Source organism: Anas acuta, chromosome 2 (assembly GCF_963932015.1).
Source record: "Anas acuta chromosome 2, bAnaAcu1.1, whole genome shotgun sequence".
Taxonomy (NCBI): Eukaryota; Metazoa; Chordata; class Aves; order Anseriformes; family Anatidae; genus Anas; species Anas acuta.
Genome location: NC_088980.1, coordinates 153,376,561 through 153,520,739, shown reverse-complemented (window position 1 = coordinate 153,520,739; position 144,179 = coordinate 153,376,561). Strand labels below are relative to the sequence as shown.

General features: G+C 44.0%; 1 protein-coding gene across 1 annotated transcript; it reads left to right on the top strand.

Annotated features, from left to right (window-relative positions):
- Positions 1 to 48,489: 48,489 nt before the first annotated feature.
- KCNK9 (potassium two pore domain channel subfamily K member 9) lies at positions 48,490 to 143,701 on the top strand. Its single transcript, XM_068672713.1, has 2 exons — positions 48,490 to 52,680; positions 131,223 to 143,701. Exons 1-2 carry the CDS (start codon positions 52,104 to 52,106, stop codon positions 132,062 to 132,064), a joined length of 1,419 nt encoding a protein of 472 aa, XP_068528814.1. The 5' UTR covers positions 48,490 to 52,103; the 3' UTR covers positions 132,065 to 143,701.
- Positions 143,702 to 144,179: the final 478 nt, after the last annotated feature.

Below are 144,179 nucleotides of genomic sequence, written 5' to 3'. Positions count from 1 at the left end.
AAATTTCAGAGAGAAATGGAAGAGGGCTTCAGCCAGACACCTCCACGAGGTGCCCGAAGTTAGCCGAGATGAATCAAGGCCAAATGGATTATGTAACTGCCACAACATTAAAAATAGGTTACGCTGTATATTAAGATTTCATTTATAAATTGTTTATAAAGTGTTCATAAATGTTAGATGTGGTAAGCACGTTATGCACACAAATACTTCATGTTCCAACATTATCGATGGCTGTACATACGGCAGCAGCAGGTGTTATAGATGGTTAAGTCACTGCTCTAGAGACCAACGGTTCAATAGCAATATACAATAAATGATTCATCAATCACTTAAACATGTATTAAGCATTTATGTGTTCTTTATAAATGGAGTCTTAATACGAAGTGTGACCTTACAAAGTTTAGTACAGGGAACTTTACCTTTTTCCTTTTTTTTTTTTTTTTTTATTTTTCCTCCTTAAAAATTTTGAAATCTCTCAAATCACTCTTTTAATAATGATTATGTTTTCCTCCACCTCTGCCTTGAATCAGGTTATTGCCTCCTGAATATTAGAAATGGTTCAGGGGAATGAGTGCAGCATTTGGATGTGCTCCCCTCTGCCATGAAATATGTCTTCTGTAGGCTGGGGGTTTGGGCTCCAGGGATGCAGAGGGATGTCACCTGGGAAGGATGTCACCTTGCCAGCCTTTGGCCTTGCTCAGTTGCATGTCTGCAGATCCCTGGGGGAAGCACAGTGCAAAAGTAATGTGAGTGTAAAATAAGTAAAGAGCAGAGCAGGAGAGACATGAAATGAGACTTGGACAGGATAATTTAATTCATGACAATAAACCTGCAGCCAGCTCTGTGGGCATTTACTGGCCCATAGATGGAAGATGCCAATACCACAGACCGGGGACAAGGCAGATTCAGCAAGAGGTTTCCTTCCCTACCGTGGTGTCTGCTATGTAGAAACCTGGAGGAAATGGTAAGGGTGTAAAGCCTTCCTGCCCCATCCCAGCTCTTGTTCACTTTGGCTGCTGAGTCCCACAGGCCTCCTCATATTAATGGAGGAGAAAAAAGCTGCTCCTGCCTTTCTACACCTGGCTGAAGCCCTTTACAAGTCTCTTCAGGAGGGCATTGTGGGAATCTGGCCCAGGGCTGCAGCATGAAAAATATGAAAAAATACAACCAAATGCTTTGGGATATTTTTGTGTATAAATACTGAGTAGATCGACCAGATTTTCCCTTTTGTATATCTCTCCAAACATTCCTGCTGTTAGTTTCAGTATAAAATCATCTCCTCTAGAGCTTGTGGTCCATCCATAGTGGGGGCTTGGGGGTCACACGAGCTCATTTGGAAGAAAGAGCAGAAGGGATCGATGATGTTATCAACACAACCCTCTTTATTTAAAACCACTGGATAGGAACAAGAGCCACGTGATGGCCTGTTGTGATTTACAGAGCATTCATCCTCTGAGAGGACGGGACTCTACAAGGAAGAAATCCAGCCATCCTTACACAAACACCTACCCTTCATTGAACAAGTCATGTTCGCACCCCAAAGGGCCAATTCTTTGGCAGTGGCTATAAAGAGAGGTCAAGATGAGAAGCTGGGATGGGATGGAGCTTACCAGAGTGCTGCATTGAGGTGCGATAGATGCCCCTGCCCTCCAGCACTGCTGTGCTATGAATAACAGGACAGCGGCTCGTGCCCAGTACTTTTCCTTCTCGCTATGTGCACCATCGGCCAGGTGCTCAGTGACCTTCCAGGCATCACGCGGCATGTCAGCAAGGAGCCACATGACGGGGAAATACAGCTCCCCTGGGGCCCATCGGTGTGAAATGTCCAGGGGAAGGGGGAAACCTGCTGCAGCTTTACATTGGCTTTGTGCAAATCTGCTCCAACGAGCCCCTTGGCTGGGAGGAGCCGGGCTGTGACCGAATGACCACAGTCATATTTTTCCCTCTCCCTTTTCCCCACGCCTCTTGCTGTGCCGTAGATAAGGCGGCAGTGTTTTGGCAGCTGGGAGGCAACGTGCTATCTGTTTGCACATATAGGATGCTAATGGAAATGTGCCACCCACCACCGTCGCTGGGGTTTAACTCGTGCTGGTGACATCAGCTGGGTCTGCTGGTGGCAACACGGAGAGCAGCTGCTTGCAGTGACACCGGTACAGAGCCTTTAGGGATTTTTTATTTATTTTTTCCCTGATGTCGGGTCTATTTGTGTTGTAATCCTTCATGCTTCTTTGTGCGGCTTTTCTGCAGCTGGACCACATCATTTTGCCCATTTGACCTAACCCTTGGTTCTGGGCTTGGAGCAGTCAGAGAGAGTCCCAGAGTCCATGAAGTCCTCTTCTTCTTCATGATGAAGAGTGCAGGAAGTCCTCTTCATCTTCAAGTGCATCTTTCACCTGCTCAAGGCTTGTCCACCCGTGTCCTGCATGCTGCCTGCTATATTTCAAGGTGCAGGCATGGAGAGGACAACACGAGCCCTGCCTGGCTGGCCTCCCCCTTCAGACCTGACACATCTGGTCTGAATTCGCCCATGATATGGTTGTCCTTTCCTTCCTGACTTATGGGTGCTCCCAGTCCACACTGTGGTTTCTAAATCCCCTTTCTTCCTCCCTTCCCAAGGTTTGTGCACTCCAAGGTGCATTGGGGAGGAAAGGAGGAAGAAAGGATGTTTGGTATCACCTTACCATCTCCTACAAAACCCTCGTTTTGTTGCTTAGTGACAACATCTCGGTAAGCCATCCCAGTGCTGTGTGTGAAACACCAAATGTGAAGCACAAATATGGCAAAAGTTGAGTGCCCCTCCATGCCCCGTCTCCCTGCTCCTCGTCCAAGCATGGCAGGCCCTGCACCACGGGGGACATGGGCCTGCCCACAGCTCCATGACATTTTGCCGAACCAGTGGAGGTGGGCTTAGGGCCTCTGCTGTGTTTGAGACATCCCAAGTGCCCCCATATTGCTGGTGTAAAGTGGGTGAGGCCTTGGGGCAGGCTCAGACAGTGTGGGAGGACAACGTCCCACATGTGGCCTGCAGAGCCTGGCCCAGGTGGGCACAATGGCCTCCAGTGGCTCAATCTATAGTTACAAACCACAGTTTTTTTCCGAGGAAAACTCTTCAGCAGCTGTAACTCTCTTTTCCACCTGAAGATATATAGCTGACTCCTACCTGTTTTCAAGCCTCTGCCTTGGTGACACAATAACAGCAAGAAAGAAGGCCCTGGGACTACAGATGTCCCAATCCTATGGCACCAAGTGCAGCCTGCACCAACCCCAACCAGCCAGGCACCCACCCCTGGCTTTGTCCACCTCCTCCTTCTTCTCTGCAGTGAATCCAACAAAAACAAATGCCCCCCCTCACCCCAAAACCATGCAATGCGAATCGTCAGCCACTGATGAATAGAGATCAGGCTGATGCTCTGCTGCGGATGGTGGCAGTGAGAAAGCAAGAGGGTTTTCCTTGCTTCCCTAGTATCTCATCTCTGGTAGGAGCAATTAGTGGCTTCTTGTTTGCCAGTACAACAAAGCAAAGCTGGGAGACATGGATCTGGCCTCTGCCTTGTGACCCACCTTGATGCCAGGAACTGGATGTGTGAGATAAATACACCAAAACAGCAGCAAACCCCCTTGCTGTATCAGGGAGAAGTGTTCAAGAATGAATGCGTGATTCAATCAAAATGCAGTGGCTGCTGTATGAAAATGCGCATTTCATGGATTACTGACAATGCACCAAATACATTTTGGACAGTCTGCTTTGGTAGTAGACTCTGTCTAATTGACTTTGGAGATGAAGGTGGCTGCAGCAGCCTTGGCTACACCAACACACACTATTCCATTTTTGTTGTGTTTGATAGAGTTCTGTACAAGGCAGCACACTCTCAACTGAAAGCTGCATTGCTATTCTTGTAACAAAAGAATAGCTCCTCTTGTTTTAGGTGAAGCCTCCATTTGCATTAAGAATGCCCACGGGACATGGAGGCATGACCATGCTTTATCCGAGGGAAGCGTTGAGCAGGGTTCCTTGTAAGCCTCAGCTCATCTGTCTTGGAAAAAAAAAAAAAAAGGAAAAAAAAAAAAAAACAAGTCAGGGCTGTCGCAACACAGTCGGCTTTATTTTTTATTTTATTTTTTTTTCTGCCACACTGGGCAGCAAACCCACACCTGCAATGGTGCACAGGAGGGCTGTAACAGTGAGAACATGCCTTTGGAATGGATTTAGAGATAATAAGAAATCATCTTAATGCGACTGTTGAATGTACAAGGGATCCGGTAATAGTTATCACAGGTATACTTTCATTAACTCCCTTTAATTTAAAAGCTCAGTGTTTGCAGCAATCTTTTATAGGGAGGAAGAAGTCAAATCAAATAATAAAAAAATAAACCTTGCTGAAGTGCAGTGCTGCTGCCTCCCCCCGAGCCTGTAAGCCTGCTGTGAGCATCCCTCCAGCCAGACCCAGTGGGGAAGGGGCCTGGGGATGAGGACTGGGCTCAGACCTGGGAGGAACAGGGATGGATTAGACAGGCAGAGCCTGGGTAGCCCATTAGATGAGCCACCAGCTGTCACTTTGGCCATCAGTGCCTAATTCTGGTACCTCCTGCTGTGCAAAATGGATGTTGAACAGCCCTTTCTGCACTCAAAATGGCCCAGCTTGGTTAATGGTTGAGGGGTGCTAGAATACCCTGCATCATCCTTTGCCCCCATACCTCTTTCCAGCTTGCTGACTCCAAATGGGGCTTGGATGTGATCTTCCCAGCAGTGAAGTACAAGTGACAGCACCTACCATGTCACCGGGGCTGCATTTTTGTCCTGTGCTCCTGGTGAGATGGCAGGCACAGCCCAGGCTGGCAGTAATAGTGTTCTTCCACACAGGAATACCCCATGTTCCTACCTATTGAGAGAGAAAGAAAGAGAAAGAGAGAGATAGAGAAAAAAGAAAGAAAGAAAGAAAGAAAGAAAGAAAGAAAGAAAGAAAGAAAGAAAGAAAGAAAGAAAGAAAGAAAGAAAGAAAGAAAGAAAGAAAGAAAGAAAGAAAGAAAGAAAGAAAGAAAGAAAGAAAGAAAGAAAAAGCAAGCTTAATACCCAGCCCTAATATAATTCTGTGACAAAAATAAATAAATAAATAAATAAATAAATAAATAAATAAATAAATAAATAAATAAATAAATAAATAAATTCCATTATCAGGATGCAATGTAAATCTCCTGAAAATTAATAAACTGGTAGTTGACCTATCCAGCACATTCGCTGCACAAATCAATAAGCATATAAGAGAAAGCAGGGTTTTTACACAAGATTCAATAACTGATGAGACTTGTGATTGCTGAGAAGTGGGAGACAGACCCCTCATTTAAAATGACCATGCTCCCCTTCCCCCCTATCCCCCCCAGGCTGTGCTGTGCCGAGGTTACACCACGTGTAACTAGTGAATGAGGAGAGAAGCCGGCCCAGCTACGCGCTGGTTGACTTTACAACAGCTTGCTGAGGTCTGCTCCTAGTTTTTCTGTGAGTGATTCAGCTTTATGAAAGCATTCATACGCGTGCAGGCAGTTTCGGAGGACACACGCCAGGAAGGCTGTAGGAAATTTCGGTGTGGTGCTGGAGTGTTCCCGGGGCTGCAGTAGGAAACGCCTGTGTTTGCAGAAGCAGGATGAGGGGTGGGGACACAGAAAGGAAAAATAGTTCAGTTCAGGAAAGGTTTATTAAAGGAAAATAACCAAACTGTTAGATGTTATTGGGGTTGTGAATCATGTGCATTTCCAGCTCAGCTTCAATGGAGGACCCATAGTGCTGGTCTCTGTTGCACTCTGCTCTGTAGGGAGTATCACGTAATGGCACGGTGACCTCTGGGGACAACTGGGGGGTTTTAGGGCTAAATGTACCATAGATGCATTGCTTAATGTGTCCCCTCACCTTGTGGCTGAGGCTTCTTGTGCCCTTCGTGGCCTTAGCATGGGTGAGCATCAGATGGCAAGCCCTGCGGCACTGCTGACAGGAGGGGGATGAATGGGTGAAATATATTAACATACTTTGAAATAAGGAGCCAGAAAGAGTGGTGGGGAAGGAGGTTCTAATAAAACATCATCTGCATGGGATGTGGAGAGATGTGGGCCTTAGTGGGATGTGGTGAGCTTGCCTTAAGCGTCTCACAAGAGAGCTAAGGCATAGCAGGTAGCCCAGGCCCAAAGCTCCAGGTGCTTCCACCAGGGTTTAGATGCTGGGTTAGAAGCAGCCCCAGAGTTGCAGGACAGAAGTCCCAGTCCACAGAAGGTTGTGGATGTTTCCAGTTGGACCCACCTGGAAAAAAAGCAAAGGGCCCAAGGCTGGGAGTTTTTATGAGGTGAAATAGGAATGCAAAGGTACTTTTGGTTATCACAAGGGAAGGAAATATGTATATGCAAGTGTCTTCTGGATGCTTTATCTATGGTGTATCCGGAGCTTCTTCTTGCCCTTGGCTGGCCTTTACATCATCCCAGCTCAAGAAAAAGCTCACCTGTCATGGGGGATGTGGGATAGGGATTCTTCAGACAAGGGAGAGTTGAGATCTCTTCTTTGTGAAGCTGAAAAGTTGAGGTGAAACGCGATTGTATATTGGTTTGCTGGTAATATCCCAGTAAGGGTGAGGGTTCAACATCCCTAAAGCTGATTGATAGATGATGCAATTATTTCATGCTAAAAGCAGTGTCAGGAGAAAGGACTTGGCAAAAAAATAAAGGGTCACAAGCTGAACACTTCCATGCAACATGAAATAAAGATCCACACAGCCAGTTTGGTCTTCACTTCACCCCCAAGGCAAAAGCTGATGGCCACCTGCTGGAGCCCTCCCAGGGCTACTTCGGGCACAGCAGCCTGAAGGACACTGCGGTCTCTTCTCCAACCCTTGCACTGTTTCTTCACTCATCTTTTCTGGCTTGTTCACAGCCTTTTTTACCTCCACCTGCCATCCGGAGTGACAATATCCCCTTTGCAGCTGGGTACCATGGGACAGCTGGAGCATTGACACAAGGAGGAGGTGACACTGTAAAGCATCTCAGTATGGAGAACAGCTGCAGATCCAAACTCTTCTCTTACAATCTCTAATGCTTTGCCCCAGGCTTAGTAGAAACCTCAAGTTCATCATATTTGGCCTCCACAAAGTGAGATTAAATCCACTTTCTCCTGCAAGGGGCTCTGTAGGGTACAGCCACCCCAGGGCTCTGAGTTTCGATCACCCATACCAAAATTTTCCCGTCCCCGCCAGCCACAGGTTCACAAGGCAGCTCTCCCTGCCAAGGGCTGTCCCTTGGCATACTTGGCTGCATTTCTGCAGGCAGTGAGGAAAGATTTCCTGTGAAAGGACCTTGCAGCACTGAAGGTCCCTGAACACTGTTTTTTTTCTATTTTTATTTTTTTGCAGCAAGAGCACCAGAGCTACCTGAAACTCCTGCAGCCTTTGTGCCAACTGGAGGTCCACGAGCATTCAAGCACCACTGGGTTCCTGCACAAAAGCCAGAGGAGGCTCATCCCTCTGTGAGGGGCAGCTGGCATGGGGATTTTTGTCCGAGGGAGCCACAAAAGACCTCTTATCCCTGCAGCATCTCAGCCGTGCACACCTCTCCCGGCAGGGTGAGTCACACCTGCACGCTGCTCTGGAACACAAGGCACTACATACAAATGCTCTCGGGCGTTTTTGGCAAGCGATTTCATCCTGGTCCTCCCCCCCACACATCTCCCCTTAGCTACAGCACCTTGTGTAACTGAGAAATATGGCATATTTATCCCATACCTCAGGCCGTCTCTATGCTCTTTCGCTGTACCTTGGAAACCAAACTTCTATTCTTGCCAACAAATCACTTTCAGACTAACGGGGGAGTGTGTGGTAGCTTGGATTTTATTTTATTTTATTTTTAAGGTTTTTTTTTTTTGAGATCTAAGAAAAGAATTGAGGATCTATTTTTAAAGATTATATCCCCCCCCTCCACCCACTGTGCTGCAACAACTGAACACTTTGGCTCGCATGAGAATATTAGTAAAGCAGTCACAATCTGTAGGGTGCACTTAAAACTACATTGCATAATGGGACGAGCGGTGAGCATAACACAACAAAATGCAATGTGGGCTGGGATTTTTTGCAGTGTATGAACTAAAAAGCGGTGTGTTTGGCCATTATTGATCAGTAAATAGTCTGAAATACCCCCCTCCCCACCCTCAACCCTCCCTTTTTTGTCTCCCCAGATTTAAGCCCATCAATGCCACAGGTATGTTAGAGCATGGTTAATACAATATTTCATGGGAAATGTAACAGCTAAAACAATCTCTCTCTCTCTTTCCTCCTTGATGTATTTTGGTATTTAGGGAAACCAATAAGTACAGAAATGGTAATGATATGCCTGTAAGATGATTTGAAAAGTGCATTTTTATCATTAGAGTCCGGGGGAATTGCATTAGCTGTAATAAAATCCTATAGGACTTCAGTGAGGGTAATAACTTTAAAATGTTGTTATTAGTAGCATTGTCAACTCTATTCTGAGATCTGCAGTGTAAACAAATTAGATGTAAGAAAAAAATAATCAGTTTGATTCAGTTGAAGGCTATTGCATTCAAGGAAAAATATAGCACTTTCTAGATTTTATCAAAAGTCCTTGGGAATCAGCCACCCACCCAGGGTGTTGTGAGTGATTAATGCTGGTCGTGTGCTATTTATCCCTTAAAATGTAATCACAAGCTGATTATTTTGCTCAACACATTTTTGGTGATTTGATTAAGAAGCTGCATGGACTTAACGGATTCAAAGGAAAACGCATGGAAGAGGAGTTGAAAGACAATGGTTGCCGCTAGGTAAGGATGTTCTTGGGGCCTTGGTATAACCAAATATCTCTGATTGAGATCCAGCTTTTGCAGTGCTTTAGGCTTCTGTGTGTTTGCATCTATCTTAAATGAAGTGGGCTAAGTTGATGAAGGTAGATGAGGGAATATGGCCTTATTCTGCAGCCTTTTGTGCTGCTGAAAAAATATCGAGCTTCAAGTCTACAGACACTGTAGGGGAGAATGGGGAGGAAGAAAAAAAAAAAGTGAAGATGTGATATGATGTTTAAAATTTGAAAAAGAAAGGTGTTTGTATTCAGCTCAGCTGCCCTCTTTGAACAACAACTCCTTGCCTCTGGCCTTGGGATCTCATCACACCTGGCAAACAGAAACTCTTGGATAATAATAATAACCAAATAATAAAGATTATATGGCTCTTTGCATCAGCATCTAATGAAGCACATTAAAGGACAAGTATGTGTGACTAACCCTGCTACTGAGATGGGGGGACAAGAGCACAGAAAAGCTTTTTCTTCCAATTTGCATGCAGCCACAGCACCACCGAGTCCTGGGATGGATGCTCCCTACCCCATTAGATTCTGATTTCCCGACCTCACCTCTGCTGCCCTACAAGAGGGTCAAAGCTATCCGTTTGGTTGGGACAAGGTGATAAAAGCAAGATGTTTTCTCCTTCAGTGACTTTCTGCTGTCTTCCTTCCTCTTTTTTTTTTTTTCTTTTCTTTTTTTTTTTTTTGGAAGGGCTGAATGTGACAATGATAAATGAGCTGACCTCTCTGGCAGGTGTTAAATATCAAAGTCTAGAAAGAGAGCCTTGTATAAATCAGGAGGTGGGTTACAGTCAGCCATGGAAAAGCCACAAGGCTTATGTCTGAAAATCTGCTGGCCTCATGCTGGCAATTGCAGGAAGCAGAAGAAGAGACCGTGCCTGCATATGAATTCAAAACAGTTGATGTGAGAATGGAAGCTTATCCTAATTAACTCAATGAAAGCAAATTCAATTTGTCTGGCAACATGTGCATGTTGCATTCTGTTTGGCTAATAATGGTTTGAGTTTAACCCTGTTAAGAAAAGAACTGGAATCCGGAAGATAATGCCTGGAAGCTGATGGGACCCTTCATCTGCAAGGTGCTTGTTCCTGTCTAAGAAAGAAGCTCGGGATGAAAGAGAGGATAAAAGAGTTCTTAACTTTTCTCAGCTACGAAGCAACTAGTTTTAAAATTATAGAGAATGACGGTGTCAGGCTTAAAAAGCGGTTAATGTTCAGAGGTCCCCAGACAGTAAATGGTCTTTGGCACTTTTTGGCTTTGTGTGGGCTAAGATGACATTCAAGTGCTTTGTGTTCAGCCTGCTAGCCGGAGGACAGGAGCGGGGCTGACAGCCTTGGAAGTACCTGGTGTTCCTGGTGGGAGCTTAGCACGCAGTGAATTTATTCATACAAGACTCAACCTTTTGTTGAGTCGTGTCACTCACGGTCTTTAGGGAAGCTATTTGATTTGGGGGAGCTGTTGTTTTTCAGACCATATGTTCTCCTGGAGGTGTTTCCTAATTTTTTTTAAAGTATTGGCTGAATTTTTTTTTCACTGAACAAATGTCTTGTTCTTTCTTCTCCATCACTGTTTCCTTGCCCTCTTCCAGAGGCCTTCTGCTCCTGTTGGCACCACGTCAGTGCTTCTCCCCAGTTGAAGAACCTTTGCAATGCAATGCCTCTCCAAGTAGCCTTTTTAATTTTTTTCCATTCTCCTCATCCACATCTCTTCCCCAAGAAACTGCTCTCCCATTTCTCTCCTGCCTTTCCTGGCCATCCCACCACAACTCATTGTCCCAATGTCTTTCTTCACAGAAATTCATCTTGAAGTAAGCCCAGTCAGTGACTCCACTGGATCCTATGGGTGGCATTGACATTTCTAGGTGGACATCTCATAGGCACTCCACTCTCAGACTGCTCCTCCTGGTTCTTTGCTCCTTCTTGATCTTCTCTAGAACATCTCATGCTGCCCCATTGGCTGAGAGGGATGATGCAGGACTTCTTGTCTTTTCTCAGGACAAAAGCAGCACTGTACTTCACATCACTTAACCCCAGAACATGTGTGCCATATTCGCTCACCCTTAGCTCCCTTCTATGAAATAACCAGGCCACCACACTGATATGCTGTTTGTGGCCAGCAAACGTATTCTTTACTGCCTACCCAAAGCTTTTAAGGTGTGAGAGAGTCCAACTCTTTTCCTCTGCATTGGGAGGTACCCAGAATAGTTTTGAATGCCATCAAAATAACAGAGAGCAGAGGTTATTTCTCCCTGTAGCACAAAGAAAATGACATTTTGCAAGAAGAGTTTCCTCTCAGGGGATGGTCAGCCCAACATCCAAGAAATGTGTTAAATACCAAGAGATGAGCTGCAGTTGGTGCAGTAGGGCATGGGTCCACTGAAGTCAAAGGAACTCAGATTCACATCAGCTGAGTCTCTGGCACCCAAAAGAGTTTGTATGAGCTTCAGCTGAGACTGGTGTTGCACTAAACAAACCAGAGGTTCACAGGCAGGGTCTCTGTTATTTTATTTATTCTTTTAAGAGCAGCATAAAATTGGAAAAAAATCTGCTAACGCTGACATAGAAAACTCTTCAGTAACACTGGCTTGCAGCAGAGAAGGAGCCCAGCACAGGCTCACCTACAGCAGGGGATTTCAGGCAATTATTGCATCTTGCTCGAGATCAAGAGGCGGCTGGAGCATCGCGTGGCCCAGCGTGGGACCTGGGGAAGGTACCGCAGGGAACAGGACGTGCTGACTCCACACCGCCTTCGTCTCGGTGGAGATGTGTCAGAAGCAGGACTTCAGCTGCTCGTTTCTTTGAGATTACCCCGTCTCACAGGGCGCTGATGAGACATGGGTAAGGTAGTGGCTGTCAGGGATCCAGAAGTGTGCTGGGATCAGTAAAATAAATCCAAAGCCATAACTGAGAACCAGAGACCATCTCACTAGTGCCGACTCCTAAATATTAACGCAGGAGAGTGAGAGATAAGAAACCAGAGAGTCTCATTTATTGCTTCTTGAGAGAGAAAGGCATGTTCAACACTGACAAGTTTGCTTTTTTTTTTTTCATTATTCTTTTCTTCTAAAGCCGGAGAAGCTGTTTCAAAACTATTTCCCGTAGAATTGCAAGAAGCTGAGAAATGGAGTTGAACAGAGATAGCTGTAATTTCCAGCAAACCCAAGTAAAGAATTGTTATCGACAAGGCTTCTGCCAGACTATAAAGAAGCCAGCAGCCATTTTTTCACTCCTGATGCTGTGCGAGATAAGGGAGTCAGCGGCAGTTCGGACAACTCCTGCCTCATTACTCTGACACGGCGCTCGATAGGTTCAAACAAGCAGCCGGCAGAGATGGGACCAGGGCTCTGCAGGGACCGACTGATGCAGGACTGGTGACTGATGCCGCCTGGAGCCTTCTGTTGTAGATTCGTGGGGCAGCTGGGGACCAAAACCAGAGACTGGGTTCAGCCAAGAGATAAATGTGCCCCTGGGTCTCTCACTGCTGGGGTTATAAAGCTGCATCTTTCCTCCTTTGAGCAACCAGCTTCTAAGCCATGAAATAGCCCTATCTCCTGCAAACGGTGGTTGAAAAGCTTCTTAGCTCTTCTAGTTACTTCAGTGAAATGCATTCTGTGGAATTTCAGATGAGAGCTCAAATTCTTTTTAAAGATCAATTTGTTTAAGAACAACCGAGGCCTTTTTGTTAATATTTCTAGAGGGAAACTTTGGTGGAGGATGTGCCTGTGTAAGGACGAGGTTTCTGAGTGATGACCAGGGGGAGAAATGCATCCGCTGTGGTCTCTAAGCCCACCCCATCTCTGCCCGTGCACATTTGATACTGCAGCAAGTGAAATCATGGAAAATTCCCATCGCTTTCAGTAGGGTTAGATTAAATCCCCAAGGAGAATGGTTTGGAGGCAGCAGTGTAGCCCACGTGGCCCCTTCTCTTTGATGTCTTGCTAGGGTTCCTTCAAAAAGAGTCTGACATGGGCATGTCACTTTTAAGCCACAGTCTTGGAGACAGTTTGGATCAGCAGTGACTGGATCACTTGCCCTCTGCTGTGTGATCAGAGGGGTTTAAGACATGGACAGATAGTCTCGTAGCATCTCACCGCTTAGATGTCCACTTCCTCCTAATCAGAGCCTTTGTTCTAGACTCAAGGGTGCAATGAAGATGTGGCTGGAACTGCATGCTAAATTATCCTCTCATCCTGTAGGTGATCCAATTAAACCAAATTTGAAGAGAACCAGAGAAGTTCATTCTCTGCCTTGCTGTGCATGAAGTCAGCGAGTTAATAATGGACATTGATCTCTAGGGCTGTCAGTCTGTCTAGGGCTGGGTGGAAGAGATCTCAGACTTCTTTTCATCACATCATTAGATTTCATACTGCAAGCAATAAACTCTGTAGCCTGCAGCTGTGAAAACTCTAATTTGAAAGCTATTATTTCTGATATTTTTTGAGAACTTGCTGCCATATTTATTTATATATATATATACATTTATATATATATATATATCTTTTTTCAAAACTCCAGTAGTTCATTTGGTTTCCATTTCCCCTTGTCTAGTTTTCTGGGAAGCCTTTCATATCATCTATTTCTATCTCACCCCCCTCCCCCTTCTTTCTGTCCCCCTACCATCTCTTCCCCCCACCCTTCCTTCCCTTTACATGCTAAAGCAACTAAAACCTTCAGAGCAGAGGGGATTTACCCCAAACATACGGAAACACCAAACTTTTGTCTGTTTCTTATGCATACAACACAAGCCCTTTCCATCTGTAGACTCCACCTGGGGTGTCTTAATCCACTATCTTCTTCCCCCTTTCTTGGACTAAAATTTCCCATATCTGATAGCCTCTTCAACCACATAAGATTAAAAAGAATAGTCCTTGGCTGAGACTGAGTGACACTATCTACCCAAGAAATTGTCACCCTTCAGTGGCATGTTCAAGAGTTTCTGTCTCCTGTGCCTTCACCCTGCATTTACTCCCTGGATATCTTTCTGCTTTATTTTTCCCCCAGTTCCAGAGTCCCCTGGTAGTTAATAAAAGCAACCTTTAAAAGATAGTTCTCCACCTAACGCACCAGAGGGACATCAGTGCAAAAGCTGGCCCTGGGAATACATGTTTAAAAGAAAAAAAAAAAAAAAGACTCTTAAACCTTGAGAAAACTAAGTCAGTGCTGTGTCTTTTCCACTAATGAAAGGAGAGGTACTGTCTGCCCTTCTGCTTTTGTGGGATGGTTATGGTTAAACGTGCTGGCTTGTAGTGCAAGGTGATGAAAAGCCACATTTCTGTCTGACTCAAATACAGGCTTGGAAAATAATAACGGGAGTTAAAGTGTGACTAAGCACTTCCAAGGGCTGTCATGCTTGACACTGAAGGCAGCTGGTCATGCCCTTAAAGTCCTTTTTAATAAGATTACTGTGTTGCTCATTATTCAGAGGTCTAGGAAATGTATTAAATTGTAATGTTCTTATAAGTGTAACTAGTTGCTTGGGTGTATTCTGCCTCCTCCTGTATCGGGACTCCTGAAGACCCTTCTTTATGATGACCAGGCTGGACCCATGATGTTTAATTTGCAAACTTCCTTCTCAAAGTTGCTTTTTTTTTTTTTTTTTTTTTTTTTTGTTTGTTTGTTTTTTTGTAATGAAAGCCTTTAGTTCACCAGAGCCCTTAGGTTCGTGCCTAATTACTTCTGGGGACAGTCAGAGATGCTTCATGTGTGTGCCACAAGACACCCCGCTGCTGTAGGCTCTGCAGATCAGCAACCAGGGAGCTTCCAACACCAATCCTGAACCACCTAGTGCAGTTGTAGCCATCTGAGCACGGGTACAATGGGAAGGGATGCTTTGTCTGCCCTGGCTATTAATGAATGAAATGAAACCTCTCCCCTGGGTGACTCTACGCTAGGCTGGAGAATGAGCCATACAGGAAACCTGACTTTAATTTCCTTTCCAACCCCCATGTTTAAACCTCCATGACTGTGATTCATTACTGAGAAGTGACTCTGTTCCACCTTTGTATGCTGTAACTAGATTAATACGGCCCAGTTTCGCATCTATGGGTGATGATGTCCAGTGGTTAGCACACCTGAGATTGAGTTAAAAGCCTCTAGAGCTAAGACCATGAGTCACTCCCATGGGCTGAGCTCGGGACTCAACCTTTGTGGCTGGGGCTGAGCACATCTTCTGTGGATGAAGGACACGTGTGGAGCTGGGTGGTGGTCTCATCCTCATCCTGCTTCTGTCTCCCAAAGGAGAGTTTTGGCTATCTTCCACCCACTGAGACCTGCCAATACATGAGAGTGGGGGCTCAAGGGCTGGGGCTGGGGCACTGTTTCCACCCATCCTCTATCAGGCTCTCTGGGAAAGATGAGTATGGTTGAAATAAGGTGTGTGAGAAGGCTTAAAGGTGTATCTTCAGTTTCAGACACTTGTTCACAAGGCTTAGCCTCTGCCTTGGCACTCAAATGCAACTTCCAGTGCTAATACAGCCAGTACCACCAGGGATGCTGAAGGAACCTGTATGAAAATACAGCGACTGAGAGTGTTACTGTGTTTAACCTGGTCAAAAACACCCTACAGAGATTCAGTAGTAGACAGCAGTGCTGTTGGAAAACTTTGCCAAGCCTTCTGCTGGTGTTACCTCTACAAACCATCTGGATCCAGAGCATGGCCACTGTGGTGGCCGTAGGGAGAAGGGTATGACCTGGGGAAGGCTGGGGTTAAGCTGGCATTTGGCAGCACGCTCTTACTGCTCTGTTAGGAAGAGCTCAGCACCTACACCTTGTTCCCTGTAGATGGGTTTTAATGTGTGGAGACATGGCTACTGGTCCCCAGCTGGCCCAGCTCAGTGATGCTGGAAACCCTCTGCTCCAGCAGCTGGATCAGCAACAAATATATAACTAATTTCAGTTTTTGAGGGAAAATCTGCACATGACTAAAACTAAAACTGAAATCACAGCAGACCTCGGCAGCTGCTGGTGTGGACTGGTTGGACCACAGAGGCTAAACTCCTGGTTCTGCCACCCTCCTAAACTGGGGTTGATGGGAATCTCATGCTTGTGTTCATGTTCTCTTGATCCTGTGGCACACAGCCAAGGTTATTCACCAACCACAAGCAGCAGAAATCACTCTGAATTTTGAATGAATTCTCTCTCTCTCTCTCTCTTTTTTTTTTTTTTAAATGGATTAGTCTGCTTTTGGGTACAATGAATTCAGGTTCATTTTCAGCTTGAAGAATGTGAGCTTAAGCTATCTTTGACTTTGAATCTGTGGAAATAAGAATAAAATGCGACCCTTCACTTCTCCAGTGGCTCAGACTGAATTGAAATAGGTGATTATTTAAGGTTTGGAACTGGTTAGATAGCTCCTCCATCGTACTGACAACTCACAAGTCTCTGCCTTTCCATCTCCTTATTTTTTCCTTCACTTGTGCTCTGGTGAGGCCTGGGAAGAAAAATAAATGCCAAAAGAAAAACTAAATCTTGGATTGTATCCATTCTTACCCAAAACAAAGTGGGAGTAATGGAAATCTAACAAGAAAATATGTCCTCAGAAACCAAGTGATCTGGAAATTTAACAAAACCTAGGAATTACTTGGTGTCTGATGTTTACTCTCCCTATTTGCTTTGTTTTATTTTGTTTGTTAGTTTATTCTAAAGGTGTAGAATTTGGGACAGCCTGTACTGGACATATTTTTGTAATAAATGTCTCTCTCTCCCAGCAGAGAGATATATTTAAAAAACAAAACAAAACAAAACAAAACAAACAAAAAAAACCTGCTGTGGTATGACTCTAGCTATCTATGATGATGTTAACTACAGATCTGAACCCACTGTTCAGTTTTAGGATTCCAACACAATTTACAGGCTTTCTAGCTATTTTTGTTATCCCCGGAAGCCCCTGGTAATTGAGATGAGCCTGTAACTATTTCTAAAATCTGTTCTTTGCATACTAGTTATTTCTACAGGTTCTTTCCAATTCTTTTGTGGAAAACTGGTATTGGAAGAGCTTTAGTGCAGGTCTCAGCCATCACAGAGCAAGACACAGCCTTTTTTGCAGTAAAAGGCTGGAGCACTTTCTACTGTTGTATTTAACTAGAAGTCACTCTCCCTGTATTTTTTTTTTCCTTGTGGCAGAAAATCAATGCCATAATAGCTATTCCTTTTTGGCAAGAGACTGATAGCATTGGCCCACACCCAGAATAATGCAAGCTGGAGATATAGAGTTGTGCCAATGTACCTTACACCTCCTGACCTTCAGCATCTCAGGATTTCCAGCCCTGAGAAGAGAGCTTTTGGGAGAAGAGATTTATTGTTCTGCCTGGCTGCAAGATGGTGTCCAGGAAAGAGCCCCAGTGGGAAACAGAAAACCTCTGTGTAGCTTCTGCTTTCACAGTAAGGTAAATAATGGCTGATGCCACTGAAGCCAAGGGAACTGACTATCGAAATTATGGTTAAAGACAGCAAAATCAGTCCTCCTAGGCACGTTCTGGCTCCCCGACTGCACTGTGCTGGCTTTGCTCACAAACATCTATTGGATTAAAAAAAGGCATGTGCTTGGCATGATCGCTTTGCCCTGCAGATCAGCTTGTATTTTGGACGGTGGTAAGACTGCAGTTACAACCAAACCTCTCTTGGCTTATGGCTGATTTTACCCTGATTAACCTCCTGTGTTTCTGATGTACCAAGGCAAACTCCCCTCATTCTTGAGACGGGAACATTTCGCTTCTTGCTGAATGGGAGGGCTTGGTTCACCAGCCAAAGCACAGCTCTGGGACCCAAAAGCGCTGACATCTCTCCCTGCCTTGGGCACAGACTTACCGCATGACCTTGTCCTGGATGCTCTGCCTTTATTTTCCCATCTGTAAAAATGGGTTTATGAATCCTCAGCAATCCACCTTTCCAAAACTGTTTACTAACATGCAGGGTGGTCATTTTTCCAGTTTACTGCTTACTTGTCTTGCTTCATGAGCTGCAGTGGGCTGTTGGATGTAATGACGCTAAGGAAACATTGCCCCAAGCTGATCCCCATAATATAATTCCACCATGAAATATGACTTCTGAAGAGATATCAAACACAGGGAGACTTGTGCATTGCTGCATCTTCTCACTCCTTCCGGCTTAAAGCTTGCAGTCCCGTTGTCTATAGCACGGCTGCTGGTCTAATCCTTCATGTATTACATTCACTTAATCTGAGAAAATTCCTTCAAGGGGAATTGTGTTATGCATCTGTATCATTTTTTGCTTTACAGTGAATGAAAACATCCTGCCCACATACAAATAGACTTCTGAGTAGTGAGAGGGCATGGTTATTTCATAGGTCTTAGATCAAGTGGATCCATTATAATTGTTGAGCCTGATCTTCTGCATAGCCAGACTATTGAATTCTACCAAGAGACTTCTGCATCAATGTATATTTTATCTTACTTTTTACTTTTTTTTTTCTTTTCTTTTCTTTTTTTCTGAAAAGAGGCAGCAACAGAAAGCATCTTTTGTGATACAACGTTAGGATGAAATGGAGAAGCAAGAGTTAAGCTAAACTGGGAAGTGACAGTGCGCCAGATGCATTCACACTAATGTGCCTCTTTAGAGTTCATGCCTAAAGGCTTTGTGTGCGATGATAAATATATTTGTTTTGGTTGTTGGAGGTGGCCTTAAATTATTAAAATACAAAACAGAAAAATGGCTTTTCATTTTCTAGCCCCATTAACTAGTTTCACTGGCCATGAGAGGCTCAAAAAAGGGTTCAGAATTGAAAAATCAGGGCTCAGACAGCCCTAAATGTTGTTATAATTTTCAACCTTTTGTTGTGCTTCACGTTCCTATCTGTTTAGGTCCAATTAGCAGTGTCACTTGTTCATAAAACCCACAACCTCTGGCTGCCTCAAAAGTCTTTTTATAATAGAAAAGTGAAAATAGGGCATTTTCAATATTTCCTTCTATTGATTTTGTGTATTTGTCTAGGAGAGAGAGAATGGGAGAGAGAGGGAAAGAGAAAAATGCAATTGTGATAAAATAATAACACAGTAGCAGTAAAATTTTAGCTAAAAGAAAAATGTTAAAGGTAAAAAATACTTCTGGCTCTGTGAAGCTCTGAAAATGTCTTTGACAGAGTCAAAGACAGACTTCAGGCTAAACTTTTTAAAGTGAAGGTTCACCTCCATCATCTGTTACCTTTTATCTATTCAGGCAGTATTTTGCTTGCTGTTGCCCATTCATTTAACCCTCTGCTATTGAATAAATAATTTCGTGTCATCTGCAGTTTTTTGCTCCCTCTGTAGCTTTCCAGATCACAGAGCCATCTGAAAAGGCAGGACCTCACCCAGATCTTGCGAGGGGTCCTTGACCACTTCTGACATCAAACTCCTGACTGATTCCAGTAAAAGAACAACATCCCCGTAAATGAAAGACACAAAACATGCAATTTCTGAGTTTAATGCCAACTGAATCTGGCATATCTGTCTTCACATGCAATGAAGGATGAATCTGTGCAACTAAATGCCACACAGAACATCAGGGAGGGATCGGGATCCCTGCAGTCCTATGCATTTTGATCCCAGCGATGCCCTCAGCAAAGGAATGTGTCCAGGACACTAGTTAGGACTTCGTGTCTTGTGGCTCAGAAATGCTTACCAACATTTTCAGCATCAAGGTCAGTGAGGCGGTGAATGGGGCTAAATTGAAGACATGGAGGTGATGAAATTCATGGTCAATGAAGCATTGATTCAAAGAAAAGGAGCTGACCCCTTCTGTTCCTCTGGCAGTGAAAGTTTACTATGATCACCCACATATTTGGATGCATTTTCTATACATGCCCCCACTGTTCCTGTACACTCACATCAAAGACCTGTATGCAAGGTCTACTGACACCAGCTGATGTGTACATAACGTGTGTGGACACATCCCCTGGTAACAGTAGGAGCAAGAACTCAGAAAGTCCTGAATGAAGGCATTTCAGGGAACAGCTAAACCTTGAAAGATGTTTCTTCAGGGGCTAAAAAAGCAAATTCCATGGAAGTGATCAAATCCCTGCATCTGGAAAAAAGCAGCTGCCTACCTATCCTGAAATTAAAAGCTGTTTCAGGGCTAAATAAAACTAAAGTGTTCCCTAAGTGGGTTCAATTGTAAGTAAGGTCTCCCACACATTTTCTAAAAGCTGGCTTTACCATAGTAAACCCTATTTTTTACAAAACTGTTCTTTCAGCCTAAGAAAACACCCTAATTATGATAGCCCGTGATGATCTTCATCCCATTGAGCACATCATAAAACAGTATTACATCTGGCTTGTTAGCAGCTTGCTCAGTAAACTGCGTTTTAAAATATGAAGTCCCATTCTTTTCATAGATACCTTCACCACAGGTAGTGAAAGAACATTTTGAAGGTGCTTCAAAGGAAGACCCGGGCAATCACATATAGATATACTTGAATGCAATTACAGGAGCAAATGATTGTGTACCAGTGAATCTCACTTTAATCTAAGCTATGCAATCACCTTCTGCACGCTTTTCAGTATCTTATTATTAACCTCTTGTCTATGGAAAAGCCGCTCTCAAAATGAAGGAGTAAATGAAAGTAGTTTTAATGCTAGGCTTTAAATCTTAGCTGGGTCTTTATTTGGGAACAAGCACAGTCAGAGCTGACCGTGCAGCCTCTAAAGTTGCATAACACTTTCACTTCTATCTGACCTCTCTTCTCAAAAGTTCTACCAGACTTTCATGCAATCATGGAATAAGTTCAACTATTTTGGTTAAAGTATTCTGGCTGCCTACTTCTGAGCTACTTGCTTCTCTCTTTTCTTTTGTTCTTTCTTTTTCTTTTTTCTTTGCCTTTTTCTTCTTCTTCTTCTTTTTTTTTTTTTTTTTGTTTGTTTGCTTTTTTTGTTTTGTTTTCTTTTCTTTTGTATTATTCTGTTATGAACAGTTTCTGTTCAGCTTGTATTTTTAATATTTTATTTTGAAAAATAATATGCTTTAATTTCAGAAAAAAATAAATAATTGGCTGAAAGAAGTAACAAGGAAATGGAAAAATTGCTTCTTTTGCCCAAGTCCCAAGACTTGTGGGAAGTCAAGTGTTCACATGTTCCAGAGCAGACATGACATCTCCCTTGTGCCAGGGATTGCCTTCTGCCTCTCCTATTAAAATTCATGCCCATTAATCTTGGTTATGAGCTGCTGAAATATCTGTTTGCACATACTCGGTAGGGATATACTGGAGTCTGCATGCTACAGTTTGCTAAGATGCCACCCACCCCGTGTGCTCTACTCCCTTACTATACCTCCCTGTGGGCAGGACTGGGCGTACAGCTATCTAAAATACATATGCTTAAATGTGTTTATCTACAACGCACTCATTTCCACGTCCACCTAAGAAAGCTGCACTTCCTTTATAGATAGTGCAGAGCCAGACAGTCTGGTCAGTGGAGCTCCAGACATGCTTCATTTCACCCCACCTTTGATCAGATCTATCCCGAACCCTGAGCTTTCCATGGGAACACCACTAGCTCTGCATGAGAGGTTAAGGCTCAGGTCCAGACTTTTGTGCTACAGACAGGTAAAGTCAGTTGAGATTAATTTTGCCTGAAGTAGCTGATTAGTCCTGTACTGTAGGGATTGAGTGGTAACATGTCCTGGGAATCTGCCATAATGAAATATTTAGAGGGAGAAATTACAGTTGCCTTCAACATTTGTTTAGCATCATTTCTGGGTGGAAATTTTGACACTATTTCTTCCCAAATTAACTCAAGCTTCTAGGGATTTCAGGCCCATTCCAACTCCTCTAATAGAATGAGAAGAAGAAGAAGAAAAAAATGCAAACCTGTGAAAGTATCAAGTTAACCAGGAGCAGAGATACCAGTGGAAATTTTTGCTGTGCAAGGACAAGTTAACCAGGAGCAGAGATACCAGTGGAAATTTTTGCTGTGCAAGGATAAAGAGCAAAATGATCAATGATATCTAAACAGATATTTTTCACAAGGACTAATATTTCTCAAATAGAAGAATCACCCCCACACAAATGCATGTAATAAAAAAAAAAAGAAAAAAAAAACAAGGAAAAAAAAAAAAAAAGGACGAGTTTAAATATTTGGAAGATAATTCTAGAAATTAATTCTAGAAAGTAATGGGAGACCTGCACTGACATAACCTCAAACAGGATTGCCTACCATTAAAATATCTGTCTAACAGGTGTCAGGGTACTAGTGTGACAACCTAATTCAAGTATCAGTTTATATTGTGACTCTGGACTTCCTAGGCTCAAATTCTGCTGATGCTCTGGTCTCTCAGGCTGGCTAAAATAGCCTGCATATGTCTGATCAGCAGGGGCAAAGCCTGCATGTGTCACTCTTTGCGTAAGTACTAGGCATCCCTCGCCCACTTGCTTTCAGGATGGGCATTGCCTAGAATTCAAGAAGGTAGAGCAGCACACCGTAAGAAACTGGTGAAGCACCGTGCCTCAAGGCCCTACATCCTCTTTCCTTCCAAATCTGATAAATTAATTTAACTTCTGACCCCTGTATGAGTTGCAGAAGGAGAAAAGCATGTAGTCACTCCTCTCTTCTTCAATTGTCAGGAAAAGCAAAAACTGAAGAAGTGGCTGAGGAAATCGGCTTCAGTGCAAAAGCACAACTGAGATGTGTTTGTAGCTGTCCCAACGGAGGTGGCCATCTACTCCCCCAGCACAAGAAATAGCTGGTGTTGGACATTCCTCTCCAAGAGGCAGACAAAGAGGAAAGGACAATCCCTCCACAGAGATACTTCCTAAAGACCAGCTAAGGATGACAGCAAAGAATGGGCAGTCCTGTAATTTGTTGAGATTGAGGATGTAGACACACAACCAGCAAATTCCGTGGTCTCCTGATAGGTGCTTTGTGCTCTTCTGTTCTCTTCATGGTGATCTGTCTGCATTTTTAGGAGCTGGACTCTCAACTAGCAGTGTCGGCAATGTAGCAAGAACCTCGGAGGAGCAATCCGTGGTGACAGACGGTGGGAAGCCTGACCAAATCGGTAGCCTCTGTTGCAGCCTCTCTGAACTGCTCATCCAGAAACTTCTCGGCTGTTTGTTAGCTCCTGCACTTGAGATCATGACAGTTCCTGGTGTTGCTGAAGAGCCTGTTTACCGCTACAACCCTTAATGGGATACAGCATGTCTCCGCTGTGTGTTCTTCCAGCCCTAACGGTGAAGGGGAGGGGGGAGAGAAAGGGGTAAGGCTTTGCTCCTGCTTCTCTTTTCCATTAGGGACACTGGAGGGAAACAGTGAATGTGATGCTGCGTGGGGATGCTGGGGTCTGCCAGTCTCTTCAGTGTCTCCACACCTCGCCCTAAAAATACCCATGGAAGAAGTTATAAAATGCCTGTAACAAGCTTGATGACTCAGTGCCGTCCATTTCTAGGCACTGCCGTTCCAGTAACTTAAACAGATTAATCAGTAACTTAAAATAATGTTCGTCATTCTAATATCGCTACTAATAATGACGTGATTGTCATGGCTTTGATGAGTTTGTGCAGCGTGTCAAGCAAGGAATGGAAAGCATCTGCTGATGCACATTGCTTGAAGGCACCCTTCACTGGTGGCACCATATACCTGGAAGCTTGCAGAGGAATCAAGACTGAAGCGGATCACTGAGCACAGTGAAAGATCTCACTGGTCACCACAAGAGAAGGATTTGCCTCCAACATCTGCACTTCCCTACTGCAGTTGTTGCCTGCTCTCGGCTTTCACAGGTACAGATGAAGACTATTTTATTTATAAATTTGCAAAAAAATGTGCCGACGTGTTTCAGGAGAAGAAGTAGTCGTGATATGGCTACTATACTGGAAGGCCTTACAACCTGATTTAAATATGATGCTCAGTTTGAGTAGAGCAAAGAACAGGAGAACTAAGGCCGAGGGCCACAGTGGCCAGAGTTTGTGGTGAGTTACTCTGGTACATGCATGTGTGTGTGTTGTGGCTCTTTTCCATCCTTGTAACAGGCATTCAAAAATAATTAGTCTGCCTAACTAAGACAGCTATACGCTTCTTGTCTTTCAAAATGGGAGAGGTGTGCATTTGAAAGTAAAAGGCAATGCACTTGAAAGTAAAAAGAACTTTTGTCCGTTGAAACAAATGTAAATTGCCTTGAAATGCAACCTCTTCTCTGGCTGCTAAAAGAAGACTTTGCTTTTGCTCCCCTGCCTGCCATCTGATCTTTTCTGTAGCTCTTGCTACTTCAGACTCCTTCATGCATCCAAAATTTTCTTAATTCCTTCAGTGTCTCTCTGATTTCCCTATAATTTATTATTATTATTATTATTATTATTATTATTATTATTATTATTATTATTATTATTATTATTATTATTATTATTATTATTATTATTATTATTATTTTGACCGGTAGGAACCCTTTTCCCCAATTCTTCTTGTATGCCTTTCACAAAGTTCACAAGACTCTTCACAGACCTTGCATCGATGTGTCCTCTCTGATCTTTTCTTACATGTCAATATGCAAACCTGCTGAAGGTGACAACCACCTCAGAGTTGTAAGAAGTTGTGCTTTTGTGGGAAATGCAATAAGAAATCACCTCTAAATTGCTAGCATAGCAATAAAATAATGAGCACCTGACCTAAGGACCTAACATCCACACAGTCTAAGTGTGGAGCTTATCCTGATCTTATGGCTCGAGTGCTCATTAGTGGCTCAAGTGCCTTAGATGCATTCCCAGAGAACATATTTTGGCTCAGTTTAATCCAAAATGAAATCAATTTCATGTGCCATTCCATGCTATGAAGGAAAGTGCAGCAAGTATAACTGAGAAATTTGCTTCCAAAACAAACTCTGATTTAAACTAAAACTGTAATGTAGACAAATCCAGCATGTCCATCTCAACTACTCTAGTAGGAAGGTGATAGTTTCCACTTGGCTCTGGGAAACACTAAAAACTGTACTACAAAAGGCACCGGAAAATTTATCATAGGTCAGTCTTGATGTTGTAGGGAGCTGGAACTAGCTGCTGTATGTGTTTTAAGACTGTAAATCATGTTCTCTTGAAAAGACATCAGGAAGGTATATCTTCTGTGTTCAAATTCAGGTGCCTTGTGGCCTGATGGATTTTGTTCCCATCCAGAAACAATGTTTTCCACTTAAGATGAATATTCTGTGATTCATTAGGTCTTTATGAGACTAGAGTCTTCAGGTCAAGGAGAAGATCCAGCCTTCTTGTGAACTATAACCTGGAGCAGATGGAGTTTGCATCCCACTTGCTTACTAGGGCAGAAGCAGCCAAACAGGGCAACCAAGGAAATGAGCTGAGCTCTCAGCTTTTCCATAACTACCTTCTGCTTTTCTGAAAGGAAGAAAGAAATAAAGCAAGAGAAGACATGATCTAGCACTCCTCCTCTGTCACTTGGAGTGAACTGTTTTTGCCATGAGAACAACTTAAGGACCAGGATCCAGAACTGTGCACTCAGTTCTTTGGATGTAGCTGTACAGACTGACTTGTCTACCCACTGACCCACATGTGAAAAGATATTTTTGGAGCATGAAATTGGGAATGAACATGTTAAGGATTTTTCCATATTGAATGTCTATAGGGCAGGGTAAGAGGAGGAAGCTAAGAAGCCAGGATGTAACGGCAGATGTTTTTATTTGATCAGCTTTTCTTGTGGCTTACTGAGTTTGTCCAAGTTTGTGCTAGTTTCTTTATACCCTTAAAGATCAGGGCAGTGATTCTGCACTGATCTGGTGGTGGTAAGTGGCTAAATATAGTCCAATTAGTGCAGTCCAGACCAGTAATATTGATCAAGTTTTTGGAAAAGCTTATATTTCTTTCTGGCTCTTGGTGCAATCAAAAGCATCCCTCAGAAGCTTTACACAGAGACGTTACCTAAGAAAGAGGAAGAGCTTGACCTGACCAGCATGGCTTTATCCCAAAATATACCATAGGAATGAGGAGAAGTAGGTTCTCTCCAGCTACGTGGGAAATTGTAGTTCTGAAGAAAGTCACCACATCTCTGTTCCCTGCCAATGGTGTAGGCAGAAAGTATCTGCATAATTGCTGAGTCTCACAGCCATCAATGTACTCATCAGATTATTTTCCAACCTAGGGAGTCCTGTTAGGTACAAAATATTCCCTCTCTTCATTTATGTCTCTGAGATAGTCAGTTCATAAATTAATGTTTGTGTCGGCAGCGTCCATATGGGCCTCTTGCATCTGGGGGCTGCAGGTAGCAGAGAGTGACAGGAAGGCATCAGAGTGAGATGTGTAAAACACACAGAAACAGTGTTCATTTTCCATGTCTCAGCTGAGAAGGCATTTTTCTATGAGTGTTATACCATGGTTCTTTAAATGCTTTATTATTTATAGACATGACTGGGGTAGTACTGAAAGCAAGATTTCTGGGTGACAGCAAATGGTGAGGTAAGGTAAATAATGAAGAACAATGCAGTTAGACACAAAAGGTCTTAGATCATTTAAGTAATTGGGCAAAAAGATGACAAATTCAGTTTGGTGCAGATAACTGTAGAATAATGAGTCTTGGAGCAAAGAATATAAAGAGAGAATATGCTAACTAGGAAGATGCTGCAGCATACTGACTAGCAAAGAGATCTGGGGACCTAATAGAGAGAAATCTCCTTAATGCTCAGGATATAACAGCTCCTGAATGGGTGGAGTTGCAGAGGAATAAGAAAAGGGTCAAGAACTGAATTTTTCATAGACATAAAACCCTCTTAGGTTATCTTGTCCATCCCCTTGCAGCAGTTGAGAGACAATTCTTTCTGCAAAGAACCCTATTATGTTGAATTATGAGAACTGTCAAGGTGATTTATAAGACAGATTTAGTTAGAGTGTGAACATTTTTGCAAGCCAAACACAAAAAGCTGAACATTTTGTATGAGATTCTGACCTCACTGACACAGATGTAAATAAAGTCACCTGTGCAATTCTGAGCAGACTCACTCATGCTATACAGAAGTATGTACGTACTTTATTTATTTTTGCAAGTAGAATTAAACACAGGCTTTGTGATATGGGGATTTTAGCTACAACTGCAGCTGAGACAATGCAGCTGGTGAAGAGGGGTTTTCTACCAGGGAAATTCACAGGACTTGTGAAGCCTGAGCCAATTTCAGACTGGTGGTTGGAACCTTTCCTTTTACACGGGTGCTGCATAGTGACCCAGGTCAGATGTTGATCCGGATGAAAAGTTACCAGATTTTTCAGCAGACCCACTGACTTCAGAAGATATTACTGGAGAGAGAAAAGAGCAGGAGTTAGCTCTTTCAGTAAGAATATAAAGATGAAAAGCAAGAATCAAAATGCACAAGCCCAAAACCACAAGCTTAAAACCCTGTGCTTGACATACACTAGAAACATTCATCTGTCAGTGTCTGCTTATTTCATAAAATCAGAAAATCACAGAATGGGTTAGGTTGGAAGAGACCTTAAATATCACCTAATTCCAACCCCCCTGCCATGGGCAGGGACACCTCCCACCAGCCCAGGTTGCCCAAACCCCATTCAGCCTGGCCTTGAACACCTCCAGGGATTGGGCATCCCCAGCTTCTCTGGGCAGCCTGTGCCAAGGCCTCACCACCCTCTGAGTGAAGAATTTCCTTCTTATATCTAATCCAAACCTAACTTGTTTTAGTTTAAAGCCATTCCCCCTTGCCCTACCACTCCACTCCCTGACAGAGAGTCCCTCCCCAGCTTTCCTGTAGGTACGGGAAGGCTGCTATAAGGTTTCCCCGAAGCCTTCTCTTCTCCAGGCTGAACAACCCCAGCTAACCTCAGCCTGTCTTTGTAGGAGAGGTGCTCCAGCCCTCTGAGCATCCTCATGATTTGACATCAATGTTTTCCATATTCTTGAAGTTCTACTGTGCTCATGGTCTCTGCTGCTGGAATCTGCATTGAAGCCTTCTGGGATCCAGATAAAGGTCCACTTTTCTTGACTCTTGTAGGAAACAGAAGACCTGCTTTCTGATTTTCCTCCAAGGGCTGGTCACACACCGTACATTTAACAACCACAGAAACAGTGAGAGGAACCCAGGCCTCCCCTTTCCCTAGGAAGTGCTGCCAAGAGCAGACTGCGGCCGTCTTGTGCTTCTGCCCTGTGGGTCAGTGAAGATTTTGCTCCTTTCTTCTTTTGACACAAAGAGACCACCTCCCCAACCCTCTACTGAAGCTTCTGGTTACAGCACAAGTTTTGGGAAGCAAGAGACACAGGCAAGATTCCTCTTGCTTTGTGGAGGACACTGATCTGAGCACCTCTGCTAAATAAGATAGAAATAACAAGCGTGAGTGCTACAGCATTGCTCTAAATTGGGAAGAAACTTTTGCTCATGTCTTTTGGAGGATGGACCTATGCTGTTTCTTCAGGGAAGGTGGAGGGGCTTCTGTATTTTCAACTCTGAAAAAGAAGGGTGAAAGAAGGAATGGGTGAAGGAAGGATGAGAAAAGGATGCAGTCTCCCTAAGCATTGCTACAGGGAGTAAGCACCAAGTGCTGGGTCCTGGACCTGGGTGCCTGGCATCCTGCGTATCAGACAGCTATTATGGTACCTACCTCTTCCCATAGAAAAAGCTCAGGATCCACAGGTGAGCTCAGTGCAAAACAAACAGGGTAATCTAATCAGAGTGCTGTTGTTTTGTTAATTCAGCCTTGGAGAAGCTTACCTCTAGGTAAACAATAGCTGCAATATCCTTTTCCATGTCAATGAGGTGTATATTCTACTACCTATTCACCTCTGTCAGCTCTTATTTCCAAACCTTGCTGGGGGACCAGAAAGTGCTTACTCTGTTAAACACAGGCAATTTAAGAAACTAACACACAATTGGAATTTGAGATGTTAATTAAAAGGTTCTTTTCATGATCTCCAGCTGCCTCTTTTTTTTTTTTTTTTTTTCTTCTCCTATTTGCATCAGGGTGGGCAGTAATTTCAGGGGGGTAAAGCTGAGGTTGGGTGAAGTGGAAAAAAAGTAGTGCAGAGGGAGATGGAAGCAGGACCGCTGTGCTGTTGGAAGTAAGCTAGGCACATTGCACAAAGGTGTGCATCCAATGGCTCCCTTTGCATAAACAGTCCATCTTAACAGGAATTTTCCAAGAGCTGTACCTGAGATGTGAAAATTGGGTGCAAACGCTTGATCCACGCCAAGCTTTCCGTAGAGCCCTGGCCAAGGTACTTCTGGTTTCATATCATTTTCTGTGAACAATACACATGCACAAACATACAGCATGTAAGAGCACTTGCCCATCTCCAAGGGGCAGAATACCAATAGATGCATTAAAACTCTTTTCTTTCTGATAGTGTGACCTTGGAAGCCTTTAAAATGCTTGAGAGATCTGACATTTAATTCCTCTTTTTAAGAGGTGTGCTCTTTTCCATTTTGTTTGTGGGGAGACATTGGACTCAGCTGAAAATGACTTGCAGATTCAATGTTTTGTGAAAAAATAATTTTTCTTTGTGATGAGTTACCGAGTTTCTGGAGCAGTACTGAACTAATGCTGCTTCATTTATTATTCTTATTTTCTCTCAAAGCTGGGGTTACTGTCTGTGTCTAATAAAGCTGCTAACAAGCATCTGTGGCAATTTGTTTCCTTCTGATGCCTTGTTCGCAAAGCCCTTGAAGAGTGTGGCATCACATTGGCTTTTCAACATACTAAGGAAATGTTTTTGCTGCGCTTTGATCTGCTATAGGTTCCAAATACCTTTACGTGGATATCAAATGGATGTCAGTGTTCAGTTATATAATTATCAGGTACTCATTTAACCTTTTTGACACACAAAAATGTCAAATGTTTCCAAGCTGCTTTCTTATTTTCAATAAAATCGATGAAACTTGCCTTAAATTCTGAAATGTCTTTACAACTCTAGATGCTGTTGTTTTAAATGATATATATGACTATGAAATAAAACGACACCCTACTTATTACTAATGATATTAAGCAGGTCCTAAAGTGTACAAGCTGTATAAAATGAGATCACCTCAACAGCCTTTGATTAATATAGTCAGAAATTTCTGACTGTAGCCAACCATGGAGAGAAAAAACTGCTGTAGAAGCTTTCTGGTACACAGCTAGAAGCCCCACTTGAAAATTTACCCTCTTGTGAAGTTTAAGAGGCAGGTCCTAGACTGGGATATGAACAGATTATGGACTCTGGGTTGCTATGGGCATGGGAGATAACCTTCCCTGGTGAACAAATGGAGCAATTATGCACGTAGTTTCTGTTAACTATCTATTATTTTCTCCATCAGTGAACCTCTTTTGCAGTGCTGCACATGACATTCCCCTTTTTTAGAGGAGAGGTCCCAACACACACATAAATTTCAGTGCATAATGATATTCATTTAGTCATGTTCAGGACCATATCCCACCAGCCCAGACCTTGGATTAAGGTCACTTTGAGAAAAAAAAAATCCATATTTGAAAGACACAGTAAGATTCATCCTAAAAATGTTCTAAATCTCAGTGGGATGCTTTATAGTGTAGAGAGAGCAGAAGAGACTTGCACACACAGGGATGCACAAGACAGTAGATGACAATCTAGGCTTGAAGGAAAGTGTATAAAATATTATGTCAGTGTAGTATGTGTGTGTGTATGTGTATAAAATTTGTTTCCACGGTACTTGGTATTTTAAACACCTGAACATACAATATATAGTACAAGGGGCCTTTGGGCCATTGATACCTGTTTTGTATGAAGGTACTATGATAACTGTGATACAGTGAAAAAGAACCTGGACAAGAAGAATCAGTAAGAGATCTGAATTTCTCTACAAGCTTTGTTGACATAAGTTGACCTATGGAAACATCTTTGGCAAAATCAGTGCAAATCTGTGTGCCTTAATTTTGCAGTCAATAAAATGGAGACATTGTGGAGTGCTCTGTGAATATAATGAAAGCCACAGTGACCAAAACCTTGAGTATAGCATTAGAATGCTCAGTATGGATTTGTGGCACATGGCATGATGAATCAAGGACACACTATGCTCTCAAAGAGTAGTAGATCCTTCTCGTGCCTCTTACTGCTCCAGCAGGACATTGTTATTGGTGAAGCCTCTGATTAAGAAGCAGTACTTGAGAGATAACAAATTTTTAGTGATTACCATGGGAACCACAAATGATCTCATAAGGGTGGAGAAATTATAAAAAGTTCTAATTGAGAGAGGATGAGGCTTGAAACAGTTTCTATGGAAACCAGAGGTAGTATCCAAAAAAAGTGGGTTTACTAATCTGATAGTCTGATTGGCAGGTAACTGGTTTGGTGTTAGAGCGGTGAAAGTGTTGGGATGTGAGATAAAGTGCCCATCACACAAATATATAAAACAGTCTTCTAAGAGGAGCTAGAGCCTCGAACTCTTTTCTCCCAACAGAGTACACTCATCACTCATCACTCAATTGGTAATTCATTTTCATTCTTGTCTCTTTGGTGGGTGAATCTTGAGTGGAACAGCTTAAACAGAGGTGATGGATGGAGCTGCTCCCTCACCTTGCCCAAAGCTTGGAAGCCAAAAAGGTGCTTTTACGGATAGCAGATGTGGGCTCTAGTGCCCTTCTTCTCAGACTCAAAAGAGAAATGAATGCAGACTTCCAGCCTTCAGTAAGCACTCTGAACAGCTGGATGAGAAATTTGCTTGGACTTTCCAGGACTTCAATTTCTTCTGACTCATTGGATAGTATCCAGCTAAACTTAGTTCACAGAATCCAGAATTTCTAAAATACTTTTACTTGGAAGATCACATTGGGAATCCCAAAGACACGCTGTCCAGTATGACCTGTGAAGGAGCCTTAGAGGTGCAAAATAAACCAGCTAAGTTTGTATTTATATCCAGCAGAACTATTTGATTTTAAGGCAAGTGGAAGGCTCTTGTCAAGATTTTTGGGGAAGACATGAGGAGCAAATCAAGTTTTTACTCTCTTTTATGGGTCCACAGTCCAAGTACATTATGATATCTTTCAGCCTGATGCCTGAAGAAAGAAAATAGCACAACACTGTTGTCAGTAAATTAGATAAATAACAGGCCTTTGGCAGCTGCAAGTTGCTGAAGCCCTCAGCAAAATCTTTGACAGCTCAGTTGTTTGTCAGACACCTACTTTCCCCCAGTATCCTCTGAACTCACCAAGTTAATTTATCCATTCAGCAGATGTAGACAGAAATGCCTAGCATTTTGAAAAAAAATGTATGGATCTGAGGCGTTCTGAAAGAAGATGAGCCTCCCTGTTGAAAGGAATAGGTGGCTGCTCTGCAACCTCTCTGACACCACTTGACAGTCCCCCCATTGATATCGATAATCATGATCTAAAGAAAGTATTGCAAAAATATCTGGAGTAAAATCATCCCTTAATTTAGCAAATGTACATTTGGAGATTTGGCTTTGGCTGTTTTCTGATCAGTGCCAGCATAAATCATCACAGCCTAGGCTGTAGCCATCTGCAGAATGGCCACACTTGTCATGGTCTGTGGCCAACCTTTTTAGGCTAAATTGTATCCCGAATGGCTGCTATGTCATGAGCTCTGTGTGCTCCACTATAAACTGGATTTGAAGAACGGGACATAAAGGTATTCCAGGAGATCAGAAAGATTTCTTGCTTCACTTCTGGTCTGTCCATTTGAGATTAATCTTGGGTCAAGCTTCACTCTGTTTTATGTATAGGATTCAGTGTAGATGAGTCTTATATGTACCACAGCTTTGGAAAACATTGAGAAGTCTGCCTGGATAGAAGCCTAAGCTGAAAGCTTTCAGGGGTTCTGTGCTTATAATATGATATAAATATTGTTTTCCATAGACTTCAGGGCTCAGAGAAGCTGTGAAGGAGGTGGTGGCACCCATCTAAAGAAGACTACTAGAATAATGCCACATTAACAATCATCATGCAGCTGGAGAGGCTCTCAGGTGGTCACCCTACCTTGTGGTTCAGTGAATCCATCACTGCTTATACCACACACTCTTTTTAACAACATTTCACAAAAACAGCACTGTGAACTGAACAGAGCAGCTGAAGAAAATGACAGGAGATGTAGCTCAGTGCAAGCATACCCAGGGCTCCATCCTGCTCACTCAGTCTGCATGGTCTTATGGTTGGGTCGAGGTCACATTCTTCTCCCCAAAAGCATCTACTTTTGAATTTTCACCTATATTCTTATTCTCACTGCCACCAGTGGGCGAGAACATCATCCGAGAAACAAACTTGACCCAGACGTGCTTCTGGCTGGGTGCTTAACTTGCACATCTGCTGCTTTCCTGACAAATTCGCTGATGGTGCTGGCCTGTGCTCTGTCTATTATGAACCATGCATATTTTTTCCAGAGCCTGAATCACTAATCCACATTTCATTTCATTTCAGATCTTGCAATTGCACTTCTCAGAAGTGCATGTCTGTGTGTGGGAAGGTGTGTAATAACCTTATTTATATACATGTTCAATAGAAAGCAATTGTGAAAGTTTCTGCTCTACACAGGTGAACTCTTCGGTGTGGGTTTTGCAGGTGGTGCTTCATCCTTTCCAGTACAGCATGCCAGTAGGATTAAGCCCCTCCAGAGACTCTCAGATCTTTTCTATGCAAACAAAATGTTCCATTAGATACAGAAGTATCAAATAAAGTACCAGATTTTGTAGGATCAACATGCAAGAATAACCACTGGGTCAAGATTAGTTGAGCTAAATTAAGGAACTTTTCATTCCTGAACCTTTCTGGGGCTTAGACAGGAGATGCTTAGCCTGTGGAGATTGAGATGTTTGAGCATAGGCAGAACAGTTGTTTATTATCACTTAGAAGCAAGGTTTTGAGGCTAGAATGAATGCTTCATGTTAAAATATAACTACATTAGGGGTCAAAAATACAAATCAGATGTTGGAAAAGATGTTGACAGCGCAAGAGAGAACTTCATCATACTTGTGTAATTCCACACTGTGCCCTCATCCTGGTGAACGTAAGGAGTTGTGTCCTGTCGGTGTCTGAAAGGCACAGCAGAACTGAAAAAGGCATAAACAGGGTGACACAATGGGGGATAACTGTGTGAGAGATGATTAAAAGACTGAGACTCTTCTCCCGCAAAAGGGAACAGCAGAGGAGGAATTTTAAAGAGGCCTTTAAAACCTGAGTGGTGTGGAGAAAGGGAAGGAGGAGAGTTTTCTTCTTGTCCTCTTTCAATGCAAGGTCAAGGGGATGACAGTAAAACTAGCAGGTGGCAGGTCACAGGTCCAGAGCAAATAGGAAGGTACAGTCCCTTGTACAGGGTATAATTAAGCTATTAAATTTCCTCCCGTGGGATGCTGTAGACGCTAAAAGTTTACGTGGGTTCAGGAGGTGACTAGGCAGATTCAGAGAAGAAAATATCAGCTAAGAACTGTTAAATACAAAGACACAACACCTGGGTCAGAAATTCCTAGATGATAGTTTGCAGACACTGGGGAAATGCCAGCACATGCTGACCCCATTCTTTCTCTTTTCTAGGAATCCACCTCGAGCCAATGCCAGGGATGGCAAAATGAGCTATAGGAAACTTTCCCCACCTGGAAAAGCTGTTGCCATGTGAAAAGAAGTGGACTTGTGCAGGGATCGGGCTGTGAGAAAGAGAACCTGAACGTGGAACAGAAGAAACTAACCGAGGGTGGTGATGGTCCACTGGTAAGAAATGCAGTTCAGGAGGACCAGGTAGGGTCTCAGAGTACTATTTATTTCTGTTTGAGTTCAAAATCATAACCCCAACTGCACTGGGAGCCCTTCTGGATTATTTTTAATGTTGTGAATACTCAGGTCAATAGATCATGTTTTACTACAATTTTTGGAGCTCAGTTTGAGACATCTTCAAGGAGACCAATGTTTAGATGGTGGCTAGTCCTACCACTGTTTAATACTATACTCAAGCCCATAAACAAATAGGATCCTGTGAGTAAATCCAGTTTAAACAATTTCACAAGTAGATGTTTGTCTGGACAGTTTATTCAATGAAAAAAAATCTCAAGCTTCTTTTTTTGTTTTCAGCTCTTATATCACAGTGCACCCTGTGTGTCCCAAAGTACAACTTCATGCTCTTTGGCACTCTAGAATAAGTTTTGGGGAGGACTGAGTAAGAGCATTTTTAGCTCTGAAAGTCCTCATGTAATCATGACACATCTGAAAAAAAAAAAAAGCTTCTTTATGGCTTTGGTCTGAACTTACTTATTCTATGGGCCTTAATGGTGTAACAACACCATTAAAGATACTTGCACAGATTTCAGCTAAATTAAAAGAATTTAACTTATTTAAAAAAAAAAAAAAAAAAAGGAACGTGTGCCCACTGTAACAAATGTGATGCAAAATCAAGCTTCTAAGTTCTATAGTGCAGATATGCCAAAGGTTACATGAAAGTGAAGTCAATGTGCATGTTCCTGAAGCTTGCTTACAATGATCAGCTTGCAGAGTTTGCAAATACAGTGATTTGCTCATTTGCTGAGTGACAGTTAATATAGTTGCCTGGCTGATATATTAGCCTTCCTTCCTTCAAGCTGTGAGGTAAGGTAACATTAATGGAGTATAGGGAACAGGCAGTCGGAGCTGGGAGAGTAATTTGCCATCAATAATTCCTCTGATAAATGTTGCTTTTATTTATTTATTTATTTTTACTTCTGTTCACAAACTGTTCATGAGTAGGCTATGCTTGGAATTATGTGCTGAACAATTTCTGCCACTGTGTCTCCATCTATCGTGAACTTTTTTCTCTGAATGTGTGATTGACAAAGGTCAAGAGGCTTTGGCTACACATATGTTACATGGACTGTTTCTTTTCCTTTATTGGATGGCAGCAAATCTCAGAGTAAAGCCTTCTGGAAAAACAGCTGTAAAAACAAATCCTGAGTCTGCTTGCTGATTGATTCAGTTATATTTTGCTGTTCTTTTAAGCTTTTTGAAGTGCATTACATTTTCCCTTCCAAAGGCTGTCATTCACCAAGAAACTGATAGCTCTTCAACTCAAAAGCTGAAGAAACTTGTGAGCTTAAGTCTAGAAGCCTCCAGGTCCAACTTTCAGTCTGTGTAAAATGAAGAGCATTGCTCTTTGCCTCAGGACCCTGGACAATAAAATCGTCTTACAAATATATTTGAGAATCAAAGATTACTATAGATTGGAAAGGCCCTCTGGAGGTCTCTAGTTCCACCTTCTCCTCAAAGGGCTCAGTTCAAAGGTGTGTCAGGTTGCTTGAGGTCTTGTCCAGATGATTTCAGTATCTCTAAGGGTGGAGATTCCACAACCCCTCTGGGTAACCTGTCCCACTGCTTAGTCATCCCCAAGGTGAAAAATGTTTTCCTGCAAATAACTGAAATTTGCTTCACTGCAACCTGAGTCCATCCATTCCTGTCTTTTCACTGTGCTTCTCCAAAAAGAACCTGGCACCATCACATCTATAAGTACTTTTTAGGCACTTAATGCAGTCTTCAGCTTTAGTAAGGGCAAATCTGGATCACTGGAGACAATACTTGTCTGCAGAAGGTTGTGTCCAAAGGTGAGCTACTCATAAAGCAAATAATTGTGATATTACCCTTGCTTCTAATGGCAAGATTCATGAGCACAGATGTCACTGAGATAGAACACAGGAAAACATAAAAGTAAAGAAATTAAATAGAAACATATTTAATGAATTTGTTTCTCATTACAGCAGGGCTCTGCTTGTCTCTTCCAAAACACCCAGACCTCGCCCTGACTGCCTCTTTTGTGTGTTTGTGTGCAGTGCTCACATAACCTGTCACAAATTGGTGTGTCTCTCTGCAATTTTCCAGTACATTCATGGCATTAAAAAAGTCCCACACAGAACATGGCAGGAAAGGAAGAAATCCTACCACGACCCATTGAAGCCGCAGTGTGTTTGTTCTGTGGGAGGTAAATCTGCTCTGCAGGTACATGCAGTGTCATGGCAGGGTGGATTCACAGTGGTCTGCACTAGTCACTGAAATGGCCGTAATTGCCAAGGAGGACTTTTCAGATCAGATCAGCATAGACATTGGGGATATACAGCTTCAGTATCATGGCCTGTAATATTACCAGTGGCACAGAGCACCTGACTATTGCACACTCCGTGCTTCTGATACTGGAGCCCTGAGGTACAAGGTTTGCTAATGTGGCTTAAAGATGGGGTTAGGGCATGTGGGTGATGGTTTTCCATCCCCTGAAGGCCGTGTCAACACCATGTTTGGATTTCTAGGGGGTTTCTCAGCTCTCTGTCCCAACAACCCTTTACAACAGTGGAACAACAAGACCCCAGTAGGGTCACCGATATTCAGATTTGTCTGTGTAAACCTAGCTTTGTTATGGGGCACACTTAGAAATAAAAGGATATCAAATCCCTCAGAAAACAAGCTTGGTTCAGTTACTGATATCAGAACTGAGTGGTTCATTTCTGAAAAGGCAAAGAATATATCGGTATCAGGTGGTTCGTTTTTGAGAAGGCAAAGAAAAACACAACAGTTAAATACCAAAACCCTTATTCTCCTGTGTGTGCTAACCCAGCCATTCAAGGAAATTTTCAGCATGTGTGTCGCTAGCCAGACCCATTCTCATTACAGCACAGCTGTTTTTAGTGCCTGTCCATAACCCTCATGTATCTCTCCGAGGCATTGAGTCAATACAGTAATTTTATACGAACTGGGCTATCCAGCTGTCCTATTAGAGGCCAGCGATAGGTCTCATGGACAAGAAGAAGGTCAGTGCTGCTTGCTGGCTATTCGTGGCCAGCAGGATGGCTATTGATAATCTCGAGACTCTTCTAACTAACACCATGAGCAGCAGGATGAAGGGCCATCGCTAGGACTAGGAGGGTATGAAGGTAGGTTAAAGCAATCTCAATTCATAGCAGATGGCTGTTGTGCTGAATGCAGGTGTCTGGAACAGAAACAACAACAAGTTGTGTGATATTGTTGAGTGGAGGCACTGGAATACTTGCTCCAAGGTACTTAAATTACAGCAATTGGTGCAAAACTTAATTTCAGAGCTCAATTGTATCAACTCATTTCAGTTAGGTTGAGAGCTAACCAGTTTCTTTCCCAAACGATGTTGGTTAAGTGCTGGACACCTTCATTGTATTGTATGCTGATGTTAAATTATTCTAAAAGGGGGTTCTGTTAGCAGTATGTCCATTGACTTTAATGAAATAGCTAATTTGATCATTTTAATTATAAGCTGAGGCAAAACAAGAGCATAAATGTTAAAATATCATTTTGTGCCATTAGAGAGAAAATTTGACATTTACTTAAACCAAGGACTAGATTGCTGAGAATGAAGGAGAGAGATAATGAGCAAGTGAAAAGGAAAATAGGAATGAAAAGGTGAGACAATCTGAAAGCTGACAAGACACTAGAAGGACATGACCTGGAGCCAGAGAAGGCTGGAAAAGCCTTCAGGCAGGGACAAGATGAGAAGTTTTGTGAAAAGGTTTCATGTGTTTCTTTAGTTAGGGAGGAAGAGGCTCAGTGCTGGAAAATGGAGCCTCTGTTTCCTGCAGCTCTGAATCAAAGCTTTGGATATCACACACACAATAATGTCTCTGGATTCTCTTCTGAGTGGAATTATTTCTGCATTTGTAAAGCCAAATTTGATCAGATTCCCATAGGAAGAAAAACAGGCACACAGACTCTTCCCCACTCCCCCACCCCCTCGAAAATAAAACCATACTTTTATTGCAAGAGACTAACAGCTACAACAGGCTAACAGTGATGTTAACAGAAAACAGGTTTCTAAGACAGAAAGAAAAATGGGATTATACAATTACTTCAATACCAGAAGCAGAGCAGAATTACCGAAGCGCTGCAATTTGCAAACCATTCCAGCACCAAAGCACCTCCTGCTGCAGAGGCTGTCTTCTGCTTTTGCTTTAGCCATTGACTGGGTGTGTGGACTATGAATCATGTAACGTCCCTACGTGAACTTGTGCCACTGCTGGAATTGATGAGGATTTTATCACTGGGGGCCAAAATCCTGGTGTATAGTTTTGAGAAGGGAATGTGAGAATATTTACTGACTTGGCAGGGACTTGAGTCACCAATTGGTGCTCATTTTGCACTTGGGTGGGCATGGTGCTTTGGGAAGGCTGGCTACCTTTGAAGGTTGATTGACTCCTGCTTTATGGACATTATGCTGGAGCTAGGTTTTCCAAGCTTTTTTTGGAAATCCTTTTTGTCTTTATCAAGGAGAAAATCTATGACCTGAATAATTGCTGTTTGCTATGTCAACACCTTTGCCCAAAAGCTGGGAGATCAAAATCACCTTCGGGTCTGGTGATTTTCCCTACCGTCTTTCCCCAGCCAGACTTTACATGCTGCTGTTAAATACATCAGGAGAACCTGAATGATAACTGATGGGAATACAGAGCCACAGGGGAAGTTGCTTCGTAAGTAGTTTCTCCTGAGAACAAGTTTCTTCACACAGGAAATTCCCCATTTCTAGTAACTTTAGCAGCAATACTGTAAAAAGAGAATCCTTGTCTCACATAATTTTTTTTCTTACCAATTCAGTAGAGAGAATTTCCCTAAGATCTTATAGGCTAGAAGCCTTCTTTGATCTTACATTAAAGATATACAATATCTGACAATTTCAGTGGTTTATCATCTGTGTAATTGGATGCAGCGAATGGATTAGGCCAAATTCTCAGCAGGTGTAAATTGACATTGTTGGCAGCTTTGCAACTGTGCATTTCCTCCAGTTTCTGTCAGCTACAGATTTCAGCCCATGTGGCTCTGAGGTTAGCATGCCGTGGTTTGAAATCTCGTTTGTGTTTCCTGGGGAAATCTGGTCCCCATAGGCAGATAGGGAGGCAGATTTGGGTCCTATTTGTAGCCTTCGTGTCTGCATCACTTCTGATTGACATTTCTGATCTGCACTGATTTCCTCCATGCTCCCGGTCAATGCTGTAATTTCTCTAAGATGCAGTTCTCTGTCTGTAAGATGTGGGTAGTAATACAGCATTGAATTTCTCCTCACTCGAGTCATGCAAGGAGAAATCCATTAATGCAAGTCATTTAGGTAATAGAGTAATGGTGGCTATGAGCATCGCAAATACCTAGGTCTAGTCCTGCAGAGGGATGCACTCATATTTATATGGAGATAAGAGCCATGTTTTTCTAACTGCTACCAAACCATTTGATGTTCTGTGTTGAAAAAGCACAAGGCGGTGAAATAAATATTCTAATTGCAGTTCCAGAGAAGAATCGTGTGAAAATAAAGGATAGAAAATTGAAAAGTGCTGTTTTAACTTCGCTTGTCATTTGCTCTGCTAGGATATGGGAAGATTTTGAAAAATAAAAGTGCTGTTTTGTGGCTGCTGCTCTCCCTCTGTAATCATCCCTTCTCCTTTGCTCTAAAGCATCATGACAGCGTGGCAGTTAATAGTGATCTTGTGTAGGATTAAATCGTCCCTCTCTCCTCAGGCCCTTCAGACTCAGCTCCAGGTCAGCCTGGAGTTCCCATCCCAATCCTTAAGGACACAAGTTTTTCTAGGGCTGATTTAATGATACTGTCATAATAAATGCTTTGCACTAAATTCTAAATGTCTTTTCATTCAGCCTCAGCCTCCACTCATGCAAACTCCCAGTGAAACCAGCCATTTCCACCAAACCCAGGCTTCTGATTTACTAGATCTCAAAACACTCCGAGAAGCAAGCATCTCCCTTATGTGAGATTTGGGTATGACATCAGCTTATAGGTCCTTCTTTTCCACCCTGTGCAGAGCCAGGAACACAGACCTAGGGTGGCATCCTACGGAGGGTGCCAGGAGATTTGGGCTTGTGTCATGGCAGAAGTGATTTTTAGGGAGGACTGGTGCACACCATGATTTTTAGGGAGGAGCTGGTGGCACACGGGGGTCAGCAGGTGAACTGAAGTGAACGTGAGAGGCATGGAAACAGGTACGGAGTCAGAAGAGGAAGAACAAGACAAACAGAGCACGAGGGCCAGAGTAACTGTGAGGTGGGAGTAGAAGTTGGACGATGGCGGAGGATGTGATAACAGATGAGGCTGCTATAAGAAGCCTTGACTATTAGTAGTATATCAGTCTTCTGTTTTACTTAGCAGTGTGCTGGAAAGTGCCATGGATTCAATCTCGTGTAGCTTGTGGAAATGCAGCCCTGCGTGCATTTGAAATGCAGGAGATGCCATGGTCTGGAGCGGATCTCAGCCCCTGTTTTATCTTGTACACCTGACATTTACAGTTGAAGGAAGCCTGCAGCAGGAAATGGAGTGCAGTTTATTTCACTATATTTATATGAAAAACATTCAATCATGTGCCCTGCTGTTTGTACAGTTACTAAGAGGATGAGATTGATAGTAAGTGGTCTTATGAAGCTATCAAGCAGTTTCATATTCAGGGCTCAGCTTCCTGACTGTTCAATCTGCCCCAAACCGGCCTTTTCAGGACTTTCTAATTTTCCCAACAGGGCTTTTCAATCTGCCTAAAATTATTATCCTTGCCCAGACATGATCTTCAGGGAAAATCAAAAAAGACCCAGTCTCCTCCTTCCCCATCTCTGTCGCTGATTCAGCAGGCCAGGAACTCAGTTTGCTGTTTCCTTGTAGGCTTTTGTCCTGTAACTTGTGGCTGTTATTTCTTGTGGCTTTAGTCCAGGTTCAGCGAGCAAGAGCTCAGCAGCCCCCGGAGCACACGCCAGCTCCAGCCTCGCTGCCCAGCCAGAGCTAACCACGAACTTTTGCTGGCCTGGTGACATTGCCCGGGGGTGTGAGGAGGTGTGAACCCTCACTGCCTAGCCATGCTGGCACACAGTCCTAAAAACGGCACGATTATAAAGCTGAGAGCTACAGCTTGCTTTGCTAACGGGGAAAAGCTACTAAGCTTGTGCAAAGCTCTGCTTTGTAGGCAGGAGTCTGCGTATGTATGCAAAGATGCTTTGCCACTGTAGTTTAGCAGGAGGGAAATGCATCTACTATAGACATAAATTTAATCATGGAGAAAGTCTATTTAAGCTGCAAATTTCCCTCCTGAACAATGTGTCCTGAGCTGCCTGCTCAGGAGAAAGGAGGGTAGGGTTGTTTAGGAGATGCATTAGGGCTAATGGCCCCCAGCTATCTCAGCGCACACAAGGATTCTCCAGCTGTGCTTAGGGAGGCTGGGATCAGAAAACCAAGGAGTTGCAAGAATCCTGGCTCTTTTTTTTTTTTTTCCCCCTCTAACAATCAGCTTGACACAGAAGCACAAGCAGAAGTCTCTGCGGTGTGACATCCATGCAAGAAAAAAGCCTTAGCAAGATATGTGCTCAGAAATCTTCAAGGCTTGATGCCTCTTGGAAACACAATTCGTGTCTGAGAGCCCACTCTACCCTGCCAGTACAGTGCTAACTTCACTGAACATAATGTGCCTTTCCCAAGAACCCCCTAGATTTTGAACACCGCTTGACTATCTGGCCCTCCGGGAGAACTGAAATTCGGGTGCTAGCTGTTTCCTCCTTTACTTTGTTGCCTTCGAGAAAAAATGCCAAGAGTGTTCAGCCAGAGTCTCCAGACAGCTGGAAAAGCTGCAGACACAGCTGAAGTGGACATTGACAAACATTTTCTGCAGTTCTGACAGCAATTTTTTGCCTGTCCAGTGCCAAATAGCTCATTGCACCAACCACCTCCCTCCAGGCCCCTTTCCCTCAGCTTCAGTATGCAGCTGCACCATTTCTCCATCCTCTGCCTTCCTCACTCTCCCACACCTTCTTTCCCTTCTGTTTTTTTTCCCCATCTAGGTTAGATTCCCTGCTTGATAAACCCTACAGGTCACCAACACTATCACACTCTTCACTCACGCTGCACAGCCTGTCCCTAACACTAGTTTTGTGCCTTGCACATGCAGATCGTGAGCCATCAGTCTTGGCTGGTCCCTCAAAACAGACTTACTGAACCTAATGCCAGCATCTCCAAGCCTGCTCTATGCATCCTTTAATAACTCCGAGCTGGCTGGGGCGTGGATTGCTAAGCAGATCCATTGGTCTCAGAGTGAGGAGATGTCACACCATCCGGCACCATGAGAATGCTAAGTCGTTATTTTTGGTAGCCAAACGAGGAGAAACTGCAGAAGTCTTTAGTTATTATTGCAGCCTTATTCATGCAGTCAGACTGGCCTGTGTTGAGCAACCACGAGGAAGAAATGCTGTCCCCAAAGCACTGCTGTATGATAGTTAGGATATGGCAACCCGAATTTGGTTCACAGTCTGCCTTTGTTAGGCTTGTAACCCTATAACCATGCCCTGCTTCAGAGCAACCGTCTGCACCCTGGCTATAATACTGAATCACAGGGATGTTGTGAGGCTTCATCAATCAACTGTGGTTTTAAAAGGAATCTCAGCTCCTGGCCCAAAAGTGTAAATCTTCATAATTTATGTCCTTGTTAGGATTTTTTTATACAAGCCTTTATCCTTTTTTTTTTTTTTTTTTTTTTTTTCTTAAAACAAATGTACTCTGGGTCAATTCTCAGTGGGTTACTCCTGATTTAAATGTGGGTAACAGAGATGAGAATCCAACCCCTTGTCTTCAGCCAGAGGAAGGCTCTTAATACTGTAGCTACTTACACACCCTGTAAAAAGAAAGCTATTTAAAAGCTGCATTTGACTTCAACAGCAGGAAAATGTGCCCCTCACTTTTCCCCAGCATCAATCCTTTTTTAAAGCATATCGTGTATTTACAAGCTGTCTTGAGCACTGAAATTGATTTTAGAGCTGGGCAGTTATTAAAGGTTCATTTTCCCTCCCTCCTCCAGTTTCTAAATAAGTGCTAATACGAGGTGGTGGGAAATTCTCTCCATGAGGCAGTGCTGCCTTTGCCCTGACTCTCTGAGTTTCTCGGGGAAGGTTTTCACTATACTGTATATCCCGCTTGATCTCTACAAGTAAAACTATAATCTTCCTTTCAAAGAAGCCGTTTAGCCTTGTGTGTATATACAGGTTGGAATTTATTTAGGAAAATAGCTGTAAGAGACTCTGGCACAGCTAAATGTAATTGAATTAGCAGAGGTTGAGGCTACTGCTATGCTCTTAGTTCCATTTCAGCACTTTCAGATATAATAATAATGATGTTTAGCACCAAATTCTTAATTACTCGTTGGTCCAGCTAGTGCCTGAGTTCGGTGAGATAAAGCTGACACTTCCAACATGTGAATGGAGAAGAGGAAAGATGCTGTTTTTCCATGTGTTCAGTGGAAAATTGGCTTGCTTGGCCCTGGTCTGTCCTAGGCGGACTCTGAAATTGCACCCACAGTCAGAGTATTCAGGGATCACACAGGAATATTCAAGCCTTGGACCACTGAGACAGGTTTGCAAGAGATGCAATAGTGCAGGATGCCCATCTTCTTTTGTGAAGGATCTAGGCTAATGGTAAGGCTAGAGCTGCAGCTGGACACCTTACCTGCCACAGGCTTTCTCTTTTAGTAAATCTGTCTGTTCCCTACCTAAAAAACAATGGAATATGCAGGAGGAAAATGTTGGCTGGAAAACATTTTTTTTTGTTTACTAGGAGGTGGTCAGGTCCTAAATGATGGGAATAGAGGCTGGAAATAAATACCAGAAAAAAAAAAAATACACTCTAAGAAGTATGGAGGTATCTGAAGTGTGAGTGCATTCATGTGTCTTCAAAATAGGAAAAAAAAAAATAGAACCATGTGTGGAAGAGCCCACTCAATCTCTTCTAAATAAAAAGGATGTATATACATCTACCATTTACTCAAAGGAGGTAAGAGTTAGATCCTGCAGTTCAAGCAGTCAACACAGAGCAGCCAGTAAGGTAAATCAGCATTTTATTCACCCTTATTTTAAACATTTTAGGCAGTATTGGGTATTTTCTTCTGGAGAAGACTATTCCACAACAACTATTTCTCATAATGAGTCCCAATTTTCCTTTTGCAGTGGTACAGTAATAGTTGCAGCTTATTTCACCAGCCAGGAAGCCCCCAAAGCAATTTACATCTCCTTCAGCTGTGACTTTAACGCAGTGCTCACTTCCACAAGTTCATTCAGAAGTTGCTGTATCAAATTATAGTAGCCATTGCCACGGGAAGGCTGCTGTCTCTCCTAGCACTCCAGCTCTTTGCAGGTCAGGTGTCACTGGTGGTGATGGACAAGCCCATACCAGTACAGGGATTTTTTTTTTTTTTTTTTTTTTTTTCCTGTTTTCCAGGGCTGTCCTCAAAGAGTCGTTCTTGTTCAGCGGCAGTTTCAGTATGCAAGGCAGTCATCTAAAGTATGCATCAAATACTATATTGAGGCGTCAGCTGCAGCAAATGCAAAAGTGCCAGTCACACTGCGAGCGTTCAGGAAGCTACAAATAGCTCGGGAAGTCACATTGGCTCAGGAAACGGAGTCAATTCTGCAACAAATGATCAATAATCAACACCTTTGCCGTATTAATTTCTCCGAGGCAGCCTGTTTCTCTTGCAGCGTGCCTACAAGACTGGCATACATTACTGTCAGTGAGTGATGCTGTCCCCTTAGCTGCTCATGTTTAATGAAAGCTTTGTGCCTATATATAAATTCTGTGTTTGAGTGAAACATCTTCCAAATCCTTCACAGCAGTTCTGGAAGAGACCTTTGGCTTGTGTACTGAGAAGCGAACTCACCCTTTCCGCCATGCACGAGCTCTGCAGAATAAAAATGATACATGAATATAAAAATAGAACAGAAGAGACTATTTAGGTTGGACCAGATGCTCACACTCCTGCCACCTAGGTTGATTTAGCATTAGTGAATTCACTGTAAAAAGAAGTAAGTGTGGGAAAAATACGAAGCGTAGGTCTGATCCTGTTCTTTTTTTTTCTCCCACGTGTGAACTTGCTTCACACGAGCACCCTCTCCCTAAGTCAATGAAACTCTTGGTGCATGTTTTCTGTCACCGCTGATTACTTTTGAGAGGGTTGTCATGTTGCAGGCATAGAGGGATGAAGAGGAGAATTAAAGCACCAGTCCCCTGTTTTGTCTCCTTCTGCATAAACACTGCTCAGGGAAGGGAACACTGCTGAATGATCCGAGACCTGCTTGAGCGTATCCGATAGAGGCTGCGCTCCTTTTGAACATCAATGGGAAAAGGCACAAAGAATAAAAGGAGAGCTGCACAGGGAAGGTTCCCTCCTCCATCATTTTCCTGAACTGCTGCTCTAAGGACACGGGTGCATTCACCTAGTAACCCAAGCTCGGCTTCCTCCTGCAGTCAGCCAAACAAGTCCATGGTCCACGAACACTTCAGTGGCTGTGCAAACGCACGCAGCTGGTGGAAGCACCAAACCAGAGGAGAGCTTGTGAGAGTAAAAGGAAGCGTGGCTCTTATAATCCAGCCTCTAATATTTGCCGCGATGATCCTCGTGTTCCTGATAAAAACCCTATCCAAAGGCCACCAGATAGAAAGATTCTGCCTATGATAGGCTTTGAGACAAGCATTGCGTTTTTAAACCGAGCCACTTCCCAGTTCTTAAAATCGCAATGTTTACCTCGGTGCTGCAGCTGCACTGTGAAGGACAGCCGCTCTCACGGTTGGAGCATTTCCTGAACTAGTTTCTTAAACTTGCAGGGAAGAATTTTTATGGGGGACCTCTGGTGAGCTATTCTTCATCGCTGAAATTGCAGAGTTTTCCTTATGCATCCCCGCCCTCCGTGGGTGTTGGATTTGCTGCAGATCTGAAGCCCTCCTCTCAGGTAAAATGTGTGACAACAACCCCTCCTTGCATGTGCCCACCTTCCAGGAATAATTGCCTATCGCCAGTCAGAAGAACATTCACAGCAAATTTCAGCACCCATCAGGTGTTCATGTGTATCTCCTGCCTGATTATCTAAGCTTCCTTAGGGCATGCAGAGCTGTAGAGGACAATGCCTCCTCCAGTACCAGCACTGCAGTAATTTAAAGAAATCCCCTGAAGGGCAAGAGACACTTTCTGGGGTGAAACAGGGCTACATCTCTGCCTTGCTTGCTTGTAGGCAAAGAATAAGGCACAGAACATCTTCTTGCCATGGCAGACAGGTGGAGAAGCTACAAAGAGCTGTCATGTTACACCCTTGCATGGGGATGGTGGCTAAAATTGGGGCTACCTCACTTGAACTTCAAAATCTCTACCAAGCTGTAAGTGTCATGGAGAAAATTTATAGTAGACTCCCTTGCAGCACAGGGGCTGGGGACCACTGAAGGAAGTCTGGTTTGAACAAACAAAAGCAAGAGCTCTTCCCAGTCTGAACGACAGATCTGTCAAACACTTTCTCAGGGGATGCTGAGGATGCAAAAATTTTAGCTGGATTCAGGAAAAAGAAAGAACAAGTGCTTGGAAGAACGATCCATTATGGGTCACTAAACAGAGCAGCTAAGTGAGGCTCAGAAAATCTCCTGAATCAAAATAGTCTTGAGGTTGGGAGAGTACTGAAGGTGAAAAAGAATCACACATACTTGTTCCGTTTTCATTTCTCCCTACGTCTCACTGTGGGAGAGAAATTTCTGGGCTAAATGAGCCCAGGCCCTGAACAAGAACCACTGTTCTCACCATCTTCGTGCCGCCGTTTCAAGAGAAAGAAAATAACTTCCTGACAACCTGTGGAGAAAAATAAATAGCTTAGCTCTTTCCTTCATTTTGATCATGTTTTTCAGTTATTTTTCTGGTTTGGAGCTTTTTTTCCCCTCATATCTGGTTTGTTGTGACTCCAGTGTTTCAACTGGAAGATGGCTTGTGGATTGGTAACTCTCAGCCACTAGGTCTCTCCCTGCTGCAGCATCTCTCTTTGGTCAACAGTAGAAACTGGAGAGGTCCACAAAAGCAACTCGGATTCCAGTTCCCTTGCAGCTTGCTCTTGCCTTCGCTGTAAACTCAAGGTGAAAGAGGAGAGCAGCTCTAATGCCACAGCACCCACATCTTACCTGGAAGGTGGGAGACTTCTCACACCCGCTAGCTTCTTCTCGAGGGAGCAGGTGAAACATTGGGTTAGCAGATCTCACAGCAGCCAGTGCAACCATTTCCTAGCTCAGGGCTGTCTTCCAACCTGTTTGCTCTCCTGCAAATCAGACTAGTCTGAGAGGAGCTAAGATATATGTTGACACTTTGAGTTAGACATCCTTTTGGTCAATAATCAAGGCTTGCTCCTCCAGTAGCTGTGTTACAACTGTCCACGTCCCCAGCCAGGCAGTTTTCCACAAATATTTTTTTTCCTTACAAAGAAAAATTTTGGCTCGGATTTTTCAGCCACCTCCATTTATATTAAAGAGAAAAAAGCTGTTCGCTCATCCCTCATCCCTCTAATCCTTTCCATGCCAGCTTTGCCAAGAGATATTTTCTAGATTCTTCATCTTTACGGCTTCCTATTCTTTCAGCCATGCTGCACACCCCTGGGTCCCAACCCTGCACTCAGGCTGACAGTGAACTTTCTGTTCCAGGGTGTATGTGTCTGCCTCGCACTTGGGCGATGCCAACTCCGCTTGGCACTCCAGCAGAGCCCGCGAGCTGAGCCATCGATCATCCTGTCCAACGTCACTCCTTCTCCCCGAAGTTTGCCTGACTGCTCCGCTGCAGACGGAATGCTTGAGGGACACTTTGGATGGTATTTGCACCGTGGTTCAAACGCAGAGTTTTGCTGGGGAGGCCGGATGAGCAGCGCCACGGGGCTGGTCCTCAGAGAGGCTGGATGTTTTCTCGGCAACAAGGTCAGAAAACAAGGAGAAAATCCTAAATTGTTGCAGGTGTAAATAGATGTGACTGTGACTTCTCTCTAAGCAATGCTGAAACGTTTGCAAGCACACAGAGCTACAAATATTTCCTGCTCCACAACCCCACCAAAATGCTAATACTTGGATATTTCTCCACTACGCACTACGCCAATCTGCAGCTTGACCCTGCAGCCCGAGAGGAGGAAGGCTGCAACCCCGTGGCTATGCCTGTACCCTCCATGACTGTCACGCTGCTCTGTGACCCAAAACCTCACATGGACCTCGGCCCTTCCCAGCTGCTCACAGGCTCCACCTCAACCCCCCGTTAGTCACCATTTCCCAGCTAAAGGTTAATTACTCTGGGGGACATTTCCATCCAAGCTGTTGCCCGCAGGTTGCAATCCCTTCGTGAGTGCTATTTTTAGACCAGCTCCTTCGTTGCTATTGATCCCAGTCACCCTCCGTTAATTAGATACACACAACACACACAGCATTTGCAACTCATTTATCAATTCCATTCAGCACCTCCATCCCCTGAGATGTAATTTGGAGCCCTCCTTGAATCATGCTATTGATCTTTCCCAGCGACTTTGCTATAGGATTCTCTGTGTTGCAAACTATTTATAGATCCTACTTCTTCTCCTGCTCTCCCTTGGGGAATCAGAAATGGGCAACGGTAATCAGGCTTCTATTTTTAAGAAGGAGTTGATCGAAACCAGATATTTCCTCTTTTCTCCTTCCCCCTGTTGCCGTTAGCACAAGCGTCTTTCAGCAGGTGAGACCTTCCCGCTCTGCGTGGCGCTTGTAATGATTTTGGTAATGCTCAGGTGACGCGATCCAGGCCTTGCCCTGGAGGATGAAAATTTCGTTTGCTGAATTAACAAAATGAATCCCTCACTCCTCACTGTGTCCAACGGTTTCACGAAGGGCTCTGTGACCTGTTTTGGCTGCTCAGCCTGAGGTGCTCCTTTCAGAGGGCTTCTGTCTCGGAGACTGACTTCTCAGCATGCAGATTTGATCCATTTTCAAGGCACCGGGTTCCCGTTGCACGCTAAAGGAAGGGTACCCAAAGCCCTTAAACAACCTGTAGTCAGGACTGGGACATACAGAGATGCTTTTAGGGAGGGAGAACAAGTAAGAAGCCGAGGTGTCCCAGGATTTCAGAAAGACCTAAAATGGGACTCCAAAGTCAGGAGCAACTCAGCCTTTGTTGGCTAAGGCTGCAAATCCCAGCTGTAGGGCAGGAGTTACCACCTAGGGGCCTGCAGTTACCATGGGCAAGGTGACACCATAAGGACAGCCTTGTGTTGAAGCTTATACAAAAATGGCCCTGGGCTTCCCCTGGTGGCACCTGCTGCTGGAAAGCTGATGGTGGCATGGGGGAGAGGAGCTGGGCAGGCTGCCAGGCGGTGCTGTGGCTGGAGGCCAGCTGGGGTGTTTGGGGCTGGGGTGTTTTGGGGCTGTGTGTAGCTGTGATGTTTGGGTTTGTGGTCTTTGGGGCTGTGTGTGAAGCTGGAGTGTCTGGGGCTGAGGTGTGTGGGGCTGTGTGTCTGCAGCTCTGATATTTGGGGCCGTAGAGTTTGGGAGTGTGCATGTGCAGCTGTGATGTTTGGGGCTGTGGTGCCTGGGGTTGTGTGTATATTGCTGTGGTATTTGGGGCTGTGGTGTTTGGGGTTGTATGAGTGTAGCTGTGGTGTTTCGGGTTGTGGTATTTGGGGATGTGGTGTTTGGGGCTCTGGTGTTTGGGGCTGTGGTGTTTGGGGCTGTGGTGTTTGGGGTTGTGTGAGTGTAGCTGTGGTGCCTGGGGCTGTCTGTATGTAGCTGTGGTGTTTGGGGATATGCATATGTAGCTGTGGTATTTGGGGCTGTGGTATTTGGGACTGTGTAGCTGCAGTATTCGGCGCTGTGGTGTTTGGGGCTTTGTGTGTGTAGCTGTGGTATTTGGGGCGGTGATGTTTGAGGTTGTGGTATTTGGGGCTGTGTGTGTTATTGCCGTGGTGCCTGGGGCTGTGTTATTTGGGACTGTGGTATTCAGGGCTGCGTGTGTGTAACTGTGGTGCCTGGGGCTGTGGTATTCGGGGCTGTGCGTATGGCTGTGGTGTCTGGCACCGTGTCACTGTGGTGTTTGGGGCCGTGTGTCTTCGGGGCTGTGCATTACTGCGGAGCCTGAGGCTGTGCGTGTGCAGCTGAGCTATTTGGGGCTGTAGCGTCTGGGGCTGCGGTTCTGGGGGCTGCAGCGTGCCTGTGGGGCTGCGTCCCCCACAGCTGCAGCGCCCACGGCCATGAGGCGCGGAGCTCGGCCGGCGGTGAGGGGCGGCTCCACCCGTCCCGGCCGCCACCTCCCCACCACCACCACCACCACCACCACCACGGCCACCACCGCCCGTCCCCGCTTGTGGCGGCCGAGGCGTGGCCATGCCGGGGGGAGGCGGGCAGCGAACGGCGGCGGGGGAGCCCCGCGGCCTCTCCCTGACAGGGCGGCGCCGACGGGGTTAAGCCGCTCCCCGCGGCGGGCCGGGGCGAGCTCCCGCCTCCCGAGCCGGCTGCGGGGCGGCCACGGACACACAGCCGGGCACACTCACACACACACACACGGGCACGCTCACACACACACACACACCCCTCACACTCGCTCTCACACACACACCGAGCACACACTCACACACGCGCGGGCGATGGCAGAGGGGCGCGGGCTTCATTTTCCCCGAGATGATGTCAAGAGCCTGGGAGAAGGAGGAGGAGGAGGAGGAGGACGCTTGCTCTTTTCCTTAACGGCTTTGTTCTAAAAAAACCATCCGAAATAAACCAGCCCAGGGGGAGCAGCCGCGAAAGTAGCCTTTTTTTTTTTTTTTTTTTTTTTTCTTCCAAATCTTTATTTATTTATTTTCGTTTGTCTGTGTGTATCTTCTGCTCCCGGGGGGTGGGAGCAAGGCTCCGCGTCCCAACCCGGGCAGGTGCTCCAGCGGCGGCCGCCTCCCCGCCGCCCTCCCGGCCTCTTTCTCTCTCTCTCTCTCTCTCTCTCTCTCTTTCTCTTTTTCTCTTTTCTCCCCGCCCGCCCGGGGCGGCTCCGGGGCCGCTCCTCCCGCTCGGCTCGGCTCGGCTCGGCTCGGCTCCTGCGGGGCGCTGGCTCCCCGCCGCCCCCGCCTCCTGCCGGGGATGCTGCCCCCAACTCCCCGCCCGTCGCCTGATACCACCACCGCTACCACCACCACCACCACCACCGCTACCACCACCACCACCGCCGCTTCTTTCTTCGCCTCCCCGGACTCCGCACCGCGGACACCTGCAGCAAGCCGGCTCCCCGCCGCCCGCCTCGCACGGCGGCCGAAGGAATAAAAGCGCCCCCAGCCCGTCCCGAGCCTCTCGGACGGAGATTTTTTTCCCCCAAAATCTTCTCTCCCCTCCCTCCCCGCCTTCCTTCTCAAGCAGCACCCGGAGCCCAGCCGCTCCTCGGCCCCTCCATCCCCGAAGAAACTTGGGACGGGGCCGGCTCCAGCCTCCCCGCCGAGCCCTGCCCGGGCTGCGGGGGGCGAATTGGCGGAGGGGGGGGGCCTCAAAGCACCGCAGGACCCCGTCCCGGCTCCTTCCTTCCTTCCCACGCCGGGGACCCCCCCCTCTATAACCCCTGGCCTCGGTGCTGGGGAGGAGCGGGGTGTGTGTGTGGGGGGGGTTGCCCTGGATGGCCCTGCGCACTGGGACGGCTTGGTTTGGGCAGGTCCTGCGCAGAGTTTCCCGGCTCCAAGGCACCTGGTCCCGGCGCTCCAGCAGCCTCCTGTGCCTCTCGTCTGGCCAGGAGCCCGAGCACAAGCTGCCCCCCAGCAGCGGTGGCGGTGGGCGCCGCCGCCGCCTCCCCCGGCAGCTGTCCCCCTGCTGCTGCTGCTGCTGCTGCTGCTGCTGCGGCTGCCGCGGCCTGTCGGATCCCCGGGCGGCCAGGGGGGGACATGGTCCCCTCACTCGCCCCTTGCTGGCGGCCATGAAGAGGCAGAACGTGCGGACCCTGTCCCTCATCATCTGCACGTTCACCTACCTGCTGGTCGGGGCCGCCGTCTTCGACGCGCTCGAGTCCGACAACGAGATGCGGGAGGAGGAGAAACTCAAAGCCGAGGAGATCCGGCTCAAAGGAAAGTACAACATCACCAGCGAGGACTACCGGCAGCTGGAGTTGGTGATCATGCAGTCTGAGCCGCACCGGGCCGGCGTCCAGTGGAAATTCGCCGGCTCCTTCTACTTTGCCATCACGGTCATCACGACCATCGGTGAGTGGCTTCGTTTTGGGGAGGACCTTTGGGGTCGGGACAAAAGCCTTCTCCCTCCCCTCTCCCAGCTTGGAAGAAAGGGAGAGGGGCAAGGGGGCTGTGGCGTGCAAAGTGTTAAGTGCTGGATGAGTTTTTTGGCTGCCCTCCCGTGTTATGTAATTTGTGGCTCTCCACGGGCAACTTGTTGGACTCGGAGGTGTCCCGCATCTCTTTCCCCTGGAGATGGAACCTGTTGTCCCCTGGGTGGGACTGGAGAGGAGCGGGGCTATGCTGGTGGGGGACTGGTGGCTACCAAGTGGCTACCACCGTCCTGCGGCTTGGGTGGCGAGGAGGAGGTGGGGAAGGGGCGGGATGGCACCGCTCGGGGGGTTCCCCGCGGGAGGAGCGAGGCCCTGCTGCCACGCTTCTCCTGGGAACCGTGCGTGCACCTGCACTTCGGAGACACAGGGAAAACTTGGGCAAAAGGCAGCTGGATGAGGACAAAACGAGGAGGGCGTGTGAACAGGCTCAGCCTGGAACCCCCTCTTTGCAGCCGTGGCCGAGGGCAGCCCGGCTCTCCCAAACTTTGTCTTGGCATCGGCAAAAGGCTGTGGTGGGGTTCCCACAGCTGCGGTCTCCCGACGTGTTCCTGAAGTTTTCTTTGCAGCTGGAGCGCCTGATGTGTCAACAGGTCACAGAGTGCATCTCCTCTCTGTGGCCGTACAGTCCAGCCGGCAGAACGATGCCCGCTGTCGTGCCAGTGTTGCCTAGCTCCCCGGGCATGCCATTCCCCAGGACAGCAGAGGGACCATCAGCGGACGCAGCCACAGGCTGTCATTTTGTACTTCTCTGCTTCGCTCAGCTCAGACGGAGCATTTCACATAAAGTTTGCTTCCCTGCCGTAAAAAATAAATGCCACGGTAACTAGAGGCTGCAGTGTGCACGCCAGGCTGCTGCAGCTCGGGCTTTGGCTTGGTTAGCAGGTGTGTTCTTCCTTGTTTTGCTTTCAGTAGGGTGGATTTGCTGAGGCTGTTCGACTCGTCCTTCTCTCAGCACTTCTAGATGCTCCCCTCTAATATCTGGGGAGATCTGAAAATACCCCTCTAGCTCGGAGGCTGCTTGACAGTGCCTTGTATTGAACACGAAAGAACTAGCTCTCATGCTAATACAGGAAGACTCGGTCTTTTTTTTTTACCAGTTAGGGCTTGTTACGACCAATTACCACGTTGCCACCTGAAGATAGTGGCAGTTTTCAGCAGAGTACGCCGTCCGCTGTCCTTTGAGCTGTGTTTACTTACATTTGTATTTGACTATGTTATAGCTGGTGCATTAACGTGTTCATTCGAAAGACTATTTGACAGCATGAAGCCTATTTGCCCTTTCAAAGATTAGATTTTAAGTGGCAATCTCCTTTTCTGTTACTATATACATACATAAATAAACATATGCAAGTAGGCTATAGAATATAAAGTAGAATGTAACTTTAGCAGATGACTTAGATTTGCTTCTCTTCATTACGGTGTCCGAACTCTCCTCCTTTGCTGACCGATTCTCTCTTCCTCGATCTGTGTCTTGTCATTTATTTGGGCTAAGTGAATACTGGACTATCGTGCCCTCCTGGTTTACAACAGGGCTTCCATGCACATGCCTGTATACTCACAGTGCCCTATACTCCTGCCTGAGCTGCAATACTTTCTGTGTTCTTAAGCTCGGTTGGTGACAGGTAGAAAGGGCTGTTTTTACAGTATTTTGCTGTTTTGACCATATTTTACCTGGAAACAAGTACAACTTGCCTGGGAGGCTGTAGCATTTTCTCATGCAAAGAGCTGAGATTCATGTAGGAAGCTCGGAGCCCATCAGCGTGCAGAGGATAGTAGTGTACATTTCTGTAGGCTGAGGTGCTTTGGGATGTCAGAAATGTGTAGGTTTAAAGCATGTATAGCAACGGGGAACCACAGGAAGGGAAAAGGATAATAAAGAATGGTGCGGAAGGACGTTCTTTGACAATTGTTCATTGGGGAAGCTCTGCTCCAGGAGGATACGTGATCCCTCTTGCAAAAGTTTATTAATAGTTACTATCAGTATCTTGCCAAACTTATTTCTGTTTTGCATGTTTCTTCAGTACTAAAGTAGCTTCAGGATGTTATCTTATCTACTGGTGGTCTGTAAAAGTGAGAATGGGCGGTATTTCTTTATTTTTCATTTATCCAAAAAAAAAAAAAAAGGTTCACAAGAGAAAAGTACGACTTTCTATATTAAAGTTCTCAGGAAAATAAGAATAGATTTCTTCTCTGTTTCTTGACCTGGACAGCGATCTTGAATGTTCATCTTCATCTTTTTTTGGTGGTTCTTATTTTTAATCTAACTGTGTGTGCTCTCACATACATTTCCTTCTCCCTCTGAAGCTTTCCAGACACACTTCAAGAAGCACATGCCGTGTATGCATTAGTGAGTGTGCTGTAGGCAGTAAGTGCTCTTGTAAAAGTGCCTCTAAATAACCATCTCAGGCTGTTTTTTAAAACAGAGTGAATAAAACCCTCTGTCGCCTATTCCAGAGTGGTAAATCTGTCTCCACGAACTTCTCCTCGGAGAAGTGCAAGAGGAATCAGTGGACCACAAAGTCTAGCGATATGCATATGATAGCAGGCTAATTTATGTCTAACCTAATTGCTCTCCTTGATATTGCAACGTGCCTGCAGCGATTCCCTCCTCGCCGTGCTGCGTGAAGCTCCGGCAGCCTTAATTTAATGCGGGAAGGTTCTCATGGGCCATGGACCGTGGTCTAGATGTGATCGATCTCTTCTTCCTCCGGGCTCTTCATCCTGCGAGGTCTTCATCCTCCGGGCTCTTCATCCTCCCGGCGGGACGTGGTGCTGAAGGGACAGCTCCGGCAGCCTCCACGCCTCCTCCCCAGCCTCCCCAGCGGGCAGCCTCCGCAGAGAGGGGCTTCGTTTGGGTGGGATTTGGGCTCTGAAGGCCAGGTTGGGTTGGCTACTGAAAGCTGAAAGCCTCCTGTGCGAGGTGAAGCGCCGAGCGTTGGCCAACTCTCACGTTTCCTTGAACCTTCAGCATTTCGCCTGGGGTAGAGGGCGGGAGGTTGTTGCTCACTTGTCAGTCCGACTGCTAAATAATGAAACCAGGGCTGATTGAATAAATGGAAACATTTTTTATTTATTTATTTATCTATCTATCTATTTATTTATTTTCCACCTGTGGCAATATTTTTTTTCCTACTCCCCAGGTGCAATGATGTTTGTGTTTGTTTGTTTGTTGTCTATTTTTTGAAACAACTGCAGGTGCTACATGTTTTTATGACTCTGCTCTTAAAATTCACAAGCTGAAGGGAAATAACCACCCCTTCATGAAGTTTGGGTCCTGCTTGAATCCTGTGAAAGTTTTTAGGTGATCAGAACGAACTAATAGGCTGTTCTTGGCCGTTGCCAGTTGCTGAGTTTATTTCGGGATTGCTCTCACTTCAGAGTTAGCTAGTATAATTTCCTATCCATTTACAGTTACACAGCCAAAACGATGACAGAGAGTGATTTAATCCAGTTCTCCATCCAGCTATTTGTCTTTTCTGAGAAACACTGCAGAATATGCCACTGAGTATCAAGAGGCTGGCTACGATGAATGAAAACACCAACTTTTGAAAATAAAAAGTAGCTCCTAGGATTCCTACTAAGTTTCGGTGCCCTTTTCCACAGGTTTATAGGAGTGGCTAAACTGCTTCTGTGTTAGCAGGTGTCGACACTGTCAAAATGTGTTGTTGGTATGGCTATCGCTCTACCATTTAGGCCTTAAAGGGTGATAGTCATACTTGATTTAACACCACTGAGCTCTAGTAAACACTGAATATTTCTGGAGGCTTGTGTAGAATGTAAAGAACTGAAAGCTGTTTGTGTCACCCTAAAATGAACTGAAACAACAAACAGATTGAGGATTTTTATTTATTTATTTTTTTTTCCCCGGGAAGTGACTGTAAGGAGAACAAAATTGAAACAGTGTGTGTGCTGTGAATTGCTAGTCTCTTTTTCTAGCTTTTAGGCCTTTGTTTTCAGTCTCAAACCTACTGTAAGCAGTGAATGAAGTATCCTGGTGAACAGAGACAAAATATTTTTGGAGAATGTGGTGCAACGTCTGTAATGATGAATGGAGAAACCACCTACTGACAGCTGTTTGGCTACTGATACCTAAAGATTCAGGAGCTGTTTACATCCAGAGGAGGGAATGGCTTACTTCTGGTGGCCTCACAGCGAATTTGAACCTGCATTAATTAACTAAGCAATCACATGCTTAAACCCAGATCAGGATAGTTATTTTGTGCCCTCATCCTTTCTCTGCATTGCTTTACCCTTCTGTAAAATGGGTATAAAATACTCACCATGCTGATAGTGTTGCGATGTTTCTAATTTGGGTTAGAAAAAGATGTTTTAACGTGTGAATTGTTTTGTCAGCGGTGCTCCTCCTTTAAGGCCAGCCTCTGGTGGTTTGAGTCTGCTTTTGGTTTTTGATAGATGGCAATAGCTAAAAGCAGTCCACTGAAGAGCTGTGAGTAGGGAATCGTGTCAGATGGACAACTTGCAGTGGAAAGAAAGGAAGACAACAAGACATAGAAGGAGAAAGACCAATATTTTGTTCAGTTAACTGCTGTGCTTGTGAATTGCTGGGACCATGAAGGTCATACCTCATTGAAAAGAAAGAAAAACAACAAACAACAACAACAAAAACACACACACACACACAAACCAAACCAGAAAACAACCAAGACAGAGTAGATGAAAGCCACTTTATTATTAATAAGCTCAGGTGAAAGTAGAGAGCAAGATTTTCTCGTGTTCGTAGATCCACAGAAGTAATGGATCTGTTCTGATTCACACCACATGAAGTTTCAGTGGAGATTACTGGATGATCAGAAGTTGTATTATCTGCTTGTGGCATCTCCTGGACAAAGAGGAGATCAGCTTCTGTGAGCCACATGAAGATGAGTTTATGTAGAGTTTGCTCCCCTGCATAATTAAAATACATGTATTCTGCGATATCTTTTCATGCTGTATCATTTGTCTCATGGAGAATTAACCAAACGATACAAAACAAAACAGAATATCCAAATAACGCTGTGCTAAGGCAGAGAGGACTTGGTATGGCTTATTTGCTCACATGCTCACAGAAACAGTTCCTGAGTTCTTGAAAACTGGTTTTGCAATGATACCTTGCATTCCTGCCAGAGGCACATTAACAAAAGCTTTTTAAAAATCACTGATAAGCAAGTCAAAAATACAGCTCATACTGATGCTGAACTGCAACTTCCAGCTGTATGGCTTACTGGCAGGGCGAATGCAGCACCTAGTAATAGTCTGAAAACTATTGGGGAAGCATCGAGAAACCTCTAGCCACTCTGACAGGAGATGGTGTCAGCAGATATCCTTAGCATAACCTGGGTTGAGAAATTGGTATTTTTTTTTTAATATTTGGTGCCCTTTCTTCTCTTTCTAAATATTATTCTTCATTTCTTTCTTGAAATGAAGCAAGTGAGGTTTAGATTAGGCACTAGCAAACTCTTCCCAGCTGTCAGGGTAGGTGTGTGCTGGAAGAGATTGCCTAAGGAGGCTGTGGCATCTCCATCATTGGAGGGTTTTAAAAAGAGTTTAGACAAACATCTGTCAGGAATGGTTAACTTAGAGCTGCTTTTGCCTTTGGGGTGGAAGATGGACTGGCTGACCTCTTGAAGTCTTTATCAGCCGTATGTTGTACGGTTTTCTTTTTCCACATCTCAAACCCTTGTAGTTCCTACACTGGTTGGTTTTTCTGGAAAAGGAAAAACAGAGATCTTTTACATTTCATTTTCTCCACTGTATAGTATTTGCTTATTGATTATTTTTCTATGCGGTAAAATCATTTATGTGCCTTTGCAGGTGTCAGCATAGAAACATCTTTGTTTGCACCCTGACAAGGTGGTAAGTTAGAGATGTCATTGAGTCTTAAGGGGAAGAAAACGATCCCCCTGATTCAGGACAGCAAGCAGAAATTTTTGAGGCAGAACTGGGAGGGAGAGGAGGTGTTCTAGATGAAGAGTAAAGGAAGAAGTTTATCTGTTAGCTTTGGGCTTGTGCCTGCTTCCACTAGAACGAAGTGGAATCCTGGATGCTGCTTTCTTTGGCAGTAGCATCAGAATTATGAGGCTTGATCTATGGGACAATGGATTGATGGATGCACAACGTGTGATTTGGGGCAGACCCTGTTGGTCTGGCTCAAAGCAAGGACCTGGCTCAAAGCAATGCTGTCATCTTCTCTTGAAGGCAGCCTGAACTGAGGTGCTTAGTTCTTTTGGTGCTGGAGCACATTCCTTCATGAATGCTGAAAATGATGCTCATGGCTTCGAGCTGGAGTTACACAGCACTTTATATTCAGAATGCTGTTCTGACATTAGGTGATTCATCTTCACAACACCTCTGTGTAAAAATTATCCTCAATTTAGAGACAAGAAGATAAAATGACTTTCTGAAGATTCAGGTTGAGAACTATTTCTAATTGCCTAGCAGCTCACTTCTCCCTTTCAGACCACATGGCATTACTTTATAGCCAGATTAAACAGTGAAGATGAACCAAAGGCACAGCTCCATAATGAATTCCAGGTGATATTAGCAAACTCCTGCAGCTCGGGTCTTCTGACGTGCAATAAAAGCAGAACCTGGAGCTTTACTATGTAAAGCAGCATTTACAGTTCTGGGTAATTATTTGCCAAAGACCTTTTTAGAGTTTTTAGGTACCTGGTTCCTGTGCATTTTTCCTGACAATCCTTGACGGGATTTGGGCAATGGCTGCATGAAATATCCCCCTCCCCTGTAACAGATGCTAGCAAGGACACTTGCTGATGATGCAGAACTAATCAGTAAGAGACCTTGCTGCTTCTGAGCTGAACTACAGCTTACTGCGGGCTTGCAACAGATGTTTGCTGCATGTGGCAGGCATGGTCATCTCCTCTTGGTTTGGGGATGTTTTTGAATAAAGCCATGGACTACTTCAGAGATTTTGTGTATGTAGATGCATACGTGCAGAAGTGGTGTAGTGCAAATTAGTTTTAAACCATTGCCTTCTCTGAATGCATCCATGGGATACACTGACTCCAAGATAAATGTACGGACAGCTGCCTTGCCAGAGGTTACCTATATCCTACCAGGTGTTTGCAGCTTGACTCCTTCCAGCTAATGTTGATGTTGACAATGCACCTGTGGCTGTTTCTTTGGTTAAAGTCAGCTTAGGGAATCTACAGATTACGGAATGTAGGAAAAACAAACAAACAAAAATCAACACGGAAATGAAGGCCTGTTCAAAGTCTGCTGTAAATAATGGAGAGACTATCTGGACTCAGAGTAGATTTGAATCAAGCCATTATATGACATCAATTCTCCAGTGCAAGGAGCTATATTCTGTAGCAAACCATTTCCCCCCAAATATCTGTAATAACAATTTTCAGATTTTTCTTTTAATAATGAAGCAAACAGATTTTGTGGAGTGCTGAATTTCACATTTCTACTGATTTTTAGTTTATTTAATTGAAAGTGGAAAGCTCAAGCATACAGCTCCTGAATACCTTTACCTTAACTTTCAAAAAAGAGAAATCTTGAGGAAGAATTTTGATGGATTTTATTCTTTCTATTTGTTTTGATGGTGATTTTTTTTTTTTTAATTTTGTTTTCTTTCATTGCTGCCTGACATTAACAACCTCTTCTGATCCACTGAGACTTTTTGATTTTGTTTCTTCTTGGAAGTGTAATGCATACTTCTTTACTGTTTCAGGGGGAAAATCTTTCAAAATTTCTTATTTTTTTTTTTTTTAGGAGTTAACTGACCTTTTTTTAATGCCTGGCCAATTGCTACAAGAGGCTCATGCAGTAGTCAGTTGAGTCAGTTGGTTAAGGGGTTCAGTATCCTTTTTAACTGCTTTCATTACAGAAATGATTCAGGCATGTCAGTGGAAGACATATCTCTATTAAGGACTTGTGTATTTGTTACTTGTTAGGACGCTTAGGAGGGAATAGACTGTCTTGTCCTTTCAGTTCCCTGCACCATCAAGAAAGAAGAGCTTCAGAGAAAAGCAGGCAAATAGTGGGGTTAAAAGGTATCTGATGGGAAGCTGATTGTCTCCTGGCTCTGCTGTCACAGAAGGGGATCGCTCCCCTTGCTAACTGTGAGCTATCTTCAACAGGAAAATTTCAGAGAGCTTTAGGAGCTGATGACTGAGACCCACAGCAGCTCTCTAATTGTGCAGTGCAGGAGATCAGCTGCAAGCAAACATTCGTAGTCTCCCAATTTAGGGATATGCTTGGTGTGGTGAAGGAAAGGTAGGAAGAAAAGGGATCTGCTCCCAAGGCAATCAGCACTGCCAGCAGTTTCCAATGAATGTTACTATTAACTCATTATGGAGACATTTGGGTGCAGATGGAATATTTTATTTCTTCCATCACCTTTTGTTTTGATGTCCTGTAGAGAGGATGTCCTCCTCCTATGTTTAAACCACCATGGGCCATTGCTATGGGAACTGTATCAGACATTAACTGTTGTAACACACCTGTGACCACCTGGAGGTTTGAGTTTTCCCTTTCCTACATCTCACACCCATCTGGATCTTTTCAGGACCAGGCACAGTAGGAGATGGTGTCAAATGCTCTTGTTTCAGAGGTCTAGCCCTCTATTACTCTAACTAATGAGCAGTTGCTCTTAGCTGTTAATAGTCTGGAGTATATGGTGAAACAGGTCTGGCTCCACTCAGTAAAAACAGTGTTATTGGCAGCAATAATTTTTAAAAATCTGGAGTTTGGTACTTGCATTGACCCTGCTCTGGAAGCGAGGGGACCTGCAATAATATGAACTCAGCAGCAGGAAGCCCACGGAACCCTCACTATAATCTTCCGTGTCCCAGGTATATTGCTTAAGGCACTGCATTGGAAATATTTTAAAACTCTTGATGTAATAAAGGTGATTGATTATAATCTTGCATCTCATACCTGCAGAGGTGACCAAACATCTCAGTGCTCTTCCACAGTTGTTCTGGTCTTTGCTATTTTTTGGGGGGTTTCCAGAGGTAGACCAGGAGTTGTAGAAGAGTAGCTTTCATGATACAACATCCGGTATTTTCTAGAAACAGCAGAGGGATGTCGTTTCAGTATTATTCAGAATTGTTACATGTACATGTATGAGGCTGTCAAAAAATCTGAATTGCCTTGGACTCCTAAAGAGAAAAACAGCAAAAATGGAAGTCTGGCAACCAATGTTTGGGGAATGAGAGGCTGTCTGAGCGTTTGAAGGCATTTACACACCTTAACTCCCCCGTGTCCTCCATCAAAGTGCCTGATCTATTGATGGTTTGCTGCTGGACACCAAATATGTGTTACCTTTGCAGTCTTTTCTGAAATATTACTTAGGTGTGTAAGAAATGAGATGAAACTGATTCTAGTCAACTGATAGACAATGAAATGACAATGGATCTCTGTCATTGGAAGCACCTGGAAATCCCAGAGATTTAACTCTTCAGTTGACTTTCCTACTGATACATTAAGAATTCAGTGATCTTCTCAAGCTCTCTCCTTCAGAGTTTCTCCCCTCCTTTGCTGTTTCACATGGCAATGAATATCCCAAGACAAGGATGTAGATCATGGAATCACAGAATGGTTTGGGTTGGAAGGGACCTCGAAGACCATCTAATTCCACCCCTCTTGCCATGGGCTGGGATATCTACCACCAGATCAGGTTGCTCAATGCCCCACAGATGATAGCTGTTCAGTCTGTGCTGGTGCAGTTGGGTTTTGCATCATTTTTTGGTATTTTTGCCTGACAAACAAATAAATGCGCATCCAGTCTTTTGGCAGCAAAGGCTTAAGCTCATGATTTGCTCTTAAAACACATCCTGCCTAGTAGTAAAAGGCCTGTTATTTAAAGGGCACTTTTCAAAACAATTAGGGCTTTAGTAGCAATGTGTTTGCCTTAATGAGTGCACTCTGCCAGTCAGAGGAAACAACATAAGCTGATACCTACTCGTGTAGGCCAACAGAAGCAAATTAGCAGTGTTACAAGTCAGTCCATGAATGTACTGCACATCCAAGTGGTTTGTTTTAACACTTGAGAAGCACTTGATATGATTCAGCGTGGCTTTATTTTTGTTTTCTTCCCAAATATCCACCCCCAATTATGTTTTCATTTAGAAGCCTTTGTACCAGTCCTATCCTATTAAGCGATAACCTAATCTGTATGGGCTGCGTTCGGCTCTGCTTTAACTGTTGGACTGGCACCAGAGATAATTTTCCACAAAGCCTCACAGTCTTCCTGCATCGCTTTTGCTGCATGAAGTTTACTGTCAGTGCCCTTAAAACGTAGCCAGGCCAGCCGCTGGCACTTTGGTATTTTGGTGATGATTTTTCAATCGTGGGTTTGACGGTGGTTTACCTCCATATTGCTGCTTCCAAAGCTAGGAAGATGAATATGTTATGGCTTATTTATTTATTGATATATTTGTATTTCAACTGATTTTTTCTTTCCTCAAGATGAAACAGTAGAGGCTGGTGATACCACAGAGGTAGAAGCATGGCATGCGAGCTTGGCTCTGAGTATTTAGCAATAGGTATCACGAGGGAAGTTGCTGGCTCTTGAACATTTGTGGTCCTGATTTGGATGACTAGTTGAAACCTGGCTTGCAGGTCAGGATCTAAGCAGTTAAAAATAATTTCCATGATCTCTTTGGAAAGAATCCAGCCTGGGCTTTTCAGATCTGACCAAAGCCACAGCCTGTTCCTGAAGAGCTTGAGGTTGGTACAGGGAATAAGAAAAAACTATTAAACAGCATCGAGGAAGAGTTAGATTAGCTACAGAGGGAAAATCTTTTCAGCAGTGATACTAGTGAAACACCGAAATACATTGCCTGGGGAGGGTGTGGGCTCTTTTTTGCTAGGTCCTGAGGAACAGGATAGACAAGCATCTGTCAAGAATGACCTATGCATGCTGTCCTACCTTGCGGCAAAGTATGGACTAGTCTCCTCCTGCCTGATTTTCTCTGGTTCGGTTCTGTACACACACAGGCTGTTTGAAGTTTGTCTCTGATCTTGCTTGGGATCTATGTAAGTTTATCCTGTCCTTTTTTTTTTTTTTGCTAAAGGTTCCTGCTTCCCTGAGGGATTATTGGTGCATCCTACAATTTCACCTCCAGCTGAATATCTGGATAAGAATCAACCTCTCTTCTCTTAGCAGCAACTGCTCACTGTCAGCTCTGTCACCAGTTTTTTTATGGCTACTGTTTGAACAGTTCTACCGGTGGCTGTTGCAGGGAAAAGCAAACACACTGCCTATCTCTAAAAAAGGGACAGGAGACAACATGGGGAGTTAATGCTCAGTCAACCTAAATTTGATACTCAGAAAGATATTTGACCAAGCTGGTAAACAATCAGTGTGAAAGTACCTAGGGGATAACAAGGGACAAGCTGGAACCAGCACAGATTTTTCTTGAGTAACTCACGTCAAAGTTATCTGGATTGGTTTTGTTTGTTTCCTTGTTTGCTTGTTTTTCAGTAGAGTAGCTGGTCTAGTTGATAATAGGGGTGTGGTAGATCTTGACTTTTATTATATATATGTATAATAACATTATAATGGCATTGTAATAACATTGAGTTCTCATAAGTACAGTAGAAAAACATGGGCTGGATTGAATTACCACAGAGGGGTGCAAGGTCTGGAAGCACACGCACGGTGGACTAGAGGTTGCAGTGTGGCATCACTTATTCTGTGTGAGACTCCGTGCAGGTGTGGGTAAATGGGGCAGAAAATACAAACCTGGTTGGCCTTTGCTAAATCTGCCACTGGATAATTTCACAACAGGGATAAAAAAAAAATACAATAATTATTGATAGTTTTTTGTCAGATTGGATGGCCATAAAATCCACGGTCTCATGAGGGTCTGTCTTGTGGTTGGTACCATTCAGTTTTCCCATTAATGGCTTGGCTGATAGAACAGAGAGTACACGTATTGTTAATTGTGAGAGGGGTGGCTAGCACTCGGGAGGGCAGGAGCAGAATACAAAATGATTTTGATGAATTGGAGAAATGGTCTGAAATCAATATGATGAAATTCAATAAAGACAAGTGCAAAGTATTGCACTGCAGAAGGAAGAATCAAAAGGACCCAGAGAAAAATGATGTGAACTGACTAGATGCATGTACCGCAACCAGAACACGGTGATAAAGTGGATTGTATTCTAAATATGTGTCTTTGGTGTGAGATGCACAAAACAGGCATGTGTTGGATGTAAGTCGCAGAAGCAGCTATTCTGTTTTGTTAGAATTGGCGTGGCGTCAGCTTGAAAACTGGGTCCAGTTTTGGGTGCAGTGTTTTGAGAAAGGGACAGAAAAATCAGTGTCAGGAGGGGAAGCAACCAAAATGCTAAGGGAATGACCTATCTACAGTGTGAAATGAATAGAGGTTGTTTAGTCTGGAAGATGAAGGGAGGAGCAGTAACAGCCTTCAAATATTTATGTGGTTGCTGTAAAGAGGACGGCAGTAAGTTTCTCCACATATCTACCCACAGTGTTTGAGCTACAGCATGGCAGATGTAGGTTCACTGCCAGCAGTGAAAACAGCTGTCACATCATCTGCAGGGAGCCTCCCACGTGCCAGTGGTTGGATATTTATCTGAAGAGGTGAGTTGTCCAGCAGGCATGGGCTTGCTATGCTTCAGCCTTCCTCACTGCTGAATGAACTTGGTTACCCCTTGAAGTCCCTCCAAGCCATGCGTTCCTAGGAGTGCGGAGCTAATAAATGCTATACAGGAGCTAGTGATAATTTGAGCAACCCCCAAGTGATGGACTGAGATTTAAACATCCTGGAAAAAGTCAAATAGTTGAAAGGTTCCTTCTAGTTCTGGCTTCTGGGCTTGTGTACTCTATGGGTGTTGCTGAGTACCACGCTAAATGCACAGCAACATTTGCTGTCTGGCTGTGGGCTTCATTGCAGTCAAGACTGAACTTGTCTTTAAGAGAACGGTTCTGCTAGAACATGCATCAAAATGCATCTTGCAGCTCCTGCTCATTTTGCGTTTTGGGTTACAAATTGTCACGTTGAAACAAAGAGGTTTCTTCTCTTTCCCTAGATCCCATGCATACAAACCAGCAATTTCCATAACACAGACAATCACCCAATCTGTTATCTTGGCAGACACCAATGCGTTTCTACTTCGGAGGAAAGAAACCTATCCCATAATACACCTGTGCAATATATGGCGATGGTGATTTCGTTGCTAACCCCCGCAGCAATCAGTTTATGCCCTCAAGCATGGGATTTGATTATCCTTGTCATTATCTTAGCTACAAATGTTATTAGCAGCCATAAAATTGTCCATTAAAGTGAGAGGAATTACTTGCCTGTACCAAGGGGAGAACAGATAATTTACTACACAGATTTTAAGCCCAAATGTACTATTTTTCCAGAAGAACCCTCTAAGCATTTGTACAAGCCTCCATATTTTTTTTTAAGTATTTCACAACTTGCTTCCCCTTCCATGGGCTTAAGTTTGGGTCTTTATAAAATAATAGATAGATACGTGTTGTTCTTGAAATAATCCCAGTCATGACCATATAGTTCCTCATGTTCCATGGCTTGGGTGAATTTGTCCCTCAACCTGGAAGAGCAGATGCCCAAATGTTGTTTGGGTTCCATAATTTCTAGGCTTCAGTTTTGGCTCAGGCTTCATTTCCACACAAACGATTCTGGAGGTTTGGGACTGGCTTGGCATGCATGGACTGACTGTAACATCATTGGTTGAGTGTAGAATCAATTGATTTGCTTCTGGAAGTGTCATTTTTGTAGGTTTTCTTGATACTGGCATAGTATGTTTTTATGAGAGGAAGAGATGAGGTATCACAGGGACCAAGAAAAGGTGCTGTGGCTGAGTGGGTGAGATCCAGTGTCTGAAAATTTTCTTTGTCTTCACCGGGACTGGCTGATTCATTCCCTTCCCACCACCTTGTTAATTCCTGTTCATGTATCAGTTCACCATAAAGCTGCTTTCTTATTCCCATGTGGTATTGTGTTCCCACCCCCTTCCATCAACAGGGAGTGGGAGAGACCACCTACATCTTTCCCAACAGACAAAAATGGTGGGTCCTGACAGACTGGGACAGATTCTGATCACCGTTGCTCTTTGTAAATCCTGTGGAACCAGGTTGTTTCAGTGGAGTTGTTGGCTTTAAACAGAGATGAACGTGTTCAGAATCTGGTCTTGAGAGCCTGTATTTTGGAGGAAGTATCCCCTCCTACTCATCCAACAAATTCACACACACACACAATGCAGCGTCAATATTAGCTCCTGTAGCAAATGGAAAATGTTGCAGCAGCCTGAAAAAAAAAAGTAAATGTTCTCAAACAGGGCTTAAGAAAGTAAATAAACATCGTATAACCAACGAAATCGATACGGTTCCTTATTAGCCATTACAGATATCTCTGTCGTTGTCTCCATCACCCTGTACAGATTTCAGAGCTGTGGAAAATGTATAACCCAGGGGACCTCATTTCAGAACTCAGAGCTGCTATATTAAATGCAGGGTCTTGGGCAGGAGGCCTGAAAGAGATTGATGTTTGTAACAGGTTTTCCCATTTCTCCCCTGAAAGAGCATTAACTGAATAAAACAAGTGTAAATATATCCAAAATGGATACATATTCATGGGTGTTTCAGTGTTATTAGAAACAGCTCCTCAAAAGCTTTCCTTTCCTGAGTCATCTCCATTGACTTAAAAAATGACTTTTCAAGAACAAATGCTAGTTTCAGGACGTCCAAGAGGGGAGAGCCTTTTAGCTTTCTGCATTCTGAAAGCTTTATATTCAGCTGTGCTTTTGCTTGAAGAGTGTCCTAGACAGAGGACTGCCCTTATGCTTTCCAGTCTATGTCTCATCAGCTTCTTTTACTCTTCACATCTTCCAACACACCCGGTAATATTCAAGCTATTCTTGCAGGCTTTCCTATTGAATTTGTTCAAGCCAAGCTGCTCTTGGCTGCTGAAGGCGTTCCCTCTTCTCCTCGTTGGGAACTTGATGTCCCTTTTGATCTGGGGAGTAAGAGCAAGGACTGTGGACTAAGCAGGTGGTCAATCATCTTTCCAATCAGAAGACCATGTCATTAACAGTTTCAGTAGAAGTGATGTTAGATTTGTAAGGAAGAAATCATGTTCTTATGACCCAGGACCATTCTTTGGTTGCTTGCCTAATATACATAATATTGGGGAACATCCTGTGTCCTTTGGTGACTTCTGCTTCCATTCACAGTGCAGAGCTCTTTGCCAAGGAGAAGCTGGCACATTTTCCTGCACAGCACATTGGTAAAACCTTTGAAGAAGAGGAGGAAGCTGAAAACGTCTGTTAGGACAAAATGGACCATTGCTTGGACCATTCATTCAGGTGATTTCCTGAAACAGAAATGTCTGGCTTTGTTGGTCTGCAGTTTCCTAGTGTTTTAGTTCTGCTTATCAGATAAAGTGTGCATAGAATCACAGAATGGGTTGGGTTGGAAGGGACCTTAAAGATCATCTAATTCCAGCCCCCTGCCATGGGCAGGAACACCTCCCACCAGCCCAGGTTGCCCAAAGCCCCATCCAGCCTGGCCTTGAGCACCTCCAGGGATGGGGCATCCACAGCTTGTGTGTGCCAGTGCCTCATAGGGAAGAATTATTTCTTTATTTCTTATCCAAACCTAACCTCTTTTAGTTTAAAGCCATTGCTCCGTGTTCAGTTTTTCATCCACCAGTACCCCCAGGTCCTTCTCCTCAGGGCTGCTCTCAATCCGTTCTCCATCCAGCCTGTGTTTGTGCTTGGGATCGCCCCAATATGTCTGCAGGGCCTTGCGTGTGGCCTTGTTGTTCACCCGGGCCTACCTCTCAAGCCCGTCAAGATCCCTCTGGATGGCATCCCTTCCCTCCAGCGTGCCAGTGGAAAACTTTAACAAGGATGCACTCAATCCTGCAGTCCGTGTTACTGACAAAGGTGTTAAATAGTGGAGTTAAATAGTACAGGGTCCTGGTACAGATCCCTGAGGGACACCACATGTGTGTGAGCGTGCTGACTGAGACTGCTGGAGAGCCCACAGGAGCTGTGTTTCACTGTTTCTTTCTCTGTTTAGAATGGTCGAATTACCTGAAATTTGAATATACATAACGGGTAGGTAGAAAGACAAATTTTTTTTATATATAACCTTTTAATGTGACATGCTCCAACCTTCTTACAAGCGTCCGTAGGCCCTTTGGGACGTCCACAGCCTTTCATCTTCAAGGGGAGGCTGAAGGCTTTTGTGTCTCCTCTGGCTTCCCCTTCACCTCCCATCTGCAGTGCTTGATGTCGGCCTTGCTTCTTGGAGTGCCTGCAGCGTGAGCAAGACCTGGGGGCCGGGGTTTCCTGTCGCTTTTAATGGTGAGCCTGTGCTCAGAGCGAGACAGAAAGATCAAAGGCTGTGCGAGTGCACTGTGCTTGGTTTTGCTTACACCAATATGAATCGATTGACTTCACTGAGTTATGAGGGATTTACAGCTGGGGGAGAACGGTTTCTGACCTAATGGCTCCAAAAGAGGCTTTTCTTGGATGAGCAATGTAATTAGAGCACTGGAACAGACAGATTTCGTGACTCATCTGTGGGTCTGCAGTCTTTTCTTTGCTTCTACTAGGGTGTTCACTAATGTCACCACACTTTCATTTCATCCGTGGGCTGATCTAATGAAGGATCAACCATTGCTTGAACAGAGATCCCTATTCAGCTGCAAACCGTCCTCCAATCTTTGTGTCACTGTGCAAACTTTATTAACCTCAACGCACCCTAGGAAGAGACCCAGCAAGCTCAGAGCTAGGCACTCAGGTAGTTAGGAAAATTTCCATTTTCTTCCTTTGTTGGAGTTAAAAGAAATAAAAAAAAAAAGAGGCGGAGAGCAGGGAGAATGAATTAATGACTCGGTTCACTTACTAATCCCAACTATCTGTCTTAGCAGGGGGCAAAGTGGTGGAGCACATGTGCCAACATGGACTTGCTCTGTGAATACAGCTGAAACATGGATTTTGAGATCAGAAAAGCCTTTCCTTCAGAGCAGGTTGGAGGCTTGGGGATGAAATGTTTTTGTTAAAAGATACCAGTCCACTGGAACTGCAAAGCATCAGTTTGGGAAGCTTCATTGAGGATGTTCCCCAGGTTTGTGGAGGAGGAGGTAGTGGTCAGTGTAAGAGGGACTGGGCTTGTGTTTGGAATGAGTAGAGGTTGGGCGTAGTCACAAGGCTCTGGCTTATCTCCTCCAAGTGTCTGGAAGCCATGCTGGGCACAAGGGCCTGATGGAGAGGTGGCAGCGAAGAGGTGGACGTGGTGCTGCTCTGGCTGACAGTTCTCCTTCAGTTCCAGTGCAGTAAGAATTGGAGTCAGGGGCCTGACGTTGTAGTTTTGCTGGTGACCATAACCATGAAAACACTAGCAAGTGTATGTACGAGCTGAGTAGGCAGCAGCTCCTAACCTGTTGCATGTCTGGTCCAACCTCTTCTTCACCCATCTCTTGTTTGAGCAGAGCTTGAGCTCTGGCTCCTCTTCACCTCTTCACTGTGGCAAGCAGCAATGGCCTTGCTTTGGTCCACCAAAATAACAAGAGCCACTAGTTTCAGAAGACAGTAGGGATACACTGGTGCGATGGATTTGGGTCCAGCATAGGATGAGAGAAGTGAGACAGACACCACATCTGGCATCATCGAGGGTTCCTCCAAAAAGGCCGGAGTCTGTGGGTATAGGGAACCCAGACAGAGGTGCCCGTTTCTGTGTGCAACCCTAACTTTTGTGCCTGTGTATTATCTTCTGAAACCTTTGAGATGCCAGGGTGCGTCCACTCCAAAATCACAACCTAGTACAGCTATACCCCTGCTAGCTTTAGCCCTACTAATTGGGGAGCTGCTGGTGCAGTGCTCTGCACAGGTTGTAGGACTCACCGAGCAAGGAGGTGAGTTGCTGTGTGCCGTCACTTGGCAGCGACAACAGCACCGCTATATCTGCAGTTGGATTTGATGTTCGTTTTCTTCTAATTTGCCACTTGCTGAAACTTAGAGCTAGTCATGATGATTGGTCCTGTCCTTGGATTCAAGCCCTGCTGCACCGGGCTCTGTACCAGCGTGAAATTCAGGGTAATTTTGAAAAAGTGTCTAGAAGACCACAGAACTAAAGCTCCACTTTCAAAAGTAGCTTTTGCACTTAGGAGGCTCGTTTTCAAGCCAAGTAAGCTCTTACCTGCCAAATATGGGTTTGGAAAACAGGTTGGATGGGGTGCGAAGTCATTGAGGAACATGTGAAAAATACGCCTTTCAGGACAACTTAAAGAAAGGATACAGGTGCTTGGTAGCTCTGAGTCCTCTGGTGATCTGCCTCCTCAGCTACATGCACACAAACTTCCCATGGAGGATTTTGCTCTCCTGTTATTCCCGAGGGAGGAGGTCACCACCTGAAAGTATTAATGAAAGCTGCAGTTGATGCCACTCTGCTTGTGTATAGAAGTTAAAACCGATTTTTTTATATTTTTTGTTTTTTGCATGCTGACTCATGAGGTGCAAACTGCTGTTGATATTCACAGGAGTGTGGTGAATACCTGAAAAATATGGGATTAAGTAATTGCCCTAAGGAAATTTTGTCGTTTTGAAACAAGACATGAATGACGGCAACAAGTAATAGGATGAAAGGAGAACATACCACGATAGTAAGAACAATTGTGTGGTTTTCCAGGTGTCTTTACTACCACTGGATTTCTTTTGTTCAAGAGGTCAACGTATAAAGCCGAGTTCTCCTAATAACTGTCAGTTGTCACCATCACTGCCTAGCTGAAGAGCTTATCCCAGGAAAAATATTGGCCTCATGCTTTAGTTTGGGGACAGCTTTTGTGTCCAAGAGGCTGTGAGGAACAATGCCTGGAGACATTTTTTTGGAGAAGCCAAAAAATGCTAGTCACAGCTGGCACAAATGGCATTGCAGATGGGGAAGTGGGTGATGAGGTGAGAAACAGGAGCTGGGAAAGATGGAGCGGGGCTGCGTGGTCATGAAAAGCTGGAAGATGCTGTGGGAAAAGGAAAAGCCAGCAGAGAGGGAAGGGTGAAGTTCTTGGGGTATTGAACTGCTTTGATTAACACTTGACATTGATTTCCTTTGATGTTTTTTTTTGAGATAGGTGAGGATATCCCACCTGAATGCAGTGGCTCACATGCACAGAGCATCACGGCTTGCGTGAGTGTCAATTAGAACAACTACAACTTGATTGACCCGCCCCAGGGTGCCAGTGGGGATTGGACTTGGCTGAGGTCTTTCTTTATGCTTTGCTTGGTCATGAGGACCTGGATGCAGGACGCGTTTTCCATTCTGAAAGAGTCTGAAGCTACACATTTGGTTTTTTAAGCCTCTAGAGATAAGCACTACCACAACCATTCCCTGGCTATTTGCACCGCGCAGCTAACAGTGTAATATAGTCCAGGACAACATAAGAGGTTTATGCTGCTTAAAAAGCTGCAATATAAGCAGGGCTGAAGCATGCTAGCACAGCCTTGCCTGAACCTACAGGTTCTGTGTGCTCTCTGCCCTAAGTTTAACATCAGCCTCGTTAGTAGCACAGCTCTTTTGAATGGCTACCAACACTTCTCAGCAAACTTTGGGGTTAAGGCACTGGTGAGAGGGTTAAACAGTTCCCACTGTTCTGATCTGTGGAGGTACTTGGCTGTGGAAAGTCCTACCTCAGCAGGATTAGGCGACATCAGGGTAGAAATGCTAGACATAAAGTTCATGGCACCGAAGCCAGATCATCGATCAATAAATTGCAATCCTATCTCTCCGAGCCCAAATATTGCTTTATGACTTCAGCTGGGTTTGTGGACACCTTCCAGTCTGGGGTCTTGAAAATAGACCTCCCAGGAGGGAAGCTGCTGTTGCAAATGTGTGGCACATACCCTGATGCTTCTGTTTTCAGTCTGAAAGGTGGGGGCAGAGCCCTTCCAACCTCCCCAGAGCTCTTCTCTCGGTGTAACCACACTCAGGAAGTACTAAATGTTTTTTTCTCTTATGCGTGTGATTGAGGAGAGCAAAATCACCTCGGGAGAAAAGGAACCTCCAAATCCCCTCTCCCAGCCACACCACAACGTCACACTGAAGAAGAATTTTGACTGTGAGCACAACTCCAGGCTGCCGTGATGCTCCTCTGCTGTCATTGCAATGCCGCGGCAGGCGTGCCGCTTCCACTCCCGATTGTGTATTTTGAGCACGTTTCAGTAGTGCTCTGAGTTAACATTTTTTTTTTCTTCTCTTCCTCTACAGTGCCAGTCATCGCCTTTTCTTCATTTTAGTGATTAATTGCTCTAAATACTCCTGCTCCTGGACTGCGGGAGTACAATTTCTGAGCTGTATTTCATTTGAACTTGCTATGCAAGTACAAGCGAACTTGGGGGAGTGCACACACCCACGTATTGCTAGGTAGAGATGGTTGCCAAAAGGACACCAAGTAAAAGAACAGTTAGTTCTTAAACAAGGGTATAATCTAATAAGCCAAAAGAGAGAAAATTACATATTGGGATCTTCAGTGCCTTCTCCCCTCCCCACCCCCCCAGTTTCCAAATTACAGCTAGTACAACCCCTGACTAGAGCAGTGATTTAAATATATATAGGCATCTGTGCTTCTAAGAAAAGGAAGTGTGTCTGTTTGGGGAGCTGTGCGGAATGAGTTGGTGGATCTCAGTCCAACTTCTGGCAGCCAGGTTTTCACATCACTCAAAGCCACCCCCTCGCCCAGCCCCCCCCCCCCCCATGCTGGGGCTTGTGCCAAGCTCTTCATCTCTTCCCCATACGACGCCACCTGCCTTAGCACCTTCCTCCCAGATGGCGTGTTTCTCGTTTTTGGTTGGGGTCCTTCTGGGCTGGCGCTGAGACACGCCGATGGCCTGTCAACCCGATGTGTGCAGCCAGAGGCTCGCAGAATTGCATCTCTTCCTTCTCTCCCCCCTGCCCGGCCTGTCCTTCACACAAGTGGGATGCCAACTGCCGTGGGCTCTCATCCCCCCCATCCCCATGAATTAGACACATTTAGCCAGCCCTGTGACCAGTTTTGCCCGGCATGTGGTTTCTTTCCAGCACGCCAGCTGGATGGCACGGTGCTCTCTTGTGTTAGGTACATCACCCACCATAGGGTGGATGTGCTGGTCCCGTGTGCCAGATGTCTCAGGAACATGTGTATTTTCTGGGATGTGGAAGGACAACACTTTGCCTTTTCTATACCCTGGCTCTGTTTTGCTACAGGCAAAAAGCTTCAGGACTTGCAGCGAATTTTGCAGCCCAGAATTAGAAGGTTATTTCGCGCTGCCTGGAGGTTACAATTTCCTCCTCGGTTCCTAGGTGGAAAATCCATGGCTTGCTGCTGCCCTCCTTCATCTGTTCTTAGGATGCCCATTGCCAGGCCCCTCAATCTGGTCTTGTTTATGTGCTGCCTTCCAAACCTCGCTGTGCGAGTTATTTCTTACAAATCTGTCTCTGTGCCTGGGTGTATTTAGTTGTTCAGTGATCCTTCTGTGCCTCTTGAAAAGCACAACAGCCCTTTCTGATGAAAGCGGCACTCTGCAGGCTGAGTGCTTTTACCTTGACTCGAAAACTTAAAAGGAAATGTTAATTGCTTTAGTGGTGTTATTGTTGAAAAACGCACGCTGGGCAGACTAGCTCAAGAAAGATGAGTCCTGGTGCTGATAAGGGAGAGAGCTATCTCTGCAAGTCTGTGAAAAGTCAGTAGTGCCCAGGGCAAATTCAGAAGTGGAATGGAAATACCTCGGTGATTTGCTTTCTTGTTGCTTTTGTCTGGAGATGGCAGAACTGACTGGCGTCTCAGGGCTGTGTTAACTTCTGTGCTGCTTTGTCACAGGCTCTGGGCTTCTTTCAGTGTGCTGCTTGTGCTGCTTTTTTCTTCTGTGGCGAGTGGCCAGCTGGAATGGAAATGCAAAAGGGAGAGAGAAAAAGAGACTCTTGTGGGAATTGATTAGTTACAGGAGTCGTGAAGGACATGGGAAAGGTGCGTGCTTGGTCTTCTCTACGTGCAGAGCTGCTGTGGATGGATCAGAACCATCAAATCCAATGTGCATCCAAGCCTGGGGGATTGAATAGGTGACGAAAAGGTCACTCTCTCCCTTATCAGAGCCAGGACATATGACCCTAGAAATATGAGGGTGTCCCAGATGGTTCCCTTTCTCTGTTCCCATTTGCTGTAAAACCAAATCAACACGGTCTCATAGATGCTTGTGATTTGAGATACAGCTGATGTGTCTTCATGTCTCAGGCTTACTCTGTTTAGTGCTCAGGTGCTCTGTTCCCAGTACTGAAAGCTCTGCTTTTCTGGTACTTCTGCTGTTGTCTTTTGTTCTGCTTTGTTTTTCTTTTATTTTTGAACTCTTCCAGTTAAACAGTTCCAGTTTTGCATGTGGGCAGAACCGCCCCTCTGTTAACATCTCAACACCTAACACACATTTAGGCATGCTTCAGATCACAAATAGAGGTTACTGTGGAGCAAGAGGAGGTAGGGAATGATCACTTTCTTCTACTCATGCTGTTAAACTGAGCCATTTGATAGAAAAGGATCCAGTGAGGGAGAGTACAAGAGAGGGAGCATGCAATACTGCTCCATGGTGATCAGATGAGGAGGAAGTCTTTGACTTTGGTTTTGGTTCCCTGCACCGATTCTGGATTTTTTATTTGAATACAACACTGTAAGAGTCATGGCAACCCCATTTTCCAAGCCCCTGAGACAAGGTTTTGAATTTTACTCTATGAACTAGACACATACAACATAGGCATTGCTGCACCTCTGTTGTGGGTGCCCAGGGACCTTCCTGCTTCTACCCTTTAATCTTACTGTGTCTCAGTTCCCTACAAGTGCAATAGGTGTAACAAGTGTCTCCCTCTTCCCCTCCTTGTGCAGTCAATGCTGAAAAAGAATCCTTATCTTACTGTGTTTGCACAGTATATAACATAGGTGCTTGCTTGGGGTTTCAAAAGCACAGCTCAAATCCAATAAACTAATGCATTATTTACATTTCTGTATGCACCTGTTACTGTTCTCCAAATTCTTGTTTTTTATTATTATTATTTTTTTTTCATGTACGAATCCATACTCATTCTCCCCAAAGAGGTTTTAATGGGCTGGCAGAATTAAGGCAGGCAGCCCGTAAAAATCCAGACACTTAGGAAAGAGCGGCAACCTTAATTATCACCTCAAGTTATCGCTGAGCTGTGTTGCTGCTTATCCTGCAAGGTGCTCTGAGCTGTGCTGCAGCAGCTGTAAAAATGTAGTTTGTAATAGTGGAGCTGTTTTGTATCAGGTAGAATCAGAAATGCCCCGTTGCATCTTAAGTGGTGATAGTGGTCTTCTGTGTGAGAGCGTGGTGGAGCTCTCCTATATCAGGGAAATGCCTACTGTCTTGTATATATTGTCTTGTATATATCTAAAACTATACCTCTCATTATTCCCTTTTTTTTCCTTACCCCACGTTGTGTCTAGTTCATGGGATTTCTGCCCAGGGTCAGATACCAAAGGGTTATACAGAAGGCAGCTGTTGGCAGAACTGTGGCTTGTAGGTGAACAACGATGGCTAAAAATAAAAAGTGCCAGTTAATGCTTGTTTGAACTACTCAGTAGCCTACAAAACAGGTGACTAGCCTGAGACATTCATAATATTCCCAGAAGGACCTGGACTCTGGGTTTCACTGGGAACTAACAATGTTTAATCCTTGCACAAGATGATGTTTTTTCTTGTCCTGCGGCTTTATTTGAGGAAAGATCACAGCAGTTTGGTAACAGTGCTGTGGCAGAACGTGGCTGCTTGGGTTCAGTGCCACAGCTGTGATGGTGGCATTGGTTTGTGAGGGCTTCACCAGGATTTCAAATCAATCTCTTTTGTTGGGATGGTCTTTGTTGTGTTTCTTTTTGCTTGTCATTACTCCAGAGCAAGCATTCAGGAGGTGGGTGAACTAGTCCAGTAGTAAAGATAGTCCTTTGGAACCAGGTGAGACTTGTTTGGGACTTGTTATCACTCTACTAATGGCTCAGTAAGATAGACAGAGAAGAATGGGTCCAAGGGAGAGGGGAGGAAATGGTGTTATTGGAAACCAGGTGGTGGGAGGCCAGGATTCAGATCCTTTGTGATTCTTTCAGATCCTCCCTGAGTCTAATGATGATGCTTTTCAGCCTGAAATTTCATCCTACTCCCAAGAAACTTGTGCCAAAAGTGGCGTATTCCCAAGCAAAGGGCCAAGGGTTGAATTGACACTTTTAATAAAAAAAATCCAGAAAATTACTGTATATTCAGTATCTGTCCTAATTGCTACAAGGGAAACCAGCTGGCTTGTGGACATTACATCTCCTGTATGTCTCCCAGGAGATGCAGCAACCCTCTCTCCAGCACCAAACTTGAGCACAATCCCAGTACAGTCACTTCTGTTCCTGAGTAAAACTTAGGGAAGCAGAGAGAAAAGAGAAGAACGAACATCTTGTTCATCTCAACTGATGGGGACAGGTCTGTCCTTGCATCTTTGCTTGATTTTGGCATTGTAGTTTGGAGACTGGCTGCTGCCCATACTCTGGAAGAGTTGTTGCTGCTAGGCAGCCCCAGAGAGAAACCTTAATGTCTGTCACAGCATTACCGCTGCCCAAGGAGGTTTGCTGTCTTGGACACTTGCAATCCAGGCATGTGCAGGAGGAGCCTGAGGAAACCTTACAATGTTGTAAAAGCTGTGGATGCAGTCACAGGATCCTGGGCACTGAGGAAGGCAACTGATGAGTGCTCCCCCCAAACCAACCCCTGTGCTGCCGATGTAGGAAATTTGTTATGAAAAAAACTTCAGGGAGCCCAGCATCGTGCTTCAGCCAATTCGAAGCCATCTAATGCATTTTCCAATATCCTGTGAGCAGGAATAAGGCAACTGTAGTGCTTTTCCTTTTATCCCTGACATTCATCACAAAGACGAAAGCAATGGTGCTGTGACTCAGCCAACCTGAACAAGCCTGACACCTCTTCTCTCTGATGGGCTGGGACTGGGTTACGATACAGAGTCATTTACTCTTAGTTGGCTTTCAAGCAATAAGGACTTCAGAAATGTCCCCGGTGAGGTAAGGATGAGGGCACTTAGCAAAAGCCGGTTCTTATCTAGCTGACAACAAACTGTAAGAAGCTGCTTCTTTGTGGTAAAAACCTAAAATCAACACACACAAAAATAAAGACGGGGTTGCAAGAATGCCTCATTCCAAAGTGTGTTTATCCATGGTGAAGTGCTTCTACAAAAGGCGTCTTGGGACTCCCTGTTTATCCCCCCTCAATGACTTCTCGACTGGGTTTGCTTGATTTTCAAGTCAACATTTCTTTTTCCAACACCCAGACGTGTGAACTCAGCTGGGTTCTGGAAATCAAGCAGTGCTGCCTCCCTCCTGACTGCCATCTCCAGCAATACTCCGCAGTCAGCGCATGGGAGCCAGCTTTATTGGCGGTGTGTGAGCCCATTTAGGAAGGAGTTTGTTCCCCACCGTAGTGACCATATGGTGTTAAGAACATTAAGAACCTGTTCCTCTAAATGAAGTAGGAAGAGCTGACTTAGGGACGTGCCACCTTGGGAAAAAAGGGGCTGCTCTTTATATTGACAGGGTGGTGACTCCAGACTTCCACTTTTTATTCTAAGTTCCCATATTCATATGTAAAGTCACTGGGGTGAAAAGCTGATGCATCCGCACCTGTAGTGTAGTAGGGAGGAAGGAAAGCCCATGTATGCACGTCTTTTCCCTCTTTCTGGAGGGTCATGTGGATTTCCTACTTGTACATTACAGAACCTCTAGGTTGGGGTGTGCTCAGAGACACCCCCAAAGGGGAGCATGTAAAGGGGGCATTAGACTTCTACTTGTGTCTTTGGGATTTTGGGTGGATGTCTGGCTGGTTTAAGTCTTGAACAGCATTATGGGGAGGGGAAAAAGGAGAATTGATTTCTGTGAGCTGTTTCTGATGTAGCTCTAAATCTATCTGGTGCTTCCAGAGGCTCTTGATCCCAATCCCGCTTCCAGTTTTGGTTCTCCTTCCATGAAACCACAGAGTGGCTGAGGTTGGAAAGGACCTCTGATGGTCTTCAGTCCACGTCTCCCATTAAGGCAGGCCCTGTGTTAGGTCAGAGCTTTGTCCCATTGTGTTTTCATCATCTCCAAGGCAGCTGGAGATTGCACCTCCTTTCTGCTCCTATTCCAGTGCTTGTTTTGAGGATTTTTTTCCTAATACCGAACTGGAATATCTCTCTCTGCAATTTGTGACCATTTCTTCTCATTTCACGGTGCCCCTCCAGGTGTATGGCTCTCTGTGCCAAAAAGAGAGGAATAATCTCTCTTGACCTGCTCGTTAAGCTCTTACTCATTCAACCTGGTATGGTTGGCCCCCATTGCTTCAGGGACACACCACTGAGTCCTGCTCAACTTGTCCTCCACCAGGATGCCCAGAGCTTTTTCTGCTAAGCTGCTTGCTAACCAGTCAGGATTTTCAGGCCCCTCATGACTGTTTCCGGCATGTGCACTTCTAGAGGCAAAAGCAATGGGGCTGGGAATCCATCTGGATAAATAATAGGAAAAAAAAAAAGGATGGGAGATCTTCAGCCTGAGAGCTCTCACTGAGGGGCAGAGCAGAGTTGCTTCCTTTTGTAGCTGGAGCGATGTTTTTTTCCTCTCGTAGTGCAGAGCTGCTAAAAATTTGCGCGGTATCAGTTGTAACAGTGGTGTTACGATTTGCAAACATGCTATGTTAAGCAGTTAGTGCGAGGCTGCACGCTGGAGCCTGCAGTTCCTCGACTGATTTCTGCTGAATCCTCCTAGATGACAGACGATGCTGAGAGACTACGTCTGTATTAAATAAAATCTTTCCTTTTTTTTTTTTTTCCAGGAAAGATCACTTTCCTTGAAAGACACTTCCACTGACGTACAGGCCCAGTGTTTGGCACGAGCTCCTGATTTTTAGCCTTCTTCATTTTGAGTTTCATAATTTCCTTCAACCCTTGCTAGTTTTACTGCCTCAGATAAAGTGTTTACATCCTTCCAGTGTTTACTGACTGCTGTGAAGTCCTCACCATAGGTCACGTTTGGTCAAATTGTATGTTTATTTGACTGTTTCAATTCTTCATCAGTTCTTTCCAACACTGAAATAATTCCTTATGCCTTTCCTTATCTTGTACAATTAATTATCCTCACTTTCTGGGCCTGGGAGTACTGTAGAGAAGCAATCAGGGGTGAGCTTTTCCCCGCTTGTTTTTCTTTTTTTTTTTTTTTTTCATCAGAACATTCACTTCAATTATATTTCATCAGTGATTTTAGTTTTTAATTTTGCCTTCCCTGATGAAGGTGTGAATGCAAGCATCTGTAAGTACTGCATTGAAGCTGAGACTTCTGAAAACCACATCTATGGCTTGGGTTGAAAAAAAAAGGAGGAACATCCTAACGGGCTGCCTTCATATTTCTCTCTTCTGGGAAGGCTTCTGGGGAAATGGCATTTCCCAAGCTAAATGTAACTAACGTCAAGGACTGTCACAGCCCGAAGACAGACTTTTGAGAGGGATGAAGAGGGCAGGGTCACAGGTTCACTTTTCCCATGGAGAGATGGGATGCTTGACAGAGCCTTGGTAGGCTTTGTGGTCTGCTCCTCGTTGATGGAGATAGCTAGGATGGGTGCTGGCTGACCAAAGTGGCACGCACTGAGATGAATTATTTCAGAAGCCAGTCAAAATGCCCAAGGCTCTGAGAGATCATGCAGAACTGCTGGAAAACATGCCACCTGGCACTGGGTGAAGCAACCTTAGCATCTCGTGGTTGTGCCTGGGATGGCTTGGCCAGGGATCTGGCCCTTGTGGGCACAATCCTCTGCTCCTAGAATCACAAAATCATTAATGTTGGAGAAGACCTCCAAGATCATCTGGTCCAACCATCCCCCAAACACCAATATCACCCACTAAACCATGTCCCTACAACTGGTAGCAACCCAAAGAGACACCACATAGGGGGGTGGTAGAGTCACCGCCCCTGGGGGTGTACAAGGAAAGGCTGGACATGGTGCTTGGGGACACGGGTTAGTGGGTGACATCGGTGGTAGGGGGATGGTTGGACCAGATGGTCTCGGAGGTCTTTTCCAACCTTTATGATTCAATGATTACTGGGAGGAACGTTTCAGGGCACGATGCTCTTTTGCTCAGCCCCTGTCGTTCTGTTTGTTCTCAGCTAGCCAACAGGCTGCTGTAAAGCAGGTACCCGCCTTTCCAGCCCGAACATCCAGGGGAAGAGGATGCTTATTTTTCAAACGAGAGATAAAGGGGAGAGACGGCTGCTTTCCCCCCCTCTCTCGATTTATCAGCACAGAAAGCGAAATGGAAACAGCCCCGTGGGGGGGCGAACTGTGGTTCCCGAGCTCCCCCCAGAGGCGCGCCTGCTCCCCGCCAGGCTCGGCAGGCTTTCCAAGCCTTTTTTTTCCTTATTTTTAACCTCTTTTCTTTTTCTTCTCCCCTCTTCCTCCCCACAACCTGTAGATAAGTGAAGCATTTCTGATTTTCAGCAAAAATGACCCTCCTCCCCCTTCTCTCCCTCCCCCTTTTCCCTTCTTTACGGATGGATTTTGTTTGTTGAATAAGGCTCCCATCACCATCTGCAATGCAAAAGATCCCCAGCCCCCAAACCCTTGGGAGTACCCTCCCAAACTGATCGGCTCAGTCATTAAGCCGGTTATGGACTCCGAGATAACGTAAAACAAAATGAAAATAATAGAAAACCCTCCAAATTTTGTTTTAAACAATTTAACTGCTGTGTTTTTTGGCTTTAGCTTTTTAGGAGATGCTTCAGGTTAAAAGAGCTGCACAGATGGATGAGAGTGTGCAAACATTTCTCATTTAGGCTGCCTAAGGGAGAGGATAGAGGCAGAAGGGATGTTGCACTTAGTCCTTTGAGGGATGTGGTTGTACTTGGGTTTTGCCTCTTGCAGCATTTGGGCGTCCTCATATTGGATAATCCTATTGACTCTGGGTTCCTGGCCAAACTGAACTCCCACTTTTTGGGAGCTCAGTCTCTAGGTAACGCTCGTTCCTGGCTGAGTCCTTAGGACTTCTGCAGGTTTGGGGGATGTGCTTGATTAAGCTTGTGTTTTTCATTCCATTTTGCTGAGGAATTTTGGATCCATTCCTCCTCCCATCCTACTCCTCTTCCTTTCCTCCCCAAAATGATGGCTTACAGTTATAAAGAAAAATGAGCCACGGAGGATAGCAGCATCAGGTAGACTGCAGTGTGGGGACTGTGCGGCCAAGCACAGCGGAGAGGGAAGATATCAGCATTAAAATGATATTTTGTAGGGTGTCTTTAAATTACATGAGTTTCATGTAAGGGACTGTAGAAGGAGATGCTAATGCTTTGGCAGTACTTATCTCCCAAGCTTGTGTTACAGCGGTCGGTTAGCATTAAGGTGACATTTGGATGATCCCATTAGCCTTTCCGAGATGAAGGAGGAGAACGCAGGAGTCTTTGCATTGTCAGTGAGGCCTTGGCCAAGTCCCAGTGAATAAGTGAAATGAAGGTGAAGTGCATTTGGGGAGTTACGGGGATGTCAATCTGCTTGCAGTGAGCTCCCATGTCAGGTCGGTGGCTTTTTGACCATCCTTTCTCAGCTTGTATTTGCTTTGCCTGGCACTCCAGATACACATTCATTCACCCTTTGAAATTTATTATGTATTCATCTGGGACATGCACAGACTCTATGGGATTTCTTTTTGGCACTTGGGCTAGATTTTTTTACAATGGGATCCTTGCTAAGGATCATTTTCTGGCATTTCCCTCTTCATTTTATGCTGTTTCACTGTATCTGTTGTGCTTGAGCATAGGCTTCAAATCAGCCAGCATGATTCAAGGCACTTAACTGCATGTACTGGGCAGGGAGTAGAGTTTGAGGTGGTTTCTCCTTGTTTATTGAGGAGTTTCTTCACTTGTTAGCAAATATTTTTACTCCACACTTGATGAAGAATGGAGGCAAATGGGAAATCTGAGCACAAACCCTCAGTAATCCTGCCGTTGAAAAACCCCTGAGGGTTCCCAATTTCATCTGTTACAGGGCAAGATGTTTTTTGGTAGAGACCACTCCATGCTGTAGGCATCACCCAAGGTAAACCTCTAAGCTGCTGTCAGGAGGTTCTCTTTCTGCAAGAAAGAGGATTAGGTACAGTTTTAGGTGTTATGTTTTTCTAGTCAATGGGATTTATTTAGGATTTTCTTGGATGATGAAGACCTGGAGCATGTTCTGCAGTGACTATGTTTGATGTCAGTACAGCTCCCTGAAGGATCTGTACCGTAGGATCACTGCAGCCACTAGTTAACAGAATAAGAAGAGTGGACATCAGAGAGGCTTTGGCACCTGCTACAGTAAAATATCTGCCAGAACAGGCCAAACTTAATATTTGTTGGTCTGGCATTTCTTGCCAAGAAGCCTTCCCTTTTCTCTGTAACCATGAAACTCGGAGGGGACAGAGTTGGAAAGCCTTTGTTTGTCTTCTTTAAAGTATAATTTCAAAAGTTTTGGTAAATGATAATGAATTAACAAGTTTTAAGGAAGGAATGTGTAAACAAAAAATAAATATCTGGTGCTTAATATAATACCTTGAATGCTTCTGACCTCTGAATGCCATGAGCAATAATGGTGTGCTAGATTAAAGGGACATCAGTACCATGTAAAACCTTTTTGGTATGTGCAGATGTCATTCATATTAAAGTTTTGCATTCCAAATGTGCTGTTTGTTAGCTGGTAACTTGTTAAATTTGACCTGCTTACTGACTATGAAACGCCTATAAAATTAAAAAAGCAAACCATTCAATGTGTTGGTCAGTAAATCCAAATCATATCACAATCTGGTTAGTAGACATTTAATAAAACTCAGAAGCTAAGTAAATGCTTCTTTACTTTTCATTTAGAAGATTATGTGATTCTGTGATTATAAGAGAGCACGAAACATTGTGGAAAATAGAGGTTTTTTTGGACATTCCGTGTTTTATCTCAAGAAGGTTTTAATATCAGAAGTCACTAGAAAATGTACACCGATGTATTTATTTTAAATATGTAGTCAAATACAGGTTCAAGATGACCAAAGAATTCCACAGGAATGATGCAGAAATAGGTCTCTGTTGATATTTTGTTAAGGTAATGATTTTTCTTTTTTACTTTCCAGACAGTAAGATTTCAATAAAAGAAAGTGAAATTGGAGAACAACGACATCCACATTCTGATGGAATTGACTCAAATAATCAATTCTCTTGTCTGAATCATTCAACTTTTCATCAACAGATTCATTCCTCTTTTTGTTTCCCCTTGATTTGACTATTCAGAAGTGCCACTACTTTATCATAGTCGTAAGAAACCATTTTTAGTATCAGCAAAATGATATTTGGTGGGAAGAGGAAACGAAATAGTGAATCCTAGCAAAGACAAACAAAGATTTATTTTTTTTCCTACTCAAGGTGCTACTAAAGTGTTAGGTGAAAATTATGAGATACTTAAAATTGAAGCAATATTTGCCATTTCTTTCAAATAGGAGCAGCAATGGCAGTCTAACTTCCACCCCACACTCTCAGCATTTCTCATCCCCGATGCATCGTGGTTCTCCTCTAGAACTACCTCCAAGCTCTCACAACAGGATGAAGCTCTCCAACTAAAATCCACCTAACCCGCATTTAGTCCTCATTTGTTGTTCTTTCAGACTTCCATCTGCTGTAATATCTGTTGAATACTGTCTGTTGACAGTTATCCAGCGAGGAGGAGGGTGGATTTGTGTTTATGATGTTCTTAGAAGGATTTGGTTTCCTGCAACACCTGAGAGTGTAGGACTTGCTTCTGATCACGAGGAAGGAAGGAATGCCTGAACCCAAATGTGCTATGAGCCAGTCACACACGTGGGACCAGTAGTCCTAGAAGTACTTTGTGTTGACATCATGGCTTGAAATACAGAAATGTGAATAATTTGTTGCTGATTTATCATCTTTATTTCTTGGCATCATGTGCCTAGGTCAGGTAGTGTCCCAGGCCCTATGATTGCATCCCATGGAGTCCTCTCTTGGGACTATAGGAGTAGTGAAGGGGCAGGGGGGCCTACTAAAGCTGCTCTGTGATTCAGGAAATGTTTTCCAGCATACAATGAGAGCAGCCTGTACCCACAGCCAAATAAAACTAGTGCTGAAATCTAGAAGGACGAGGTTCCTCCTAGAAGGCTTGTGAGAAATCAGAGATACTGATGTTGCCATACTGGTGTTGTCCTGGCTTTATCTTTCTCTCAAGAAACATTGAGATGGACAGACAGACCTCCTTGGGAATCCTTTTCTGCCCCATGGGTGGAGATGACCTTTTGAGAAGAGGGAAAAAAGCCTTCCCAAACAAGTGCATATCTATCTTTGAAAGCCTGATATAATGGGTAAATCTGGGGTAGAGACTTTGTTTTCTCCTTCTCTCCATTGTTTTATTGGGTCATTCTGAACAAGTGGCTTGAATTTGCTTCCTCTGTTTCCTCCTCTAGCTGTGACAATTCCTACCCATTGCCTTCTTTCCTCAATCCTTGGTGAGGACTATTTACTTAACATTGGTGCAGATCTGTGGGAGGGAAGAAATACCTCTGAAACCGCTGATTGTTAACCCAAGTGATGAAACGCTGTTGTGTGCAATAATTCTTTTTCTGCTGGATGAATTGGCTAGTGGCAAATTAGCTAATGTTCAAAACAATTCACTCCGGGGTCCCGCTTAGCTGGGTTTATCAACCCTTGAATTATTAGCCTAGCATATTGTTACGTATTACACGATGAAGCTATCAAATATGCATCGGCAAAGTCTCTATTAGCAAGACAGGATGGGTGTAATACTGTAAGTTGCAGCCAAGCCCAATTACCATGCAAGAACGCCTCTCATGTTTGGTCACTGCCAACCATTTCAATTGCATATTAATGGCGTTTACTCCTTTTAAGTGGTTTTGCCATCCTGTCCCCAACTCCTTTTTCTCAGCCAGTGCCGCATGGCTCTAAGCAGTGGTGGGCATGTTCAGAGGTTGTTTCGGCTTCAAGGGGGGATTAATTGCTCTTTGAAGATGCTGATCTCCCTGCACTGACTCCACAGGGAACCTGTTGAAGTGCATCATTGCTGAGTCTCTACCATCAAGGTGAAAGGGGGAAATAATGGTGACAATTTGCAGTGAATGGTTGACTCTGGGCAAATTACAGTGGCTTTGGCAGCAAAGTGGTCTTGTCACCTACTTCCCAAGGCCTTGTGAACCCAGGCTGCTGTCCTGCCGAGGGGTGACTTGGGTTCCTCTGGAGAATGGCCGAGGCTGGGGCTTGGCCATGGTTGGCAGCACCCTACCACCTCCGTTCTTTGGGTAAGGCTGGAGTAGCAATCCTACTCTACTCATCTCCCCAACCTTTCCTTCCACCCCACATCACTCACTTCTGCAAAGCTCCTGCTGGGCTTCCAAGCAGAAAAACCCACACAGTCAGGTTTGTTCGTATCAGCTATTTCAGACTAATATTAGATGACCTGTATGATGAGTATTCCTCTGTCTTAGCCCTCTGGCTGCTGGTATAAAAGAGGGATTAGGAACACATATGATCCTCCAAGGTATTCTGGAAAGATTTTAAGGATGTTGTCACAGATACACTCACAGGCAAATAGAGCACTTTGGCTGCTCCAGGCTGTGAAGGCTTAATTGAGCTCTGAGAGAAGGCTTGAGGCTGAATTCAGTCTTTTTCTAATGGAAAGCAAGGTCTCCTCTAAAGAAATTCTCTTGATGCTTGCTTTCCCCACGTGTTGGCTGTACAAACCCAGGACCAGCTCTGACCCTATCCAGAATGGAGTTTGTGCTGAGAAAGGGGCCATTTGCCCTGCTGGAGTTATCTTCCACAAGTAAATACACTATTTCAGGCTCTTTTCAGCTCCAAAAGCACTTGGAGTAATTGAACTCCCATTTTTTAATAGCTGTTACTCTATAGCTAGAGATTGTGTTCCTTAGTAGTATAAAGATGACATACTAATTTCAGAGCAGACTGTGGAGATCTGTCATAGTAAAACCTTGTGGGTTTTACTTCTGAATTTTACTTCTGGATAAAAAAAACACTCAAACTCTACCATGTTTTGACTCTCAGGCCAATTTCTCAGCCTCCTTACAAGCAAAGGTACCTAATTTGTCCATCCCTGTGAGGATTGTATTTGGAAATCCTAAGGGACAGATCTTACGTTGGTTACTTGGAATTAATTGCTCTGGATATCTGCATGGTTAACACCTCTTAAAGTGACTTTGAAAAATGCCTTCAGCCCTGTGTTCTTGTTGTTAGACTTGGCTAAAATATCCTCGGCAGCCAAGAGTCCACAGCTAGATGAGTGTTGGGGATCTTCTGGAGATGGACAAAGGCTTTACCTCTAAGGCTCAGAGATCCTGTGAGATCTTTAGGGAAATGTCAAAAAATGCTTCCATGGAAGGGGATCTTCATGCTGAGTGTCTTTGGCAGACTTTGTTTTGCCTGTGCTTTGTGAGCAAGAGGATTTGGTTTGTTTTACAAAGCAGTATCATGGAATCACGGAGTCATGAAATATCTGGAGATGGAAGGGATCCACAAGGACCATCGAGTCCAACTCCTGGCTCCACACAGGACCACCCAAAAACCAGACCCTATGTCTGAGAGCACTGTCCAAACACTTCTTGAACTCCAGGATATTGGTGCGATTGAAGCTTTGGGGGATTTGTAAGGTATTGCTTTCTTGTTGCTTGCTGCAGGCAGATGGTTGCTCAGAAGATATTTTTTGCAATCATAAGGTGTCTTTGCATGGATTTGACAGGAATTCAGAGAGGCCTTGTGGTATCAGATCGTTAGCATACCCCCACACTGCTAGTCCTTTAAAAAGCTTTCTCTCTGTCTTTCCCAGAGATCCTCACTATTAACATGTCTGAGAACGTTTTCATTCAGATGTAGCTGACCTGAGACCATCACTAAGGTGCCAGAAGTGTTTAAACTAGAAAAGAGTTATTACAGAATCCAACCTTGAACTACCAGGGGTTACAGGAAAGCAGAACTAGGTATGAATTATGGGGAAGTAGATGTGAGGTGAGAGATAGGTAATATTCTTGGAGGCTTTGTGATTCCAGGAAAGAGGGAAATGTGAAATGGAAGGTGAGCCAAAAGTAGAGACCCTTTAGCAACCCTAATAAATCTGAGGGGTGCTGATTAGCACAGGGTTTGAGAGCAGCTTCCCATCTTTTGTGCAGTCGAGGGAGAACTCTTTCTAAATCAGTACACGCTAACCTGCTTCTCATCCTGTACCATCATTTACACACGCACAGAAGGTGATGTAAATCACAGAGAAAATCTGTTTGGGCAGCGTTTTACCAGCCCTCTGGTCGGATGAAAGTGAAAGCAAAAGTCACGGCAGCTTTACAGAATTCTGTCCTCTGCCTGTAGGATTTCATCACACAGCTCTGGGTCTGAATTCTTTTGCATTGCTCTGACATGACAAAATGAAAGGACTCTAAAACCAACCTAGAAATTCTGTGATTCTGTGTAAAACAGCCATAGCCTCATCCATAGCAAAAATTGCACCAAATCAAGTGGCTGGCCTGTGACTGAAGCTTGCAGATGCCTCACCCCCTCTTATAATAAAATGGCACTGGGAAGGGATTACCTCTCCAGTAGGAGATCAAGGGTCCCACTGGGCTGTAATTCTTTCTGAAGATTTGGACACTGCACTGAGCAGGCTCTCTGTGACCTTGGCTAGGTTAATCCTCGTGTGCAAGCGTGAAAACAGAATCCAGTCCATATGTTCAGCCTTGCATGTGGCTCCAGAAGTGGCATGGAGAGGTTCAATATTAGAGTTGTATCACTGCCTCCTTGGGTAGATGGAAGCTTGCCAGGACTAGAGGGAAAAATGTTAACTGATATTCATGAAAGCAAGGACATTTGTGATTTTTCCTTCTCCCGCCTAGGTTAGACACCTGGAGAACCTGAGGAATTCTCTCTTCAGTTTTGTTTTGCTTAACGAGGAAAGAGATGGAAAGACTGATTGTGATTTAAATGTCAGGTGACAGAATTATAGCCTTGCCAATGCCTTGGGTGCCCTTTTATTTAAAACATGCACCTGTGAAAGAATCGGTACCTTCAACAAAGCCAAGGTTTCAGACAGTAAAATGAAAGTGACTGTAACCAACCAATAAACACAAAGCACAAGCATGCCTGAGTCTGCCACAGAAACTTCAACTTCTCTCCAAACTGAAGGACAGGGGTGACAGATTTTCCTAGTCCTCTGACTTAAATACCAAGCCTGTAAGCCACAGGATGAATCGGTGTACCTGGGAAATGAGGAGATTCAGGAAAGATTTACATTGGGAAATGATGATGGTTTCTCAAGGGTTGGTTACTCATTTGGTTCTGCTGGGTAATCTCTTGGGGCTGGTCAGTGTCTGTTTCTGGGCTCCTGAGTACAAGAGAGATGTGGAAATGCTGGAGAGAGCCCAGTGGAACCTATGAAGATGATGAAGGGACTGGAGCATCTCTGCTGTGAGGAAAAGCTGAGAGACATGGGGCTTTTTAGCCTGGAGAAGAGAACTCAGGGACATCATATCAAGGTATATCAGCACCTGAAGAAAGGGTGAAAGGAGGACAGAGCCAGGCTCTGTTGGGTGGTGCCCAGTGCCAGGACAGGAGGCAATGGGCACAAATGCAAACATGAGGTTCTGTATGAACATCAGGCAGCACTTCTGTGTGCTAACTGAGCACACAGGTTGCTCTGAAAGGTTCTGGAGTCTCCCTTCTTGAAGATATTCAACAGTTGTATGGACATGGTCCTGGGCAATCTGCTGTAGGTGTCTCTAGCTGAGCAGGGGAGTTGGAACTTCCAGTGTTCCCTTCCAAGCTCAACCATTTCGTGAGCCTCTGATTCTTTTTTTTTTTTTTTTTTAAACTAAGGCTTCAATTTACTGAAAGCTGTGGCTCACCTGGGTTCATTTCTGAAATGTGAGTGGTGTCTTAAACCATTCAGCCTGCATGCCTGTCCTGTCCTTTCTTGGGTTAGAGTTTTACTACATCAAAACAAAGATACTGGCTATTCCAGAGTGGGAAGAAGAGCATCTTTCACACATGCCAGCCCTTGCAAGGATAGACATCACCAGCCACAGAGAAGGAAATGCATCCTTCCAACCATGGCTATACAACCACACCAATATGTTTTGTAAGACAAATATTTAGTAAAGGTTATCTGAGTTTCTGGAGGTTCTCTTGAAAACGTGAAGCCAGCCCAAATTATGTGACAAGGATTTGTGGGCTGGTGTGGGGGTAGTAGCCCTGGGAAGTGAAATTTCCCTGTGCTTTGCTCCCATGTGTTGGCTTTGACAGAGGGAGTTCCTTGCAATGAGGGAACCTGGCAGCATCACAGGTTTGGGTACTGGCAGTGTCCTTAGCCAGGGGGTGAAGCTGCAAACTCTCAACCTCCATCCCAAGTGGGCTGGCTGGGAGCATTGCAGCCTACCCAAAATAGCATCACCATTTCTGACTCACCTCATGTGCCACTGAAACGCCACACGACGTTGCGGGTGACCCAGCAGGGGTTAAATAATATCCACAAGCCCACTGATGTTGCACGGAGAGCTCTGAACTTCTGGCACCATGTAGTGTGGCGGAATAATAGGAAATGAGTTTTGATGGGAGGAAGGGTAACAGTAAAGACAAAAATCCCGTCTAGATCAAGAGGTTAATACAGGCCAGACCAGTGAAGCGTTGCTGATAGAGGTGCAGATAGGCCATGAAAAATTCACAGGCTAACATCTCGAGCCCGTGTCAGGCTGCAAAACGTTGACCTCAATCCCCTGAGCCCCTGATGTCATTGCCAGGCAGTAGATGCTGAGCCTGCTCTCCCCGCAGCGTTGCTCTAAGACCTGCCGCTCGCCGCGTCTCGTTCGGTGTCACCCTGAATATGGCAGCATGTCTGATCTGTTTTCCTTGAAAATGCAGAGCCAAGGCTTCACTGGAGGGTAAGCAGAGTGTAGTGGGCTAACTGGAATCCGTGCTGGACCCCACTGCACATGGACAGTTTTACCACTGCCACCCTTACTGGAAAAAGCAAGACTACGTCAAATCCTAAGAGTCCCAAATATCTCCCATTCCATGCCAAACAGGGGTCTCTTTGGCACAGCAGTGGCATTATAGCTTTATTGTTGCATCATTTTTTTTTTTTCCACTGATATTTTTTTCTTTATAAATTTGCCACTCCTACTTCTCTTGATCTAAAGGAAGGCAAGACTCAACAGCTCTGCTTGACCAGACGAATGCTAACCAACCTAAAGTGTTCAAAAGTTGTTCTGAGGATAGAGATCTAAAATCTTGTACCTCATTATAAGCTGTGGGTGACCTGGTCGATGAAAAAAATGGGAAATGCCCCACTATCTCAGTCCCACCATCTCAGCCTTCAAGCAGAGGGACTCTGTCCTCTGGGATTTGGAGGACCAGGCTAAAAATTAGCTTTGTCCTCTGAGTTGTGATCCGGACTTGCCATGAAGGTTGTGCAAGCACTCTCCTCCCTCTCTGGAGCTGATAGCTAACTGTCTCAATGGTGTCAGAAGGTCTGATTGCCCCATGTTTATGCAATGTTGGAAATCCTCCAGTGAAGGGCTGAGTGCTCTTTCACTTTTATAACAACCCACCCTCTCGCATGAGCGGTCACCCCAGCGACAATGGCATGTCACTCATTTTAAGCCTAATCTGATTTAAACTTGCTTATAGAAAAGCAGAGAGAGAGATGGGGAGAATTGGCTTCATACAAGACTACTTATACATGTATCTCCCATTTAAAGATTTCCTGATAAAAAATGTCTCAGGAGAGTTTTCAGAGATTGGTCCTTAGGGAGCTCTTTATTCTCCCCATAAATATTTTCCCCATATTCTCCACAGACCATCTCTACCTGATAAGTTTTAGTCTCTAGCTGGTATGCAAGGCACTAGCACTGGAGTTTTTGGCCATAATTCTCGGCAGAGGAGTAAATGGACTCAAAGGATATAGCCCGAGCTAGCTGGGCTCTTCTTAGCAGTCTCCAGCCCTGGTAGTGATCAGGCATCAGTTTGTCTTGTGAAAGCTGAAGTATCTACTTGCAGAGTACACCAACCAGATAGATGTGAGAGATCCAGCTAAAAAAAATCTCCTAACACATGCTGATTGGGTTTTGGCTAATAAAAACATAGATTGTATGGCTTCCATCAAACTGTGTGACTGCAGACCTCAAAGATTTTACTGCTTGAAGTCAGGGGAAGACTTGGGTACATAAAGCGGTAATAAATCAGAGCCTGAAAGATTTTGGGATTTAGCAGGGCAGTGAATGGCATGGAAAAAAGCCCAAGCATTTCCCCTTCTCCCGTATCACTTTTCTCCCCATCTTCTTTCAGCTTTTGTGCCTTGCCATCAGGAAGTACTGAGGGAAGCTCCACAACATCACTTTTCCTAAGATAAAGTCACCAACTGATTTTATTTTTTTCCCATTCTGCGCACATAAAACTTGCTAGGACTATAAACTGATGGTTGTAATATGCTCCCCAATTTATTGGTGAATTCCTGTATTAAAACGAATGTGAGGTAGAGTATTCCTACTGCTGACTTGTAGCTTAGTAGAAAGGCTGCCAGCAACCATAGGTCTTTTTCAATTGAGGTGGGGACCCCTCCTTCTGGCCTCATCCATGCGGAGGTGATTGGGTTTCTCATAAAGCTTTGTAGGCTTCCAAGTGATGCACCATTTCAGATTCATTTCCTGCTTGGGTTAATAACCAGTTGATTCATATCCTTCTTCCTTGTTACAAGGAGTGACCAGTTACTAGTTGCAGTGACTATAAATGCTAGACTGTCAAGGTGAAAGTGAGGTGCTCTGTTCTTATGGAATAATGTCTTTCATCACAGTATGCAAGCATGTGGCTGGAGCTTAAAGATAGGAAAGTCCCTATGGATATGATGCAGTAACCTTCTGGACCTGAGTTTCTTACTGGCTCTGCTGGAAATGTGCTCTGTTTGTGGACCATATGTACCTTTCCTGCTTGCTACCCTTGATAAAAACTCAGTTGGGGATCAGTTTAATTTTCACCATTCTGCCTAAAATTAAACCTGTAATGCCATAGGGGGTCAGGATGGGCAGGACATCTTGCTGTGTTGATTCTGCTGAACACATCCAGTTTGGTGAAGCCTGTTATGAAGGAGGTGGGCCAACACCTTTGCCCAGAAGCTGTAGTCAATGGATGTCTTCATTCCTTCACACCCACTGGTGATAGCACTGGTATCAGCTTGGGAAAGTGTTTGGCGCTGCCTGGGAGCTGTGGCAGGACAGGTGGATGAGCTCTTTATAGAAAACCATAGTGAAAAAGGTGCCCTCCTGGTCCCCAAGAGAGACCCAGGAAGGCGCAGGTGGCTTGTTTCTTGGCTGATCAAGGTGGGGGTGCTCTCCAGGACGAGTTCAGTCCTACTCTGGTGTCCAGGTGGAGGGAGAGAAATTTTTAGTTCCTCATTATCCTTTCCCTTTTGCTTCCATTTAAAACAAAATCCAGTTGGGTGTTTCACTGTGACTCTTGTTGCTGTGGCAGGCTAGGACACAAGACCAACCTTGCTTGCTTGATCTCTCCTGCTGAGGGCACAAGCCTGCTGATCCGACACACACTGACTGCTGTTTCTGGTGTTGCTAAAGCCTTTTCAAAACAGTTTCCCCCTTTTAGTGCTTCAATCTCCTTCCTCTTACTCATTTCAATGCTGTTGTGTTGAGGAACATCTAACGACTCTCACCAGAGGAACCTGCTCTCAGCTGAAGCTCCTAATCCCCCCGGTGAATCAAGCATATAATTTATAGAAGGGTGTACTGCAGGGCACAGAGATAAGACACCAGTAATCCAACTGGGAGTGCAGGTAGGGAAATCACTAGACGTGCACTCATGTTGTACTCTACAATACACAGTGCATGTGTGTAAAGGAAATGTTTATTTCTAACTCCATTTCACATTTATTCTCTTCAGGAGTGCTGATGTCCTATCTTTATTCCTCACTTCTTATTTGTAAGGAGTTATCAAATTTAAGTGCTGTCTTTTTTATAAGAAGAGCCTGTTGATTAAATACATCCCTTGCTTTTCCCTGTTCGGGCACAAATTTCCAGACTCAGGCTCAAAATGTGATTTCTATTCCCCCCACACCATGTGTGTGTTGCAGAACTTTACGAATTGTGCAGTAAAAACTTTTGCAAGGTGTGAACAGTCACAATGGGTACTTCAGTTTTGACCACTTTAGCCTTTTGAATTGGTCTGGTTTGGTTTCATTGGTGGGGTTTTCTTTTGTTAACGAGAGATTCTAATCCTTGGAGATCTGGAGAAAAAATGGGTTGAGGCGGGGTTGCATGGGGCAGCCTTTCTCTCTGGCAAGCCAAATGGCCTGAGGGGGGGGAGCCAGCCCCAGAAAAGGGCAAAAATCCCCAACCCTCCTCCTTGTCCATGTGAGGGCATCTCCCAGGCCTCTCCCAATGCAGCCGCCTTTGGCCTCACATGGGCTGCTCCATCACAGAGCCTCGCCAAGGTCACAGTGGCCACCACCAGGCCTGCCTTTGCCCCAGGCCCTATAAAAGAGTCCCCCATGCTACTGGCCCATCACTTGCTCAGCTACTCGGTCCTCTGAGAGCCTGTGAGGCAGGAAGAAGGCTAGAGAAGGAGCAAGGCTGGTGGCAGCCCTCCTCGGTGTGAGGACAGTGAAGCTGTCTGAGGAAGCACTGAGAAGGATGGTGCTCTTCAACTATTAAAACAATCAGGAGACATTTCTTCTCACAAAGAGCTGTCAGGCATTGGGACGGGTTGCCCAGGGAAGTGGTGAAGTCACCCTCCCTGGGGGTGTTCAAGGCAAGGTTGGATGTGGTGCTTGGGGACATGGTTTAGTGGGTGACATTGGTGGTGGGGGGATGGTTGGACCAGATGATCGTGAAGGTCTTTTCCAACCTTAATTTTTCTATGATTCTAATCGTGGACAATAAACTGATTGCAGAGAAGTTTGATTACTTGTTTGTGTCAATCTTCACTCCAAAGCTGTGTTCATGTTGAGTTGGGAAGGGTTCGGGTGTCAGGGTGAGAAGAGATGTGTGGGAGGGAATCCCTTTCCTCTCCTGGGTTTAAATTTCTGAGTACCACCAAACTATTCCCACAAGCAAAGCTCTGTGCCTATAAGCCATAGGATTTCTGACATAAAGTTTCCCTGTAAGGGCATCATATCAAAGCAACTAAAAGACAGTCCTGACCCTGGGGTCGCAGCTAATCCAAGGTTACATTTTGTAGCATTTTTCTTTCTTTGCTCATGCTTTGCCCACAGAAGAAGTAGTGAGGAGAGGGCAATGCAAAGCAAAGTCAAGATGGTAGTGGAAAAAATGGAGATTGTGAGGCTCCGGTCTTGTCAGGAGCACATGATGGGCACATCTCTGATGTACCCTGCTGAAGCTGGCTGGGCACAGGCACAAGGTTTTCTTCCTAAGGAGCAGCTCCCAAAAGAGAGGTCTTAATACGGGTAGTGGGGAAAATCTAAATGTCTTGAAACAGCTTTATATTGGAGGTTCATAGCCATGCTTTTTATCACCATAAGCATCTGAAGAAATGGAAGAATTGTGCAATTAAAATGCAGTTTTGTTGTTTTGTGACTGAGCACTTGAGGTCATTTAACTTCAGGTCACTTCGTTCTCTTTGTAAGTATACTGAGAGCCCCAAAAGATGTGTGAAAGCATCTTCCAGTCTCCAAAGTGCAGTAATATTCAATGTTTTTTCAATGGTAAACCATTTTATCATTGATCAATGATTTTCCAGTGCAGTGTGTGACTTCTCTTATAGATGAGTTATAAAAGATCATGGACACGAAGTACCAACCAGGAACTGACCATTAAAAGTGAACAGTCAATGAAAATTGTTTGCAAATAACTTAAAATTTATTTGCCAAGTGCTTATAAACAATCAATACATTTAAAGAAAATCAGGATGGTTCCCAAACGTTCTGCTAACCAAAATGGGGCTTTATTCATAATAAATACTATTTATGATGAATAATTTGACTAGGGAGGACTGGAGAGACGCCAATGTATCCATCTATTTAATAGGAACTATGGGTGATCCAAAGAATTATAGACTTCTCAGTCTTATTCCAGCTGCTGTAAGAATAACTGAGAAATTAATTTAAAAACAGGCAATAAAACACCAGGGTAAGTGTAAGTTAAAAGCAACAAAACTCCATGGGTTTTAAGGGTAAAATTCTGCATGCTTTCGTTCGCGTTTTCTAGAGTAGAGGAAACAATTCCTTTTGCTGTCTTTTTTGTGTTGACTAAGATTGTGAACAAACAGGGGTGAGGACTTTCCCTTGGAGTAGACTGAGCTTACCACGATGCCACCTGATCTTTGCTGATGTCTTTGAACACTGCAGCACTTGAATATAGATAGTGAGTTATGTGTCTAACCACCCCTCAATTTCTTTAGAAAGATTAACAGCACAGTGGAGGACTGGTAAATACAGTTAATTTAGATTTTCAAGATATTTTTGAAAAAGCGCAGCGCAAGAAGCTATTAATGGGATTTGGTGAGTGTAGAGGGAGAAGGGAGGCAGGGGCATAGCTTCAGCTATATTTAAGAGGAGAGACGGAAAGAGGAGGGTTAAGAGTTCAAATCTCAGCATGGGAAGAGGTTAATAACAAGGTCCGCCCCGAATCAGGTTATTGAAGACTACTGAGGAATAAAAGCAACTGTGTAAAGGCCTAATAAACCTCAAAAACTGCCAGCGTGAATTTCAATATAGCAAAGCACAAGGCGACGCTGCTCAAAAGGAGTGATTTAAATGCCTTGTACACAGCGATGATTTCTGTGCTCATTTTAACCCTCCAGACCTCGGGGCATCATTGTCAACAGCTGAAAGAAGGGATTTGCTCGGGACGCAGTGGGGACTGGCAGCGGTGAAAGGACCACTCAGCTGAGTGAAGAAATGGGTGGAGGAAACTGTGGCTAATAATAATCTGATGAACCAGTGCTTCATCTTTCCCACCTGCTGTATTCAGTCCTGGTCGCCCTTTTGTTGAGAAGGGGAATGATAGCACAAATAGGGGGAAAAAAAGAGTGATGAGCAGCATGTGGTTCTTCTGTACGGTGGAGAAGGGAAAGCGATGGGGTTTAATCTGTATGGAAAGAAGATGAATGAGTTAGCATTGACGTATTTAACAGGGTTAATACTCCCAGGGAACAGCTCACCTGCCACTCCCCTGTTCTGCTTTTTGTCTTTTAATCCTTTTCATGAAGCAGTGTGTACAGAGAGGTACAAAGAAAGTTAAAGGCAGTTGGTTTTGGAGGGGAGAAGTGTTCAGAGGCTGCATGGCAGCAGGTATCAGTTTGTGGGCTTGGGTGGGGACAGCATTTCTTGGAGGCAGCTGTATATTTTTGTAATGTATGCTTGTATATATAAGAATACATGGATGTGTAAGTATATATTTTAGGGAAGGATCTAGTATTGTTAAAGGAAAGAAAATTTCATGGGCTGTGAATACTCAAGATGTGAACAGACGTAGAACTGGGAAGGGGAAGGGATGTCACTCTGGAAATGTCACCCTGTTATGAGAGCTGCTCTATGCAAAATCCCTTGTGCCTGGCCTCCATCGCAGCATGGATTGCCTCCTTACAAAGGGCAAATGGCTCTTGATCCTGAGGGCTGTTTTGGGCTGTTTTGTTCAGGATCTCTAGAAGTTGTCTGGACCCAGTGTGTGGTATCTTGGAGCAACCTGAAATGAATTGGGCAAGGGTTGGGGAAGTTTGCCTGTGTATGACTGCAGCTGGGAAAGACCCAGCAGCCTTGATTCAGGTTCAGGCTCAGTTTTTGAGTTCGTCTGAACCCCAGGAATGAGACATGGGCAGCTCGGTTCAACCCAGCACTTGGGCACCAAAGCACCAGCTCAATTTTCCTGAAGAGGTGCAAAGTGAAACCCATCCAAAACCGAAGAGTGCTTTGAGAAACTGCCAGTGACCTGATGCTCCCGTGTGTGCTGGCTTTTCCTGGCACAGGCTGGGACACTGCCACTGTGCACACACACACTGGCACGGGAGGGACACCGGTCTATAGGCAGATGCAGGATGCTTGCTGATGGGGATCACTGATCCTGTGAGCGAAACATCAGTCCCCTGTACCAGGGATAGGGATGGGTTGCTTGGGGAAATGAGCATGCCGGGTCTTTACTCTTCTTTTTTCTCAAGCCACTTGACATGCATGTTGAGATGTGACCACCAGAGGTATCTGACGTGTCTGTTTTGCCTGTGGCTGTTTGCTGCTTCAGCATTAGCTAACTGGGCTTCTGCAGCTGCTGCTCAGAGGTCATCTGCTCTCCTCCTGCCTCACCTCCGTTCCCTGCAGTGCTGCTGCTGTTGCTGTTAGCTGAAAAGGTAGCAAACAGGGCAAGGAAGGAGGAAAGGCCCCCTGTGCAAAGGATGCTGTAGTCTGTTGCTGAACAAACACTTAGGACACTGATGAAATGTGACACAGGGATCACATCTTCCCTTTGCTCATGAAGGCAGGCAAGTGCCGCATCCTTCAGTTGTCACCAGAGAGCTGAGGCATAGAAAATGCCCTGGCCAGGAAGAAATTTAATGCCAGCAACTGATTCTGGCATCCCTGTATCCCAGCCCTGGGTGTAAAGCTTGACCTTCCCTTCATCGAGGCTGCCTTCTCCCCTCCTGCCTGTCTGTTGCCGTTCATTGCATCATGTTCAGCATCAGCACCCACATGTGCTATGGGCAGGGCAGGTCTTTCAGGGGTGAGATGTGGGGAATAAGCCTTGCTTCAGGGCTGCTGTGCCAGTTGATAACAACAGTGATCCAGAAACAGTAATCCTTAATCATGGGTAATTTCTAAAATGAATAAAGCATAATCTTTTCTTTCCAACAAATAATTTTGTTAGTGCTGAACTTTAGTAATAGTAATAACTTTCTAATGTCCCTACAATACATTTTTAGAAGGCATTGGTTTCTCCTTTTAATAAACCCCCTTTGGATATGTTCTGCTTGATTTGAAAACCTTAGAAAAAAAGAAAGGTCTGGGTCAAAAACAGTCGCTGCTGTTCAACCTTAATCACATCAAGATGGTTTTCATCTGCAGACTTAATGCACGTGTGTGGATGGGTGGCTCAGACCCTTCCTTAGGCATGCACTGACTTCATAGTCCTTAATGGCCATGTCAGTGATCTGCAGATAGCAGGTCACCAGGAGATGGGGTGTTTTGATCCTGCACCTTTCAGTCCATGTTGCTTCACCTTCAGGGGGTTTCTGGGGCAGCCACAGGAGCTAGCCAAGAAGCAGTGATGTTATACCCATCAGAGAGCATCCCCAGGAACACCTTGGCCAGTGACTTTCATCATACCCCTGGCCTTTGAACAGGCCTGAAAACTGACTCTAAACTGCAGGATGTTAAACAAAATTAGAAAGTCAGAGAAGGTACTGAACCACACTGCCCTGCAATTGCATTTGTTTGCTAATTGGGAATAAAGCCGCCCTGTGCTGGGGTGGAGGGACACAGGCAGGCACACTCGTGCAACACATGCATATGCCCTCACTGACAGGGATGCAATGCTTTTGGCTAGTATCCATCCTTACTGCCCTATTCTTTCATCCTGCCAGTCCAGCTGAAAAAAGCACAGATTGTTTCCTTAGAGCTGCAACAAGGAAGGACTAAGAGAGGAGAGTTTAATGGATGCCATCAGGGCTGGAAGTGCAGAAGGGCTGTCAAGGAAAACCACAGATGCTTGTGGCCCCGGAGATGATGTGGTAACTGCATGTTCAAAAAGCCTGTGCACACCAATGTGCCAGCTGCCCCGCTGCATGGGGCATCGTTTCATGATGTTCCCCACTGATGTGCCCTCAGGACAAGGTTGTGAACCATCAGTCCCAGCTCAGACAGACTTCAGGAAAGCAGGATTACACTCAGCAGTTCCTGGCACTTTTATTCATACTTCTCCCATAGGATCTCCTGACCACCTGGTGCAGTAGTTGGTACACCGACTTATTTTTGGTAAACTAGAAGTAAGGAGATACGGAATTAACAACAGAAAACCTCTGTTCCATTCAGAAATGTATTTCACTAGGAATGGAGAGATGCCACAAGTGGCTTATCTTGGTTTTATCCTGTTTTCAAGGTTGTCTCACAGACAGCAGTGAGGTCTCGACATGGGGATGCGGCATTAGATCTGAATTCTTGCTCTGTGTCACTATATAGTTCATTCTTGCATGAAAAATATATAGATAGGGAGGATATTGCCTCCTTACAGACCCAAAAATAAGAGTTTGAGCTTCCCTTTACATCCCTGCTGAAAGCTAAGCATGTTTCAGCGTGGTGTGAAGAAAAAGTCCCTTGTGTGAAGGGCTGATGACCCAGACCTTCAAAGGCAAGGTGAGCAAGGAAAGCAAACATCTAAACTAAGAGCCAAATGGGGAAATTTCTGCCCTTTCTGTCCACTGTTAGTAGAATTTGGGTTCTAGTGCTTGCGTGGATCTGGTGGTCTTTGATTAATACAATGTGGGAAACGGGTAAAAAATGGTTAAAAAAAAAAGCTTATCACTATGTTTAAAGGGATTCGTGTGGGTTCTCCACCATGGTCTGCTGTTTTCCTGATCTCACCCTGCCTATGAGGAAGACTATGAGGAGGACTCCTGACTGTGCAAATTTCATGGGATAATTTGACTGGAAATAATAATTCACCTGAGAGTCATGCAAGACCCAAAAAGGCTCAGTAGGATGGAAGAGACAGTTACCCTGTTTGTGGGGGTTGTGGCCTAAGTAAGGTATGGGAGCCTAGAACTGCATGAAGCAAACATATACTGACAAATTCTTCCTATCCATTCCTCTAATGTCTATTCTGTACATGCTGTCTTACAGAGAAACCGTTCTGCAAACGTTATAGAGAGCTGTAATGTATTAAATTCAGGTTTAGATTAGCATCCTCCCACCTGGAATCCAGGTGCTTTACTTATCATGAGCTGAGCTCTCTGGAGCTTGGAGACAACCATAAAGCCTCTGTGAACAACCTTAAGTAGCTGCTCTGCACATATAAATGCTGCTCCTTTGAAATCAACTACCTAATTTGGGAGCAAGTGATACGTGCTGCTGTGCATAACTTTCCTTCCCTGGGTATGAATTGCCCTATTCTTCTGCTGCAGAGCACGGGCCAGGGCACAGAGTGGCAGTTTTGTATTGCATACTTCTGTCTGGTTGAATTTTCCTTCTCCTTTTTATAGAAGGTGCTGGTGGGCAAGGGACAAGGCATGCCACCTTGGAGAAAAAAAAGAAGGAAACGGTGCATGGAAGATCTTTAAACAAAAATTAGTGGTAATCATTTGGAGGTGTCCAAATAAGATGTTTGAGGGGTAAAATCATAACGTTCCTGTAATCATCAGTAGTATCCTAACGACTTCCCAGCTCATCACAGGGGTATCATTTCCCCCAGGTGTGGAATAGATCAGTTATTTTTAAGGGCACCCTGAAATCTTCTAAACCATATCTTCAGCTGGCATGGGGTGGCATACCTGCATGAATTCTGCAGCACCTGATGTACTTACTCCAGCTGAAGTTCTGGTTTATTGTCTGGTTGCAATAAAATGCTCCACACGTTTGTTCGAGGTGGTAAGTACAGAATCCAGCATTCAAGGAATATTTCAGGGGAAGCAGAAATAATACCAAACTCACTCACCACTGCTTGAATTCTTCCAGGATTCTGTGTTTAAGCCTGCTGCATGTATTGGAAGGCTCCTTGTAGAAAGTTCCCAGCTTGGGGGAAGTAACGGAAAAGACAAATGGGAAAGGATGATTGGACTGCTGTCAGCTTGAGGAGGTGAATAGTTGGAGATTGGAGTTTATTGTGAAAAGGAGGTCTAGCCAGAAAGCCTCCAACTGGCTTTGGTGTCTCTTTGTTCTAAGCAAGAAGAAGATCATGGAAATAGGAAAACAAAATGATAACAGGCCTTTGACCTGCAGAATGCTCACTTGGCCTGGGCGATGAAGAGGTGGAATTATCTATTTTCAGGAAATAATGTGTTCAGTGGAATTGGATGAACGTGTCTAAAAAGGGATGATGATAAAGGCCTGGTTCTGCCTGTTGCACCCCTGACCAAACCTCGATTTAGGAGCAATGTGAAATAGTTCAAGGAGCAGAGGCATCAGTTTGAGTTCTACAAGGAGATGATGGGCATAATTAACCAAAAGAAAAAGGAGACTGCATAAAAGGTAACTGAAAAGATCTGTTGGATAGTGTACAGGAGGGAATAAGCTTCAGTCAGCAATAAATTGAGGACAGCCAGGTTCTCTTGGGAGTCTTGAACCCTCCTGGTTGTCTGTGCACATATCAGCCATCTCCTACATGGGGCATCCTATAACTAAGGTAGAAAACCAGTCTGTGACACACCAAGAGTGTTGCTTTGGATATGTGCACCTGAACAAAGCCTGGTTACTCTGGTGACTATGGAAAGTGCTCATTTGGATTCCTGGATTTATTGCCAATCTGTAATCCAGCAAGGAGGGAGAGTGGTCTGAGGTGGGGGCTTTGCCAGACAGCCTCTAGTGCACATCTATATCGGGAATGTGGTGTCTTCCCTGGAGACCCAAGGGGAAGGTCTTTTGTTGATAAATTGATTTTTTTTTTTTTCTTTAAGAAAAATAAAATGAACACTAAACACAAGGGACCCTGCAGTTAGAGTGTTTTGTGGGGCATGGGTAGACATCATCTCACAAGCTTACAGGCACGTGTTGCAGTGGTTTGGAGATTGTCTAGTCCATCCCCCATGCTGGTCCTGCATCTGGGTCAGGGCGATCCCAAGCACAAATACAGGCTGGGTGGAGAATGGATTGAGAGCAGCTCTAAGGAGGAAGACCTGGGGGTGTTGGTGGATGAGAAGCTCAACATGAGCCAGCAATGTGTGCAGAAAAGCCAACCATATCCTGGGTTGCATCAAAAGCAGCGTGGCCAGCAGGGCAAGAGAGGGGATTGTCCCCCTCTGCTCTGCAGGGTACTGTGTTCAGCTCTGGGACCCTCAATATAAGACATAGACCTGTTGGAGCAGGTTCAGAGGAAGGCCATGACCAGAGGGCTGGAGCACCTCTCCTATGAAGACAGGCTGAGGGAGTTGGGGTTGTTCAGCCAGGAGAAGGGAAGGCTCCGGGGAGACCTTACAGTGGCCTTCCAGTACCTAAAGGGGGATACAGGAAAGCTGGGGAGGGACTCTTTGTCAAGGAGTACAGTGATAGGACAAGAAGTAATGGCTTTAAACTAAAAAAAATAGTAGATTTAGATTAGACATTCAGAATAAATTATTTTTAAAGAGAAGCTGTGGATGCCCCATCCCTGGAAGTGTTCAAGGCCAGGTTGGGCTTTGGGCAACCTGGTCTGGTAGGAGGTGTCCCTGCCCATGGCAGGGGGTTGGAACTGGATGGGCTTTAAGGTCCTTTACAACCCAAACCATTCTTTCATTCTAAGCTCAAGCAGGTCCAGATCTCTTAGCCTCTCCTCCTATGAAGGATTATGCCCTCTCTTAATGATTTTCATGGCCCTTTGCTGGACTCACTCTGTCTTTCTTGTACCGGGGAGCCCAGCAGTGAGCCCCTTGGCCACAAACACTGTCCTTCAGTGAGTCTTCACATTGTTGGTCTGAAAATGAGCAAGGGGAGCAGGAACTATACCCAAATGTCCCCACTCCTTACTTTGATGGTGAGACGTTTTCTAGCCAGGCTGAGAGATGGTTCCCGTCCCTGGCTTCTCTTCCTCGCTGTAATGAAATCCTGGTTGGGCTGATTATCAGAAGTGGAGAATTTGATGAGTCACTGTCTTGTAGAGCAGTGCAATTTTGTGTGGAGCTGCACCAATCTGCCTACCTATCTCGGGCAAAGATTTATTTATGGCGCTCTCTGAAGTGATACTGTAATATCCTTTTCTAGCCCACATTCCCTCTGGTGCCTGCTCACTACAAGATTTCTTTTCTTTTTTTTTTTCTTCATTGTGTTAAATAAGATTATAGCATATTGAGGTTGAAGGGAGCAGGATATTGTTAGGATTTTTATCATCAAATTACTACTTTAAGCAAGCTGGAAGTCTCTGATCAATCATTTAGAGCACAATGTACTGGTCCTGGCCCTGACGTCCTCTCTCCTCTCAAAGCCCCGGCAAGATTCAGCGAGAATCCAGAGGTTACGCGAGGTAAGGGTGGAAAACATATTGGTGTGAACAGCTGCTACTGGAGCTGGCTCCTTCGCTCTTAGGGAGTGTTCGGAGGCAATAGATCTGTCTCGGTGAAACATTTCTCCTGCTTGGTACGTTGTGCTTCGCTAAAGTGCTCCTTTACAGGGTGCTTATTTCCAGTTTATGCCCGTTCTGACAACAAGTGAAGGATCACCTCCCCCCAGACTTGTTGCTTTGTCCTGTAAAGGCTCGAGGGGCATCTGATATTTGTAGGGAAACGTGAGCACTTGGAGCACATGCAGGAGTTGTTCTCCACCCCGAGTCCATCCAGCTAGTAAGTGTGAGCACACATCCCAAGGTTTGCCCAATGCCTCACTGCGGTCCCGGTCAGAGCTGTCCACAGAATCACAGAATGGTTTGGGTTGGAAGGGACCTTAAAAAAAAAAAATCATCTAGTTCCAGCCCCCTGCCATGGGCAGGGACACCTCGCACTAGATTGGGTTGCTTAAACCCATCGTTAATGCAGCATGAGAATAGTGATCCACTGAAGGTGCTGTGACGTGTCGATGTGCAAGTGCAAGTTTAAATGAAGTGGTACTTAATTCTGAAGCAAGGAAATCCAGCATCTCCCTTTTTACAGTGAATGCATGATGGTGACATTCCTCTCAACTCCTGAACCCCAAATTAGACTTATTTTGACACAAGGGTACAGAGAAGCTAATGAGTCTAATACCCTAACAGATAACCCAGTGGAGGCAGCAGTGCAATGGTTAACAAGAAGGCACCACAGAGCGACAAATGAGATGAAATGGGATTATCCAGGAGAAGTCACTTCAGTTTTCTGCAGAGGGGCAAGTTACTGGTGATGGTGGCTGATGCATGTATGTCTTTTTAATAGACGTGTCTTTTCTGAGTGAGATTTAAATCAAAAATACAGCTTAAAGGTGGACTGCTGTCAAATGATGCAATGGGGACAATAAAGTGCATATGTTACACCGAACAGCTCTGTAGCAGGCCACCTGTGAAAGGCTTGATGGGTTATTTATTGCAGATTATGTGACAGGGGAAGAAATTGGGCTCATCAGGGGCTAGGGAAATTAAATGTTATTCTCCTGTCACGGTAGGTGTTGAAATCAGCCTGTTACCTCCTCTTACCTCTTCTGATGATCATGCAAAGCAGCTTGTTGCTCGAAGGGTGAGGCTGGCTTTTTAGAGTTGCAGCTGACTAATTCTGAGGGCGGTGACAACGTATCTGGTTATGAATTTCAGAGCAAGAAAAATGTTTTCTGCATAGATCAAGAAAGAAGACATCCTTGCCAGGTAAAACATTGATTACCCACTAAGGAAGTATTTTTACACGAAGAGAGCTCTTCTTTGAACCATCAGCCCTGTGGCTAGTGCTGGGCAATGAGGTTCATTACATTTGGCTTATAAGCATATTTATGACACATACAGGCACAGATTAAGGACCTGAGTCTGTTCCAATTGATAGCTGCAAGGTTACCAAGCAAAGTGTTCATCATTACAAAATGATTTGGTAAATCTAAGCAAGATCAGTAATCCCTGCTGAGGGCAGCCTTAAGAACACCAGAAACGAGGCAATGCTGGATGGATGGGACATGTTGCTTTATGCAAGAAACAATCTTAGGGAGTCAGGACATGGACAAAAAGCAGGCTAACCAGCTTAGGAGACAATTATGCTGTGGCTGGGCGGAAGGCTAGGCATGATTTAGCTGTCGGCAGCACTGTTGGGTCTGGGTTCTGCTCCTAACTCTGCCGCAGGCTCGCAGCTGCCTTCGTTTGCTACTGATGCTGTCCCCAGCACAGCCTAGTTTCTGCTTCAGAGCTACAGAAGTTTCTCCCACCAGTCCCCCTCCCACAGTCACACCAGAAAAGATCTGCTGAATAAGCTGAGTAAGCTGTTTCGCTGCAAAAGCCAGTTCAATAGGCAGCAGTTCTGGCAAAGACCAAGTTTTCAGGAAATCAATTACCTAAAATTCAGCCTCTGGCTGGGTAAGGTCCTGCAGATTCCAGTATAGTGTTTGCATCGCCTGATGGGTTTCTCTTGGTGGGGATTGCTTTCTCCTTGCTTTAATTGTGGCCACTTTCAACAAGTGCAGCAAGGAACGCCCTGTGAAACCAAGCCTGGCAGCTCTTCCCCATGCACCTTTTAGATATGGTCAGAGAGGCCGTAGATCCTGCCACCTCGTTACATCTAGAGATCAGAAAATGAGACTCATGCTTAAGTGGATTATGTAGTTTCGCTCAGTGGCTTCACGTGGAGAGCAGAGAGTGGGAGCCAAGATTTCTCGTTCCCTGCATTGCCTGTTGGCACTGCCCGGGCTCCTGCAGTGTGTGACGTTGCCACCTGCTCTATTATTTGGTAGAAAGCTGTGGCTTCCTTCGAATGCACCTTTCTAGGGGGTTCCCACAGAGCTGGGATCCTTCCCTGTTTATTCCCTTCTCGTTTCCTTCAGATGCTTCACTTTTTAAAGCTGCAGCATGCCAGCACAACTGGAAAGATGTTAAGTAGACAAGGTTGGAGATTGCAGCTGGTGTGTGAATCCCACTGGGCTCTGGACATGACCTCCAGATATGCTGTAGGTGCTAGGAGATAAGTAGATGGCTTCATGCCATGGTATAAAGTGTGCAACACTTCCTATAAGCACAGGCACGGAGGGGAGAAGCAATCACCAGTACAGCCCCTGGGAAGGAAAAGGAAGCGGCTGAAGGTGGTGTATCCTGCTGAGAAGGGGGAGTCCCCTTTCTCCTACCTTCTGGAAGGGAAGATGTTCAGACTTTGTAAGCCTGAAACCAAAAGGTATGTGCTACCAGGAAATGCATGGAAAAGCAGTGGGAAGGCAGTGTGAAATACTAGTGGAGGGTTAAATCTGGAGAGTTTGTCCAAGGGATGAGTAAAAGGGCTTTTGCTACCTAGCTACAAAAATTTAATGGATGTAAAAACCAAAGAAAGAGGGGAATGATTTGGCTTAGTCAAAGGGCATAGCACTTAGCAGTAATGGGGAGAAATTATGGAAGGTTAAAATCCAGGTTGAGTACAGTACAGATTTGCAGTCAGATGTGTTAGTTTAGAGAATAACCTCCCGTGGAGATGTGTGGTAGTTGGCTGGCATTTTGTAACTAGGTGAACGCACAAAAGGGGAAAGGCGAATGGGCATCTGGAGACAGGAGTGGTGTAGGAGCAGGTCTCTTGACATATGAACATGTGTGAAGCTCTTTTATGAGGTCTCATGTCTATTTTACCTGTGAATAACATGGACAAGGAAGCCTGGGAGGAGCCAGTGGGATGACTTCCCAAGCAGTTATCCCAAGGATGACCCTTAAATGAAAAAAAGCACAGATCAGTCGGGTTTATTGGGAATATTTTTGTGCCCAATGCTTGCTGTTCAGGAATCTCACAGCCTTTGTCGCTTACTGATGGACAGACACCACTACTCCCAGTTTACAGAGACAGTAAACAGCAAACTTGACAGGCTAAGACTCTTTGTAGTCACTTGGTTAGCAGCTGAGTTGAAAAATGTTCTTATTTCTTATCATTTAGTTTCTCCTCTGAAGCATACTGCATATATCCTTTTTTGCCCATTTCCAATCAGTACTGGAACCTGCTGTACCAAAGTTCGGCTGCTGTTTCTTGGAGGGGGGTAATCTCCAACTGAATCGTGAGAAAGATTGTACCTGTCAGATTTCAGCACAACTTCTGAGACATTTTTAAATGCCTTTTAAAAAAATATTTGAATTTATAAATGGATCTCCAGACCCAAAAGGATTCTGTGATTCCTTGATGTCTGAGGTTCTTTCAGCAGTCATGCTGGTAACATCATCCAGGGAACAGCAACTTTCTTGACTTCTTATTGTACCTGCTGTTATACTCAGTGTGAAGGAGCTGCTGTATTCTAAATGTACAGGAAGCCACAAAGCTCACGTGTTCTTTCATTTATTTTTCATCCATGCAGTGAGCAGGAAGCAGCCAACAGCTGTTGCACCAGGATCCAGGAAGGGAGGGAACAGCAACAAATTGGGGATTACAAATAAATCCCTCATCCATTTAGAAATGCAGCAAAATTTCCAGGTGAGCAAGTCAGAAACAGAGACACCTGCAATTGTCAGGGAGCTAGTCTGTAACTAAGAAGTTGGTCTAGTGAAGTGTCAGTCTCAAGCTCCAAAGAAATGTCCAAAAAACAGAACTCTTTTAGGACTTTTTAGCCACAGGATCCACTTGTTCTCATTCTTCATTCTGTATTTATGTAATATGTGCAAGGAGAAGTAGTTTGATGAAACATGGAACTGAGCTGAATGAGGCTCTGACAGGAAAAAACGGGTTTATTTTTCTTCTAAATGACAATTCAGATAAATAGTCCATCACTCCTGCAGGATTTTGCATTGAGATCATGGAGATTCAGGCAGCTCTCCTTCTGTAGTTCCCCTCAAATCCTCTTCCTTGGTCTTAGACTCAGAATCAGAGAATCACTCAGGTTGTAAAAGATCATCTGGTCCAACCTTTAACCTAGCACTGACAAGTCCACCACTAAACCACGCTACTGAGTTCTACATCTCCACGTTTCTTGAAGACTTCCAGGGATGGTGACTCAACCACTGCCCTGGGCAGCCTATTCCAATGCCACACAACCCTTTCAGTATAGAAATTTTTCCTAATACCCAACCTAAACCTCCCCGGCACAACTTGAGGCTGTTTCCCCTTGTTTTATCGCTTGGCACTGACTGTGTTATGCAGTGAGGTGCATTTGGGAGTTAGGACAGAGCAGCCAGGAAGGACTTGCTATTCAGAGATCCCCTTGATAATCAGACCCACAGATGACAGTAAAAAATTACTAAACCTACATAGAGCTGTAGATCCATGCCCTTCCTCTCAGTCTGCCTTTAGTGTTGACTGATGATGAGGAAGGAGATGGCATCTCTCTTCTGTAAGGCTCGTGTTTGAGCACAGTGGCCTTCAGATTAGGGTCTGGAGAGGCAGTGCCACCAAGTCCACAAATGTCCAAGGGCATTAGAGTGATGTTGGGGTGAGGATGGGGTTTGCCATGCATACAGTTGGCAGCCCAGGTACCTGCTGCAGTGTGACGGCTGGTAGATGTTGCACTGGGGGCTTAACCAGCTAAATTCGGCTAAAGAAACCAGCTTAATTAGGCTAAAGATAGGCTGTGGAATTGTAGGACTTCCAGGATCGGCCATGGGAGAGAATATGTAACACACAATGGTACATCCCCAGATCTGTATGTGACTATGTCTTTAAGCACCCTTTGCTGCTTAACTTACAGACTTTGCAGGAGCAAATATCCTAGGCTGCAAACAGCAAGACATCCTTCCTGTCTGAGATGGGATTTTTTTCTTCTAAATTGGTTAATGCCAATTGCCTGTGCTTCTTGATAAGCTAAATAACTGCAGTTCGGAGCATCTTCATGGAAATTTCCATATGCCCCTTGCCGAGAAGCCAATAACCAGCTGTCAAGCAAGGAACCTCAGCCCAAACACCCAGCCAGGATGGCTGCTAAATGGGTGTGGATGGAACCTCAGCCCAACTGAGGATGGGGAGAATGTCTTCATCACTTGGTCCCCATCCCTTTTTCAGTACAGAAGTGGAATGAAATGCTGTGATCAGCGGTGTTGGGTTAGTGTACCTCTTCCTTTGTGCCCTGCAGTCTGCAAGGGTGGTCTTGCCTCCTGCAGAGCTCCCATGGGTGTCAGCAGGGTGAGCCTGGCTTTTGTCACTCGCAAACTGTGTGCCATTACGACATTTATTGCAGCTTTGTTCTTTCTTTCCTTGAGATGTCTTCCATTGCCCTTCAGCTGCTCAAGAAGTAGCAGAGATGGTGTCTTTGGAGGATTTAGAGTAGAAGTTTACAGTTGTCTAATCTGCAGCTTGAGGGAACTAATATGTGTCAGTCAGGAGTATAGAGAGTTGTTTTGTTATTATTTTATTAAAAGTGCATTTTTTGGTAAAGGGGATTCTTAGCCAATAATCAAATAAGAGAAGCTGCAGATCATTAGGAAAACAATAAAGGATCAGACTAATGACTCTTAGGGCCTCATTTGCTCTCCAGTTAATTAAACAGACAACACAGATGCTGCTGCTGTTAATAATATCATTCAATTACTGTGCTGCTAAGTATTATGGTCCCTTGGAAACCATTACCCAGTGCTGATTGAGAAGGGGAACTGTGAAGGGCTACTTAGGGGACAATAAACCATGTCTCTGTTGAAAAGGGGGCTGAAAGCAGTGTTTTCTGGTGACACTAGGTGCTCCAGCACAAGTAGGGGTAAGGTTGGTTGAAGTGATGGAGGAGCTGGAGGACTAATCTGAAAAGCTATGCTCCTGCCCAAAGTGTGCAATAAAGGTCAGAGAGGGTGGCTGGGGGTCAGTGGGAGGTATTTTGTGCAGAAGAGGCTGGGGAGGAAGGCTCTTTGCGTGTGGAGAGATGGGAGCTTGTGTGGATGGCTGCTGAGAGCTGGCTGCTGAATAAAAGGGAATTGGAAATGGAAATGAAGGTGTCTCAACACCCCAGTGTATAGTAAGCATCTCTCTTTGGGGGACAGGAGATATCAAAAAAAGCCTCATTGAGCAGTGCAGGTAATGGATTTGCCTGCCTAATATTTCCACTCTCCTGGTTTCAGGGTGAGTGTAAAATCCAGGGCTGGCAGTACAGATCTCATCTCGGCCCTTGGGACTTCGGCAGACTCAGCTCTCTTGTTCAGGCATTGCAGCACAGGGACTGCTGAGCTGAAGGAGCACAGCACAGAACAGTCCCAGGAGGCTCCCCATCCCCTGGCTTCTCTCTGCACACTCATGGCCCAAACCTGCTTCCCCCAGCATCCCAGAAGTGTGATGCACAAGCACGTAAGAAGGGAGATGAGAGCTTTTGAAAGGAAACCTGGACCTTCCCCAGAGTCCTGATGCAGCCTTTTCCTCTGTCCCAATCTATCCAGCATTCCTCTTTTTCCTTACAATGACCAAAGGAAGCTCCTTTTATTTCTTTTCCTTTCTCATTTTCTCTGGTTTGCCTGTGCAAAAAGAGCTTTTGTAGTTTTTATCTGTGCTGCGGTAGCAGCAGGAGACCCTGACGGGGGATGCAGGGGGACTTGTAGTCTGTGATGCTCAAGCTGGCAGGTAACAACAGTCCGGGGTTAATGGTCTGTGTGCCTGGTACTTTCAGCTGTTCTTTGGTCCCCAGGAAATGCCTTGGGTCATGGTCATAATAGCTTAAGTAATATGAAGAAATGTGTCGGAAAATGCTTGGCAGTAGCTCTGTGGAAGAAAACTGCTCCTGCATGGCTGCACTGACATTTTGAGCACAATGCTGATGAGTTTGCCTCTCTAGGAGGCTGTGTCTTTGCGGATGCTGAGGCTAAGCGAGCAAATGCAGAGGTTTTGGGGTGCTAATACTGCATCCATAAGGAGGTCTGTCTGTGTCAGGAGCTGTACCACTGTGTGGTGACACCAAGCTGCATCATAACTGGTTTTGTTAGATGCAGGAGGAGCTGTCACTGGCCTCTCCTGGAGACCTGGGACAAGATCAGAGTCTCAGTTTGTATGTTGAAGGTTTCATCTTCTATCAGAGATGTTTGTGCATGAGTTTGCATGTTATACAAAATGCTTCAACCCCAAACCTGCAAAGAGGGGATCATACTTGTGAATGATACTCTTGGAAAAGCAGTCCATTTTCTTTAAAGGTCAATTAAAAAAAAAATAAGAGAGACAAAAAAAAGTTACCCAAACTTGCTTGTATTCACTATTTTAATATGCTATCCCAAAATAATTTCAAATGCCTTGAATCTCACAGCTGTGCTCCCACTGGATTAATGTTTGAACACCTCAGATACTGTTCTGGGCTCCCAGCCTTGGAGCTGGACTTGGCAATTAGCACCTCTGCTCTCTAGCTAATAATTCCCAGGCATAGACTTGGGAACACACTGGGATCTGAGACCTGGGCATGCACCAACGTCCTGCCAGCCCCTGGGCTGGAAGGGGGCCATGAAGGACTGAGGCCAACCCAGATCTTGTGGTGCTGCCACAGGGTGGACCCGTGGCTTCATCCACGAGTAGCCTTGGGCTGGGAACATTCTGGTGGCTTTGGCAGCTCCAGCTCACCGGAGCTGTGTAGTAGCACCTCGTCCTGGAGAGTGGGAGAAGGTCTCAGCAGCTGCCCCAAAATGATGGCCAAGGAAAGTTCAATGCAATACTGAATCTCTCAGGATGTTTCTTAGCACCGTGACAAACACAGGCAGTGAGAAATTTAAACGTGAGGATGCAGTGGAGCAGCAACAGGAAACTTGGACCCAGTTCTGCAGTTAAGCATCATAAATTGGGAATAACTTCAATCAGTGGAATTAAATGCGAGGTAGAATAGCTGAATAGCCTAGCCCCTCGCTATAGCCACTGTTACGAAAGGAGATTTATTGTGAATGAAATCATTCTCCGGGGTGCCTTGGTGTAAGCAAAGCATCTCCTCATTTCCATACAGTTCTTCTCTGCTGGCTGTGACCTGTTGAAAGGCAGCTCTGGATCTCCTCTGTTACAGCAGGATAGGAGAGGGACCTGCTGCTATGCCTCCTTGCTTGGGCAGTGTGAGAGCAGGAGAGGGGCTGTAGTGGTGTGGGTGAACGGGGCAGGTCCACACCCTGTGTTTGGGGAGATGCAAGCCTTTCTGGCATCTCATTTTCCTCGCATTTCAGCTCTTCCCCAGTCTTCAGGCTGTGTCTGGCAGCAGGAAGGGCTTCAAGAGGAAAGATGCTTGCCTCTTGTGTTGTCTGGGGCTCTTGGTGCAAACCTTCCCAGTGCTCCCACTGTGGATTTTGGTGGTATGGATGCAGATGTGTCTGTGACTTGGTAGCTGGCATTTCTCATATTTAGCATCCCGCTTCTGTCCCAGCAATGAAAATACGCACAAAGAGGAGACCTACCTTGAGGAGCATCCATCCCCCAAGGCTTTGGCTTTGGAGTCTGCCGGTTGCCCAGCCAGCCCTGTTCCTGCAGCCTGCTGAGATCCGTGGATGGCTGCCCCTGCATCATCTGCTCCTGCCTCTGACGTTTGTTCGCTTACCCGTTGTCATACTAAAGACTTGTCTTGCTCATAAGATGCCACACAGACGTCTCTTTAGCCACTGTGACAAAAAATGGCCATTAACTCTTTCTGGCCCAGTTATCTGCCTCTCCACACAATGTGTTGGCACTTTTGGTTAATCCTTTAGCTTGCTTGTTTGCGCCAGGGATTCCCTATGTAGGGCATATTATCCCACTGGAGTGCAATAAGAAACAGACCTGTAATTAATTAATTATTTTATCTCCTTCCCTCCTCTCTCTCCTTCCCTCCTCTCTCTCCTTCCCTCCTTTCTCTTCTTCACTCCTCTCCCTCCTTCCCTCCTCTCTTAAATCTTTATCTATTTGGTTACAGTAATTCTGACACAAGGATATTCAGTTCCTACACTGGAGGATGTGGGAAGTTATTGTTATCTGTCCTCTATCTCCATTCCTGATCTCTGTTGCCCCAGTATCAAGTAACCTCCTTTTTGCTGAAAACCAAAGCAATGTTCTTCCTTTTTACCCTATCTTCCTTTTTTCCTTATACATTCCCCAACCCCTTTCCTGATGGCTTTAATGTTCATTAGGCAGTTCTCATCCCTCCACATGGTAATTTAGCAGACATGGATTTGTTGGCTTCTCCTTTTCCCATTCCTCTTGAATGCTCCTGTCAACCCTTTCCTTGCACCGAGGATTAACGTAATCTTGCAATACGTGGTGAGATTGATCGCAGTAAGCATTATTGTAATCTAATCCTGGTATTTGTGCACTTGTCATGGAGAAATTTCGAGCTTCTTTTTTATAATCCCTGTGCTCTTCATACCAAGTGACTCACTCCCTAATCCCTTTAATTTTTCACCGTTGCCTTTTGGAAATTAATGACTTGGCTACCTGCTGTTTCTTATACTTTGTGATTTAAACACTACTAGTCAACACTTGGGCAAACACTTTTCCATAGTGTCCTCACTGTTTGTCTCAACCAAGTCTAAAATTGCCTCTTGCTGGCTCTGATGTTATTTCAAGGGGGAAAAAATCTATTTCCTATTACATCCAGGAAGGGCACAGCACAAGTATTGCTGGTAACAGTAATCCTCCACTGCCATCTAGAAAATTGCAAAATGACACATTTCCCAGTATTATTTATATTTCTAATAATTTCCCAGAGATCTCTCGTCTTGTCTGAATCCAACAGCAGAGTTCTGTAAAAACTTCCCAGAAAATAAGAAAATATTCAGATGGATCCTGCAATAACCATTGTTGTTGTTTTTTTTTTTATTAAATCCTTACAAGCTATCGTGTAATTCACCTGCACTGCAGTTTTGCTGTTCCAGCTTTTATTTCTCTCTGATCGTATCCCCCGGCACTGTGCTCTAGCCAGAACACTGATCGTATCATGCTCCTGTTATCACAGAAATAACCTGTTTCAAAGCTGGCACCAGCAGTTCCAGTCCTCCCAAACATTGTCTGTCTGTCATTTTCCACAAGCAAGTTTTTCCTCATCTTTTTCTTTACTTCTCACTTTCTCTTCTTCTCTCCTTCTGCTTTTTTTGTATCCTCCTTTTCCTTTACACCTCTTCTCTCTGCTTATTTCAACTGTTTTTCAGACCCTTCCCCATCTCATTTTGCTTTTTTTCCCCCTCTTTCTCTCTCCTCTCTCACTGTGAAACATCTCCCATGTCCTTATAAATCCACTTGTGCTTGTCTCTCTGCTTTGGGTTAGCCTGCAAGAGAGTCGCAGGGAGCTGCACTTTAAAGGCATTTAAGATGTTCTTAGTCCATAAAATATGGAGCGCACTCAAATACAGTGAATCTGTCTTTGCTAATGTCCCGGTACGTCAGTGAGAGTTAAACAATTGAGGTCAGTGCAGTTCGGGGCTTGCGTGCACACAAGATTACTCAAAACCCCTGCACACGATGACACTTGTTATCTCTGTCAGCCCTCTTTGACTGTTTTACTCGTGTTCCCTAATCCTGCTGATTTTCACACCAAACTGCCCGCTGCTAAAAGTGGAGGAGGGAGGGATGTGTCCAGTCTGGAAAATAGGGGAAAGGGTGTCAGAGGGGGAAATGAGAAGAGGCTGGGAAGTGTTGTGTGGGGAGAGGAAAATTAAAAGTGTTTCAGGGGAGCTGGTACGGCCAGAGGTGGGGTGGGAAGGGCCACTTGGGCACCATTCAGCTGCTGCTGGAGGTGGTACGCTGGCCCAGATGAGCTCCAGATCTGTGCTGCATTGCATTTCTGGGTGGCAGGGGAGGGAAGAAAAGGGACATGAAGCAAAGGGGAGCATGAATATGAAGGGAAGAACCTGGGAAGGGACTGAGAGCTATAAAAAGTAGAGATTAGGAAGGGAGAGTGGAAGTGGGGCACCTCTGAACCCCTCACACTTTGTCTTCATAGCAGGAAGATGCTGTTCTTCTCCCCAGTCCCATTTGGTCTCTGCAGGATGCCAGCACCACCCTGATGTTGTCTGCCTGCACCCTACAACCACTGCCTGAGCAAGGCTTCGGCACTCGCTCCATGCACCAGCACCAGCACTGCTGGCAACGGCAGCAAAATAACAGGGTCAGCCACTGGCAAGCTGCTATAGGTAAAATCTGAAACAACAAAAAAAAAAATATATACATAAGAAAAGGAAAATGAAGCAATGATGGGTCGGGCAATTAAGCTAAAAGCATTTGGGAGTGTAATCCAGCTCTCGCTATCAATAATTCAGGAGTCCGAGATCAGTATAATTGATTGAACACCTTCCACGGTAGTCAGCCACTAATAAGACAAATGAAATGTCCTTTTTATTGTCAGATCTCCATTCCACATTCAAGCAGGCAAAATCCTGCAGGGCTTTTCATTTGAGGAGCTTGGGTATTTTTTCTCTTGATGGAGATAAATAGAGGGCCAGCGTCTGTTTTTAAACAGCAGTAAATTAAGCTGGTCTGCTCCTGGGCTTTGCTCCTTTGGCTGTGGGTGGGCGGAGAGCTGTGTTGAGCAGGATTCGTGCGTAAAACTTGTGAGGGTCATCAGAGGTTGAGCCCGGTTTGCAGAGAGCGTGTTATCACTCTGTAATGATTTGAATGCCTGGGACACTTGGCCTAGACAAACTCCAAGGGACTACATATATTACCCTAAAATAAAAATCCTCTTTACCCATCTCGTAACTCCTTTCATCTAAAGGACAACTGCAGTAGGATTCGTGGTTTCCTAGTGGAGTATCTGTGCTTATCTGGGGGGGGCTGGACAAATGTTGAATTTTTCCAGTTTAGAGGAGAAAACCATGCTGCAGTTTGTGTGAAAACTGGTGGGTTGAACTGTTCTGTTCCATAAACTTCTTCTAAAATCACGTCAAACTCAGTGATTTAGGGGACCTCTATGATGACAAAGTAGGGCATGCTCGGCAAATTTGCTTTATTTTGTTTCCTTTGAATCATATAATGGGTGGCAGCAGGAGATCACTCCAGCAGGCTGGACACCAGGCTTGTGGACAGCAGCTCCAGAGCACTGTCTCTGAATAAAAAGCTGATTTGGAGAAAAGGTGCAGTTTGAGTTGCTATTGATGAATATACAAGTGCCTATTCAAACAGTGAAAATCTGTGAGCAAGGCTTCTTTAAGCCCAGATACTCACCAGTTATGCTAGCACTCTCTTGCATGCACAGAGGATCAGGGACTGGTTTTTTAGCCAATGTAAATCAAAATAGCTCCTCTGGGGCACTCTGCTGACTTACACGAGCTGGGGGTCCAGCCCTAGGGTGAGGGAGCAGCTCTTGTTATGAGGTGTGTGAATGTGTTTAATTAGGAAAGACTGCAAGCTGTGTGCATGCTCTGGAGTCCCCATGGAGTTAACCTTTCTGCTGGCGCAGTAGAAGTTGTCTTCTAGGCAAACCCAAAGTCTGGGTATCTGGTAGTGATTTTCCTCTGAGTTATTCGCTGTTATTACATGAACTTCGCCACGGCTTGCTAGGGAGGGAGGAAAGTGCCCAAAAGCAGCTTCATTTTCCCTGTATTACCTCTGAAATGTTATATAATGTGTTCGAATGCTTGAGCTAACTGAGATGTGGTTGTTTTAACTTCCTAATCTAATAACTTCATGATGTCTGTCTCCTCTTAGCTTTGCTCTAGCTTGACTGTGCAAATGCCATTTAATTGTGTTCTTGTGAAAACTAAAGGGCAGTAGCTTTGCCAAGGATGGCTAATTTTATAATACATCATGCCAGAATTAATCCTGTCTGCAAAGATAAGGCTGATGGCTTATAGTTGGCCATTACGGTTGTAGAACAACTATTGTGCAGGGCGGTTATAGGCTATGAAGTTCTCCTAACTATTGAGCATTGCCTAAGCAGGCAGGTGCTTGAAATAGTCAAGAAACAGAGTAAATGGGAATGAAAGAGAGGAGTGTGAGCAAGAGAGAGGAGAGAAACAGAAGGAAAAAGAAGGGGACAACAACAGGTGAAAACAAGTAGAGGAAAGGCAAGAGAATGGCTTAACTGAGAAGAGGAATGGATATAGCCAACAAGAAGGGAAAGGATGTGGAAAAGAAGTAGAAAGAAACTGATGGGAGAAATAGGGCAATGAATACAGAAGTATCTGAGATGCAGTGCAGCCAAAGCAGATTTTTTTTTTCTTTTGAAGGGTATTTTCAGCTTCTCTGTCATTAGTCCATGTACCACCTATCCGCATAGCAAGAAAAGCAACTTCATTACCTATCAGATGTGCTGATACTTCCTGGAGTCTTCTCCCAGAGACAGGTTCTTTCAGGCTGGTCCTCTGCAAAGATAAATAAAACACTGCCAGGTTTATAATTCTGCTGCTGCAACGCAGCCAGGAGTCAGGAGATCATCAGGACTCAGAAACAGCTTCAGCCTCAGCGCGAGCACTCGAGGCTGGTGACAACAGCTCCATCACACTGCTTAGGGTTTTGCAAAGCAAATGAGACCCAGCAACAAATGAGGTCCCAAGTCTGGAAGTGCAGTTGCTACTTCCAAGACTAAAAAGCAACCAAGCAAGCAAATAAAAAATAGATATCGATTATGTATATTGATTCCAGGAAATGTGCAGCTGGGGAAACTTGACTTCCACAAAACCGTGCTCAGATCTTTACTGAGAGCCCAAACTTGAGTGTGTCTGTAACTCCACTCACAAACGGGAATGGGAGTTGGTACCACATTGGAAATGCTAGGCATGCATGGGATGGCTGGTGCAATGAGGAGTCATTATGTATTAGGAACTGTAGTGGACCCTCAGCAGGGCTGCTCCATATTTCTGCAAGCTCCAAACTTGGGTCTAAAGCTGAAACAAAACTTAAATGCCTACAGGAGTGGTACTGGAGGATGCTAACCAGGCTGTTGTCCAAAACATTTTTAAAATATCCTCCTATTTTTTTTTTTGTTGTTTTGTTTTTCACTTGCTGAACAGTTTAATAATCCTCATTACATGACCTTTTTTTTGTGGGGGGTATCAAACTCTTGGTCTGATCTCTATTCTTCATGATCAGGCACTCCCCCTCTCTGGTATCCCCATATTGGAAGTGCAGAGAGAAGTGCCCAGTGTCAGAGGAGATGTGTGAAGGGTCAGGGACCATATCATGTTATTCTGTGTCATTTATAGCTCCTGCCACTCCAGGCTCTTGGACCACAATGGAGCTTCCCAGAAATAAAAGCTATTCAAATGGTGGCTGTGACTGCTCAGAAATATCACGTGAAGTACTTTTTCAATATAATTTCTTGAGCTACATTGCATGCAGTATTTCAGGGATGAAATAAAATTAAAAACAGTTATGATACTAGAATAATGTAGTAGGAAACTGTTTTCAACCCAGCAAAAGAGAAGTGGTGAGGGGTACAGATTTGAAAAAGTTTATGGAAGTGGCTTTGAATTTTTTGCCACTCAGTTTGACTATTCCTGTTGGCTACGAGTAGAAAACTGAGGTGATGGATTGCTCCGATCATGCTTAGTCAGGTGCATTAAATGGTGTCTCAGTCTACTGCCTCCTGTAATCTTGCTGCTCGGTGTGCTTATCAGGGCTGACATGGAAAAGGTAGATGTCTGTAAACAATAAAGAAATGAAAGGGGAGGTGAAAGATCTCTGACTGAGCTCAGCAAAAAGGTTTGCTGGGAACTGGAAATGTGTTGAGAAGGTTAAACGGAGCCACTTTTAGAATAACTAATTGCTATATGCTTGTCAGCTTCAGGACTCCGTAGCGCACATGAACCCCATCCTGCTTTTCATGGGTCATTTGTTGGAGACTTGCTTGCAGTATACGGAAAGTTTCTTCTTAGCATCCTTCTGCTTAACACTAACATGGAGCTTAGCTCAAATGCTTGTCTTTAGTTAAACAAAAAACTTGTGTACTGGAGTTACAGCACTGTGAGTTCATGGTCACCAAGAAAGATTAGTCTATTTTCATCATATTATTCATATTAGTTTGTGAGGCAAAATAAGATCTCATGGATTTTTAGTATTGAAATCCAAAGACAGATAGACTTAGGATTCAGCACTTTTCAATTTTCAAATTTCAGAGTTCATGTCAGTGCTATCTCCAAGACCTATCTAAAATTGTATGAAATACTATTCAAAGTCTGCACAAATGGAGCACTGAATTTCTGTGTTTTGTACTGTAGGTGTACAAGAAAAATCAAATTAAAGCTGATTAGACTCAAAATGCTATGAAGGTGAAACTGTCTAATGCAACATGCTAGCAGAGGCTGGTTTACTCATTTTAGGGGGAAAAAGGTCTGTTTGGATATGTCTGCTGTTAATCTATGGGAGTAGGGAATACAAACTACAAGGAGAGCTGTTCAAGGTAATGGCTTTATTTTTACGAGAACAAACCATGGACAAATTTGGATTGGAAATAAAGAGACTTTTATCTGTAAGAGCAATGAGTTTAGGGACAGCCTTAGAGCTTGATTAGTGGAGTCAACACGCCTAGCTGAGGGGGAGCTCCATCTGTTTGGGAAGGAGATTTTCATTGTATGTGAAAGAAAGTGCTGGGTTTAGCATCTCTTGGTCTCAAGTTTCCAAAACACCTGATTGCTCTTACTTTCTGCTGGCTGGGACAGAATCCCATGAGAAATGCCTCTGTTTTCATCTTGGTCCAGCAGTCTACACTCCTTGTATGTGCTTGCTTAGTTGAGATAAATGTTGCTGTTAGGAAAAAAAAGGAGAAAAAAAAAAAAAGAAAAAAAAAAGAAAGAAAAAAAAAGATGAAGTGACTTCATATAAAAGTGCCAACCTAGGGAGTTAGGTTAGACCAGGATAGCTGCAGCAGCATAATTACCCTGATACTGCAATCTAGAAGATCTTCATGTAGCCAAACCCAAACAATGCTGCAAAACTTTGACCTTCACATTTTAGCTCAGCCCTTCTATCTTCAAAGTACAAGGATAAATGAACCTCAAAGTTAGTACTGGGTCAATGGAAAACTGAATAGGATTGTAGAGTTGGGAAGTATATTTCCATTAACTTTTTTGGTATCATATTGCAAAAATGCTTTGTCAATAAGAATTGAACTTCTTCCTTCACAGAAGTGTTTTGGTTGAATTATTGCAGTTTCTCAAAGTTGATCAAAAGAACACACTTAAAATTTGTAGACGAAAATTGAGACATCTCTTTTCACTTGTATTCTCAAACAGAAGTCTGTTTTGGGAATAAAAGAAAAAATCAAATAACCTTACATAGGTTACAATAAACCCAATCTAAAAGCATTTGAACAATTTTTTTTTTCATTAAAAAAAATGCATGTATCCCTTTGATGAAATCTGTTTATATATCTTGTTGAATCACTGCTTGTTTTGTATGTGATGTAATGGGGGAAATTATGATGGGCTTCACTTGCTTTGGCTGTCAGATCACTGAAGTCAACTTTCAGCTACTAAAGCTGCTGGAAAATTAGAGTGTCTGCAGGGAAAATAGCCTTGGCCAAAAGTGCGGCCAGCCAGAGTCAGAATACGTGTTTGAGAGATATTTTTTTTTTCCAGAGAAGGGAAAAAAATATTACAAAAAAAATTACAACAATAAATGCTGTAAGTGATGTAAAGAAGTCTCTCATTCCAAAGGTCTACAAGCAAGGAAGCTTGTGTCCATCCAGCTGGTTCCTTACCATGGCCAGGAACAAAGGGACAGAAAATAAAAAGCAAAGAGGGAAGAAGGATTGGTGGTTCCACCTGCTGTTCTCTTGCCAAGACAGACACTATTCTGGAAGTATTTTTGTACCTGTATAACTTTGTCCAGATCAGAGGTTATATCACATTATCAGTGTTAGTAGAAGTAGTGTCTCCTAACAGATTTGTTGGCTTGTTTTTCAAGGGGGGAACCAAAGCTGAGCATAGTGGGGATCTCTAACCCTTCCTTTATCTGCCTTTTTGCATGGGTGAAGCCCTGATTTCTTTCATAGCAGAAAGGACAGTCTGCTCAAAATACCGTGTGCCTATTCATATTTTCTGAAAGTTTGAAAAATATCCCATTATTCTCCCATGTGGGAACAACCTGCAGCAGCCATGGCACAAAATAAAAATAAAACAAAAACCAATCAAACAAAAAATGACCAAAAAAAACCCCCAACAAAACAACAAAAAAAAAAAAAAGAAAAAAAAGACAAAAAAAAAGACAAAAAAAGGCAAACTTGTGGCAGGCTGCCTGTGCTCTTCTATGTCTCTTCATTGCACAGAGGAGAGGAGAGTCATAGAGACAAAATGTGATTGCTGCAGTGAAATCACAGCCAAACAGCTTCTCTAAGAGCCACCCTGTGTCTCTCGCAGGATGCGCTGTGTTTTACCAGACCAGCTCTGACAGCTACTGATGTCACGCTGATTTGCAAACAGAGCTCCGTGGGCTGCAGTGGATAATGACATCACAGGTACCAGGGAGGTGATTACTATGGCAGGAATGATTTGTGCCTGATGTTTTGAGCTATTCTGCTGCTTTTTGGCCTTGGGAAGCATTTATTTAGCAGCGTTTTTTTGCTGAGATCCAGCTTCTGAAGCCCTGGCGATGTCAGACCAAGAGAGGTCTCAGGCATTCAGCAGGTCTGAAAGGAGACTTCTCTTTTAACCCCATGAAAAGGCTCAGACTTGGTATGTTTTTAGTTTGAAAAGTACTAATCCTCTAAAGAAAGACAAATCAGAAATTTCTCGTGACCCTTTTTTTGTCACCAGAAAAAAATGAAGAAACCTGTTCGTTTTTGGCCTGTTCTTAAGACACAAGCCCCTGTGCTTCTTCCTGACGTATTTTTTCCGAGCCCTGGGTGCTGTTGGGATTATCCTGCCAAACCTGCAGGTGGTGAGTCCTTTGTCCATCTCCCCTCATGGAGAATTCACAGACCATACCCAACAAACTGGGAACAACCCAAATCGCCATTACAGAAAACAATTAAGGTCATTTATACAGGAGGTTGAAGAAAAATGATGTGTATTGCACTCACATATGTTAAATAGAAAGGAGGGTTTGGGATTAAAGAAATGACAGCAGCGGGAAAAGTCTGCAATGTTGGGTGGTCTTTATGTTACAGTGACAGTGGCCAGTCTTACAAACCCTAAGAGGATATTTGGCAGTCCAGGGAACTGATAAATGTGCTACTGTGGTCCTGTGTCTATCAGGACTGCACACAATGCTGGCATTGAGATCTTGAAAGTTTCTAGAGAACAGGAGGAATCTCAAAGAAGTGTAAAATGTCCACATAAGGAGCTGCTTCTAAAGAGATGTTCAAAATCTGAACCCAGGTGTATGTTGTAAAACACCCATTGTCCTCCTTGCTGCAGGACACTGCCCCAGACAACTCTGTTTGTAGCTAATATTGGCTAAGGGATGAAGCTGTGACTGTCTCCAGGAAGTGTAAAGGAGTGAATAACGACGGGAAGAAATGGGGTGTGTTGGAATGAGGGCAATAAAAGAATGCTGTGATAAAAGATGGCATAGAAAAATACAGGCTGTATATCAAAAAACCTTAATAGCTGGATCCGTTAGACAGGGGAATAATTTCCTAAGGGAGAGAGCAGAAACCTTGTTATTTCAATCATTTAAACAAAACTGGACAAAGCCCTGGAGAACATATTGTAGGGAACAATCATATGCTGGCCCTCGGGAATGGATAACATGACCTGATAAGTCTCTTCCTAGTCGTTGCTACGATTCTGTTCAGATTGAGATCTTGTTCTGGGCATGATTTGTCTTGGGACTAGATGTGATGTGAGCCTCGGGTCAATCCTCAGACTGTTTCAGAGAACAAAATGGAGAGAGGGATGTGGAGAAAAGGCATGCAGGGGTAGTCAGAAATAGAGAGCATGAGCTGAGTGGGAAAATGTTGACTCAGAAATGCTACGGGGCTTTGTGCAGTCACGTATCTCAGCACCAAACAGATATAAAACACACTCTGGTCCAGATACAAAAGTTTTATGCTGAGCTGGTGGTGTGCAAGCTCCGGAGAGCCTGATCATTTGGTACTTACCACAAAGCTCCCAAGACATATGAACCTAAAGAGTCACTGTCAACCTTCCTGTCCTTGACTTTGGAAGTTTGTTTTTCTTGCTGTTATGAGAATCCAGCATGCTGGCTGATAAGTCTGTCTGAGTCCCTGTGATGCATGAATGCTCTCCTCCTGGTCTCTCTGGCTGCCAAAATATACTGCTGTTGATCTCCCCAGAAAACTGGCCAGGTTCAGCTGCAGTGGGAAGAACCGTCCACTGTTGACCAGATGGAAATCCAGAACAGAGTTGCTGTTGGTTTTGGAAGGAGTTGGGAAATGGTGTACCAGAAGCATGGCCCAAATCACTGCCAAATCTGTCCCAGACTACTCTGCTCTTGTCTGAGCAGTAAAAATAGACATAGTCCAAGCTCAACAAGCAGAGGTTTCAGATTATGAGGTCTTCTGTGTCTACAGCATACAGATGAGCAGGAAGATTGTTGGTGGCTTCGTGTAGCTGGTTGAAAATATCCACTTTCATTCATTTACTGAACATTTTTTTTAGTGAAACCCTTTAAAGTATAAATTTTATACACACGTACAAAAGGAAAAGTTTTACTTGCAAAAGAAAAACAACATCAAAACCAAACAAGTGCAGAATTCTCAAATGCTTCATTTTTTTTATTTTTTTTCCAGCAACATTTTTCAAGTTTTGCCTTTTTCTGAGAACCAGAACTAGCAAAGCCTGATTTCCTGTGAACTCTAATATTCCCTGGTTTTCACAGAATCACAGAATTGTAGGGGTTGGAAGGGACCTCAAGAGATCATTGGGTCCAACCCCCCAAACTTAAACCCTCTTTTCTTGAACCCTCATCTATATCCTTATCATTGCAGGCAGATAGGTATCACATCACAAGGTATCTTGTAAGATGATGGAGACATATAAGCTCCTTCTTCTTTCCTCTAACTGGCCAGACAAGAAGCTGATCACATTGCAGCTGAGTTTGCATGTGTGTGTTGGGTTTTTGTACCTTTTGTGTGTATTCACAGATTGGCCAGATGGCATGCCCAACAGAACAGATTACTATCAAGTTCACATTACAGCTTCTTGTAAGTGGTGGAAATTGATGAGCAGCTTCAAAGCTATTGGGAAGGAAAGACAGATGGGCAGAGAAGTAGATATAGGTAGCTCATCATTATCAAGCAATGTGAATTAAACCAGTGCTATTTAGAAAAATAAAAGTTTCCTATGGCTTGGTTTAAACTTGTCGGCTTGTCTGTTCTCACAGTGGGTATCTGTGAGGGACAAATGTTGTGACCAAATCTGCTTCCCCAGCAGGCAGAAGCTCTGAAGAGGATGGAGCTGTGTTCTGTAAGGGGTGCCTTACTGAGACTGGGACACATTATTTGCCTTGACCCTGTAAGAATCCAAGAGAATGCGTTTCAACAAGGGTACCTTCTTACAGGGCATGCCTGACTGCAAAGTGTGTGATCCCCTGTTCAACCCTGCCAACCCTGAAGTCCCAAGTCCTACCCTGAATCCAAAATTAGCATGGCAATGCGTGGCTGTGTTTCACAAAACTAGGTTGCAGCTTTTCAACTACTATAATTTAAGATAGTCTGAGAAACATTTTGTCTCCTAAGCTACTCCCACAGGAGGACTACCCAGAAAGCTGTCCCAGCTGATGGCCTTAGTTGTTGCTCCATCACTTCTGCAAGAGTTCAGGGATGTTGAGGCAGTCATCTGTCCCGACTCATGATGTACATGGGTCAGGGCTGGCCTCCCACCCACAAAAAGAACAGTTTCAGCTGCCCCCTGACCTGCCAGGCACCAGAAAACACAGCAAAAACATTTGTCTTCCTCCTCATTCCCTTGCTGGACAGTGTGTGTGTGTTGTGCGCCTGCCTATCCAGTCAGAGCTGCTTTTGAAGCTGTCTTCCCTGAACATTTTGAAAGTTTGCTTCCAAAATCAACAAGAAAGGACATCTGTGCTCGTGGTGGGGAGAATAAAACAAGAGAAGCCTACTGAGTCCTTGGATACCCAGAATAGATCTTCTGTAGGTCTCAATGCAATGTAAAGTAGTGTGTGTAACTTCCAAGGTGGCATGGCCTTAACTCTGCAGCCAGGACGGGGAAGCAGTCATAACACAACAGAGGTGAGCCGAGGTGAAAGGCTGTGCCAGCCTTGCTGAGGGATTTCAGACTTTAGGTTGCACCTGGGGTTAGTACATCCTATCTCCTCCCACACGATATCCATATTTTTGCAGCACAGGATGATATCATCCCATACTGGCCTGTGTACCTGTAGGGAGCCATGCATTATGCTTTGACCTGACAGCAGACTGTCTTTTGGGTAGGATGGAAAGGGAATGCTGTGCAAAAGTAAGAGAGATTATGGAGGTGATGTGCAGCAGTGAAATTGACTGAAAAGGGAGAGAAAGAGAAAGGGGATCCTGGAGATGTTCAGGGAGAAATGCAGCAGGATTCAGGGAGAGCCCAGATATGTGGGAGAAAGAAGAGGGAGCAGGCAGCGGTGCTTATGTGCCAGGAGGATGGTGCTTGTAACAGAGCAACTTTCATCCAGGTACAACAGAATCAGTGATTTGCTCTCTATTTCCTTGCAGGAGAATGTCTTTGTCCTAGAAAAAGAGTTACTAGTAAGTACCAGTTAGATGAAATATCTCCTCAGTTCCTACCATAGCATGAAGACAGTCTTGTTTCTTCTCCCCACTGAAAGCACAAGCACCAAATCCAGAAAAGAGCCAGACTCTTTTCCGTGGTAGTTTTCCTGATGTAGACAAACTTACGAAGTGAATGTGTGACATCAGGAAGATGTTTTCATCTGAATTGTGCTTGCCCATCTGAGGAACAGGTGCCATTATCCTTTTTTTTTTTTTGTTATCTCATACCCAGAGTTGCTGCCAGCATGAGTAAGAAAGGATTGAGTCATGGGGATGGAGTAGTTCATTTCTTTCTGGAGGCTGTTGACAAAGACAACCAGGCCCAAATGTCTGTCATGGGGATGAATGATGCGTAGATGAACGAACAGAAAAACCTACTCCAGAAGGAAATAAAATGTCCCTCATGAAGAACACAATGTTGCTTCAAGATTCAAGACATCTAAACCTTATGGCATGGAGAGTGCCAGGAAGAGCTGAACACCTCTACAGCTTCAGAGTGGTACTGGGCTACAGTGGTCCCTGTGTAGAGTTAACCTCCATGGGTACACAAGGCATGGGCATTGCCTGGACAGTAATGGCTAGTCCAGGCTAAAGCCATGACATTAATCAGGCTAAAGCCTGATTTAACATCATGGATAATCATGGGTTGGTGCTGGAAAACGTCCCTTTTTCCACTGTAGGAATCACTTTGCAGTCTTAGACATGGTTACTGTGTAAATGCAACATACTGAAAATATTCAGGATTTTTCCTGCTAATGCGTTATCTTTGTTATGTATTCACTTATTTGGGGTGGCCTGCATCACTGCAATAGCATGGCATTGTTTATGCAGACCCTTTTCGCTCTAGAAGCAAAGTGTTATTGAAGAGAATTTGTGTTGGAGGACAAGACAGACTTTAGGGGCCTGCCTATACCCTGCAGCTGAGCGTGGTGCAAAGATCACTGATGTACATCTTAGCAAGCTGGTCGGCCCACATGAGGCTGTGCAGTGCCAGAGATATTTGCTTAGTGCCGGAGCACAAGCTAGCAAGGCATGGCGTTTGTGTTGAGAAGTTCCATAAAATCATGAGTGGCACAGAGAAGGTTAGGAGGGAATGACTGTTCCTGGTCTCTTCCATAGGGGAGATCGGGCTTCAAGGGATAGTAGTGGGAGAGAAGTTATAATAATAACTACAGCTACACGAGAGAAATAAAGAAGTGATGGTGATTTTTAAAAAGATGATACGGTTTATCTATGGACTTTCTTGCTACAGGGTGCTGCAGGTGCTGAAAGTTTATATAGGTTCAAGGGGGAAGGCCCAAGCTCATGGGAGAGATATCCATTATGCATTACTAAAACCAGTGAAATCATATCATGCTCTTATCCTTTGACTCTCTTGCCCACACCTTCCTGCAGTTCTGTTAGATGTCTGTAGCACAGCTCTCCTATAACTGTGGTGGATTGGTGCTCTGTACTCCAGAATTGGAATAACACTCTGAGGCATGACATTTCTTCATGCCAAACGATTCGTCTCCATGCCAAACCAGATGAGTTCTGTCTTGAAAGTCAAAGCAACTGAGAGGGATTATAAAAGAGAAAGAGACTGCTCATGACATCATTTCCAATCAAGGTGAAAGTTATTTAGACTGTCATTGACCATTCAAATGATATCTCATTGAATATAGGACAAATCTGCCTGCTGTGGTCATAATATTGTATTGTGGGACCTGAGCAAACTGGATAGAGCACTAGAGTAGTATAGGTAGTGTTTACCTAGGGATGACTCAATTTAAAGCTCTACATATATATTTCTTCCTGTTATCTCAACCTCTTGGTTTGCTAGGGGATGCATTTGCTTTACCTACTTTTAAAGGACTTCTGTTTGGTCTTTCTTCATAGTCACCAAGGAGTGAGAAATACCAATGTCATGTTTAACCTCTATATTTCTCTTTAAGTCTCCCACTTGTTACGGTTCATATGGAGACTTCTTTTGATACTCTGGCAAAGGGCAGTGTGGAAGAAGTTAGGCTGAATTTGGAGGCTGAAGTCTGCTACCAAAGCAGTTACTTTTGCTTCTGTCTTTCCTTGGCACACATAAAACCCAACTACTTGGAGGCTGACCTTATGCACTGTGGAGGGCTATTTTCCAGGCTTAATGATTCTCTCTGCCCCTCTTCTTGTGGCAATTATTGACCTTCTCATTTTTCCCAGAGGTCCTTTCTGATGTTAAAAGACAGGGTTTTGTTTTAAATTTGAGATTTACTGAATTTCAGAGAGCATGCCCTGGTGGAGCTTGCTTTTCATATATTGTTCTGTGTATTACTGGACAGATTTTGTATGGCTAAATTAAAGGAGAATTTACTCTGTCTTTTGTGTATTTTGAAACCCTTCATTTTTGCTGAAGGCAATGACTAAGGTGACTATTCCATAAAGCCGCATTGCACTGGAGAGATATATTTCTCTGATTCCCTATACATGAATCTATTTGCAAGGCCTTATTCCAGCTTTATGAATAAAGTTCTTTCTATTCCCCAGCTTCATGGTCAAAATATGGTAAAAGGCATGTACCTGATATTGTGGTAACTGAGTATGACACAGGGCAGAATAGAAATTTGAATTTCTGGATTTTTTGTCTACTTATTAGAGAAAAATTATAGCCTGCCTGTGTCTCTGCTTTGCTATCTGTAAAACAGGGATGTGAGTATATTCCTATCTCATGAGAACTGAGTTTGAGTTAATTACAAAGTCTGTGACGAATCTTAGAAATTCAATTGTGAGATAGTGTCTAAGCATATAATATTAATGTTTTATAATCTCCCTAAACTGTCTCTGTGGATATCTTTAGTGAAAGGGATATAATGATATCAAAAGAAGTCTTTTTTCACCCCAGCCCTTTTCTTTAGAACCCAAAGTGAAAGCTGTTTCCACCAACTGCCATCTCTGTAACCATCTGGAAAATCACATTTTCTGAAACTTTCCTTCTTTTTATCAGCTGTAACTAAAGCTATAAAATGGGAAGATGTCCCTGGTTTAATTAACACCCCTGTAGTTCAAAAGCTGATCTTAGTAATGAGAGGCAATTATAGCCTTTATTGAGGGACAGTCAGGTGGAACAAATCCAGCATCACTCTATGGAAGACACTTCCCCTTGCAGGTAATTTGGAAACTGCCTTTTTTTTTTTTTTTTTTTGTAATAAACAGGATACCTTCCTCAATAGAACAGGTGAATCTATTTGTTTTGTAACCTGCAAATAACTTCCTTTTTTGATTTAAGTATTCCCTTTTCAAACTAGTGCCTACATCCTATCCATTTGCCAACAGCTAACATCTGAGCTAAGGAAGTAAGTACGTTTCTTTTGGAAGGCATTCTTGCTGGTTCATTCATCTTATTTTCTTTGCTTTGTTGTTGCTTTTATTTTTGAAGGTTGTCTGGTGTTCTAGCAAAACTGCAGACTTTGTGGTGTGCCCACGTCCTGAGGGTTTTGTGGAGTTCTGGTCTCTGCACCTCAACTTCAGACAGGCGAAAACTGAGGTCAGGGATACAGCTGGGGTTAGCTGAAGTTATCAGACTGTGGGACAAAGGGGCACTAGCTGAAACAAGGAGATCTGCTTAAAATTAAAAAGTACTTTCTTACACAGAAGAGAGTGCACTTCTGGAGTCTGTTGCCGCAGGAGGTCGGGGAGGTAGGTAGTGTCAAGGGGTTAAAAAAAAGGATTTGGCAGCTTCAGATCAGCAGGTCCATAACTCGAGCCCAGCAGTGAGGTACAGGGCTGGGGCAGCAGGAGGGGAATGGTCTGCACAGAGTGGTGCCCACATTTGGCTGTTTCCATGTAGTTGTCTACCTGTGCAGTAGATGTCTAAATTCTTCTGTAGTCAGCAGATATTCAGTCAGTCAATGGAGCAGCCAGTACTGTCATTTCAGTTCAGCATAAGGTAGACAGATGCTGGAATGGCAGTTAAATAACTCGCTGCTGCCTGTTTTCATTAAATCTTTGTTGACTATAAAGGGAGCTTGGACACCTAGCACACATGTAGATACCTAGATTTATGCATATTAATCTTGAACTGAGGTCAGTCCTGAGATTTCTGTTATAATCACTGCAGAGAAATATGTGGCTCCTGAGAATAACTTAGTGACCTGTTTTAGATATCTAGGTGTAGATGGGATGTACTGCACTTGAGAAGTTCAGATTTCTATTCATTGACTTTAATGGGAACCTAGATAGTGCTACCCACATGGTGAATGTGTACCACGGCCAGGCTACTTGCAGACATCCTATTTTGGAGACTTTGGTACTGTCACTTGCAATCTTAGCTGTAAGAAATGTAGATTTCTAAGGCAATGTGATGTGAAAAATTGAAATTAACATATTGAAATAGAAACCCCTACATTTGCTGTTGGATTTAGAGTGAAGGTTTAGCTGTGATTTTACTTTCTGTAAGCTATGCTATGAAACATGCTACATCCTCTGTCCTGGATTAGTTTAGCATCATGGCAAAAGTGTCTTTCCTAGCCTGGCTGAAAAAGCTGTAAAACTGTAAGAGAAGCTGGTAAGTTCTTTACTCTTTGGTAATTAAAGTTGCAGCAGGTATTAAACCCCCTAAAATCCCATGGTGTTCCAGTAGTGATTGGCTTTCAGAAGGGTGCCTATAGGAAAGGTTTGTTCTGTAAAGAAGACAATTTTAAGAAGACTTCCATTGATCAGTGTTTCTGTGGATGTCATTAACTCCTTGTTGCCAGCAGACACAGAATTTAGATGTCATCAGTGTACTCTGGTTTTGGTATAGGGCTATACCAACCCCTGTCAAAAATGTGGAGGAGGCCACCTATTTGCAAAGTTTTCAATACCTCAAGTGATGCAGGATGGACGTGAAATTTCTTCAGCAAATGGAAGCAATGTTTAGGATTTTGCAGCTATTTGAAGTAAGATGGATTGCTTGTTCTTTTGTCTTTCTTAGTCTTGCGTATACAACTCAGTTTTTCTGTCGTATTTGCTTCAAATACAGGATGTGAGCAAGGAGATAGGAAGATCCTGTGACCACGATGTCCTTGTAGCCACTGGAGCCTTGGATCTGGCCACAGCTCTGGAGTCACCGTGATTCACGTGGCCTGTGTGGGAAGGGAGCTGTGGTAACCACCTGCCTTGCTGATTCTCCTGTCTTTTCGTTCCCCCTCCCAGGTTATGGACATGCTGCCCCAGGAACAGACGCGGGGAAGGCCTTTTGCATGTTCTACGCTGTCCTGGGGATCCCACTGACACTCGTCATGTTCCAGAGCTTGGGCGAGCGCATGAACACCTTCGTCAAGTACCTCTTGAAACGCATCAAAAAGTGCTGTGGGATGAGGAGCACTGAGGTCTCCATGGAAAACATGGTCACTGTGGGTTTCTTCTCCTGCATGGGGACACTCTGCATTGGAGCAGCAGCCTTTTCCCAGTATGAGGAATGGAGCTTTTTCCATGCTTACTATTACTGCTTTATAACATTGACTACGATAGGTTTTGGAGACTATGTGGCCCTGCAGACCAAAGGGGCCCTTCAAAAGAAGCCTCTCTACGTGGCTTTTAGCTTTATGTACATTCTAGTGGGGTTGACAGTCATTGGGGCATTTCTAAATCTGGTTGTTCTCAGGTTCTTAACCATGAACAGCGAGGACGAGAGGCGGGATGCCGAGGAACGGGCGTCCCTGGCAGGGAACCGCAACAGCATGATTATCCACATCCAAGAGGACTCCCAGCATGGTCGGCCGCGGTACAAGGCCGAAGTAACAGACCTTCAGTCAGTTTGTTCCTGCATGTGTTACAGGTCCCACGAGTACACCAGCCGGGTGGTGTCCCACCAAAATTCGTTCAGCTCGAAGCTGAACCCCCAGTACTTTCACTCCATCTCTTACAAGATAGAGGAGATCTCGCCAAGCACATTAAAAAACAGCCTTTTCCCATCTCCTGTCAGCTCCATCTCACCTGGGTTGCACAGCTTTACAGATAACCACAGGCTGATGAGAAGGCGAAAGTCCATTTAAAGTGATTTGTCTTCTTTTGCTTTCCTTGTTTTCCCCAGTTCTTCTCTGTTGTTTTATTTTGTTATGTTTTTTTCGTTTGTTTTGTTGTTTTCCTTGAGTGAGACGGAGCGAGGCCGAAGGGAGTAGAGAAAGCCAGTCCTCCTCTGAGACTCAGCTCTTGAGCATGAAGCATGGATTATTACTGTTCCAGCAAAGTATGCCTTACATTACCCCCTCGGTGGATGTCAGAGGATTCAAGGTGACGTGAAGTTGGTACCAAATCCAAAGTTGCACACACAGCTGGGAGCCTTCATGTGCCACTGGCACTCCTGACCTAATAAACTATTTTCCTCACGAGCAGGTTGCAGCGTGCGTGCTTGCGTGCGTGTTGGGTGCGTGTGGGTGGGTGTGTGCGCGTGCAATTCCACAACTAGTGCCATGTGACAAAATTAAAGCATCAGGTATTATTTTTTTTTTTTCCCTTGAGGCAATTGTGTTCCAGCCTGCTTTTAACTTTTTAGATTGCTTCCAAAAAGAATGGGGAGGTGGGGAGGGGAGCCAATTTGTTTCCTTTTTTGCCAAGACAAGCATGCGCCATAAGCAGTCAATATACCAGGTGTATCATGATAAATTTTTTTAATGCTAGATTTTAGATTGTATTAACATTACAAAAAGGCAGGAAACGATGGATCATTTTAGCTTGCCAGTTCAAAATTAAAAAAAAATAAAATAAAATAAAGCATGCACTTTGTAAAACTGGTATGCATAATAAAAACACAAGAAAAACTAGCAATGGAATTAATAATCAAAAGCAAGTAATCCTGTTGATTTAACTATATTTACTTTCATCATTTGAAACTGTTCCAACAATTTGCAAGTGGATTTTTTTTTAAGATCAATTGGGAGAATTGTTGGAACTACAGAGTGTATTTTGTTGTTTTTATTTTATTTATAAAAAATATTATTATTTTATTATTATTTTATTGTGCAGTAATTACCTGCATGAATAGGAATTATATATTTTTTTGAATGCTTGGATTAGGATGGGTATAAATAGGTGGATGTATATTTTTTCTTATATAATAGTGACAGGGCATTCCTTGTTTTAAATAAAAAAAATAAAGATGATTGTCTCTAAATGCTTTTGATTTGTAAATAATGGAAAGCCTTTGTTGGTCTCAGGAAGAATTCAAGGGACAGTATCTTGTGTTTGGCTCACTGGGAACTTGTGAGATTAGATGTGATATTGCTTTTTTGCTAGGCAGAAAGGCAAAATGCATTTAGCAGTAATGGGCAAAAGCAGTTTTACTCCAGTGTTTAGAGGGTAACATTGGGAGTGATTGCATTGGCAAGCTGTAGTAGACGATGTTGAGACCAAGTTGTAGAGTTGTTCCTTGGAAATTGTCCTTTGCTCAGTTGTTCATCCGGACCAAACAGACTTTACAGAACCAAATTAGAGGCCTAATCCAGCTCCCTTTTAAGACAATAGGACTTTGCAATGATTACATGAGATTTAGTGCTTTGGGAGATTTATCTTTAATTTGACGGCGGTAGGACTGGGAGTTTTATAAACCTGCACCATTGTCTCTGATTTAATCCTATCTTTTAAATTGCCTTCCATGTTAATTCGCCATACAAAACCCATCTTTTTTTGGCACTAATCGCTTCCTGCTGATTCTACCATTTTGTGCTTTCATTGTAAAAGCAATAATCCTCCTTTTATATATATATATATTGAAGTAGATGGTCTGTTTTCACATAAACCCCAGCTCTAAGCTCTGTGTGCTGATGGATGTTGATACACTATCAAAGAGGCATCTATAGAGAGCATTATAGAAAGAAGGAATGTCCTTCCTTCTCTTTTCTCCCTGACTTTAAATGACTAGCTATATCAAATATCTTCATGTTCTCCCTGATTTTGATATTTATTTCAATGAGTAAATGAAATAACTTTGACTTCCCTATGCAACTTCTTTTGGGATTTTAAATTGCTCTGGCATGCAAAAATCCTTTAAAATGAATGAAAAATTAGCTTATAATTCTTAATGAGAGTAGATGAGATGGACTTTTTCAGCCCAACATGTGGGTATAACATCTTTCAGCATAGTAAGAGAGCAAGCTGGGTGCATTAATGATGTGCTGCTGTTACCATGACCTAAGGCAAATGCTGATGGCAAAAGTGTTGGAGCAAGCATACCTAGAAAAGCAGTTTCAGGATGTATTAAACAACCCCTGTGAAAACTATCTAGAATATGGTTTCTGGAGGGTGGCCCATAGGGTTCACCATGCTGTCAAAATTCACTTTCATAGTGCCATTGCTGATGGCATCCCAGGACTGCAAATAATTGTAGGGTTTTTTTCTTGCTAAGGAGATTAGAAAAAATATGTACGTATCTGTATCATGTACAAGTGCTGGGTATGTTTGACACTGGGGTAAAGCAGGAAAAATCTGGGATTTTGCAGATTTCAGGAGGGTGAAATTCTATCTGCCTATTAAAGATGAACTTTTGTAACAGGACTTTGAGCCAAAACTTTGAACAGTTTTGTGAAAAACAAAGTTGTATTTTAAAAAGCATTGGTTAGCTTTTTTTTTTTTTTTCTTTAAGAAAAGAGGAAAATTCTATTTCTGCTGCATATAAAATAATTTTGAATGTTCTATAAACATTCTTCTTGTTGAACTCCAGATATTCAAAGCTGTTACGTGGTCTAGCTGATTTGTTACTTAATTTCCCCTCTGGAACCATAAATTAAGTTAAATGAAGGGTAAATTTTAGCACAGGGGGTATTTTAACCAGGGGAGCAACTTAGCTAGGGGGTCATAGGTTGTCTGCCACTTAATCTTTGCATTAAAATTGATTGTCTTTCTAAAAACTCTAGTTTAATTTAGTCAAAGTTTATGGATTTGGTTGAAGAAATCTACATGTGTTGATATGATGGAGCCAGAGTAGATGTTTGTAGTGATACTTCTGAGTCTAAAGGATGTAGGGAGTTTGTATGTTGGAAAGCATTTTGGAAAATATGTCTGCATTCATTAAGATTTAAAAATATTTAAAATTTATTTTTACCTTCTGCCTGAAGAATTCACAATTCTGTCCAGTCTATATTTTTGGTGCACATACGATTTTAAAGTGGCAAGGCATTTCCTTTGCAAGCCTCAATACATTCAGACACTTGTATGAGCTCCTGCAGGACTTTTCTTTGTGAGCATACACAAATACAAGAACTCCTGTGCGCACACATCAGTAAACCAAGCAAAATATGCTGAAAATGCTTCTCTCTTGTTGTTTTTGTGGTTCTTGACTGATGCATGAATCTTGACTTGATCTGTTTGTAACTGGAACATGCAGTATCTTGGAAAGAGTAGCTTTTGTCCAAAGTTAACCCCAGCTTTTCACTAAAACATGCAAAATCAGTCCGTGAAAGTTGAGCTGATTTTTGTCTGCTCCATCTCTGGCTACTTACTGCCCTACCATCTTTCCCTCCAATGCCACTTTTCATGGCATATTTTCTTTGGTACGTTACTATTCTATTCTACTTAAGATACTAGTTCTTTAAGAACAGCTTTTCTTGCTTTCTACTCACTCTTTCAAAATACAGCTATTTTCTTGAAATTTTGAGATTGAAGCAGGTAGTAGTGGTGCCACTTATGACAATACATTCTAATATCCAAAATACCTAATCTATGTTTCCATAGCACAGAGACTTTGCTATCGCTTTGTGATGCACTCTCATTCCCCAGAGTCTCATTTCCCCTATTATTAAGCATTCGAAATAATAATAATAAATCAGATTAATCTATTTATGTCACACTAATGTGCTGTTCATCAAAACAACACAAATTTAGCTCCCTGCTGTCGACTTTGATTATATAACAACCCCATTATCCTATCATATTTCATATTATCATCAAAGGAAAAAATCAGTTTGATCAGTGAAGCACCAAAATAGCTTTGACTGAGCATGCTGTGATATGGAAACGAAAGAGGAAACAATAGAGCCACACAGGCACAACTCTTCTTGCTCTTCATTACTGCATAAGGAAGATCACAACTGGTCTAACTGGGGCTGCTTCACCAGAACTTTGTACATATTTGTGCTTTACAAGAATGAAGGGGACATCTTTGGAAGAGGTGTCTTGATGTTACATGATGATGTCTGGATGAAGGATTCCAAATAGGTTCTTGGTTGTTAATGAATAAAGATGGACAGTGATCCTCAGCAATAGATCTCAGTTTGGATTCCTCTGTAATAGCTTATTAGAACAACATTAGCAACATTAAAAAAAATAAGTAAATAGGGAAGTGACTGAGTTAATCTCCTGTAATATCTACTGTAATGTAGATGGTTTCATTAGCTTCCTATGCTTCGATCAAAGAAATTCCAGGGAAATAATCAAGATAATTGCATATTCAGCTTAAGCAAGGTAATTTCATGTTTTCTCTGACAAATGTGAAGTTTTTTGATGTGGAAAAATGACTCATTTGTTGCTAAAAGCTTTAAAAAGAGTGGTCAGTAGAACCAGGATGGAGAAGGGAAATGTTCCAGCATGATTTGGTGTGTGCAGACCAGAGGGCAGAGGCTTGGGTTGAAGTAGCTTTCTGTTGAAGTTTATGTCCTCATTTAGCTTTATGTAATATTCCTGTTAATATTAGGATCCAATTAAGACAGTCATTTAAAATCTTTATGAGGAAGCCAGACCAGAGAGACGTGTTGGAGTGTGTCCATTACAGTAATGTTATGGACTTTTTAATGCATATTTCAACAAGACACTATTATTGACTGGAATATTGCACAAATTACAATGAAAATCACACCACAACTACTTTCATCAACTAGAAGTGCATAATGCTCACAGAATTGAAAAAGAAATATTGCCTTTCTAACCAGCCTGCCTGTCATCTAACTTTAATATCAAACTTTATTTTGGGAACTTCAGCAAGATAAACCATATGAAAAGGATTAGACATCATAATGATGCACCAAACTCAAAATAAATAGAATAATGACATTGGACACAGAGAAATTGATTACAGATGGAAGGCACTCTGGGACTCTTATGCTAGTTAATCTGAGCTCAGAGACTGAATTATAGCCATGAAAACTGACGGGAGCCTTTGCCAAAATGCAGTTTGCAATTATTTAAGATGTAGATAATGAACATGGCAGCAGAACTTTCGCCCGTATAAGTAGTAGCAAGGCAAAAAAAAAATGTTCTCAACAGGAAGAGTACTTAATGTTATTTCCAGTCGAAACCACAGTGAGGTGATACTGAAGCCTGTTGTGTTTTTATCTGGGTAGAATTAGTCTGGGAGATGCTCTCTGCTCAGATATGGTTTATACTTAGTTTTATTAGCCTAAGCATTATCAACAATTGATAACTGCTGATAACTGTCAACAATTATCTTGTTGACACTTCACCACACCCATTTCCCAACCCATATCTAAGCATGTCAGGAACTGGAGAGCTGATGTGCTGCTTTGGGTGATCACAGAGAAGTGTTCAGGACAATGAAATTGGGCTCCATGGAGGCGTCTTCACTCCTGCAGACCTCCTGGAGATACATTTGATTTAAAGGTGTTGTGCAGTCCAGCACTGACAGTATTTCAATGGTTACTGCTGATGAGATTCATGGTGCTCCTGATTCTCCGGTTAGGTTTTTGCTGCTGCCTTTGTTGAAACCAAGACATTATTCAGCCAGCCCATCCTGAAAAGTGGAGGGATCCCTGTGATATATTTTGCTAGTGATGATGTTTTCTTATACGAGTGCTCCTAAGTGAAAGAAGGGCTCAGTGGGATGTAAGCAAACTCTTAGCTACTCTGTAGAGTCTGTAGTGGCAGGACCTTCTCTGAAGCCAGCAGAAGCTGTACTAAAGCTAAACTTATTCAGACTGTCCCTAAGTCTTTCATTTCTTTGGAAAATTTTCAGTGATCTCATTTTCGGCTTTTCCCTTAAGGGGCTTCTGCAACCAGTCTGACTGATTCTCAGTCAAACAGTATTGTTCTTCGCACAAATTTCCAAGTCATGTACATGTACACAGCAGTATTCCTTTGGGGGAAAGTCCAACACAAAGCTTTAAATTAAGGAGCTTTCAGCATTTGCATCTTCTTTACACTGGGAGCTCCACAAAGTTACTCCTTGTGCACACTGGAGAATGCAGACACGGTAAATGCGTGATGGTTGGTTTTGCTCATGTCCTTGGTGGATATTGCAGCTGCTGAGCTGACCCTTGCTGGACTGTTCTCTGAAGCTGGTGGCTTTATATTGCTGTGAATTGGTAAGCTACAGAGAAATGAAAGTGCCGAGGGCTAATTTTTTCTCATGCACTTTTCCAATATGGTAACCTAACTGATTTGGGTGCAATACAACGAGTCCAGATTTACACGCCACTGAAATTAGAATGTGAGCCTCTATTTAACTCTTAGATATGGTATCTGTATCTTCAACTAGTGCTTGCCGTGAACAAATTTTCCTAAACTTAATGGTGAGAGTAGAAAGACCTGAAGACAGCAGTCAACGTGTATAACTTATGTGACTGTATTTTTCTTGTTGGAATCCAGGCAACCAAAGCTTTCTGCTAATTTTAGGCTGTAAATATTATCTCTGGGGTCTTCAGCCTTCAATTTTCTCTCCTTTTGTGAATATTGTAATTAAGAAATATCCCAGAGCCTTCCCTCACCTTCCTTTCTGACCATGTAAGGATTGCTGCCATATATTAATACAACAGATGATAAGGAAAGAAAAAAAAAAGAGAGAAAAGACAGATTAATGCTGCAATTTTATTGGTAATTAATATTCACAGTTCCAAGCTCTGTCATGTTTTAGTTCACTTTGAGAAATGCAGAGCAAACAGCAGCATGATAACATTTATCATAGCTGGCTAATTCACAAGTGAAGCTAGCAAATATAATAATTGAAACTATGCTCTATAATGCATCTTCCTCATGCATGAGTTCTGATACCGCTAGCCTGGCTTTGATTCATCGTTTATCTGGTCTGTGGAACAGCTTGCAGTAATTGCTCTATCCAGAGCACTACACTTGAGGCTAGAAGGAAGATCCATTGCACAGACAGTGGCCCTCCGGCTTTCTCCATACGCCCTCCCCATTCTCTACCCAGACATTAACTCATTAGCTTGCCATTTCGTAAACGTATGCTCAAACCCAAGATCACCACATTCTGTACTTTCCCCTATCATGTATTAATGAAAAGCATTATGCTACAGAACTGCACCCTGGGGAAGGAAATGTTCCACTCTAATTACTACTGACAAAAGAAATCTACAGATTGATTAAAAACAATATGCGGGGAATCAAATAGGAAACGCAAAGTGCACAAACCTGCAAGGGTGAAATCCACTTGTACCCTAGCTGGGATGCAACATATTGGCCTGGGAGGAGAATTTGGGGGTGTTTGTCTGGGGGAAGGCCTGAGCACTAGCAGAAAGCACAGATGATCTGAGCTTGCAGTGATGCAGTGGTTTAAGAGATCTAAGAGATGCAGTGGTTTACTCGTTGTCTGTAGATCATTGGTAAGGTCTGTGGTGTGGTTTCAAATTAAGGACAATCCATGGTCTTCTGTGTGTAGCCTGTTTGCTATCCATCTGCCATCATCCTCCCAGGCGATGATCTCCTGTCACAGGAGATGTGGGCAGGATGAAGCATAACAGGGTCATGGTGGAGTGGATTGTCATTAGTGAGACCACAATACTGATGTTGATGTTGAACAGGGAGCAGCAAAAATTGTGTCTTCTAGAGCCTCTTCCTCTCCTGTTTCTGGAAGAGATCAGTTGCACCATCCTCCCTATTGCCTGTGGCAAATCTGTACTGCTCAGAAAGGCTTGGACTGGGGTCTCCTTGCCCATCTGTGATATTATATCCCAGAGCTGTTTTGTAGAAATGTGTGGGAAATGCTAAGCTGCTCCAGCTGGGTTTGGGAGGTCGTGGTACAGCGAGGAAGCCTTTTTGTATTGACTGTGTTTGGACAGTTCCTTCGTGTCCAAACATAATCAAAATTGACCTTTTGAGAAATAATGGTAATTCCTTATTGCTCTCTCTCTCCCTACAGCACTGGTATGCAGCTCCTTAATCATAATTATTGTTAAGACGCTAATTAATTTGATAACACTATTTAATTAGATTAGCTGAAGTACAGTGTGTAAATGATTTTGGCCTCCCAGAGTCTGAAATCTGAAGTCTACAAAATGATTTCCAAAAGGCCTGCTTAGTAGTGGCACTGCAGACATGGAGGTCATGCCACGTTGTCCTGCTGACAAGCATCATCTTGGCACGTTGACTGGAAGTGTCTGGGGAAAGGATTTTAGCTCAGATCTAGTATACGGAGCTAGGCCCTCAATTCCCACTGAACTAAATAGGTGCTTAAATGTCTTTGTGGTAGGCTTTGAGCCTGAGTTTTCTCTTACTTGTAGAGAAAAGAACCAGTGGTGTGTCTTAGAGAGATGGCATGACCCAGGTGATCTGTAAGAGGCTGTATTTCAGGATGGAGCATGGTTCTGGTACCCATTTGGCCATTTGCAGCATGGCCAAAGGGTCTCAGCTGTGTTGTCTGGGAAGGATTGTGCTTTGAAGAGAGAGCCCCAAGTTGGCAGCAAGGCAGGGATGAGCACAGGGATGGGTTGCTGGATGTATGTGCAAACACGTCTGGACCACCAGCGGAATGGAGAAGGTGCAGCTGAGTTTCTCCATCACAAGCTGGGTTGATGAGGGAGCTGATGCTATGGCATATCCTTCTCCCAACCCCTGTCTGAGCAAGGTTACAGAAGGCAGAGCAACAGAGTTGATTTCTGCCTGTCCTCTGGGTGAGGGTGAAGGAGGACAGGATTAATTTCTAGCTTACGCACTGGTCAAGAGCTCAGGGCAGCATTCTGCTTGGAAACCAAGACTAGGGCCATCTGCATCTCTTTTGTAAAATATGAATAATACTGCTTACCCCCTTCACAGGTGTTGCAAAGATTTTAATAAGCAAGGGTCTGTCTAGGACCATGAAACTTGTGCATGGTGGGTCTCATTGCTGTGTGTTCAACTTAGAAAAATGTGTTGCAACATTCTGTAAAAGGGGGAAAAAAACCACAAGCAATCTGTACTTTGAAAAATAAGAGGAGGCAGATTAATGTTTATCTTTTCATCTTTTTTTTCCTTGTTTGAGCTTGGATTTCAATAAATGACTCAGGGCAGTCATTGGAATAGGTATAATGTGACTTCTCTTGCGGCACTACACCTGTTAGAGGAAATTAAATCAAATCTTCTCAACGTCACTAAGAAGCCAGAGTTTCTGTTGTGTTGGTGGCAGAGCTTTGAGATAGCTCTATATACATTTCTTCTAGTGTTTCCTTTAAGGGATTTAGTACCCTTCACTAATCTCTATGATTTGTTCTTCTGAGAGCCCCTTCTGAACAGTGACGTGGGCACATCTCATATCTTCTTTTTGAAAGTCATCCAGATGGGTCTGTTGGGCAGCTCACAGCTATTCATTGTGGTCAGGGCTACTGGAACATTCTTCTCCTTGCCCTGGTAAGCTACAGTTTTGCCAAAGGATTGGCTAAGGGAACACAGGATTGAAGAGATTTGTGAGATCCTTTTAAAAATGCCCAGTTAGTTGTGATTTCTTTTTTATTTTCACTGGACACTCCTTTCACATTCGTCAGCATCTCAGCCCCAGTTGTTCTTCAGTGACATCTCTTTCCATCTCTTTTCTTTGTAGAATTCCTGTCACACACATTTTCTAGCAAAGATGGTTATCACATTGCTCCTTCTTAGCATATTTTTTCAATTCTATACTGCAGTCAGAGGCAGCAGTAGGAAATGTCTCTTCGTGGTTGATACTATGCTGTTTCTATTCTCCTGTGAAGATTAGAGCTACAGAGTCTGGTTTGGTCACCACTTGCTGGTATGCTCAACACAACTCAGTGATCTCCTCTTGCCAGTTTACCTCCTTTTTGACTGTTCAGCTGCATTTATATTGTGTCATATAATTTCTGTATAAGTTGTCAGTGCAGGAATATTTTGTGGATACTGGAGGATACGCACGCTGACTGCGTGACAAGATGGAGATCCAAATGTCCAGGTTCCAAGAGGGTTGAGACTCTGCTGCTCTAGCAGTAGGCTTTATTAAGTCATTTCCTGGGTACCACGCCGGGAACCTCTCTTTTAGTCTTTAATATTAACAAATTTGGTTAGTCCACCCAAAATTAGTTTGGGTGTCAGTATTCTTGGGTTGAACCTATGAAAAAAGAACTGGTATATGTTCCAGAAAGAGTCCTGTCTACTACTAACTTTTTTAACAAGCTAATAAGCAGAAACAATGAGAGACTGTATCATTCTTTACAATGCAAACCTAATCTGTATTTCTTTTACAGAATGTAAATTTCTTATAATATGCTATACAACCAATAATCCAGCTGTTACTTTTCTGCAAGGTCAGGAGTGAACTGTGGAAGGAAAAAAATGTTTTCTTTTTCCTCTTCCCTTGACTTGTTAAGATTTGTGTGTCTGTCTGTTGCCATTGAGGAGTATTGACTAAAACTTTTGATCCTAGTGATATGATGGCAAAGGAAATTATTTGGAGCTGGATAGGTCAATGGGGAATGGGAGGGGGGCTTAAAAATTGTTTCCAGTAGGCCAAAAGAATGTGGATACTGTCTCTTCAAGGTGCAATTTCTTCAACAAACTGTTCATCTATGAGAAACAGGGATAAAAGTGTTCAATTTGGGACCTAAGGAGTTTATATGGAAATTCTTGGATTTCTTCCAAACACACATACATGTTGAAATTAAATTGTGATTCCTACTTTGGAGACTGAGCCTTCCTGCTCAGACAGAAGCGTGTGTGTATGTGTGTGTTTGTGAGTGTGTGTTGATGCTATGTCTCTTTTGGATCTCTTGACACTTTTTGGTGCATTTTTGTACTTCTTTGAATGTGCATATGCGGACTTACCGATGGTATACTGACGGCATTCTAAAGGCCCTCAACAGCCTGAGATAGAGCAAAACTCTCTAAATTTCTGCCCTGGTTGATACATTTTCTGTGCAGCACACAGATCATTAGGAGCATGGTCTTCTAGAAAGAGAAGCACTTTAGCTGCTTGGCTGTGGACTGCACTGAGAATTTACCTCCTGGAAGCAGTTTTCTCTGCTCATTTCAGACCTCTAACATCAACATAGTTGTTGAGCTGGTCCTAGCAATGGAGAAAGAGCAGGTCATAAGCATCAAGATGTGATTTGTTAAATCAGTGATAACTTGATTACAGAGAACCAAATTAAAGACATTTTTGTGTTTTCATTTCTTTTTCTGGCCTTCTCCATAATGGGAGAGGATGCCTTCACACATGGCCTTAGAATGCCGTACTGGAGTTAGAATGCAACAACAGTCAAATGAAAATAAGATGTATTGCAGCTTATATAAAGAATGAAAACTGTATCACACAAATGTTTACAAGTCCAAGTAGACAGTGAACCCCTGTACAATATGTAATTTATGCAAGGGATTGCATCTTTCTTTTGTAATGAATGCACTAAGCAACCCTGTATATATTTTACAATGTCTTTACAGAGAAAAAAAAAGAATCATTTACTGTAGTGTTGTAAAATAATGCACTTTTCTAATTTTTTCATTAAAAATCCTATGGCACGTTTTCAAATGTATATTGTTTCTTTTATATTGAATGTGGAAATGTTAACTTCCTGTAAAATTGCACTACAGAAGTAAAATCCACTGATGGAACCTATTTTGTTAAAGAAAAGTCCCTTGACAACCAACAGATGTTTATGATTATACAATATGTATGTGTGTGCATATATGTGCATATAGTGTATATATAGTGTATATATATGTATATGCACACACACACATATCCAGTGCTATGTGTATATATATAAAATGATATAGGTCCAGATTTATATATGATTGTATTAATATAATATCTATAGATTGATAGATATATAGATATGTATATATATTCATACATACACACAAGAATCACAATGTACAAACCCAGAAAGGATTACTCATTAAATTTAAGGGGGTTGGGGGAAGAAAGATGTCATATACAGAAGATATTTTGCATTGCAATAAAAGCTTTTTTGACAAAAGTACGTGCAGAGTGAAGTATGAACCTTCATC

Excerpts from the sequence above, each read along its gene's own strand:
- KCNK9 (XM_068672713.1), top strand. The coding sequence starts at position 52,104 with ATGGCCCTGCGCACTGGGACGGCTTGGTTTGGGCAGGTCCTGCGCAGA. Across the intron at positions 52,681-131,222 it reads CACGGTCATCACGACCATCG|GTTATGGACATGCTGCCCCA; the intron begins GTGAGTGGCTTC and ends TCCCCCTCCCAG.